Below are 118,818 nucleotides of genomic sequence, written 5' to 3'. Positions count from 1 at the left end.
TTCGTTATTTATTATTGTCATTAGAAAATTCTGATCAGATAGATACATATAGTTATATCAAGCGATTAAATATTGTTGGGATCACAAGAAAATTTAATACAAGTTAACTATTCAGCGTAATTACAATAGTTTTCAATACTTATAAATTTTCTCTTTATTGCAACATTAATAATATGTTTTTTCGGATCACTACACTTTTTCTGTTTAATAAGGATCATCCTTACAACTACATAAAATTATCGCTTTAGTTACAAGAAAAAATACACTTCGAATGACTATGATAAAAAATAATAATAACACAGGTTCATCATTTTTCTATTACAGTTACAAAATTATTTTTCCATTTCGCAGGAACAAACGCATGGCTTAAAGTGCTGTGATATCTGGAAATACCAACAAATAAAAGTTTCTCCAAGCGTTGAGAATTTTTTTTGAAGTTCTCACGGTACGGCAATTCTAGTGCGAATTTACGCCGCGGTGGGACGTTGGCGTCGCGACGCCCCTAGGCGTCCTCGATCCACCCTCAGTGCGGTGCGCACCGCGAGTGATATCGCGTCGTTCTTGAATTCCTCTGATAAGAATAAAACTGCACCAACCAGTTCGGGGTGATCCGTCGTTTGCTTATTCGCTTTTCCACAACACTCTAATAATCCTAGTTATTATTCATTAATATTAGTACAATTAATATTACTCGCATAATTACGGGTTGCACAACGACACGGTGTGTTAAATTTACTGTAAATTTATATACGTAGGTATGTACAATAGTGCCAATTTGTGCCATAGTCGACAGTCGCCTACATCGCTGAAACGTAAGTTTTTCTATCATCTTATTATTATGAAATATAATTCTCGTGCCACATCGAAGTTTCAAGTTTTTAATATTATTAAGAAGAAAATACTTTACGAAGGAACGTTCAAACCTTTGTCCTGAATTTGCAAATTTACCTCCATCTTGCCATTTTTATTTTACAAAACCACCAAATTATTCATGTCAAATTTATTTATGTGTTATTTCTTAGTGCAGTTGCAATTCCAAATATTCGCTCTTATTAACGATTTTTGTATCGATTATTGATCGATCAACTATTCGCCTAGTAATTAGTGTAAGACATACTGACATATATTCTTCAAATCTTACCACTTTGCTCTTATTTCGTCGATATGATCTTTTTCCTTGTTTTACTGGTCATTGCGAATCCATTTTTTCCAAGTTTTTCAATGATTGAAACTTTGTTTTTCAATCTACATTTGTAGAAATAAATTCCCTTTCATTGCTCCTTTCCATTCTATTCACATTTCTAATTACGTCGCAAATACTTTACGCTTGGCAAATTACGTCTACTGCGTAGATTCCAAGAACAGTAAAATTTTTTGTTATTAATAATTTCAAGTTTAATTACTCCAACTGATAATTATTCACAAGTTGTATCATATATATTCATTCCCTGGTCACTTTATTATAAAAATTATTCCGACTTCTTATTTAAATTTCATAATACTATTAACGTTATACAATATTACTTATCGATTTTTTGTTTCATTTAATTTATCATTCTTCGTGAGGGACAATTTTTTCTTATAAGTGTTAATTGATGTTTGAGTAGACTTGTTATACGTAAGTAATTAAATTGTTTAATAATTGATCGTACAAACGACTGTGTAACAGCTTGCTATGATTTACTGCGCATTTAAATACAATGACAAGTGCAGGCTAAGTAAACTCCATCATCGCCAATTTCGCTCACCATAGGATTGATTGATAATACAACATGATCTAACCATGTTCTGTATATATATCTGATATATGTATTTTTGACCGTGGGGAAAAAATGACCGTCAAAGATGAAGCGAAATATATCGAGATTAACGGATCAATATTGCCGCGTTATACGCATTATACGATTATGGTTATAGTAAATATATCGTAAAATGTAGCTCGAACATCCGATGTCTCTTATCGAATGAACCGACACTATTTTTATATGGGACACCATGCGAACGAAACATTGTCAATATCGCGTTGATGATCAGAACTCTAGTTATATTTGCCGGTTTCTCGTCTTGTTTTCTTCTTGTTTCACTGCTTGTTTACATATCCATCTTTGAATTGTTCTTTTCTTTGTTGTTCACCTCCTGCCCTCACAAATGTTGAGGAAATAAATGGAGTAAAAATTCTTATGGCTTTCCAAGTTTTCTTTTTTTCGTATGTCAGTTTTTGAATCCAGATATTCTTCAAAAAACGAGTTATAATCGGTAGTCAAATGAATTAAAAGGAATCATACTCATTAAGTAATTGACTGCAAAATCCACACTCGGCACGAAATTATATATCAACATATTTTGTAAGTTGCGAATGTGCGTAATTTTCGCTGATCTTTCTTCATACTCTCTGCTCTTTCTAAAATATTTTCCAAACTTACTTTCTTAGCGATGAGTTTGGATAACAGAGAAAAAGTTTCCGATGAACTTTCGTCAATTTTAGAAAAATCTTGTGCATTTGCGAGTCACTAAAATTCCATAGAATATCCGTGAAAATTTGAGGAAAAAGTCTATATGCTCCTTCAAAATTTGAGACACCCCGATTTATACAAAGCTGGATGTGCTTTTTCTACCTTAGTTTCCTTTCTTTTTTCTTACTCTGCAAAGACCGCGAAAACAGTTGCGCAATTTATTGAACGCACCGCCACGCGGCTGCCAAATAGTGTAAATTATATACACACATATGTGGTGTGCATCCATCGTTGGTTAAATACGGTTGCCAAATGGTTCGAGAATTTCTAAGGCTATATGTATACAATAGACACCGTTTTAAATACTTGTATTATATGTTATAAATGCCGTCCAAGAATCACCTGATTCACGGACGTGTATTTTGGTCGAAACTTCGTAGCCAATCAAGCAACTAAATTGATCAAATCGATGCTTGAACTTCATATCCTGTCTAATGTGTATATATATGTAATAATTGATAATCTGTGAAATTGTCTATTCACATTCAACGAAAATTTCCACTCTTGTTAAACTTATTGTATATTTATATTAAAAATGCGAAGCATGCAAACGAAAAATTTCAAGATTTCCAAATGAATCGAACGATATTTCGACCATCTTGTGAAAAATGAGTAAAAAATTTTTGCATCTCGATGCGGCTCAAATTGTAAATTATGGATAGGATTGCGTGCTATTCGTGATAAACTGCGCTAAAATCGACTTCGCCTTTAAATTCCTGGGTTGAGAGACTCTTGGGAGCTGTTGAGGGCATAAGAAAGTAAAAGAGAAAGGAAATGAAACAAAAGAATACATAACACTCAAGATACACTTCGGCGGTGGTTTTTAAGAATATGTAATGCTATAGTACTTGTAACAAAACCCGAATAATGGGAGTATAATGGTCGAAGTATTATCCCGAATAGGAACACAAAAAAAAAGGAATCATTTTTTTTTTTTAAGTATTGCACGAGTAGGCAGAAGAATTTTCTTTCACGTCTCGCGCAAACCTTTAATTTCACTCCGAAATAAAAATTACAGAAAGTAAATAATATAATCGGTATATTGCATGTAATGAATAATTCAAAAACTAAATTAGGAAACTCATTCTCACATTTTTTTTTCGAAAATTTCATTCTGCGTGTCATGATATTTCAAGATTAATCCACACATATAATGATTATTCAGAATAGTTCGATCGTGAAAGATTTTGTCTTCGGTTGAAGTATTTCGAAATTCGTTCATTTGTTTTCACTCAAAAACAATCGAGTATCATTAACATTTCCACACGTGATAGAGAAAAAAAAAAAAAAAATTGTCGATATCTTTTCTATTAACAGGGCTGAGAATGTAAAAAAATGTGTTTTCTTACCATTTCTTGAAGACTTACCTCAAATTGGATTACCTTAAGTGGATCGGCCCCTCATAAACCTATTATATGATACTCAATTTGAATGATCCACGCTTGCCAAAACGAATTTTGCTTGTAATGCCTGGGTAAATAGATACATAACTATGTATATTATATACACACACATATATAAATATAATGCATTCTGCGAGGTGAAGGAACTGGTAAACAAATACCTAATAACCCAGTTTCTTCGGTCAAAAGTCTCAAAGCCACAGACACATCTTACTGTATTTGTCTATAATTCAGCTTACAATCAGTCGCAACTCCGTCACCAACAGTGACGTTTTATCTAAAATCAATTCGCATCTGAAAGAACATCAGATTTCCTACTGATAATTCGAGTCTATCAAAATCGAGCTCAATGGTTTCAGCATAATATCGATAGTTTTAACTTATCAAGAGTCCTTAAGAACTGATTGTAACTAAAGTATTAAAACAACGGCTAGAATCTATAGAAATAAAAGTGTAGGAAAATTCGTAAGACATTACTGGGTTGAAGTCAACGTTTTTGTACTTCTCTATTATTTTTCATAAACTTGACGGTTTCCTCGGTGTATAATTATCCGAATATAACGGAATAAGCTGCAAACATCGGTTTTCGTTCGACGTTTGAACGAGCAAAGGTTCGTAAAACTCGGCCTCGCTGCAGAGTAGAGTATAAAAGTTTAGTTTCAACCAGTACTGTTACAACGAGCGAGTACTATACTATGAATATGATATTTGCAACAAAACAACTTTGCTACCGATGGTATGAGGGGAAACGGTGTGTCGTAGGCTTGTCTATCTCTGAGTCGATGGCTTCAAACCCATTCGAATAAAGGAAGAAAAGAGAAAAGGGAACGGAAAGACGAAAGGGAAACCGAACAGCCTTGTCAACATGTAGGAATGTAGCAGTGTGGAGTAGCAAATACATAGCAGCGAAGAAGAATACAGATATATTTCATAAGAAATCGATTGAGATTCTTGGGAATTGCGTGTCGGCGTCACCATGCCTATTCGAGACCCTGCAGTATAAATTCTATGTGTATGTGTATACATATCACGACGGGGATGTCCTTGACGGGTGCACTTGAGAACTTCCTTTAATATACATATAATGCGTAGCGTCTTTTGCTGTTTGTTCAGTCCGTCTAACGGGGGTTAAAAATTGCTTCCCCTAACCAAGTCCATGGCTAATACGCAACAGTGATGTTCGTTTTTTTAATTACAAGGCATTAAAAATTATGGTACACAGTAACGGCAAAGATTGCAATAATTGATATTATATTAGAATGTTTATTCGCACACGCAAGTATATGTGATCTGAAGGAGGGAAAAACGGGTTAAGAATAATAATACTTGGATCAAATAATTGTCTATCAAATTTGAGGTGTAACAAATACCACGAGGAAACGGTGAAAAGTTTAAATTTGCAAACTAATCGTGAGCGACCGACCACTCGTGTGCAAAATAATCGAACTTCATTGATCAGCGAGATCGTACTGTGGCGATGTTTTTGCCAGCAAAGCAGGGAAGCCAACTTACTCGAAACAAACTGTAAGATATCAAACTGATTCACGTTGTTACGATGACCTTAGTAGCCATCAGTCATAAGTCATTTGTCAACGAAACGGTACCAAGTGAGGTGGGTTTAAAACAAAAAAAAAAACCTACATTACTTCCATAAGTAGCGTTTGACAGCTGAATCTTGAGGTGGCCAGCCTGCCTGAAGATTGGACAAGGCTCGCGCATGCGCAGCTGGATGTTCGATCTACCAAGTTTCGCTGTTTCTTTTCGATGTCAGGTAATGCGAATAGCCTGAACCCTTGCAAGCTTTCGGCCTTATAGGCAACTTCAGGTCATCGCCAACTGACGAATCGATCTGCAAAACCAAGGCGGGAGGTACGGCACGTATTGTAGCGATTTTCATACAAGTTAAACGGGTGGATAGCAAGGAATGAAAGGCTGCTCGTATAATATCGATCAAGTAAACCTCTCGGCTGGCTAAAAACACCGGGAGACCTTATTAAATATGCTAACCTTTTCAGCTTCCACTAGCAGAAACTTCAGTTATATTATACATATAACGTAGCCCACCATCCATTCTTCGATAGATAATTACAAACGGCCGTAGCACCGCTTCGCTGAACTCTTTTATCTTGCAGTACCAGAAATGAAACGACCGCTAGACGTAATTAAGGTCTCGCATTAATTTATGTCGAGGATTATATATTATGACCCACAATATTATCAAGAGTTCAAGGAAATTTTTCCACGCTTGGATTTCGCGTAAAGAAATTGTAAAACTTTCTTCTCGAAATCCGAATTTTGGAAAATTTTCACAGATTGCGAAACCATTTTACGAAAAAAATAGAAACGATCGATTGCTCTGAACTTTTGCAAAAATGATAATTTTTTGCGTTTGGTTTGGTTTCTTTTATTTCATCTATTTCTTTGTCAACTTTTATCCTGTATATATAATTTCAAATCGTGCATCAGTAATCGCCTGCGCTCTGTATCTACAGGGTGAATTTTTAACGACTGCGCGTGCATTAGAATTCTAAATTTTTGAGGTTACGTTCATGACTGTTGGTCACCCTAGAAAACAACTGTTCTCGGGTTGTGGCACATGCGCATTAAATTGTGGCAGACGACGGACCTTTTAGTCTTGGCAAAATTCAGCCTGTTTAATAAATGGTTTCAGAGATATAATAACTCCAACGATTTCAACGTAGACAAACTGCTGCCAAGTTGTACGTGGGTACGTAAAAGATCGCGCAGACAGGAGCAGATAGTAGGAAGTATATAATGAATACCGTACATAGGACTTGGTGAAAAAAGAAAGTAGAAATACGTGAAAAGCAGAATAATCTCACTTGAAAAGCGTGGACTCTGAATGCGATCCTCGTTTAGCGCTATTCACCACCTGTGAGCAATACTTTCTACAAAATGTAATCTGTTCAACTACAATCACGAGATTTTCTTTAATAGCAGAAAATGGAAGTTTTTCTGTTGACAAGAACGTGAAGAAGGTTTTCAACTCTACAAATTTCGCTAAAAATTTTTAAATCAACACCAAATGTACATAAGCACCGCAGGCTAAGGTTGGAATACTTTTTCACATCTTGTGAATAGTTCAAAGAAACAGTTCCATCTGCAAGGCGCAAACTAGATTTTTCTTTACGATCAATGAAGTTAGGAAAGTTATTATAATCATCCCGAAAATGGAGTATTTAGTTTTCACTAGACTTTGACGTTGCAAGGTCTGGTTTTCTTTTCTGTGTTTTACAAACTCTATTTTAAACGTTAAACAAAGGACAAGATTTTTAGTTTTATAGCTTTAAAGAATCTCCCTCAATCAAATATACGAATTTGGCGTTAACAGAAGAGCACGTTGATGTGACTCGTCTTGAATCATTGAACTGTATCTATGAAAATTTACAGTTTTTAATTTTTTGTCCACCAACCAACGGCCATTTCTTTCCTTAAATTATCAGAATTCTTTTATAAACTTTGAACGACTTGTTTAATCCAATTCCTCTTCTATAATTTTTCGGTTTTGAGACTGATTTAATTGAACTGTCCACCCGATATATCCTTATTGATTATCAAAATCGATTCTTTGTTTTTATTATTTCCAACGGTTGAAACAACTTTGCTTATAAGACAAATTCTAATTTTTGGCTACCACGTACCTGCATATTGTAATCTTCAGTTTGGTTTCTGCCTGTAGACCAAAAATTTCCCAAACCGCGTTGTATAAAATAAGACCGCAATTCTATTCGTCTTGCAATAAAATTGATTCAACCCCACATATATAACAACGGCTTCTGCTGAATTATTCCATCGCTATTTATACATATGTACAGTATTATACTACATAGTAAAGCCTCTGTTATTTAGATCGGTCGATTCATACTCATAGATAATAAATTTGATGTATCCGGTCTAAAGACGTAGCAGCTCGCGTGCCATATAATTTCGATGCGAAAAACAATTTCTTTTAATACGCTGCGGGGTCCATACTGAAATAATTCACATTATATGATTTCGTGTTTAAATATTTCGTTGTGACATTATCACGAATTTGAAGATTATTTTGTATATCATGTAACCAGTATCCTGTTGAAAAAGTGTCGAAACAAAAATTTTAAAATGGAAGCATCAAATTCAATACCTAATTGAATTAAATCATGAATTTCGTTAGAAATCTCGATATATTACAAAAAAATTGAAAACTCTAAATTTTTACCAAAATAGTTTAGTGATTGATAATCTGAGACGTATTGAATTCAATTTCAAACTCAATTTCAATGAACACTAGCTCATTTTTTTCTTAAATAAATTCTACGTGAACCGTCTGACGTGAATTTTCAATTCAATGAATATATTTCAAAACAAAGCATTAATTCATGACATGCAATTTGTTGTAATTTAATATACGATCTACATTTTGAATTACGAAAAACGGGAGAAAAGTACGATATTAAAAGAATTGTTTACAACTGCAAGCTTTTTTCGTGTTAACGTTTCGTCCTAATAAGGTCTCTGCGGTCAATCGATCAATCGGAAAATCAGTAATTGAACAGTCTAATTGAACGATTTACCGAGAAACGATTAATTAAATGGCGCAATTAGACGATTAATGGAAAAACAATTGAAAAGCTTGATTAATTGATTGAAGTCAAGTAAAGAATTAGCTCAAGTTTCTGCCGATCAAACGATTAATCGTCCTAATTCAACTTGATTAACTTCACTACTTGTACTTGTTCAGGTATGGCCTCTAAATTCTTTCCTTTAGACAATCCTTTGACTGGATGGTACGCCTGCTAAATCCTCACAATGTGACTCTCGATATGCAACGCAATTACGTATATTTCGTAGGACCAAAAATTTTTAATTTTTACCCACCAATTACTTTCGTTTGATCGTGAGTATTGAAATTCTCTCGCCAGTTCATCAACTCGACTTCGTCTGACCTACGACTACCGCGACTACTGCGTACCGTCCGCGGACTCTTTTTGGCTGACCTGTGACGGGGAACAACCTCTTAATGTCTGACTCATACGCGGCGTCACTACTGCGTCGCAGCTGCATCTCATGCCACGTGTCTAGTTGTTTTCCACTCGGCGTTATCACTACTATTATTATTATTGTTTTTTTTTTGTTATTATTATTGCGTGTCATTCTGCGAAGAAATCCATAATTTTTACATCAGTGAAAAATACTTTGTGATTAAGGGGATATAATTAGACGCCATTATAAATTTTTATTTTTTTAACTTTCAATAATTTTGGCGTATTTTACCTTTTTTGTTGAATTATATCTTGTAGTTATATCTCAGAATGGGTGATGTAAGAATTCTGTTGTTTCTAACCCGTTGTATCGGGTGTAATTTTTCGGCATTTGGAAAAAGAAAAAATGTGACCCGGTTGTTGTTTAGTGGATAATTTGATTTCAGTAACAAAAATAGCCTTCGGCTCAATTATTGTTCCGTTCCATTGGGGTTTGTTTTATTTAAAAGTAAATATATCGAGCTTTATTTACATGTATTTTTATTGGAATGAAATAAAAAGAAGAATTGTTATTGACAGTCATGTCAACCATTTTTAAAAAACTGCTCTCATCGATTTACTTGAAACTTTTAAACAGAATTCTTGAACAGTTTATCCTCTTTGTCGTGATCTGGATTTTTGATTTTAACAAAATGGTGAATGAAGTTGAAATTGACTTCTAGTAAAAAATTTATGACTTTTTCTTCGATCGACAAAAATATGATTGTTGAATATAATTAAGTGGAACCGCGGTGAAGAGGATAAACTATCGAAAAATACTTGCTCTATACTCGAAGTAACTGAGTTGAACCCAATTTGAGAAATCGTAAGCACCGCAAAACATGCCACCGAACAAAATTGCTGACATTATTTTTGGCAAATCTGCTTCCTGTTAATTGATTTCAATGAATAAAAATATAAGAATGAGGTTTGATCTACATGTTTTCACATAAATTAAGCCAATTAACTGGTTATCGAGTTGTAAATTTAAAAAATTAAAACCTTTTTTAATCGTCTACTAGTGCATCACGCATTCAACCCGATCGATTAATCGAGTTTGACGATAACCACGAGTCTGCGGCGTTTCTTAATACATGATTCTAAAATTATTTTCCACTTTTCTGTCATCAACGAATGAATGAATGAATCAGTCATATCTTATTCCGCCGAATCACTCCATCATTCGTCACCCTGAGTTGAATGTCTGGAAATATCGCAAAGCATGGTTTCAAGCCCCTTGGGTACTCTCCGGAAGCTGGATGCACGTCGCGGACTCGTTACATATCCATGGCTGCGTCAAATTGCTCAAGTTGATCCGTCACGATGCGCGCGGAAATCCTTCAGGACGCGGACAAACCACGTACATGCAATTCGTCTGCAGATTGTAAACGCGTTTCGCGATTTTCCCCGCATTCTCTCGTTGTCTGTTTCTCTCAATTTCCCTCGAGTCAGAATTCACTCTCGATTCAACTGCGTTGCGCATTGTATGTATGTACGTGTCGTTGTGCATATTGTATATATTATGCACACTACGTACCTACTTCAACACTTGCTACAGAGTCGAAATACACGGTATATTCTTGGGATATTTGCATACGAGGATTATGCTGCTGCAAATCGAGATATCTACATTCACAACAACCTTTTGTACGAAGTCGTAAAGGATTCTTTACCGAAGCAATCTCGTCTTTCAATCTGGCTATTCTATCTCTGGTGAGGAAGTTTATCCGAGAAATGTCTCAACGAACTTACGAAATTTGAACACTTTTTCACATTCTTTGTATAGGAGATTACACGGTTTTTAAAGATGAATTATTCGCAAGAGAATGTATAGAGAAATAATCAATCTTATTATCATTGTATGGAAGAATGAATCTGGGTCAGTTCTCAAAATTAGTCCCGAAAATTCTCAAAAACCCGAAATTCTTGTGAGTTTATGTGGAAATTGGAATACTTTTTGGACAATTTTACGATAAATTGTTGTTTCACTTTGTGACAGAGTGACGATAATTGTTTGAGGTATTCTCCCTGAATCGTAAGATTGCTCTGAAATTCGGCATAAAAAATACAAGAATTATTTGACAAACAAAACAGAACAAAATTCTTCAGATAAAATATTTCTCTCAATTTTGTTACAGATATATAAGAACATATTAGGTGAGGGATAAATTACTATTTTGCAAATTTCGAATAACAATCTGAAGTATTTGAGTTAGCAAAAAGTACTCACGTTGATTCTGCCTGACGGTTTATTAAATTTCAGAAAATCTTCTAAAAAAATTGTGAACTTTAGCCCAATTACTCGTTCACGTGATATGTTATGACATATTGTCCAAGAACTTAATAAAATATTCATACCCATAGCATAATATTCTTAATTCATCTGCAGTCCAAGTACAAAGTACTTTATAATCGAGTTAATAAACAAGTACTTTTTTCGAACTGGAACTTGTGCGCCAAAAAAATTAATGAATAGTGTCCGCAGGATGTCTGCACACAAATATTTTGCCTGGGTATCGAAGCGCGGGGCTTTGAACCACTCGGTATACAGCAGGATGTGCATGGCGACCTCAGTTGACCCGATGCAGGTAGTGCGGGTGCAGAAAGAGGAAGAGGGCGAGGGGTTGTTCGCGGAATGACGTCAGAGCTTCGAGCGTCGGTGGGTCGTTGGGGGTGGGTGAAAAACGGAAAAGGAAGTAGGAGGACGGAAAACAGGAGAAGGATAGACCATTAGCGTTGATTCGGTTGCCCGTGTTCCTCGTCCAAGGAGGGGAGGAAAAAGTATAGAGAAAGAATCAGAGGGAGGGAAAAGACGGATCGGAGAGTTTTGAGTTGAGTGTTTCTCTTCTCTCCCCCCCGTTTCGAGAGGAACTGGATCTGCTTCGATTTTTCGATCGTTTCGCTCAGCGACGTTGCTTCATGGGCCAAATTTCAAACGAAATTCACCTCAAAGCGGAATAATAAGTGCAGAAAGGAAGGGAGGAAGGATGGAGGGAGAAAAGAGAACGTGAAGGGTTCTATTGTTTGTAAAGCAGACAATCTACACTGCTTATGATTAGGTTTTTTCGGTTTTAATAACTTAGAGATATTACACAGAGAGAAATATCTTTTTGCGGTTACTATACAGTTTTTTTAATATTTTTATTTAAAATAAATAATCCTGGATATGGGGTGAGAATTAGGTTTGTACCAGAAGCTGCATCGTCACGGCTTTCCACATCGCTTCGACCGGGTCCGACTTTCATATTTTTTCTGCAAATGATATGCAAATCTAATCAATGAAATCTGAAGTGATCGGTTAAATAAAAGCTACAAATGCATTTTCATACCTTTACAAAATTAAAAAATATTTGTTGGGACAAGGAATATTCAATTTGGCAATCAAATGTTGTGAAGTGAGTATACATACATTTTCCGTTTTTTTTTTGTTTAATCAAGCTTAAAGTTTATTGATATGAAAAATCGGCCTGCAGTTAAATAATTTGCCTCGTTATCGAGTCAAATTATATTCTAATGTAAAGTATACCCATTTGAATATCACGACGAAGGTGTAATTGTTTGAGAATCGTTAAGACTTATACAAATCTAACGATACCGATTTAGTTTTCGAAGTATTCTGTACCGAACGAAATTCTGCACAAAAGTGTTATTACAATTTTTGTTTTAAAGTCTGGAGTTCTTATTTGAAATGAAATTTCAAGCCGAGTTTTATAACTTTGGCAACTGTTCGAACTATGGATTTAAGTAAGCAAGGTAACACTTAAAACTATGAAGCAATAAAATTTTCAAGGAGAAATATAAAAGATGAAGTTTAAATCGAATATTTTCAGTGACCAATTAGATTTGATGGAGAGAGTAAGTTCATATTAACTAATTGTGAAGTGTTATTAATCAACCATTTCTTTAACAACGTCTTCTTAGATTTCATTTATGACGTATTCCCCCTGTTATTTAAACAGGAAGACATTGATTTCCGGAAGCGATCTTTTAAAATTGGATTCAGCAAGTATTTCGGGTGAGGTCGTATATAGAAAAACATGTTGCTTTCAAACGGAACACCCAATGCATATGTACGTACCCCCCTATGTACACCCCAATTCATTTACGGGCAGATTTTAGCAGCCGCCACTTTACTCGCGAGGCAAACAGGCCGTAATTAGCTCGAGTGCGCGTGTCGTCGGGTCTGATTAGCTGCCGCAAGCTTACGATTAGCGGTTAATCTTTCGTTGCTGATCATATATGTACACGCGTATATCTATAGCTTCCTCACGAGGCCTGTAATTTGCTTAATTTACCCATCTACTCGGTCACTTTGGCAGAAGTGAGGCTGAATACAAGAACCTCAAAAACCTGCAAAGTTCTTGTTCAAGCCTCGTTTTGCCTAGAATTTATATAAATACTAGAAATTCTGGCCACGCGTTGCTGTCGCTCAGCTCAAAATAATTATAAGCAAAAAACTAAAGGCACACGTTGTTCGTGTCGTATATATATATATATATATATATATATATATATATATATATATATATATATATATATATATATATATATATATATATATATATATATATATCTGTGGAACATGTGTGACGTGGAATAAATTGTAGCATCGTGGAAACGTTGGAAATCGAAACACGGTCCCATCTATTGAATACTTGAATACACAACCTAGATAACAAAGGATGTTTGAGTCTGGTTTTTTGACATTTTTTATCATCCAGTTTAGTATAACAGTTTTTTGAATTGTGAACGAATGAGTTTGGGCTTAATGAGGACAGATGAAATCTCTATTTTTGTAGAAAGTGGCATAATTTAACAGAATTTAGGAAAAATTTCACAATCCGTGGACTGTTTTGTGCAAATAAAATAGCGATAACTCGATGTAGAATTATTTTAGTAATTAAGAAGAAGATAAAATTTAAAGATAAATACGTATAAGATTTTTAACTATTTAGTACGGATTGAATTTTTATTCTTAAAACTGTGGACTACTCAAAATTCTGGATAAATTATTTGATTCAAAACCAAAGTGACCAAACATCAATCAGCCAACTTTGCCAATTTTGTCATTTCCATCTGGTAATTCTGATTAATATAATCAAACCGAAAGCTTAACGCATTGTTCCAGAATACGACAATCCATATATGCTCCAAATCCTCTCAGAATTATTTCCAAAATCATTCTGAATTCTCGGTATCAACGTCCGAAAGTTATGAAGTAAAATGAAAGTATAAAAGACAAAAATCTTTGAAATACCAGTTGTGTTACATTTATACCAAAAAGCCGAAAACAAAGATAAGCCGGGATGCTGCAGACGCGGATTAAGGCGATACGAATCAGAGCTTCGTGGATATTGCACTGCAGTTCCATTCCCGGAGGATTATTACCCCTGCAGAATCACTAAAGACACTTTATTTGCCGTTTCGATTGCGATACGAAAACTTGAAGATTGTTTTGAAAAATTGAACAAAATTCAACAATAACAACTTATCGTTGAAACTAGTTGAGGAGGTTTATTAACCGAATATCGATACTCGATATTTATTTTACTACGAGATAGTACATTGAGTAGAAAAATACAAAATACTGGAATTTTAAAGAAAAGTCTAAACTGTGTTGCAATTGTTAAAAACCAAGTAGATTGATTCGATTTCGTTTCACGATGCCTTGTTTTCTTCGTAAGAGCATTCTCTACAAGTAACTGAAACGATTTTTTGTTTCTTAGTAACCAATTTAGTATTGCCATCTAACGATCATAATCAATATCTGTAAACCGTCGTGAAATTGAATATTTAACGATGCTAAAATGATAAAAATAATGTATCAGTAAAGTTGCGACAAACAGTGTTGCTGTAGAATTTTGGTTGAATTGACATCGAATGCCCCATACATCTGAACACCTCCCTCGAGTGATTAGACTCATGCACACAAATACATATCGCTTTCTGAACGAGCAGATAAAGCCTCTCCTCGACTTGAGTCTGAACTTTACCTCCACACATCTAGCTATAAATTCTTGGATATACCCGCCATTGTGCTTTTATCGTCAATTCACTTTGTGCAAGGTCTTTGTGCGGTAGAACCCCTGTTGATAAACTAAACACCTCTTGAGAATGAAGCCGTTCTAGCAAACCAATCCTATCTCTCAATTGTCTCGTATACGCGGAGGGGGGCGGCTGCCAAGTGTCGAGATAGCGACTCTTGCCAAGAGAGGTGTTATCGAGAGTGAAAAGAGGTGAAGGAGGATCGTTTAGTGACGTCGATGACGTCGGCCACTCGTCGAAGCCGTTTGAGCGAATGAACTTTGGGAGGCTTCAACTTGTTGACGAAAAATTCAGCGTTTCCTTGTTTTTTTTACTCACTTGCTTAGTTTCTTTAGTTTCGTTTATCATCCGCATTAATTAATTCGAGACAATGAAAGTTGAACGTTTTGTTCTTCTTTTTTTCTACTTCTTATTTCATGTCTTTATTTTCTTGATCACCAATCATTATTTCAAATATCAAACATTTGATCGTGTCATTCGTACATATTTTTATTTAGAATTTTTTTTTTATCCTGTTATTGATAATTAAAATTCATAAATTATTTATATTGTTTAAATTTTATTCATCCGTAGACTGTTGATAAAATAATTACATCAAAATTATGATTTAACGCTCGTTACATACTGTTCATATAAATTATTATCTATGTAGATTTCTTTTATTCGCAAGACCTGAAACGAAAGTCACGAATATTAGAATACAATGAGTCTTTCTTTATTTTTCCTATGAGTTTATAATTTCTTTTAAGTCCAATTAAAAATTGTTTATTAACGGTTTCGGGCATGTCGCATTTCACGTTAATCCACATCTACTTTCTTTTGACAGAATGCTGAATATTGACAGCGAATAACTTCAACGCTTTAAAATTCGTGATTTACATTCGAAAGCCGAAAGTGCAAAAACCGGATTTCGAGAGGTGAAATTGATGGCGTACTGCAGGTAGTCGTAAGTTAAGTCAATACTCGCTCTGTATAAGATAATGCATGACTTTCTTTGACAAATCGCATTCCTTACTGCAGCTGTCGTGCAACTGTAGAGCCAGGCTAGTCACGTACCGGAATTTGCAATCAAGGAAAATTATCGGCTGATGAATATTTCGCGTCACAACTCAGGTGCAAATATTTCTGACATTATGTTTTTATATAACTTTGAAATTCATCGTCGTCAGTATTGATCCAGAAGAATTTCGCAATTTGTTTCTCTTCTGTTTCTCTGTTTTGAGAAAAGAAACGGAACTTATTGTAATCATACAGAAAATAAGAGTTGAGTTTTGAGATCTAGAGAATCACCTCCGATCATTTTCACATGTATGTATGTATGTATGATATGTATATATTTACATATGTATTATGTGATCAATTTATTCATTTTTTACCATATTTAGTTAATTGACTAATTACTTTATACGAACGTTTTATAATTTCGAGATTGCTTGATTACATGGAACTCCGGCAGTCTAATTCTGTTAATTTCGAACTGTTTTCCCTCAAGTTGTGGTGTTTTTCATTAAAAATACGTCTCACTATCGAGTTTTCATTCTTCCCTTCAAATAGTGTGTGAAAACTAATATGTACGAAAAAAAAAAGAAAACCAAAATGAAAATGTAAAGGTATTAGAGGGTTTCAGAAAAAAATAACTTTTAATTTTCCAAAGTGGTAACCCCTAAAAAGTTTGTTTAGGTTCAAAGAAATATTCTGGGAATAGATATAAGCGTTATACGTTACATGGAAGATCGTCTGCATTTAATTTTTTACCTTTTTTTTCACATGTTTTCGAATTTATATACACTGTAACGTATACAAATTACAACCGAGTAGAAATTTTGAGTCTAAAAAACCGTCTCAATACTTGACGGGTCATACTATATCGCTTTGTATAACTTTGCATATTGTTTTTTCTTATCTAATGGCTTCAGGTTATATTCCACAAAGAATTTCCCTCGCTCAAAATTTCGCTCAAAACTTGACGCTCCGTGGCTTAACCCGATGAAAGAGGGACCGGCGTGAAATTGACGTTGATAAACAACCGTTGCCAACATATTATTATACCGTATATGTTACATATTAGCTCATGTATACATCGTTTACTCGCTCCGGTTCATGCATAATACTATGGTGTTCATTATTTTTGTCATGTCGGAAATTCTTCGTGTTTACTCCCTTTTTAATCGAATTTTTTATTTGGAAAAATACATGAGTTTGAAATTTTTTTTAAAGAAAACTGTTTATTATTTTAAAATTATATGTCATAAAATATATCCTCTTGCTATTTTGTAGGAAATTTAATGCTTTAAAAAAATGTGGCGTCCAAAATTTGCGTGAATCTAATCTACTTATGACTTTATTGGAGAAAAAATGGAGACAGTTCTTCGCTGATAATATGATACATATTAGATTTATAAAAATTTTGCAAGAGATATTTCTTGTAGAGCATTAAATTTCGTAAAAAATAACGAGAGGATTTTTTTTTTATAGAATATACAATTACTATATACACTTTGTGTTATAAATTGTGTATTAAATTATATTATTATACGCAATAGGAATTTTTTGTAAAATTAAAATCGCATAGTTACTCGCCGACAAGGCGCGGGAATTCGGAAAAAGCACTTTACTCACAACACGAGGCTTGATTCAACTTTCAAAGTTGTATATTACACGTGGGTATGTATATGTATACGACGTGTGGTTTGTACATGTGAACTGAGAGTGCGGCTGACGTGCCCTCCAAGAAGTACAGCCGCAAGCACGAAACGAGCTAAGGAGTCCTTGGGTCGTGTATTGTTATGACTTATGTCAAGGGTTGAAAGGTGAAACAAGAATTTGAGAAACGCTGTTCAAGTTATTTCTTTCGTCTTTTTTAAAGAAAGAAGAATAAAAGTTCTTGCTTTCAATTTTCGGTGCACGTTAAATTTTCCTTCAAAATAGATGGGGGTAACAAAAATTTCATTATTCATCTCAGTCAATCAATTTGGTTACCGGTTAGTAATTATTCTAATCAACGAAACTTTCAAAAATCAAGATTTCGAACAATTCATCTTTCGTTATTTTATCCTCACATGTTTGTAATTTCGATATATCAGCCATTCGCAATATCGATCCTTATTCCAAGTCTTGACCCTCACCCCAAACGTACACCCCCGATCCATCGCCATAAACAGACGTTGGCTTACTTATACTTTCGGTCTTCAATGGCTGGACTTTTTAGCTTGAAGGACGAGCTTTTTGTCGCGGTGTCAGGGGTTGTTTGTCCATGTGGCCTTGTCGGTGTCCGCGACGTACGTCCGACAACCTCCTCCCCCCTCCCCCCCTCTTTCTCTCTCACTGTATTTTCCTCCACCTCTCTCTCCTGCCACCGTGCAGATAGAATGCAAGGTGTTGTGCGGGGGTTGCGCCGGTCTGCCGCAAGCAACCGATATTGATCCTTCGAGCTATTTTCGCACCCCACGCGACTAGTTTGTATACGTTTACAAGTATTGTTATAATACCTCTTCAATACGCTCGCCATTCTCCCGTTCCTCTGTCATGAGTTATTATTTTCTCCCTCTCTTCACCCTCTTTTCATCCACCTCATCTCGTAAACCTGTATTGCCACTTACAATGCCGGTTTCCGGAAGCTAACTTTCTGTCTCTTTTTCTTTGTTCTTTGCGTCACAGCTCATTTTCGCTTCATTGTATCTGTCACTCATTCTCCATCTTTTCTTCGATCATGAATTATAATCGTATATGTACATAAATATTCCTTCTTTGTAACGGAGGTGGGAAATTATTGTCACACGAAATGTATTATTCTACGCTACTGCGCGTTTTTTTAATTTTTAATGTAATCAAATGTGTTTGTATAGTAACGAGACTTTACTGCTGCATATAATTATGATAAGAACTCAAAAAGAAAAACTTTACGTACCTACAGCAGTTTCCCTATTTACAGCTACAAAACTCATTTTTATTTCGCAAAGTGGGCCCCTTAAGAAAATGATGCCTAAAGTCAGAACAAAATGTTTAGTTTTCACATGAAAAATTATGCTAAAGTATTATTTAGCTTTCTTGAAAAAAAAGTATTCATAAATTCAAGTTCAGAATATTACTTAACTTTGACGAGTTGAGAGTAAAGCACAATACAATTACTCAAGTAAATGATTTCCGAATAATTCATATTTAATAAAAAGTTTAGGTGGTTAATTTTATCCATTGTTACTCAAAAAATTTCAGGGGGCCCACGTTGCCCCCAAATTTTTTGAAGTATCAAAAATTTTAAGGCGTCCACTTCGCCCCACCCTCCCCTATATCACATTATGTATGCAAACGTGTCTTACGTACAAGCCGAACATTATGCGAAGGCTACAGAGTCAGAGGCATACACACATAAATGTATATATAACATACCTACGCATACACAGCAACAAACTATAATTAACCTGCAGCTTGATCTTGGCTCTCTGTTTGTGACCCCTTTGCGTGCGAGACGGGATCCCGACGGATGTGAAACCTCCTGGTGTTTGGACACGACATGTGTTACGTACATACGCCTGTGCGAAATACCGCATAAACGCACACATGCGCGGCTGCGGATTGCATGTCCAAGTGCAGTGTGTAGCCCAGACTTCCCTTGGCACAGTTAAATTAAACAGACGAACGATTTAGCCGCGACTGCATGGGTTGACCTGACCCTAAACTCTGAGATTTGAGCTTGACCCGGAGCCCAGAGAATGGCAGGAGGCACAGACGGGGTGTTTATTTTCCGAGACGAGGGAAAAAATTGCATCGGTACACTACGGTTATTGCAAATCAAAGAATTGCTATTTTACAGAAGAAAATATGGGCACTGATTTGATTTAGAATTCTGTGCGAAGATTGTGTTGGTCTGATTTTATTTAATGATTGTTCGATTTTTGCTGCTTTTAATGGAAACGAAGCGAGCACAAGGATAAATACAATGAATGAATAATAACGCGGAAGAACGAATGTGTAAATTCGATATCCTCCATTCGCGAAAATAAATGACACTGCATTCGATCGAATATAATACCGATTTTATTTTCTGTCAAAGAATGGCATTGTAATATATTTCTAGATAAATGCATGAATAATTAAATTTGAAATGCTATTTTAATTCGTGCGAGATTGTACTTCAATTGATTCGAATTCATGCCCAGGAATTTTATTTATAAATAAAGTCGTATTGTACTCTAGGAATAAACTGAATTAGTGACTTCAAATTACATTCAAATAATAGTAATTCAGTTCAAATTATACGAGTTATCATGGCTGAAATGTCGCGAATTTGAATATGAAATTTGGAGTGTATTTTTGTTTTTGCCGAGTTGTCTTAGCAAAACTTGAAGGTTTAGTTTTGAGATACATTTCATTTTTTGTACAATTGTACGTTTCATGTCACCGTGACTAAACTCTTTCTCTGTTCCTTACGACGATAAACTTCAGATTCATCATTGAAATTTAAGTGTAATATTCACCGTTTACATAATTTTTTCGTTTATTGATATAAAATAGTGAAAAACGATAAAACGAAGTGTACAAAATTTTTCTCATTTCATATTTCGTCAGATCAATTTTGTTTGGAAATGTATTTCAAAATCGTTTCAACGAAGAAATTTCGTTTCCAAATGAGACACCAACTGCGCGGCACCACCAAGTGTTCAATATTTTCAACAAGCATACCTACCCAAATTGAAATCATAATCACAGCTGTCAATTCAAAATGATCACGTCAATGATGCCATGCCTACAAATTTTTCGAGTATTGCCCTTAAGGCCTGAGGAATGGCCTATACAGATGAGTAAACGTGAGACCGAGGAAATGGGGTTTCTGCAGGGTTTACACTGGTTAATTACTGGGCTCCATCCCTCTGTCGGTACAAAATTAGTCAACCGCAGGCGGTTTCTCAGCAATAAGTTTACTGGGATTAGGATTAGAATCTCGAGTTAGCATCACTATCTAGCTATAGTCACGTTTGTGAAAAGTGAAACGGTGCTGCTTTGCGTGCGCTTTCCTTTCTGGAATGGCAAAACTTTACTCATTTCTCACACCCGATTCCTAAAATTGTTTCATGTGTATTTTTTTTTTGGTCTTGATTTTCATCTTTCAAGTGATGAAACTCGCAAAAAGAGTATCACACTGCCGAAACTTCTACATAGAGTCTATCTATTTGGATTTCTATCGTAAAGTCATTGATTAGAAAATAAGCGCGAAAGTGATATGGTGCAAGCAGGTGTCTAATGGCGGTCGTTGAATTCTGGAGAACCTCGTGTGCGACGGTGATCACTCGGCTAATTTAACAATTTTATTTTCTTTTTCTTCTTTAAACTTGACAGCGCGACTTCACCATATGGTTGAAGAGTAAATTTTACATGGTGTCTAATTAGGAATCGAATCTTTTTTCACTCGAGATTAAAAGGAGGTCGAAAGCTAAACTTTTACACCGTTAACGGGGAATTGGTGTTTTGCTTTGCGCCCTTTCGTCATCGCTCATTTTCTTACTATTCTTCTTCATGTCTTCAGCTTCGGTTACTTTGCCAACAACCGTGTTGATCTTGTAATTTTAAATTTACTTCCCCAATGAACTTTCCGCGCGTATATTTAAACACCTGTCGCATTACAACTTACTTGTTTTTTTTTTTTTTTTTGTCAATCTAATTCTCGAATCGCAAATGGCTGAAGAATCTCAACCATCAGGTGGAAAATTACTCTGTTAGTCATGACAAGGGTAGAATCAGGGGTAAAGATACATTCATCACAAACTTAAGTGTCGCGCCACGTACTTGCGACGTCATTAATGCAGAAATATTTCAACGCTGTAATCCGTAATGTTCTCAAGCCTTCTAATCGGAGTGTGTATTAGATGCTTGTCGTTGATTCTAGTGGAGGTATCCAAACCATGAAGGCCCAGTCACGTCATAAATTATTCATACACAACCCGTGCAGGATCGTAATGATTCAATTATGACGTAATTTATTTTAAAGTAAAAACAAAAAAGCCAGGTCACTAGAGGATTGGCAGCAGATAGATCTACATAATCACGATCATTCATTATTTGACGCTATCTCATGTCAGAGACATGTATAACCACAGTTGAAATTTCAAGGATGGATACTTTCGCCACATTCTTAAAAACAGTGACATCCTCAACGTGGGACTGTGCAGTTCAACTGTCTATAAAATTGTTTTCTCATAAAAATATTTGTTCCATAATTATATACAAATATTTTTATAAAGTGGTACGTTAGCAAAATTTTCGACGCAGCCGTAGCCATTTTCTTCCGAATTGTACGTGTGTATATAAATATACAGCGAATTCCTAACGACTGCATGGTCCGTCGTCTGCTAAAACTTAATGCGCATGTGCTCAAATCTGAGAGCAACTGTTTGCCAGGGCGACTGACCGGCTCTAAGATGAAAAATGTTGACAGTTGTTGGTAGGAGTTGTGTTAAATTCACAATTTTTAAATTGATCACCCTGGTAAACAGTTGCTCTCGGATCATAGCGCGTGGGCATTAAATTTTAGCAGACAACTGACCATGCATTCTGTATATACGTATAACGAACAAGGGTTATATATTAGTCTGGTCCTTATTTAGGATATGAACAAATTTTTTCCGAATTGTCCCCAAATCGACTCCCAAGTAATTAGAAAACGATTCTCTAATTTTTTCAGTTACTTATATCAACTCTAACCCCTTTTTCTGTGAGGGTAGATTTCCCTATTAAAAATACGCGTCAATTTTTCCGCCAAATTGTTAGTAATACACATTCCATCATAACTACTCAACTGCGATCACAGCGCCGCACGACTAGCGGTTGATCGAGGAAGCGTAACTGTACTCTGTAAGGGACGCACCGCCACCACCAGAGTTTCGCGATTTGTAAATTATACCTAACCGTCGTATTTTCTGCGCAGTTAAGAGATGTGCCAATTGCGCAGAAGGTACAAGCTGTGCCTTGCACGTAGGCAAACATGCACGCACGGTACAAACTAAGCATTAACGAAGTACGCCGACGTGAAAGGGCGGCTCATCTCATGACACGAAAGCCTATCATCGACGTGCGCAGGGCAACGGAGTATGTAGGGGGTGAATACGAAGGAGGGCAGCGGGCCAAGGTCTCGCCTGCGTCTACGCAACCCGCCGTACGCCCTCAATGCGACCTCGTCCAACCTAACCTAACTCAAGCCGACCTAACCTAGCCGAGCTTAAACCAACGCAACAAACCCAACAAACCTTAATCGGACCGAACCTAACCTTGCTTGATTCAATCCAGCGGAACCCAATCGAACCGAACCGAACCTAACCTAACCATGTGCGTGGCATAATGTCATTTTTTGAACGCACGTAGCGACCTCCCCTCCCCTTGGAGTGGGACAGAAATTATGGCGGCCGGAGATTCCGCTCCAACTCACCCTTCTGTCACCTCCCCCCCCCCCCCCCCCCTCCTTCTCACACCATGCACTGAAAACAAATTGCTCTGCGGTCGAAATCCCTTGAATCGCCTCGGCGACGCTGGAATTATTCTTCGATCAACGACGTCGTCATCGTGTTGATGCGGCTAATGGACTTATAGGATGTATAGTCGAGGCCGAATATTTGTCAAGATAAATTTAGGCCAACGGAAGCTCTTAACAAGTGTACCTAACCAAAGATAGTCGAGTTATATGTAATTCATAAATGAAAAAAAAAAAAATGTCTTGTGATTTAGAGAAAGATTTTGAAACACTTCCTTCGGTTTAAGGTAATTTTAATTACTATTAAATTAGGTGAGGTTTATTATTTGATGTAAAAATCAATATATTTCATAGAAATCGGGGTAGAATATACACTATAACTATAGTTTTATTTTCTTCACTTCCGTATTGAAGGCTCCAAAAAGATGTAAAAAATGTTCAAGCCGAATAGCCTTACAGATAAATGGTGGTTTGGTATTGGAAAATTGGAATGTAGATACAAACCTGCGTCAATTCTTCAATACATTCAATTGTATCTTTCAATCGTCTAACGATCTTTCGATATATTATCTGTTTCAGGTTAACAAGTAGTAAGATGCATATATCCTACCACAGTGAAGATCGTGAATAGTGAAATCGTGAAACGTGATTATTATAACAAGCAGATAAATTATTAATTGAGTGATCTCAGCAACAGTTTCATAATAAACTAAGTACAGCATAACAACAATAACAATAATAATAAACCAAGTTGCGTAATTAATATCAGTGGAGAGCTGCTGCTGCAAAACATCTGAGAAGTCATGATGCAGTCAAAGTACTGCTCCAGAAGTTAGAGAATTTCACAGATATTATTAGCGGCATCCTGCCTCCTACGCTGCAGCCAGTCACACCCCTAACGCTAAGGTAATCCATCCTGTGTACTACATTTATTATTATTATTATTATTATTATATCGTCATCGTGCACTTAAACGCAGCCAAGATGTCTAATTTCGGTTTGAAGTTTTATCACAGCTAAGCCTGAACAAATTGGTTATCTAATTTTCGCCGAATAAGATAATAATTTGCGAAGAGATTTTTAATTTTTAGTGAATTTTAAATGTCTTTCTCAAACGTCTGGATTTTTTAAAGTGGCGAATTCTGTCCTGAAATTGTTTAAAGAGGTAAAAATTATCTCTTTATGAAGATATCTTACAAACTTTGTAAATTTTCTAAAGGTTATGTCATTGCAATTATATCGCGAATTTCTGAATTACTTGTAATTGTAAGTTCCGTTTATTATGTGACTTTTTTGAACTCCCCAAGTTTTATGACGTAGCAGATTGTGACCCGAAATCTTACCAAAGTTTTCATTTTCCTGATACTGCCGACTAATTTTTTAATTAGCAAATACTGCTCGAAGTTTTCTAAGATATTCAAATTTTTATTCAAGAGTTGAATAAACTTGTAATTAGTTTTTTTATTTTTCACCTCTCTCTGGCCATATCCTGTCATTTCCTTCCTTTTTTGGAAAATTAACTGGGAAATATTAGCTGGTAGTGGCTTCAGGCCTATAATTGAGACTCTGTGCTCGCGTTTATAAAATATTTACAAGACCCTCGCCATTCTTCGCTCTTCACACCCCCCTACGAAATGCCGCTGGATATATATGTATATACTTTTACATACAGTATATAGTACATGCGCGCAGTGTGCATATGAACCATAATACACTGGTACGCGAGCCAGTTAGCAGTTAAATCAGGCCGAATGAACGCCTGAAACTTTAATCATAAATTTGTATTTTACCGCTCGTATTAAAAGTTGTGCCTTCATATACATATATGGGTATGTTACATGGTGGAACGTTGAATATCGCACACCGTGGAAATCTGCCCCCGTCGACTGGTAATTTTCCTCAAATTTCATTTCAGGCTGAACATATGTGAGGTTTGCATGGGTATAAAATTCGTCCTTCATTCCATTTTGGCTCAATTGCAATTTTGCACAGACATTTTGATGAAGTGAAATAAATAAATGAAACACAAGTAACGATAGGTTCAGAATAATGAGATTGCTTATTGAGATATGTAATTTATATTATACCGTCACTTGGATGATGGTTTGAACCTCTTGCGAAAACCTGTTATGTTCAACAATTGTATCGACAAGTTGTTAGGATTTTTGATAACTTTCAAAAGAGTATAACTTCGTTTTTTATTATAAAATCGAATTTGAATTAATGCATCTTAATTTTAAAGAGGAAAAAAATGAAACAAATGGAAATAAAGGCAAAACGTCTCACAGAAATCGTGATCGACTTAGATTGGCGATAATGTCATTTTCGTGACACTGACGGAAGAAGGGTTTCAAAGATATTAGTCTGGAGTTTTCGTATTTTAAAGAAAACTGAATTCGAATCTGATATCAGATTTTCAAAATCTATAATGATAGAATTAATATGACGTGGTAAGATTCGAAAAATCAAAGGATTTCAATTAAAATAATGTCTCATGGTTTTCCAGGTCACCGAAACCGAATCGGAAATCATATTAAAAGAATTTCGGATTTTGGTTCACCTTATTGGATTCAATGTTCAATTCAAGGGGTCAAAATCGTAGAATGAAATCATAGAATCGTAAAATCGGAAAATCCTTTGTTTAAACTGCGACTCAGTCATATTCGGAATTTCTGCGTTCGCTTGAATCAACGTAACGTCATAAATCTCGGTAGTAAAATTTTCAATTTTTATTCAGCTCGTCCCGAAGTATAATATAATTTATTCGGTGGATATATATCATGTACAAGAATAGATCGCTCTTTCCCTCAGCTGAATATTGAGTGGTATATGAAAATTGTTAGTTCTTGAGTTAGCCCCGAGTTTCTTACGAGTGTTTGCCTGCCCTCCGAACCTTAGCCAGAGCTTATTGTAACCTTCGTAGGAAATTTCTAATCGTGGTTGTTGTGCAGTCTTAAACTATTTTAATTTTTAATAGGTATAACCAAAAAATATAACTCTGATTACAAAATAACGACGGCCGAGTTTTTTCGATGAAACCAAAAAATCATTTTTATGCAACAATTGTGATAATTTGATATCGATGCAACAATAAATTAATCTTAAAGTCATATTTGACTAGAAAATGTAGTGAACCGAACGAATAGATTTAAGGTTGCAATACAGCCAATAAAATGCTCGATTATTCTAAGAAGAAAATTTTGTAAATGTGGTTGAAATTTGTACCGTTAAATTGAGTGGATATTTTTTTGTCATCAGAAAAACTAAATTTTCAATCCTACTCGTAATGAATAAACGATCTTAGTTGAAGCATGTTTTCGCGGTATTAGGTTGATGAAGTAATACTTCATACTTGCATGAAGTAAATTAATACTTCGGCGAACGCATCATGGGCTTCGATAATAAATGGTCTCGGACCATGATCGGCAAGGGTGTAAGCTGCAAGTTTGTGACGTTCTCAACCTTCCTCTAAGTCGTCTGTTACTGCGCATATGAGGCTGTCATACTCTGCGGCAGCATATGATTCACGGATGAATAGTCCACCAATATAGCCACAATATGTACTATGCGGTGTGCAGCAGTATCTAATCGTAAATTTTACAGTCAATTCTATATCACGAATAATATGATGTTAAATGAATAATTCATGTACCGGGAAACATAAACTTAGTAGATTCATGTAAATCTATTTTAATCTGTCATGAGTAGGATTGAGAGTTATAATTCCCGAGATGTACATATTTCTCTGGATTTTAAGTCAAAAAATGTATTATTTACAACGATAATTATGTTATTTCTGTAATTGCTGTATCACATTTTTTTGCAATTTTAAAAGCATATTTGAACCCGTTGATTACAACGATACCCATTTGAATTGGGATAGAATTTTCTAGTAACTAATACAGATCAAGTTTTTCTTATTGTTTATAGTCTACGTTCGACAAACTTGCAGACTGCCAAGTATTTTTTTTACTTGGGGAATTTTAAGCAATAATTTGAAATCGAACCAATTCGGTACATACATTTTTCAACTAGAGGGTTGAGCTTTGTTCGTATATCTGGGAATACTGAGAATTCTTTTTACTTCCTCTCTTCCCTTGAGAAGGGACTTTACTTCATCTTTCGGTTCATATCATATGGCTATGGTTCTTTGTATTCTTCATTTCTTTCTCTCCATCTCTTCATCTGGCTTTCCGTTTCACCCTCAGCCTAGTTTCTAGAACTCAAACTCGCGAGGCTCGACCGAGGATTCCTATAACCTCTGAAGAGGGCTGAGACGTGCCTTGAAAACTAATATAGGTTTACCAAGAACAGAATCGGCCCGGTAAGTCGCTGGCTGAAAGGGCGCTGGCTCGTTGTCGGTTAAACATACCCCTCAATTTCGCTTCTCGCATATCAAAAACGCGGTTTCTGCTCTCCTTTTTCCCACCTTCACTGAACAATTCCCATCCTGGAGGGTAATTGTAATCCAGGAAGTAATATTAGGGACGAGAAATATTTCCCTACTATATCGGGTGGCTAAAGTGGAACAGATTTGTGTACAAGGTTTGTAGTACCGATAGCGCCACTCGCAGCGCTAGTTTCGCTCGTTGCATCGAGAACGTGCGCGCGCATAAGTTTGATGGCTTATTAGTGTTGCCAGTGTTGCCAGCCACAAGGCGCAGTGCAACAGACGATACCAGCGCTGCGAACACTAAAATGTGGTTCACTTTTGTTACGTACAGATTGTCTCCTTCCTAATATTCATGTAGTAATAATATACTGTAATAATCGTATGGTGAAAATTGGCTTGAAACTTCGCGAAAACAAAAGTCGAGGACTACTATTGTTTTACAATCAATGTATAAGCTATTTGCGTAACGCAATTTGTACGAGGACACTTCTTGAACTGACATGAGGAAAATAACTTCTTGGAAAACAATTCGCCCTTATCCATTCATTCCCCCCTAAAACGATTCCGACGATTTGGGAATATGAACGGGCAACCTGGAGAAAACCTTTTCAGATTCTCTGTAACAAGTTTGTAACAAGATAAATCCAATTCTTCTTTCCACTCTGCTAGAAAGAGAAAAAAAGAAGGAAATCAAGAAATTCTGCCTTGCGAAAGATTCTGCAGTGACGGTATAATTGATTTTTTTCGAACATTGCAAATTGAATATTTCGTTCCAGCTTGAAGAGGAATTCCTACCATTTTAACCGGATTTTCGTCTTTGCTTATTATTCTGTAGTTTTTTGTAACTTGTAAAATAAAATGTGGATTCTTGTGAGTACGTATAATCTTTAACCGGTAATTTTAAAAGTGGTATTAATCTCAGATCTTTTAATTTACTATCTGGTTTTGACAAATTTAATTCAATGTACGAGTATGTTTCGCTATACTAATGGATTTTTAATATTTTTCACAAATCAAAACGAATTATGTACAGAGGAAATATGTTACTAGAAGTAGTAAAGGAAAAACTGATTTTCGAAATTAAAAAAAACATTCTCTTCAAAGTAATTAAATGTTGAAGTGAAATACCAATCCTTAATAATAACCCAATTCATATGTGTATAAGAAAAAAACCACCAACATTTCATAGTTTAGTTCCGGTATAATTTAAAACTTCTCGAGATCTGTCGAAGAAATGATGACAAGATATTTAAAAAAAAAAAAACCATTTACACAGATGTATTGTATATACATGTACATAATGTACGGGCAATTGGTTGAAAAGGTGATGAAAGGTGATGGTTGAAAAAATCTTTTTCCCATACACAATTACAGTGTCCTCGATCTTATTTTTGTCTCAAGGGTAAAGTTACGTGTTATTATTACCCCTGTCTGCGTTTAACAAGCAAAAAACGAGGAGAGGAAAAAAGAAATACTTATAACATACACACTGCAATGCATGTATGCATGTATTGTACATATATATTGACTTGAAAGGACGTTGATGATTCGATGACGTAAATAAAAGGAACGATCGAAGCACCTTATAGTATTAAGATTGGGTTACGAAGAAAATAGTCTACACCTTCATGTTATATATATTGTATATAACTGTACGTATATAAATAGATTTATTTACCAAGCACCGACCTGGCCCTTTGTTAGGAGGATAGAAAGTAGGCCACAACGTGACAACCTTTGACCCTCGCCACGGCGTTCGTGCCCTACATCGATATTTTAAGGGAAAATACGAGTAGCACGAGTTTGATTAGCAGAACCGTTTGCCGGTTACAGTAAATTGATTTTAAAAATTCGACAGTTCAATTTCACAATTTGTACGAATTTTAATTTTTATTAATGCCGCAAAAGAATTATAACCAAAATGTTGCATAAAATAATGAATAAAACTTGAGAAAAGGGTCTGAAATCCATACGCTGGTCATTCTCGACTCTTTCATCATGTGGAACCGGAAGACGTGGATCAAAGCGTCTGTTTTTGTCCGACAGTCTAACCTGTTTGTTAACGTGTCAGCCTGTAAATTATACTGGATAATGTTTTCATTAAATTCTATGTTAGGTCTGTAATATCGACTACGATGTGATCAAATTTTTCAGTGAATTCCAGAAATCAAGAATCATCAAAAACGCCTTATATTTTTAGTCATTCAGTTTAACTCGGGAATAATATTTTACTGAATGAAATGATTGAAAATGCAATGATTCTAACAGATTAGTCCAATTGAGGGTGAACGCCGTGAACGGTATTATATTTAAATATTGTTTAGTGAAATCTAGCTGTAAATGAAGTCACTTTTCCTTGGATATGTTTCTCTCTTTGGTGTATACAATGGAAATTAGATACTTGAAGTTTATTGCTGATTGCAAGGGTTAGAAAGGGGATGAAAGGGGCACCGAAATGCACGAGGATCGAAGAGTTTCCTCTTTAGGTGGCGTCGAGACGTCTGGCGTCTTGATTCCGGTCTTCACGTGTCTCCCTGCTGGGCGTTGTAGGCTTGGGAGTGGCGTGTGATTCATACGAAAACCTTTCTCTTTCACAAATCTTTTCCTTCTTTCAAACTGTTTTCTACTTTTTTGACGAGATACGTACATAATTATAACTCATTATGCAGGGTATATATTTTCGACAACTTTATACGCACAATTAAAGCAAGTAACCCTTACCTGGAAATCTAACAAATGGCGTGATTTAATGTGCTTCTTTTTACCCAGCTTGCAACGCGATTTGCGCTTTATTTACCTTCCTCTGCTCCGACTATTGCAAGTATTCGATCGAACGTAGGTATGTACGTGAAAGCTGATGTAACTACTTCCAACTAAAATTCACCGCGTTACTCAGTAAACCACTGGATTGGCGGTCAAACTCTATTGTCTTGGTGAGGTTAAACGCGAACTTCCACAGTAACTTTGCAGTAAGACATGTCCAACTGGATACTTTGCCTAACCGTAAATTGTATAACTTACACACATCTTTCCGCACTTCGAATGGTCAAAGTTTTTTGAATCTAAGAACATCGCATCGAAAGAAAAAGAAATGGAAGTCATAGTGTAAATTTGAATGCAGGAGGTCCAATTTTCCAACACTTTTCTCTACAGTTTGTTTGACGTCAAAATCGTATTTTTTGTGTGTTATTGATGAATTAGCACGGATTATTCCATTTCTGAATTGACATTGTACCAGTCGTTGGAAAATAACTTTCGATAGTATGAATAAATTTCTTTAGTAATATATTATTATATGCAACGTTATTGATGGTGACTGAAGTGGTAATGAAAAAAATCTTATCGCGTAGTTTGTAGATAATGACTTTATTATAATTCATAGAAAACGAGAAAATTCTAAGCTTTTTGTATTGAAAAAAATTCAACGATGATGTGATTGTTGTGTAAGAATTATTTATCATCCGGCTTTCTCTGCATTACTCAATTGATCATGAATCACGATTCACCGGAAATGAAAGTAGATGCGAGGTTCAATTTTTTTTAAACACTTATCTCAATACTCGAATTTTTATTTGAACCTATCCTTATTAGCAACGACTAAATTTTGTACAATAAAAGAAAGAAAACCAGTCCCATTCCTTAAAAAAAATCAAGCATGTCGACGCCACTTTGCGACCATTTTGGTATATGAAGTAGAAAAAAAATCGTTCGTAAAGCCACATTCATCAATGACGCTATATTGAGTACAGCATCCACGGTTTATTTTATTCATTTGATAATTTTTTCCTTCCAAAGTTAATCTTAAGTAAATTAACGCTGCGGAACACAATAATTTCAAAACCTAATTAAAGGTTTTCTACCATGAATTTATATGGGGCCGGATGGCGCTCAGTGAGCGATGGTAGTTCGAAACAATATTGTAGCCTGATCAAAATCGCAAGCATGGGATCAAAGGCCATCGTATTGAAATTGCAAGTGCGGACATTAGCTTGCAGAAAACTCTTATCCAATAACTTGACGTAATAGTGGAAAAGGTAATTCAGCATTGAAAACTGGTAATTCCGAGTTCGGTGTATCATTGCAGCTCTTCGATAATTCAGCACTTGATTATCAATCAAGGACAAAATAATGATGGGTAACTCGTTGAGTAGACTTGACGAGTCTACCGTAATGAGCCAGTGGGCAAGTGAGAATGAGCCAGCCAGCCACGTGATATTAGCGTTCCATGCCGCAACGCCTTGTATTGATCGAGCTACCATCAGCTGTAGTCGTCGCTCTGACTCTTCTCTTGGTACTTTACGTGAATCCGCGTACATATGTGCGTCATTTCGCATGTATATAGCATGCTTACATGGCTATTTTGCCGAAATATTCCATACACAATTTAATATACGCCTGCATGTATGCAATCACAGTGTAAATCTTCCAGAAATCCGCCTGCAATTATGCAAATCAGTGTACGTTTTACACAAATCCGCCTGCATATATACAATTCAGGTACGTCGTACAGAAATCCGCCTGCATGTATGCAATTCAGCGTACATTTTACTGATCGTCATTTGTCTCCGAAAGATGACAATCGGAGAGAGTGACGAGTCGACAGATGATTGGAAGAAATCGGACGAAAGCCGATCGGTGAAATTTACTCTCAGTTACCAAAACGCAGGCGGATTTCGACCTAATGTACGTAGATTTACTTTACATCGAATTGTCGGTGGAATGCATTTCCTTGAAGTGACCCGGCATATATGTACAAGAGTATAAATTATACAAGAACGTGCGAGCTTGAAACTACAGAATTTCTTGCGCAGTCGCAGTATACCTATGATTATCATTATTATTTTACACACACACACACACACACACACACATACACACACACACACACAGGTATGGTGCTTTACTTATCAACCGAAGTCGCTTTTTCCCTGGAAGCTTTTAATATTTCCGAACTAAATTGCGCAGATTGCATCTCTTGAACAACAGTTAAGATAACGATCGGCTTTATTTTCTGCGGATTTCAAAGCGGAAACGTTTCTATGGTTCACATTTTTTTTTCCATGAATCGTTCTTTAAAACAAGTTTGAATCCAATAGGTAACTAATTCACTTTTCTCTGAGATTTTTCTAACCTAATCTTACGCACTATTTTGTTTTCCATGTTTGCGATCAGATTTTTTCTTTTACCGTCTCTCCTTCAACTTTTTTATAAAGCTTCTATAAATTTCCGCAGCGTTCTTCCAGAACGTAACAGAGTCACTGTATTTTACTGTTTTATTGTGAAAATATAACAAGTAAAATATAGAATAACAGAAAATTTCAATGATCAAACAATAAGTTTACTCTCAGGTATGTGGATCTCCAGAATTTTTCTTTTAAATTCTATTCATTCAACCCTAATTATCAGAGTTGCCAGTGTTCAGAGAATTTTTACAGAAAAGTCTGGGAATGTAACGTGTTTCCACTTGACCAGTTCTTTTCTTTTACATTATTCCGATTGTCCGTTTATTCCATTGATTTTCTTACTTTTTAATTCAGGTGAGGTTTGAAAAAATTCAAAAGTTCCGGGATAATAATCAAACCTGGCTCGGATATTGGACAGAAAAAAATGAGTTCGTAACAAATTTGAACTAATTGTAAAAACGGCTCAAACTTTCAAAGAATTAATAGTTTCAGTGATTTACGACAATTTGGTCATTAAATTAGTCCTCGAGTTTTTGTGCTAAATTTGTGTCTTTTTCAGTTTTCGAGGAAGATTGAAATCGATTATTCCTGTTATCATTTGTTTTCTTTCGTTCAATTTCCTGATAAATTCCGGTTTAGTCTCTGCGCCGATTTAAGGCGATAAGCCGCGCTGCTACTTATTGCTGCATGCTGCACCTCGCGTATCGCAATCCTCTTATATATAAGTGCATCTGCACCTTTGCAAGCGCTTGAGCCTATTTAGAACCGTTTAAGGTTTCCCGGTCGGCTCAAGGAAAACGCTTGAGGATATTTTACGAGTAACGAGACACGGTGTTTGCTTCGTGTCGTATTTCCAAGTGCTGTAGAGCTTGTGGCGTGTGCCTACTTCGGATTCACCCATGTCACGTATTAAGCTGCTCACGCCTCTAGCCGAAATCCGTTTAGAACACAGGAATCATGATGTTGTTTTTTCATCTACGGGATAACTTTTTATGTCTTTTTTTGCTCTCTTTATAGAGAAGTATTTTTTCGCTGCGCAAGTTTTGTTTTCATTCCAGAGATAACATTCCAGACAATGGTTATTCACGTTAATTTTTCAAATCGAAAATCTGCTTTTATTTTTGTTTTATTAAAAAAAAAAAAAAATTCTTTATTCCTCACGTCTTACAGAATCCCATAATCGTAGTAAAATTTAACATCATCCCTAAACTTTTAACTTATTACTCCTTAACTCAACCTCTTAACTCAACCCCTTATTGAAATGATAAACATTTTCTTAAATTTCGTTATAATAACGTCATTCAACGCGTCACCGAAGTTTATTCAACCTATTTTTTAAGAACAAAATTAGAAGGGTTAACTTATGCAAACCATCCTTTAAGTTTACAGAGACCTTTTGTTTCTCTCTTGTCTTTTTTTCTGTCCATAGTATAATATTTTGCATAATTATTGTACAAACATATTTTTAAATCATCATTTTTTTCTCTTTACACTATAGACCGACTCAAAATTGAAAAAAGAAGATAACAAATTTGGTGTCAATACAGAATCTCGTACTTCAATTCTTTTTACATACGTTCCTATCGGGCAGATATATCAGGTTATATTCAGTATTTCGTCTCTGAAAAGTTCATAAAGTTTGTTTAAATATCAATAAATATAATGAGAATAGTATAATGGATTTTATTTCACTGGTTTGTCTTAAAAAAATATTTCAAGAATCTTTGAAAAAAACAGCCTTCACACTAAATGACCCTCTTGAAAAATCGAATACCACAAATATTATTCGTGTTTCAGGATTTTGAACATTTCGCTTTTCTGCGATCAAAAATAAAAAAAATATACAAGGGAAAGTTATTATAATCACCCTTAAAATAAAAGGTTAAGTTTTTGACCTTTTGACTATTTTCAGAGATGTATTGATGGATTTTAATGATTCTGATCACAATCAAAGCAGATTTTCTTAGCTTAGAAGTGACTTGTTTTTGAATTTTATTGGTCGTGCAGTTTTCGGTTATTTGAATAACAAAATGAAGATAAAAATACTCCGTAAGTCAATGTTTTATGGGCTCAAATAGCATCTCAGCGGGAAATCCTGGAAATTAACCACTTGTTTCCAGGAGCTTTGTCGCTGTTTTCCAGCATTTTATTTGCTCGCTCTTCTATCCTGTTGAACCTGTTAAATTCGACAAATTTATGCCGAGCTTATATGCTCAAAGTCCTTTGTGTCGACGACACGGGAATCCTGAGGGATCAATAGACTATAGCAGAGAAGTTGAGAGGTCGGGATACGGAGGAGCAGGATTTCGGGTGGGTACGCGAGAGACGATGGGGCTAGGAATTTCTAGATGAACACCTACGAAGTTTTATAATCGACGCTTCATACCGCGTCGACGTTATTTAGCATCGTGAACTTTAACGCTCTGAACCGACGTGTTAGGAACTGGAGCGGAAAATCTATTTGGCAGAAAATTATTTCCACAGAGTACTAAGAAGAGGAGAAAAAAAGACAGAAAACGCTGCTTCATATTTTTTAAATGATTTTTATCTACTTTGGAAACTTTTGGTCCGGATAGTCTGGCTAATATTCAATTTTTTCAAAAATTCTATAGGTGAGAAATATGTTCAAAATTCTTCAAAATCACACGGTACGATCTGTAATTTTCTTTTTTCCGCTAAAAGTATAATTCTGCGATTGCTTCTTCTTGCATTTTCCAAAGACCTGAGATTTTCAGGAATTATACGGAGATTTTTCCTCCTCGCGTTGGAAAATTTCATATGCGAGAAGCTGAGATCGATTTATGCTCTGAAGTTATTATATACAGAGGCTCTGGGTAAATACGCCGGGTTACGAGTGGAAGCTCTTTTCTATATGAAGCTTTTCCGCATCTCATATGTCAGCGAAGAAAACGATCCTTGGACAAATTCTTCTTGACGTTTTTCCCGCGGCGCTGGATTCTGACTTGCAAAATGTCGAGTAGCATAATAATATGACGAGAATCGTTGTGACAGTCTCCAGCATTAAATATTTTTGTTTCTTTTTTTTTGTTTCCCTTTGTTATATTAGGTATTCAGCTTGCCAGACTCGTACGGAAAAAAACTTAGCAACAGTTTCAACCTAAAACCCTTGAATCTATGTTTTGTATAAAAATATGATAAATAAGCGTCAGAAAACAGTAGCAAAGTTATCGCAAAAATATTTATCCGAAAATGAAACAGAGCTACTACACAGAGAAGGTAAAAAATTGGATTTCTCTTTTCTAGATTGATGTTAGTAACTTCGTCGTAACAAAACGTCGACACAAAATTATTATTTTGCAAATTCAGAATCAGTCTGAGGTGGTTGAATTTCCAGAATATCAATGTGTTTGCGCTCGATACGGTTTACTGAATTTCAAAGCTTCTCGACGTTGCAGAATTGTGATTTTTTTAAGAATGCTTTGTTATATTAACGTTATAACCTTCACCCTCATTATTATTAACCGAAGAATTGTCGCAACAGTAAAATTATACAAAATATATGTTCAAAATGCAACTGAAGTTGATCCAGTTGAAATTAACAATCGAAATAATTTTTTTTGTTTTTTAATAAAAAAGAAACTTTAAGATTGTCTAAAAATATATTTGTTTTCTATTTTTGCGAGTATTCATAGAGTCTGTTAATTTTATTTATAGGTTGTTATTATTTACGAAAATAGAAGAAGTAAGATAAATATTAATTTTTAAACTTTGCGTATCAATTATTTTACATTTGTAGTTTATTATCAATGATTATTCTCGAATGAAAGTGATTTAAATGCCAAACTGAAGTTTGTTTAATTATTATTTACAATAAAAGTTTAAGAGAATAGATAATTTTTCATAAAACCCGAAATATTATTCTGGTTTCTAAAAAAACAAACTTTATCTACTAAAACTATCATTTCACTTACGATTCAGGTGAAAGAAATCAAACCTTGACATCTAGAACCCAGGCTCGAAACTTATGCCGACTGGCGTAATTCAATCATCGAAAATCTCACAACAAATTCAAGGTGAAGTATTTATCCCCAACTTACCGCATCCTGAAACCTCCCGTGAGTCCTAAACCCCGATTTTTCTCATCTTTTCCTCTCGAATCGTCCGCAGTAGTGCGTCCAACGGTCCGCTGCGTCCAGCGAGTCGACAGTGAAAACAGCCGGCCTGAATCGGCGCTACAAGTTTGGCAAAACCGTCTGACCAACGCTGGAATTACTACTAGATTGCCAGACGCAGCGTGCCGTTCAACTACTTCGCGGCGATATTTTATAACTGGCGAAGCGCGAACCAAAAACGCGCGGCGTGTGAATTTAGTCTTAGGTGTAAAATCGATCGATCGAAGCTTGTGAATGCATAAAAAGAGGCGCATCAAGCTCCAGCTTTGAACTTAGAGCGACGCTCTCGTCAGGCCGATGCGCCTTATCGCAGTCGAGAGTATTTATGGGCCACGAACGAAATCCGGCGATGGTAGCAAAGTGTCAAAACAATTTTCGGTAACTGATACCAACTTGGTTCAGGCTTGGCTGTGGCTTGAATATAAGCGGTCTGGAGTCTGAGGAAATTATTCTAAACTTGAAACTGTGCGACCTGAGTGTGGCGGCTTGTGCTATCGATAAGTCGTGCTTTGGACGATCATATTATTATATACCGCATTCCTAGGAAATTAATTTGATTTTTTTTTTATTTTTTCGTTCCAATGATCATTTACTCGAATGGAACAACATTTTTACTGTGTTCTCTGATTGAAATAAATTGGAACAAATTCGTATAACGCAAGATACGATGTCAATAATTTACGGTAAGGTTTTATAATTAGAACGTTTAAAGCGGCTTAAATGGTTTTTTTTTGGATTTTAACGTCTTTGGGTAAAAAGTATTGTAGACTAAATTTTATTTAGTTATAACATTTGCGCGTTACGACTATACTACAATGTAAAATTTGTTGAACGTTTTTCCGACGATTTGCACGGGTCTGGTCAGCAAACAAAATAATGAACCCGAGGATATTAGAATAGGCATAAAAAGACCTGAATTAACGAATCACTTTTATCATTCTAATAATAAAACATCTTCTCAACTTGTCGATATCTTAGCTAGTATTCTTCGAAATTGTAACGTCCAAAATATTTCGTCGCTGGTAAAAAAGAGAGGAAAATTGAGATAAAATGTAACAAAATTGAGCACAAAATATTTTTTCTATAAATTATTAATACTATGTTTATCTTTTTGTTATCCCTTAAGCCTTCGGTGATTGGAATAAATGAATAATTTCGCGTGTATAATATTTTGATCTATTGACGTTAAAGTCTTTATCTCGCAGTTGATGAGATTCTCCTAAAAATTGAAAGAAGTTAAATTTTGAATAAAATACTAGAAAAAATTGAAAATACTGTGAAAAACATGAAATCGAAAAATAATACATGGTGTACTTCCTGGTTTTGTTGGATTGCAGATGACATAGGATGGGTTGGGCGGCGCTCGGGCGGCGTGCAGGTGGTGGCAGCCGCCCCCCTGTCTCCCCCCTCCTGTCGCTGTCTATCGCCTCCCTCGCTGGCTCCTTCACCCTAGCCATTCTCTGCATCCTTACCCTCACCCTCACCTTGGCGACCCTGGCGCACGCCGAGGACATGTACGTATTTTACACAATTGTTATAAGCCATACCAATACATAAAAAAATTTATGGGAGTGTTGACACCCCTATTTAAAAAATAACACCCCCGTATGAATAGATATGATGTACGTATTAATTTGTAAATATATGCAACGCGGTGGAATATTTAGTATTAAAATTTGATAGGCAAGAATTTGATGATATAATTAATTTTTTTTTTTTTATATTTCGAGACAGTTTGAAATTTTTTTTATCTTTTTTCTATGCTACGGAGTATTGAAATGTGACATGTATAGCGAAAATTGGAATTACTTCGAAAGGACTAATTATGGGAATCTAATTATGATTCAAGATTTATTTTATTTTTTGTTTTCAACGATATTTCATTCCGATGACAATCGATTGTTAATTATTATGATATTGTTCTTTGCTTTTTCCTAATGCAGCATATTTGTGACAAATAAATTGTCTATTAGGTTCGTTTTACGCAATAGAAAATGTCTGGTATTCCTTGCTTAGTCTACTGCAGAAGTTCGGCTCTCATGATCTCGGATTTAGTCCACCATCCTTTTATATCCTCGTTTCCTAATTCTGAAATTAGCTTTCAGTTTTATTTGGCTTCTCTTCAGATTTTATTTCTTGATTGTTATTTATCTTCGATTTTTTCTGTGCCTAAAGAAGACGCCAAAACTCATTATTGGAAAAAAAGAATTTTTGATAAGTCCGTTTCGAACGAATGTTGCCGACGAATCCTATTTCCGAATGCAATGTGTTAACAAGTCAATTTTATTACTGCAAAAATCAATTTTTAGAAAGATTCTATTTACTTTACTTTTCTCCTACTACAGTCTCATTTTACCGTCCTTAACAGTTTTTTACAAGATTATTATCCCTCATCAATTGTCTGAGATTCATTAGGAAAAAGTTAATTAACATACATCGAAAAAACATGAAGTGAAGGTTTTCAAAGCCTAGAAAAATTACAGACAATTTCTGACCCGAGAGAACCCGAGAATGTGATTGCTTTTTCAGGGACTTGGGACAAGGATGTAAAAAAACGCAAATTGAATTCAAAATGGTAAAATTCAGACAATAGTCGATTTGGCATGGAATACTCGACATGCGAATTACTTAAGCATTTTCCAACTTTGTTATACTTATCCGTGTAGTCAATAATCATACTAAAAGTGATGAGCTGCAGTTCTTTTAGACGTTGTAATAGTTTGTTGCAGGCAATTGCTATTGTTTTTGTGATTTTTCGACCTTTTATATTTTCTTTTTCTTCAAAATTAGACGCAGTTTAGAGAGTTAACTCGTGCATAATAGGTATAGAATCAGTTTATAATCTAGATATATCTCAATAGAGCTTGTTTGGGCTAGTAGAAAATATAATATTTTCCTTCAATAATCTAAATCGATTCTAGTTTGCAGTTTTTATTAGTGTCTTATCTAACGGCACGTGGAAGTACGAATTTTTTTTTCTCAGAAAATTTTTCTGATTTGTGGGAATCATAATTGGGCAGTTTAATCATATTAATTGAAATAAATCGTCCGTTAAAATGTATCATGACTAAAAATTATTCAAATAATTTTCTACACATCCAAATATTTGGGGTGAATCTGGGGTACAGTTAAGTTGAAAAATTGATGAAACGAAGAAAAGAAATAATTGAGAAATCGGAGTTCAAAAAGTTCAATTGAAGTCAATTGAGTTGAGACAAAATTAAAAATTATTTATCAAATAAAGAAAATTTGGTTATTCATTCCTTTTTTTTTCCAATACAGCCATAATTTTATTTCTGATCCAATTTTCAACTTGTTAGCTCTCATTTAATCTCTGGAAGGATTTTCTTCAGATTACCTAAAATAAATTTTCGATAACCGCAGAGGTTTTCATTCATAAGCATAAGAAGGTTCAACATTTCTTTGTGCTGAAAACGAATTTTTTTAATTAGATCAAACTTGATTGACTTCCTCGAGACTCTTGAACGTTTAGTTGAACATTTGATTTCTGAATTTTCAAATTGTGTTCCACCAGTTTTGTCTAGACTGTACGCTGAGTACACTCAGAGAAAAGTTATTTATTGTAACAAAATATTTTTATTAAGATAAATTAAATGTGTCTGAAATAATAAAGATTTTTATTATGTTTCACAGTAAAAAAAAAATGTTTTTTTTTCGTACAAAAAATTCTTTTCAAGGGATTTAGCTGATTTGAAGAATGAATTAAATTTGGTGTCTGAAAAAAATAATTTTCTGTAATGCATGTGAATATCAGTCAATAAGCACGTATTGCTAAAAGAAAAAAAGGAATCCTTCCAGTTGAAGAATGAAGGATAATCAAAAAATCATTTTCAGTTGAATAAGAATTTGTTCCCTTATGTAAGACAAGTAAAAATATTTGTTGGATTTGAAGAAAATTTTATTTCAATTCAAATAAACTTGGCTCTGAGTGAGTGTGTGTAGAAAAGAAAGAAAATAAAATAATTGCGAAACCGGGTAAAAAAGGGATCGGAAGTTAAGAAAATAGCAAAAAAAAGGAACAGGACCGACGATTTTTGGGGCCCCCCAAGGAGCCTGGAAAATCGTTGGATCCTCGACACGTCTATAGTTGATTGTGTTGCAGCTTCGAGGAGGGGAAATCGGACAAGGAAATCCTGGACAACCTGCTGCTGTCGACCCGATACGACAAGCGGCTTCTGCCTCCGGTTCAAGGTACTCTGCGGCCCCCGCCCCACACCCGCCAAGATGACTACACCCCCGACCTCGAACCCCATGACCCAGACCACCCCGAGCACCTCCACCACCACAGGCACAACCATCATCATCACCATCATCAAACATCACCACACAATCACAGCACACAACAAACTCCCCGACGAAAGGGTATTGATACCGTTCTCCTATCTCTTTATCGCCATTTATTCAAGCATGCCTGATCCGGGCTGATCGGCTTCGCCGCGCAATCAATCACACCTCAAATAGGTAAAGCGTAGTTCATTTCGCGTTGCAAAATTCACGTTCCCCCCCCCCCCCCCCCCCCACTTCTATTTTTCCCTCCGATCTATTATTTCCTATAATCACATCTCGTTTATACTGGTTTTCTTCATTTTACTGCCACACGTAGAAAAATTTGAATCCTAGAAACAAACAATGCTTTGGTTGTGTATGATGGTACTAAAAATCAGCTTAATTCGATTTTAAAACAATTTTTATTTCAGACAAATGGAATAACACTTTTTTTTTTTTTTTATTATAACGTAAATTTGCGGGTGTAAAAAGCTTCTGTTGTTCAACTAAACATTTATGATCAGCAGGTTAATTTTTTTTAGTAAGTTAATTATGTACAACTAGATTTAATCGCTTTATAGTTCTTCATTTTTTCAGATTTACTGCCCTTTAGATTTTCCTTTACAGGTATACACTATTATTCTATTGTGCCAAATGCTGGCCTTTTTCTCTGAGCCTGTAATTCCTCTTCCATTTATTCCAACCCGTGAACTGAAAAAATCGTTATTTGATCCGAGTAAATATCTAGCATTTCCTGAATTACTCAATGCAAGAAAAAGTTGTATGATTTTATTACTGCATTATGTATCTAAATTATTGATAGTCATTTGGTCACAGTCAATCATTTATTTCATATATTTATAATACATACAAGTAATTGCTAAGCTACTTGGATCAAATGAAGTTTTCTTTTATTTTTTAGTATCTGAGTTCAAATTCACAGCGACAGCGACGTGTCAAGCTTTCGGTTCTTTTTTTCTCTCAAGTGTTTTTAATAAACAAGTAAATTATATTATTGATTCAATGTTTCTATAAGAAACTTTCTTTATTAAAATATGTTTATTTTTTCCCAGTCGAGATGAGACAAGTTGAGGACAAAAGTTTATCGGAAGTTGGTACGCGATATTTTTTCATTATTATGAGTAGTTGATTTCTCAACGCGGATTTCAAATCCACGATACTGTGTGAAAAATAAACAAATCAAGTGTTTTCGTCGGCCGTAATACGGATCAAACCTTCGGGTTTTGAATAAAATATATTCGAGCACTTAATACGGTTTAAAATTTTTATTTATAGACCAAAAGCCATTTTCGTTCAATTGTCGTTAATATATTTTTCTTTTCTTTCTTCCGTTTCTCCTCGTTATTTCAATCGTATTTAATTTGTAAAAATTCTGTGAATAAGGACGAACAGAATAATGAAACTGACAAGACAGAATATGCTTGACACGCTCGCGTGATTCGCCGATTTTCCATTTCAACACTACATAGAATTTCATATGCTTTATATGCAGGACCGAGTATTTAGTCGGGTTGATTTACACGCTTGAAATGAACAACCGAGCTTTTTCAAAAGTTTGAAACAAAGCTAGCCCATTGCAGAGCTGCGCAGTCGGTACGTACCGGGGTGTTTGAAAAAATATGCTTTTCGAAAATTGTTGAGTTTAAAAAAAATTCGCGTTGCAGAAACTATTTGCGTAAAATTGAAAAAAAAAAAGAATAAAAATATCAAAAATTTATTTCAGTCCCGCAAGGAATATATACTTCGATAAAAGATCAGCAAAAATTTACGCGTTAAAAACAAAAACCGTAAATATTTCAGATCCCGAAAACAAGAATCTGGTTAAAAAACGCGATTTCCGCGAAGTAAAAATTACACCAAATATCTTCTTTCTTTTTTCAGCGTATTTCCGTTTCCTTTTCATTTCTACCACTGTAACAGGATCAATAAATTTTTCGAATAAAAAAAACTTCTCAGCAGTCTCGCGACGAAACCGCTTTTCCTCGATATATATTCACCCCGAGATTTTTCTCCTCTTCTACAAACTTTACACGCGCGGTGAAACGTTTGAAAATAACGTCGCGTCGGTGCAGATCGTTCAGTTTGGAAATAAACGAATCGATCGAAGCTAGAACCTGAAAAATTCTTCTCCAGATTCCTCCAGCGTTTAGGATTCTCATTTATTCCTGCCGTTTTAAACACCCTCAGGTACGTACTAAAATGTCGTACCGTTTGCGTTTGTACGACAGAAGCTTTTCAGCTGCTGAAGCATAATTATCACGTAGAAAATATATACGTATTTGTAAATATATTATATTAAATGCAAAACTATAATAATAATAATAATAATAATAGCAATAATAATGAAAATAATGTACGCAGCGTTGTTATCATTACTATTATTGTTGTCATTGTTTTATTTCCATTTTTACAGTGACCGAAATCGCCTGTTTATCGACGAAATTGGCTTATAATTATAATCTGTATGCGAATATGATCGAATATTTATTAATATATTCCTGCGTATAATACATGATAAATTAGCTTGTGAAATAGATGCAATAATAAATATTCATGGGTAATGTTCAGATTTACGTACGGAGTAACACACGGTTACTTAGTTACTCTTTTAATTTCCGGTTATTTATACTTTCATTCTATTTCTCTCTTTTTCTCATTTTCTGTTCTTTTCTGGCTGTTCGTTTTGTGTTTGATTTTAATTATTTCTCAATTTCCCAACGGTACAAGCGTAGCATAGCCGGTTGCTGTTTCTGTACACCGTGGAAAAAGGTCCGGACTAACAATATTCCCGGATGTGCTTATCGCGGTTCGCTGAACCGGGAGAACGGGCTTTTACATACATGTATACTCGTGAATGTTACAATGCAGAACTCTGCGGGATTAGCTGACGACAGTGCGGCTTCAGTTTTATTTACAGAAATTTTGAAACGTGTACAATAAGCGTTTGTAAATTGAAATAAACAGTGCGAAAAATCTAATTTGCGCGTTCACAAAAGGGACTGAAAATGGAAAACTCACTGAATTTCAGCAAAAATAATTGACATTAATTGATTATCAGTCGAGCAAGACTTACGATAATAATAAAGCATATGGACAATGAATAATAATAGTAATAATAATAATCATAATAATCTGTGTATTAGAATTGCAATATTTGCTACGATTCGAGTATGATTACAATTGTTTTGTTTCTTTTACTTTTATACTTATCTCGAGTACAAGAATTGAAAAATTTTTGCAAAAAAGGAGATTATCACGAATGAGAAAAAAATTTATCGTCAACTTTCGCGAACATTGGCATGCAAACATAATATCCTGGAAAAGGTATTCTGAACAAAATGAAACGAAAACAAACGGAGTTGAAAGGAACCGTAAAAACGGACCTGAGGGGCTAAAAATATACTTCATATCAGTGTGGAACAATCGTAGCAGGTCTCAGCAATTCTGGTCTGCAAACGCAATCTGTATCAGTGTGTGTGAATATTTTCATATATAGTTTTCATATAATCAACTAATTACAATGCGTGGAGGCGTGCGTGAGTTCCTATCTGTAGCAAATAATAATAACAATCATAATAATAATAGTAAAGTGTATGAAAATACAGCACACATATCGGGGTGTATTTTTTTATTTTTGGAAGCGGGACTTTTTTGCATTACCGCTTAAAATACTTACAATTGTTTCCATTCATCAGTAACAGTTGATGATATACGGACTTGATCCTGAAATCATTTTATAGAAGGTAAAATTTTTTACAAAAGTTTGCGGTAATTGAAATTTGTAGCTTAAACCGTTTAAAAGATAAGAATGTTTGCTGAAGAGTAAATTTTTCTGTGGACATCCGTTTTTGAAGAGGTTGAAATACTGACGTTACAGCAAAAATACACGTGACAAGTTTCAAAGCAATTCTCTACAAAATGTTTTCAGAGAAAAGTCTATCTTCTTTACAAAATTTATGTTTAAATGTTTTTATTAGCTAAACTATTGATCTTACAACAAAAGTTCGTAGAACACTTTGGCAGAAAGTTAAATTCTTCACAAAATGCTTCAAGGATCAAGTCCGTATCGTTAAATGCTGCTGAATGGTAAGAATTGAAAAAAATGAAGAACGTAACGTTTTCAACGAGTGATTTTGAGAGTAATCTTATAAAATTAAATTCAAGAAATATTCTTCTTCGAGAAACGTTGCTACTAGACTAATTGTAAAACTAAACACCCCAGATTACGTAGCCACGACAGGGAGTGTTAAATAAGCCGCGACGTTGTTATAAACAAATGCAACGTGTCGTCGCAAAGACGTCACACCTTGTACATATCCATCCATGAATTATTGAATAAGAGCGCATCGAGCGAGGAAAGTCAAAGTTATTCACGAGCATGCAATCCGCGTTGATTGCATATGAGTATAAGGTACTCGTTACGCCTATGTGGGCGTAATATTGCCGAGAGGCAACTCCACGTACCTCGTTGCTCTTATTACACGTCCTGCGGTTGGGAGAAGCCAGCATTCCGGCGGCTCATCTGCATCAAAATCCAATCAGAAACTAAAATGTGATATCCTGAAATCCCGTGGCTGATCAAAATCGCCGAAAGTGTTTGTTAAACGAGGTTCGAAATCAGAGAGATGATTTTCAGGGAATTTGCGGAATTTAATGATTATTCTAGGCACTCAGTGATCATTCTTATTTATTGTTATTCAAAAAGTTTTACACGTAAAAAAAAAAAAAAAAAAAAAAAAAAAAAAACGGTGAAGAGCGAGAGTAATTTCAAAACATTTTTTAACACCACATTTCAAGACTTTTACAACAATTTCACAGATTATTTTTTTTTTATACATTTTTGAACGATTCAAAAAGACTTTCAGAAAGTTCGCAGGCTTTTGTAAGACTTTATAGAGGACTTTGCAAGACTATATACATTATAAATATATATGTGTACGGGACGTTATCGTAAACTTCGTGGGATTATGGTGTGTATAAAGTCTTTATAAGACATCAAAATATTTCCCGATAACAACACACTATACTCAGTAAATATACTAAATGCGCGAAATTGCAAAACGTATAATTAACCCAGCGAAAAAAAAACAAAACTGTTGAGAAAAAACATGAAAAAAGAAATGAGTACGTTATTTATACTATATAATCGTATTATTATGTTATAAATAGACAGACTGTCGCGAACGAATAGAAACCGATTTTTCTAAATCATCCGTAAGTTCGAAGCTGCTTAAGAATTTCAACAAATCTCTGACATTTTTCGAGGGGAAGGTAAGAATTTTTCGCAGCACCTGCTTGGAAAGTTCGATTTTAGAAGCATGAGCATCATGCGCGAAGTGCCCCATTTCCGAACAGTGCGATAAAGATATTGGCGCATGCGCTCAACTGAAATGCTCCATTTTCCGCGCTATGGCTTTCTTTGGCGCATGCGCACTTTTAAACAACTTGATTTCACGCATTATGTCATAAAGTAATTCATTGCTTCTTGAATCAAACTTCCCTTGACAAGTGTTGGAAAAAAGTAAAAACTATCTAATAAAATTATCGTATTAAATAGATCAGAGAAAAAAGAGGTCAGACGTAGAAATTATAGGACGACGTTCTGCTGATTGCTCAATAATTTTTTCATCGAAATTGACGATCTAGTTTTTCCTCTTTTTCGAATTTGTAGCAGATTTTTCATGCGGGAAACTGAGATGGAATTCGAAGATCGCAAGCATCAATCCCCGTCGTACTTTGTGCTCGGACGTTATTAGAGGGAAAAAATCCAACTTACTTCATCCTCTTCGGCGCAATATGTCATTAATGCCTTCCAATTATTAGCAAGTAGGTACTAATTCATTCGCCTGAGGGAATCAGGAAGACTCTCTGCTCACAATTAGGTTTGAGATTATACAGCGGTATGGAAACTTGTCAGGATCTAATTCATAATTCCGTGTAACTAGACCGGATTCAATCCTCTCGTCGGGCGTTAAGACGAGCTGAGCGCCGTCAAAGATGCATTATTCAGTATTCATCAACCCTTGTATGCAAGGAAGAAGACGGCGTTTCACCCCCCGATAGCGAGGCGAAACTTTAGGGCTTAGGATTAGACATACATACATATTCATATAAATACGAGGAACGAATTCACGCGATGTGAACAGATCTGAAAACTTGAAAGGTGCAATAATGCCTAAAGTTTTTCTTCATTTTGATTTAATTTTCATTATTTTTTCCTTTGCCATTTTTGCATAAAACGAGACTTATAACGAACGTATCTCACGTTAAGGAAAAATGAAAGTCGTAATTATGCATCTTGAAATTAATTTTTTACACATAATTTCATCGTCGTATCGATATACTTGGGCTGTTTATTTTTTTATTAATATATGATTATCGTAAATTTCTCACGTCGCTATGCAAGGCAAAAATATCGCTGCAAGATTTCACTTCTTTTCAAATGTATTAATTCATATTATACGCATTATTCAGGTACAAGAAATTAAACAAAAATAGTTTTGGTGATTCTCTAGATATCGAAATCATTATTTCCACAAACATTAGAAATTTGTATGAAAATTAGTTATTTTTGTACATTTTATCGGTGATTAATGAACCTCTTTCCCCACTGAAATCAATGAATTGAAGTATTTATCGTTTTTTATGAATTCGCCTGATTCATCTAATGAAACAATTGCATTGTGTGTAAGGGGCATTCCACGCCAAATCGAACGCTTTGAAAAATTCTGATTTTTGATTTCCTCAATTATTTGATATTTTTTAGTACCCCTCAAAAAAGCCTTTCCAGTAAAGTTAGAGAATTTTTTTGATGACTCAACTTTTTATAAAGTTGATCTGTTTGTTTTTTCGTTCATAACTTTGTTAATAATGGTCCAAATTGAAATTTTTTTATTCGACGATTTTTGTTTCGAGATGGCCTTTACACAAAAAAAAATACAACAAAACTATTCACAGTGTTTTTGATAGTGATTGTATCTTTCGATTCTTTTTGAAATGTGATTATTTTCTAACAACCGATAAAAAAAATCTCTAAATTTACCAGAAAGGCTCTTTTGAGGGGTACTAAAAAATATGAAAAAAAATTGAGGAAATCAAATATCAAAATTTTTCAAACCGTCTAATTTGGCGTGCAACGCCCCATGTATAATATATCTGATCAGTAACACTGCCCCACGATCACACATTCGCAGCCATTCATTACAACCCGATTTCACAATCAGTCCGCTACCTCATTTCTATAACCCAATATTGGACGAAGGTATACGTATGCAATTACCTCTTGGAGATGTAAATCGCCGAACGCGGTAAATCAAAGACGTAAAAATAACACGCTTCATGGACATTTATTATGCAAATTGAATTTCCACTTTAAAGCCGTCACCTGCTCCTCGTGTTAGCCATAGATACGTACCTACTCTGTGAATTATGTACAAGATAATACGTGTACGATGTTTCAGACTAATCTGAAGTATAAATAATTAGCGCATGACACTCGCACGATGCTCAAATTATATCCTAAAAAGCCATTTTTATATTCACCTATTGGATTCTAGTTATACAATTTCGATAGATTATAAGCAAAAAAATAGTTACGTTTTTAAAATTGAGCAGCGAAATTTAGGCATCGATACAGTGAAATTGAATAATTTACAGTTCTTGAAAGTGTCAGTAAAGGTTTTATGATAGATCGCTGAACTTTTTTAAATACACCAGAATTCCAGTTTTCAATAACTTTTTGAATTGAAAATTTTTATTTCAATTTCCGCGGTGATGTTTATATCATACTTGTCAAAAATTGTTTGAAAATCAAAATGTTCAACGAGTTCGATTTACTCATAGTACAAATTGTGTTTTGATTTACACGTATACCTACTATTGATAAACTTTATACCAAACTGCCACTTTAAAAATCGTTTGCAATTTCACACGAAAAATTTACATGAAAATTCTAGAGTGTTTGATTGAAAGAACGGTTTTATATTTTGACTACTTTTCATAGGATAAAAAGTAGAAAGAATTTATCCTCATAATGAATATTGTTTATGCAACGTGTAGTAAGTGATGGCCTTGGTGACAAGCGGAATTAAAATGATGATGTAACAATCTCTTAAAGTTAGAGTCAAATGAATCCAGGTAAGTTTTTCCATGCTTTTTTCATTGCTCTCTTGATTGATTCTGTTTTATTATATCATTTTCAAATCGAGACGAAAATTTGATCTGTCAAAAATGTATGACGTGTCAACAACTTTTACACAGGTACACACACGCACACATATACCCATGTATCTGTTACTATAAAATCTATTAGTATAATTATTGTTGTTATTATTATTATTATTATGATTATTATTACTATTATTATTGTTATTATTATTACACTGTTATCTCTATCGCGAGAAATGCGTGAATATATATGCATAGAATAACGATAAATGACGATGATTAAATGTGTGGTATGGGATTATAATTGGAGTGCCGGAGTTTCAATCCTGGATCACCAAGAGCTGATGGTGATGATGATGATGATGATGATGATGATGATGATGATGATGATGATGATGATGATGATGATGACGATGATGATGATGATGATGATGATGATGGTGATAGTGATGATGATGATCAAATGATGAGATCAGGATCATCTCAGCGCTACGGGTCGCCCTACGGGTTCGTTGGTGTTACAGATGCGGACTTTTGCTGTGGGATGCGACAGCCAAGCGACGTGGCATCGTTGACGAATCAATCAACGCCAACACCCCGCAACCCAAACCAGAACAAGAACATCAATAACAACTTCATGCCGCACGAAAATCTCCGCACTCATCTCCGCGGTCCGTCCCACTGTTGAATATAATATAAAAATAATGATTACGACGTTATTGCATATATATATTTATATACATATATATATATATATATATATATATATATATGTAATATTTTTTAAGTAAATATATATATATATATATACGCATATATATATTTATTTGATTTGCTTTTCGAACTATATACCGTGAGATTTTCTAACAGCGGTACGATCAGTGCGCCTGCGGCAAGCAACCGGACGTACAGCTTATGGTCAGGTTGAGCACCGTATCCTGCCACGACCATCTCAAACGTCAAACATTATTTGTCAAAATAATCTGAATACTAGGCAATGTGGAAAATGATGAAAAATTGAACACAGGCAATAATCTAAGGCAATAATCAGGTGGATACGGTGTTGAACCTGAAGATGAGCTGTAACTTCGATTGCCTACCTTAGGCGCATGGATCGTTCCGCCGTTAGAAAATCCGACGGTGTATATATATATATATATATTTATTATAAAATAAACAAAAAGAACAAATCAGGCGAACAAATAAAATAATAATTATCGTCATGTAGGATATGCAGGTGTATTGTTTATGTATAGGTTTGTCTTGAAGATAATGTCAGTGATGATCGTGACGTGCAAATTCACACTTCAGTATACATGTTATATACGTATACCTGTACACATCGGAATGTGGTTTCTCTCTGTTTAGCAATTGCGTGTAGAATGTACAGACATTCGACTGCGGAGTCCATTGTGGAACAGAGCGCTGAACTGAGTTACAACATTTTCCTCGGCACTAGATAAAACGTATTCTGGCTGAATGGAAAAAAAAAACTCGTTCTTAAATTATTCTTCCATTGTAGAAGAGAAAGTAATTTTTTTAAATTTAGAAAAGTATCTTCAAAATACTCGGAAACTTGAATTTATGGTACAAGGTGTGAATTCCACACACTTGAAAAATTACCAGTGAGCATAAAAATCTCTATAATTCGTAAATCTTTCTTATTTAAGATTGGACCTCAATACTTTATAAGGAACTTTCCTTTGACGGAAAGAAGCGGTAAAAAAAATTTCATCATGATCCGAAAGAGGCATGTGAAACAAGTTGTCTTCTTGCACCATTTATTGGCATTCAAAGCATATGTTGCACGTAATCAATTCAAAATGCTAGTCATAACCATCGCATAATAGACAAGTTTATCAAATTTCTCTCGCGATTTCTGTATACAATTGATAACTAGAAAAATCAAGAGGTCGAAGGTCGAGATACGGAGTGAATGGCACTCACCACTTTATAAATCGCACACCACTACCCTGTTCAATGCCAACGGTGGCGGCAGCTGATTGTCACATCGGAAACACTCTACGAGTTCCGGTTTCCCGGATTATCTCAGCTTTCCTTGATCCGATTAGCGATAACATTGCGAAGACGAGTCGCGGGGAAAGTATAGACAAGGGCTAAATAAACCGGCTCTGATTTTCTTGTTTGAGCCAAATTTCACGCGATTAGAAGATTATTTAGATTCTACACAAAATATGGTACACTTTCAGACCGCACAAGTTCCAAATGGAATCCAGCAGTCTCGTGTTTGACATTCTTGGGGTTAAGATAAGTGTTTCCTGTTCTTATTCTAGTTTTTATTAGGAAGTTATATGAGAGCTGAAGTCAGAAGTGAAAAAAATAGAGTGACAATGATATTCAAAAAGCGTGCTATGATTAAGAAAGAACGGCATGCAAACGGTGTTATAGCTAGATCTGAAGGTAATTACAGCATGATGGATTAACTTTGAATGGTTGTAACTGTGGTGGTTTGGATCTTAGATCTGACGTCTTATCGCAGAAAAGGAGTTTGTTCGCTCCCTACCAACCTTCCGTCAATAGCGGTACGTCAATCATCATCAGCTCATGCAGAATCACTTCTGGTCCTGGATAAATAAGATACCTACGGCACTCCTTCTCTCAACTGGCTTTGGCATGTTGTATATTACGCAGCAAAATTCAATCGAAGGTTCTGTAACGTGAAACTTATATTGTCTTTAGTCATTTCCATGAAATAACTGCTGACAAGTGGTGCGGAAAAAGTACAGCTCATAACTCAGAAAGATCTACCATTTGTAAATTCCGTGTACGCACTTCGTGGAGTGTTACGTGAAGTCATTCAAATTCAGTTGAAATGAAATGTTGGAGTCGGGTGTGAATTCAGCAAGTCAATAACTGTGAATCACTGCTGAGGCTTTTCCCCTTTTCTGACATAAGACGTTCAGAGAAGCACTATCGAAACAGTGTCGCGTTTATGGTTGCGCACTTGATCTTAACCCCAGAATTTTCGTTGATCGTTTTTTGTAACATTCTATGTTGTACATACATGTACCTACATGCTCAGATCTGTTTTACATGTACATGTTTTACATACATATGCGCCGTGTGTGATGAATTGGGTGTTTTTTGTGTATGGTCACGATGTGTAAACCCATGGTCTCACTGAACCATCCGCTTACACAATTCACCCTCTAATCTTGACTGCGGATCATCCTTCGAATTATTGCGATGTGTGTTAGTGTTAGACGTTTACCCTGCAGTCGATCCTCAACTGCACCTCATCATTCTCTCGTTCTCCAGCCATACTCCCAACGATTATTGGATTTCTGCTCCTCTTGATTGTCGCTAGACTTCCTCATGCATTGAAAAAAAGTTGTTAAAGGAATGTTTTATGGTGTTTCTTATTGTTTCTCGTCCATTTTCTTTTAATATTGAACTATTTATGTGCACCAATCAATCATCTGCATTCGGCAGTTTCATCGTAGCATTCGATCATCTCTCACCGTGACTAATTCACCTCGGTGGATAACGAGGGGAAAGGCAGAGCCATTTTATGAGTCGTTAGTCATTCCATTACCGCAAACGTTTCGGTTACGCCACTTCAAACCGTTTAGTCGATAAAACTTTACTCCAATCAGCTCAGAATCCTTGCCCAAGAGCTGTGCTTTAACTTTATACTTAAATACACCTTCTTTAACTTCGCCCCTTTACTTTTGTCTCTCTCTGTACATCTCTCTTTCTCCATTTTTCTCCGAGCCTTCAAACAAATCAGTATCATTATTCAATTAAATGAACTAAAATCATTCGAGATCAAATTAAGCGTGTTGAAAAGATCTTCACTAAGCGTAGGTGCGTGCTTTTAGGAATGGTCAACCTCACGGAGAATTTAACTGAAAATTTGTTCCAAACGATTTCTGGAAAATCAATTTAGAAAAGAAATAGAAACTATGTTCTATGTTCTGGTAAAATTGAGAACGCGATACAATTTTGTGGTTTGTAAAAACGGAGAACACTCACGTGGTCCTAATTTATTTCTTTCCTTTTCCGTTCAGTAAAATTTAACTTGATCGACTTTTGGTTAGACTTTGTCAACTTGGATTTTTTTTGCATCGTTCTAGTGTTTTATACCATTTTTTACTGCGAAACACTCAGCCAGAATTTCAGCCGCGTTATCAAATTACAACACCGATGATTTTTTGGTACGCCGTTGACACTTTCGTACACATAAAATCGCGAGGCTTGCTGTCGAAATTTTTTGCACGATTCTATTTAGCAAATAGGCTCATATAATCACACATAAGCTGCACATAACTCGATTTATCACGTCAATTTTTGTAAAGCGAAATAGTTGCATTTTGACCCCTTGTTCGCTTTCTTTTTATTTCTTTCTCTCTCTTTTTGTATTCTACGCCTCACTTCTCTTTTAATCTTTTACTCGTAAATTATTGTTTACTTATAATTACTTCGCCCCCTTTTCTCTCCTCCTTTTTTCCCCACCTGACTAGGATTTTCTCTGTTCCACTTTACGTCGTATTATAATGTTATCCCGATTTCTCGCCACGCGTGACACGATTAAGAGTCGACAAAGCCGCTCAAGTGAACGGAAATACCAATATCCACTTATGTGGATATATAAGAACCGTTAGACATAGGAAAAAGTGTAATTCCATTAAAGTTACCAATAATCAACGTCGGGTCCAATTAGCCATCGGCTGTCTATGTACGATTCAAGTTCGAGAGAGACTTAACAATGATCGATTAATACAGTGAATTAATCCTTTTTTGTTTTGAGAAAAAACGAACATTATATCTAAGTCGAACATTACTTTCCTCACGTATCCATCATATTTTCGTCTCTTTTCTTCTCATCATCATCCACCAGCAAGAAAGTACATAAAAACAGAAAACTATTAGATTTCTTTGTATGAAAATTGCGGCAGAATTATGTTCCTGTCGATTTTTTATTTCTTCACTTTTCGTCCGCAGAATGATTTTATCTAACTCGCGTAAAGTATCGTCATTAAATTCGCAACTAAACGGTGTTTAATAAAAGAAGATCATCGAAATCGCAACCGAATCGAGTGTCTCTTTCCTCTCGCTCGGTAAATCAGCCACGAAAAAAATGATTTTTCAACAAAATATAGCTGAATGAAACGATGACATTTGTTATTAATGACTATATTGAAATTTCTTCGTTTCTGGCTGGTTCACATGCGCCCAACGAATACATTGTTTATACCTGTTACATCACAGGTACCTTCATAAATTTATATATATATATTGAATATTGTATGAGCAAGTATTATAGGATATTATAGTAGATTGCATTGATGTTCTGCAAACATATGGCTTGTATAATAATTTTTTTTTTTATTCAAACGTTGACGAGGGTTTGAGGGAAAGAATCATTTCAGCTGCCTAATTCGAGACATGATGTAGTGGCGAGTGAACAGTGTTTGACTTTCGTTCCAGTAATGAGTTTAGCTATTCCGAACTTCGATCCCTTGTTAACGAGCTGCGCATGCGCACTGCGGCATGGCAAAAATGGCTTTGCGTTGTTACAGCTTTCCAGCTTCAGCTATACATGCATAAATATTGTAGTTTTACCGTATTTATAAGGTGGAGGTATTTATTATACGTAATGATCTTTGGTACGTCAAAATTTAATTAGCGACGACACGTGATCAAATCGATCCATTGATCGGAATTTCGCATAACTATAAAAGTTAACAATTTTTTGGGATAAATTTCGTACCAAAACTTGGTGAAAACTTTGAGGTATTTGTCTGGTCTTCCTTAGATTGCCTAATACGTTTTCTGAACCATTAAAATAAATCTAAATTCTAATCAATTTTTACACACATATATCTATATGATAGCTATGACCACAATTATGATCAGAAAATTCTTCTAATTTGTTTTATTTACATCTTTACGGATTCTCCATAGAATTATAAAGATTCCGCGTAATATTATCTTACGTGAAGAATCGATGTGTGCTATGTATGTAATTATGCGTAATTGCTATGTACGCCATCAATGAATTGAAGTGATCTAGAGCAACTGAATTTCGATATAGTCATTTCAGCAATGATATAATTTTCTTTATCTTTTTGTCAAACTTCCGATGAAAGATCATCGCAACTTCAAGACTAGAAGTTCTTATTTCAGAAAGATCCGTAAGCACGAAACGGCGAGTAATGAAGGAGAATATGAGAGACAAAAAGACACTTAGAATTCACGTCGAGACCTGTTATAATTCATTGCTAGAGTGATCGAGAGTGTCGTTGAGATATTGTACATACCACTTGAAACAAGACACGGATCTGAAAGCTTTATTTACAGTCAAGTTGCTCGATCGCCCTTCCGCAAAAATTTTCAAAGATAAAATTCACTCCCCCATTCAATGTTTCTCCCTCTATCTCTCTGCTACTGTCTTCTATGCTTTTGTTCCACGTTGGTGCTCAAGACCTGTCGAGACGTCAGCCGAGGGGTTACCACGTGCATTGTTATCCAGTGTGGGATGGAATTCTAAAAGTGCTATAAGAATTGAAGAATCTTTCACCTAAGTCGAGAGTAAAAATGATCTTTCCCTTTTGTAGATAAAAATAATGTGGAATGAGATTGATTTTTTTATTTAATTTACGTTTATAGCTCTTCAAATTCCATGCAATACTCGGTAATGATGAGCCATTCAAAAAATTTTATTATTTCGACGTGTGCAGATTTACAGGTGCAGCAATTTATATTAAAGCATCGTGAAAAAAAATTTTATGGTCAATTTGTTGATGTGTTTCAGGCACTCTGACCGTGAACGTAAGCGTGCTGCTATTGAGTCTGGCTTCGCCGGACGAGTCAAGCTTGGTAATTTTTTAATACCGTATACATATACACGTAATGAAGTTAATGGTAAATCGGAGCAAGGTAGAATTGAGAAGGTTTATTGGCCAAAATCGATACTCTTTATTAATTTTATCAGGGGATAGTTGTACATAGAGTATTTATAAAATTATCATATTTGTAAGTTAAGACGGTTTTATTTTACACATACAATGATATAAGATATTGTAATTGCAAATCAAAAACTTAGAGATCGATGCTTTGTTTCAAATTGACTAAAAATTGTTGAGAAAGTTTTATAGATTTGTTAGATTTCCCCCTGTGATGGCTAATTTTTTTCAGGATACTATTTTCTATATATTCACCAGGATTTTCTTTTATCTGTTGGTATCAATTATTTAATTTTACAACATTGCACCGGTTTTGATTCTGGTCCACAAATCGCAATCTTGAATCTCACCTCATGGAAAGTAAATCTGTTTTGATAATTTATAGAAAATAGTCTTCTAATCAAAATCTACCATCTCAGAGTGAGATTGACGAATTTTGAACTACCTTGAAGCGGTTCGAAGCGAAACATCGATTTTGGTTGCTTCTGATGATATCGTACTTCCATTATTTTCTATTTTCGTATTACAAACTTGGAGCTATTAAAATCTTGCGAATCTATGAATTTGATGAATACTCAAAAAATCAAAATAAAAGGAGAGAACAAAGAAGAAATATAGGGATGAGAGTACCGACTCTTCGAAAGGAGTATCAAGAGGGGTCAAGATTCGAGGTTGAAATCCCACTCGCGAGTTCTTTTGAGTCGAACAAGAAGTGGGAAGGTCGGGACACCAAGTGGTAGTAGTAGAAGTAGTAGCCCAGTAGCAGCCTGCCGAAAATTCTCTTTGTCCGATGGGAATGAAGGAGCACTTAATCCCGATCAAAGTCGAAGCCAAAATGGTGTCAGAACGTGGGGTTGGCCAGGGACAAGGCTGCTCGCCGGAATTGGACGAATCGTTGTTCGGACGCTACCAAGATCCGGTTTTTACCCTGGGTTGGGGGAACAAGATTAATGTTTTTTCTTATCATCACAGTAAGAGTCTAACAGCATGGCGGCATTTAGTTTTTGCCAGTGGAACGATCGCCTCGAGGATTATTATGGGCGTTCGTTTTTTTTTTCTCAACGTTTAAGAAAGTTTTGAATTTTTTTGGGGGTTAAAATTGAACTTGTGATAATCACGTCAGCGAAGTTTCAAGATTTATCGATTCTCGTGACATTTGAACTACTACATACGAATTTTAACGAAACAAGTAATTTCACTGTCTGTTACGAGTCCTTTTACGATGTCGAAAATTGCCTACCCTTCCGTAAAATGCTTTTCATAGGAATCCGAAGAAATTCTACAGCCATCCCTGTAGTATGGAAATCAAAAGTTACTATTTAATTTGAAATCTTTTTGCAATTATTAACGATCAATTTACATCGGCCACTTGTAAAATAAACTTTACATATAAAATTTATTAAATGAATACGACAAAATTGAGTATCAAAATCAGTTTTTAATCTTCATAGATATTATTCAATTGAAATTTCATTTAAATAATGTCAATTAGTGCCGTAAGAATATTAGAAGAAATATTTATTTTTACAAGAATAGAAGAAATATTAATTTTTTACAGACAGATGTGATGATGACAAACACACCCTTATTTAAAGAAGTGATGAATTTGGTGTTCTGACGGAATAAAAAATTAATAATTGGGTTCGAAAAACTAACGAAAATCACTACTTCGTTTCTTGATTTCATCTAACGCAATGTGCGAAGAGAATTAAAAATCTAGCGTAATGGAATTTTTGCTTGTAAACGATTAGAAGTAAAGGCCGAACTAAGAACTTGCGGAACTTTCGTTTCGGGTCTTGCATTTTAAAAAAAAATGTAGACCCCAAACCCGTCACTTTTTTAATAGACAAATCAAGGGTACGTGATCGTTGTGGTCTCACCCATCTACAAAAAAACTAAAAATACAACTCAACCTGCGAGCTGGAATAATATAACTCAATCGATTTTACGTCTAATTTGACTGGACTATGATTTCTATATAAATTCATGAAAACTTCCAAGTGTATGAATTTCTAAACAGTTCCGTATTCTTGACGGTAAATTTCAGGTAACCATTTTTAGAAAAACTGTTGAAATGAAACTGGAAAAATTTTCGTGACACTTTCTAAGGACCTTGACGAACATAGCAATAAAAACATATTGTTGCAGAGACAAATGCCACGCAATTCTACAAACCCATGGTTGCAGTTTCTAAACAATAATGTAGCGCCAGTCCGTAACGTATGAGAATGGATCATTTCCGTTTTAATCTTATTTCGTCCTTGTTCCATCGGTGCAGAAATACGAGGTAGAGTTCCTCCTGCAGCAGCAGTGGTACGACCCTCGTCTGCGTTACAGCAATCGTTCGAGCTACGAGTTCTTGAATGCAATTCACCACCACAACGATATCTGGCTGCCGGATACCTACTTCATTATGCATGGAGACTTCAAGGATCCCCTAATCCCGGTGCACTTCGCCCTGAGGATATACAGGAACGGGACTGTGAACTACCTGATGAGGTGTGTAATTTTATCACTATCCCTTGTCCCACCTCAGCCGTCCAATCCTTGCTAAGCTCTGGACATTAGGAATGTGTGTGTGCGTTAAATTGGACTCAGGGGTGTGGCTTTGCTTTGGTGTTTTTTTCTACTATCACAGAAACGATTGCTTTACTTACAAAACGCATGCAAAAAGGATATGAAGGATATTTATTGACTGGTTTAATTCACTTCACGTGATTCTTTAAGAGTCTATAAAATTTCAAATATCTTTAAATGAGTTTAACAGACTTTAAAGTAGTAAAAATTACGTTCAGAAGACTTTGACGAACATCGACAGACTGTGATGAAGACAAAAAAAAAAACGTCAGCTTTCTAGATCAAGTTTTGTTTTACAACACAACTCCAAAAGACATTGGACGACTTAAGAAACAACTTTACCTCACGAAGCAGCGAATTTCGATTTGGATCATGAAAGTAAAGGAAGAAAGAACAAATATTTCAATCTGTTACAGGCGTCATCTCATACTTTCGTGTCAGGGTAGGCTCAACATATTTCCCTTCGACGATCCAATGTGTTCATTCGCCATCGAAAGCAGTGAGTATATACACGTTATAAATATACATATATATAATAAATAAGGCAAACAATGCAGGAACGAGTTTAAAAACCTTGCGGACCCGTTGGTACCTCGTGACGTTGAGGGTACCCAGCCGCATGGTGGCGCGCTGTGCGCAAACGGGGTCTAGAGGGCGCGCGCGCAGCTCCCGGCCTCACGCGCGTGCGCGATTCACTTAGAATCGAGCCCTCGAGTAGGTAGGACGTACTGCTAAATCTCCTTATTCTGCCCGCGCGTGCGATTACCGCGTTCTTCCCGCGCTCGGATGGGTGTCGAGTTCTTTCCATCTCACGTAGTTTTAAGGATCGCGTTTTTAGGGTTGGTTATGGGAACGGGGTCCACCTTTTGGTGACCTGAGGTGCCCGTTCCTAGGCGGAGTGTCGACGCGGAGGCACACTTGTCGCCTGAGCACAACAGCGTTGGATCCCCGAGAAATCAGGACCGCTGTTTGCACGGCCCTGAACCATTATGGACGCTCCCCGTTACCCCACATCCACGTGACAGTCGGAAGTGCGGCGTGTTGATGAGTTGTACATACTTGGTAGGGTAGATTAAGATTGCTGAATGATCATTCAATTTAGGTGAATTTTTTTAATAAGGAATGCGCCAGCCAATTTATTACTCTGCGCTCTGTAGCCTACCGAACTGATTTTTGTTGAATAAATACAGGACTTGCTTCGGTTTTTCCCTCTAAACCGTGAGGGTTGTTGTGCCAAAGCAAGCGCTCTCTTATCTCTCGTGAAATTGTGGACTTTATCTATTCACCCTCTCACTCATTCAACCCATCCCGATTAGCTTTGGAATCGAACTATAGACAAGTAACCAAACACGGGGCGAATGAAGGGATCGATTCGTTTTAACTAAACGTCCTCAAAACGGGGGAAACGTGGGACAAATAGGCTGACATTTTGTAACTCGATACTGAGATTAGCGCTTCAGCCAACAGACTTGGATCCTACCGGGAATATCCGAACCAATCGAAAGCCTGCGTTGGGTTTCAGAGGGATTATTTTTACTTTTTTATGAATCGTTTTTTTTTTTTCATATAGCTGCTATCGGTCACTCCTCGACTTTGAGTTCGACTAACTAACAAGCGTGAGTGATGTTTTCGACGTCATACAGACTTGATTTTTTGCCAATTAATTGGAGCATTCGTTTAGACTAATAGTATTAGTACGATACAAAATTATTGTCGTCGTGCACAGTAAGAGCAATGAAAGTTTTTCAATCAATGCGGGATGACAATTGTCTTGCATTATGACTTTTCCAAAAGGAAACGATCAAGTTGATTAAGATATTTTCGAAATAAGAGTATTTAGGCAAGAAAAAAAACTAATAACAATAGCAACAGAATGAAAAACCAACGGAACGATGGCATTTCTTTTTATCTTTGATCGACCAAAGGACTTCATATTTTTATTTCATTATTGTAAAATTCTCCAAATACTTTTCAGGAGTAGATGAATTTCTTCTTTTCAAATTCAAAAATTTCGAGATTTTTTTTAACTCATCGACGATTCTTTCGGATTTAATGCACAAACAAAAATTGATCGTAATCGCTCAAGTAAATATGAAAAGGCAAAAGTGTTATTTCGGCATTTCTTAACGAGAGGAAAACCAACGTTTCAATTCTGCACGGAACTTTTACTACTTAAAGTTGGAACAATAACTTATTGCAAAAACAAAAAAGTAAAAAAAAAAATTACGCAATCTATCATAAGTACAAATGCATCAAGTTTTTGTGCAATTTTATTATAATTATAATTATTCGTGACATTCAATTGATTCCTCGCATAAATCAATTAGGATAATAATAGTAATAATTATTTTTGTATAACTATGAAGCAGAGAAATCCGAAATAACGATGTTGATTTTGTTTACAAAAACCTGAAAGTCATAATAGTAATTACGAAAACTACAAGTAATTTTATAATATTCATGTACATCTTAACTATGTGGGTAGCATAACATATTTGTTGTAGTTTTCAATGAACTGAAGTAGGTACTTTAAATCTCTAATTATTTAGGAATTGGAAAAGAATCTAAACCAACTGATTTTAGTTTCTTTGGTTTATATCCATACCTAGATAAAATTTGACCTGTAAAGACCCGATTAACTTGACAGATTTTCGAAGTGAGCTTTTAACTTTCCAGTTTCGTACGAGCAAACGGCGATAACCTACGTTTGGAAGAACGACGAAGGGACCCTTCGCACCAGCCCAAGCCTGACCACCCTGAACGCATATCTCATTCAGAACCGAACCATACCCTGCCCCATCAAAGCCAGCTGGCGGGGTGAGTGATAAAAAGTCCTCCTTCCCCCCTCTCTCTCTCTCTCTCTTTTTGTCTGTCTTTCTTTAAATTGCCCTCCTTCTCCTCCAAACCCTCCTCCCATCTCGCTTTTCATATCTCTCTGCTTTTTATCTTTGAAATTATATGTTTTTCGGTTTTAGTTTTCATTCCAAACGTGGTTGATGGTATTTTTTCATTACTCACACTTGAAAATCCCTGACGCAAATGAAATAGACATTCTTTGGTTCTCTAATTCATTTGTGTCCTGGAGATCATAAATATCTGAAGAATTAGGAATTTTTACCCGATATAATAAAATCGGATAGTTACCGAGTCATCAACTCACAAAATTACAAAATTACAACATTGAAAAAATTAAAAAAAATGTAAAATCACAAAATTTTTGTAACGTGGAAATTTTTTTAGAAATCTTGCAGAATTTGAAACGTTGCCGACAAATTTCACAGCTTGTCTGTTGTTTGTAGATGATAAATAATTCCGCACTGAGCGGTGGCAAAGGTGGCTATTTTTACGAAAAACTGGGCTACGTTCGTACCTACGTAGCACGCGATATATATATGTATACATTTGAGTATATACATGCCGAGGGCGGATCAATAAGCTAAACTAGCCGCTCCGGAAACCAGACTTAATTCGCGTATCCAGCGTCGTTGCAAAATTTTTTTTGTTTTCGAATTATTTGCTCCTATCTTCTCTTAGCTTTTTATCTCAAACTGCATCTGTAATTAAGATTAATTAAAAGGAATGACTTTTTGTCACCTTCGAGATCAATTCTCTAAAAACGATAATTTTATTCAGGAGTGTGAAAGATTTCGTTAACTGTACTCGCGAATAAGTTAAAGAATGAATTATTTTTCTGTAATTTCTAACAATGGGAGGGTAATATGCTTGCATCACCGATTCGATCCACCTTTATTACTCGTGTAGGTCATGATCAGAAGTATAACAGGTGCAAATAGTAAAATGCGCTTCTCAGTCAGTTCCTAGAAATTAATTAAATGAATTATCAATTGATTATTAGTCAGACTTAAAAATAAAAATTGATAATCAAAATTTTAGTGCATTTTACATGAACCTCAAGTTATTAACAATAAGATCGTGGCGCAGCGGAAAAAGCCCCGTTTCGTAGGTGCGGGATCGCTCGGTCAAATCCCGCCGGTGAATTTATTTTCTCTATTTTTTTTTCCTTTACGTATCCTGTCATCAGACAAACAAATTTTGGCCGCAAACTACGCATATTTTATTATGCTACAGAAAATTGGTGCTGACAATTGATGGTGTACTAATTTTAATTTTTAATTCTGATTACTCATCAATTGATAATTAATTTAATTCATTTCTTGGAAACTGCTGAGAAGCGCATTTTACTACTTGCACCTGTTATACTTCTGGTCATGAACTACACGTGTAATAAAGATGGATCGAATCGGTGATGCAAGCATCTTACTCTCCCCTTGTGAATAAAAATTCATCCATCTATAATTCTTAGCAGTCATTTTAAAGGAAAGGGATGAAACTTTCGTTTTTCGAGTTGGTGTAAAGTTTTCATTTCCCTTTTGTCTCATTCTTCCAAATTATAGATTCATCGTAAGTTTTTAACGCTGCTTAAAGCATTTCTTCATTTCTCATTCTCCGAGACCTAAAAACTGTGACATAAATTTGCTGCACGTGGTTATCAGCGGAAGATACCGTAATTGAATCATCGATTTAAATTAAATCTTGCGATTTGAGTGACGGGCGTATATTTACCGATAGTGAAAAGCTCGTATTTCCGGGAGTTAACAGAATTTTTCGTAAATTTCACGTAACTGGGATACGTTAAGTAAAAAATGATATTAATAAAACAATCTTCCACGTAATCATTATATTGATTCAATGATACTGATTCGTTTTCTAGCATTATTTCAACGTCTTATAATCACGCACATACATTCATGACAGTACAAACATAATAGGTGCAAATTATACGATACAATTTACATAAAAATTATACTTTCATATCATATAGAGCTTTGGCTGTGCTTCTAGATTTAAAAACGTTGATTTTTTACTTGTAGATTATACGATTATTTTCTCCTTTTATCTCTCTTGTTATCACAAATTATTTTGTTTCGCCGTGGTTTGATTCGTCACTGATGTACTTTTATATGTACAACGTACTCCTATATAATTATGTACACACACACACAGCATATTCACACATATGAACATGTATAAATAAAAAATACAAACAGATAATCATTATATCCATTATGCATAGTACATTGTAATAAGTACCCAATACCGAAAGCAAATGTTTTATTTGACCGAATGAAACAGAGAAAATAATTTCTTTTCAATTTGTGAATAAATGATCAGTTATCGGAATTATTTGATCCGCCATTTTCTTGTTGTGTGGGATTCGCTATTACTCGCAAAAATCCAACCACGGTGAAGCGCTGGTATGCTTGGTCTAGATAGAAACTAGTGCGATGGTGTGGTAGAATAGTGAAAGCGAAAAAATTGATAGAAATAAAATAACAATAATAACAACAACAACAATAACAATAGTAATGGAAGAATAATTCTATTCACATTGTATATACCTATCTATAAATATATATCTTACAAACGATGGAATATATATTAAAATATTCAGCCGATTAGAACATTAGAGAAAAGAAATTTCCGGAAGTAAATTGAAAAAAAGAAACAAGAAAAACAGACAAGTAGAACAAGGAGAAAAATGGAAGCGAGTGAAGATCGTTAGGGAGTCGGAGGCACATAGGAGCTGTTATGTTGCAGCTGACGGACAGCTGATACCTGACTACGAGGATGATGATGAATTCGATGAATTTGGGGACTCAAAGTGTTCGCTGTGCCAGCGCAGGTTTGAGGAACAAGGTAAAAAGCCGCCTTATCCCCGATCCCTACGTATATACAATGTGCACATATACATACATGACGTTAAACGATGCAGTGTATGTATGTGGTACACTTTATAAATTTATCGTGCGATGAGAATTGCGTTACACAGCGCGTATATCATATGGTAGAAGCTGGAGAGAGAGAGATCGTTTTACAGTTTCGCAGGAGGAGAATTTTTTTTTTTAAACAAGAATTGAACAGAAAAAAACCGGACCAAGCTTACCAACGCCTGACCCTTATCCCTCGGCCCTTAATTTCTATCTTTGATTTGGCGTCGTTTTTTCATTCAAGTATTAATTTTTTTAGTTCATTTTTTTCTATTACTACCTGCGATAAACTTCAGCACACGTTTGTAAAGTCTTTTTAAAACAAATATATGTTATTTAACACGTAATTATATAGACATTTATTGTGTTACAATGATCAAATGATATGAGAAAAAAAATATCGAGACTGTTATGTTTTTTTTTACTGTCGCTAATATTGCTACTGTTATTATTATTGTTATTATTATTACCTTTATTTAGATTTTGGTCAAAACCTTTTTTACATGTTTAGGTTGATGCTTTGTATGCCTGCAGCCGTAGTTGTTCCATCAAATACATTAAACATATATTGTCGTGCAATATACGTTGTTGACTGTGGCCCGAAGAAATTTCCAAAAATCATAAAAATTATTAATCATGTGTTATTCTTAATCTTCACCTGTTCATATTAGCTAGAAATAACGTAAAACTGAAATTGAAACAAAAAGAGCAAAGATAGTTGTAGCAGGTTGAAGTGCAAGCATTTTACGTCACAAACTTGTTACGTAATCATCCTAAGATTGACAAGAAATATTGAGATTGATCTATTCGTAATCTAGGTAATTACAGTTGCTTGAAAGTTGATCTCATTTTCACGAGAGATCGAGCCTTCTACTTCACCACCGTCTTTATACCCGGAATCATCCTGGTCACAAGCTCTTTCATCACGTTCTGGCTGGAGTGGAACGCGGTGCCAGCGCGCGTCATGATTGGTGAGTTTTTCCGTCTCTGAGTAAAAGTAGAAACAAGAAGAAACAGATACGAGTGAAAGGCTAACTCTCGTTACTGAAAACGTACTCCGGATATACGAAACACGTGACTAATTCGGACGGTGGTCGAAAAATCAATATGGCTGCCGTTGAGCTCCACCTGTGATTTTGTTTCGGTTGTAAAATTGTTGCGAACACTCCGAGCTTATCGAGCGATGTTTTTTCGGAAAAATGACGATGGCACGAATCTTTCGGTAAAAATTTCGTCTCCGCTGAATGGCGAACAACCCGGAATTCAGCAGCTGCGATGTGCGTGGGGTCAGCAGAGCGACTTTATACCGCGGTCGATAATGTCACGCATATTGTTGATCTGACGCAAGCCTCGGGGTTCAATCATGTACCAGTAGCTGCTCCTTATCTTGATCGACCCACTCGTACCTGGAGGAATAATAATAAAAAATGCTTTCCGAGTAATCCGCGTACGGTGGGCACCAAGGGGCACGCTTTTCTCAAGGAGTCAGATTCCGCTCAACGATATAAATGGAACACGAAACGTCGTACTTGCCCACTTCGTCGCTTTGAGAACCTCGTTCGCGACGTTCTGGCATGAGCCCCTAAGTTCTCAACGATGGAACGAAACGCACGCAGGACCCTGAACCGAAGGCACATAACGCGATTACGAATCCCGTGGTTTTTACCGGGAAAGATTCATATCGTGACCTTGATTCGATATCCGAGTTCTGAGCACACTTGAGTTTTTCTTTTACATTCACCCTTTACCGCGAAAATGGAATCTCTGCATCATGAAAGAAAATTTTTCCTAAAATATGAGAAGAAACGTGAATAAAGGCTGAAGAAAAATTGTTGAAAATTCTTCAGACTGACCGTTTTTCGATTACATTAAGGCTCTGCGATTAGTCGAAAAAACAGTTTAATAGGTGGATTACACGAAACTTTGATAAATTGGTTGATTGAAAAAATAATAATCGAAATCTATGATTAATCATTTAATCCCACCCTTGTTTCTTGTTGCAATATTACAGGGGTGACTACGATGCTCAATTTTTTCACAACCTCAAATGGCTTCCGCTCGACGCTTCCGGTCGTGTCAAATTTGACTGCGATGAACGTATGGGATGGTGTCTGCATGTGCTTCATTTACGCCAGCCTCCTCGAATTCGTATGCGTGAATTACGTGGGCAGGAAACGGCCTCTTCACAATGTCGTCTACCGCCCAGGCGAGAATCCCGTCACCCAGGTACTTTTTGAATATTTTTATACATGATACATCTTTAGTTTATTTATTTATTCAGATTATTTTCCATTCCTCCCGATTCGAAAGTAGAACTTTAAATTTTAATCACTTTCAAATTCTCACGAGAATTTACTACGCGTAAAATAATTAAACAGAGAAAAAAAGCTTACTTTTTTAATTGTTATTTTTTATTTGTCAGATTGTATACTTGAATAATTGCGATCTCCTATTTACTGATGAAGAATTTTACGGGTTTACAACGAATTTTATCGTGAATTTTCAAGTTAACTGCACCATAATACACCTGCCACGTGTAAATTCTATAAGATGCGAAAATTATTTACAATATTCAAAATTTCCATCTATCCGTCTCTTACAAGTTTCAAAGAAAATTCATCCTCTAATATTAATTATCGTTGAATAATTTTCCCTTATTTTGTTATTTGTGTCGTGTAAAATCTCTGCCATCTTACGAACGTGACCTTAAAAGAATAAATTACATGTAAGCTATTGCGTTATACAGGACATTAACGATGCAATAGCGTAAAATTAGGCAAGTGTAGACCATGACTATTTACTGAAAAAAATATACCGTACTATAAACCGTTATAAAATTATTTGGGTTCCCATACACACGTAACAACATTTTCGTATATCTTGTAGTTACAGACGCAATGCAATATGTTTCACTGAAACAAAAAAACTCTGCGAGAAGTCAAAATTGCAATTGACTCTCGTATCTGTAGTCTTTCTAGTTAAATTATCGAATATATACAACTTAAAAGGGTTTCTGAGGGAAACATAATACGAACAAAAAGAAAAAAAAAATATGTTTATAAAGAATTCGCGCAGTTAAATTGAACTTCTAAAAAGAGTTTAAAAAAAAAATAATTATATATTTCTTTCACCAGTCAATATCCCATTTCGTTAATTTGTCAAAACAGATTCATCTCGTATGATCATGGCCGTTACTTGAATGCTGTGTAATATTTTTCGAAATTTATGGTTCCTTTCTTATTTTCGTCAACTTTTTTCTAAAAATTATTTACATCCATTCAAGTTTCATAAATTGTTTAATTGTTCTGTCTCGTTAATTGTTGTCAGCGCTTCTGATTATACACGATATATATTATGTATTTGTACACACCGGATCATGTACTTCTGTAACTTGAAATCAGTAGTTTTGTTTCATTACTTTTGTCGGTTTTTGATCATTATTTTTCTTACCACACATTTTCAGTTCATTAACAATTTTCTTTACTCCCTCACTTTCCTTCGGTTATGTCAAACACGTTCGTGCACCTGCAATTATATTGGTGTGATGCACAATGTACGTATTATATTATATAATTAATATACGTTATATATAGGTATATAATACAATACCTTACAATAGAGTGTTTGTAATTGAAGCTATTTGTCGCAAAGTTTCAGCATCAATTCACGTATTACATCTGTCATATTGTTTCATTTTTTTCAATCATTCTTCTCGAGTATACGAAAGCTGCGTGACACTCATACCGTAGAATTACTTGAGAAAAATCTACTTCCATTTTCTTCATAATTAATACAGAAGTTAGAAGATATATTCAAATTTCGAGTATCGAATCCTACGGTTTAAATACATCGCACAATCTCGATTGTAAAGGGCTGCATATCTCGCATGCTCTGTTATTTTTCTTTCTTCCTTTTCAATTTATTCGATTCAATTATTGAAAACTTTTTTCTGAAATCTGCGTTCATACACTATCGTATAATACCATGTATGTATATCATTTTTTTCCAACCGGTATAACGATTCCGAACCATCTTCTTCGTCATTTGTTACAATATTTTACGACACTGCTATTATGCAATCTATAACGACGTGTGTGAGCATAAATTTGAGTGCAGGTACTTAGGTTATTATACTGTTTCCTCACTGTTTTTTTTTTATGTTGCATGAATAATATTCTGTAATGCTATTTTAATCTATGACAGCTAAAACATCATCTTTTTTTTATCAGGGTGTTATTGCTGTGATGTTAGAAATTTTTCGATAATTTTTCATACACTTTTGGGGAATGAAATACTTTTACCAGTAAATTTCATTGTCACTGACAAAAAAAATGAAAGAAAAAAAAAATGGTCACACTTCACGTTTCTCAAAGTAAATTCACTGACATAATGTTTTAATTTATTTTTCGATATTCACCTCTTTTCTTGAAAAACTTTATCCCCCTGTAAAAGTTGAAACCACAATTGTGACGAAAGTAATTTTTGTGCTCATCTCAAATCTCGACTCGATCTCATCCGACGTAGAATATTGCCAGAGTTAGCCATAGTCAAATTTTCAAAATAGCTCCAAAAAGCATTGATCGCAGAAGATTAAAAAAATTTCAGAAGGGTTTTAGAATTTCATAAAATTATTCCTTATTGTAAAGAAAGTCGAATTAACCTGAAAGAAGATGAAAGAAAAAAAAAACAATCACGGGATTTTAAAAAATCGAACCAAGAAAAAAATTTGAGACGTGTCAGTTCGTGTAGAATTTAACCACGTGGTATTAGGGACTCAAATGTGATGCAAGGTGAGATTAATTTTCCCGCTTGTTAACAAAATTTGATTTCTGGAATAAATGTCTTTCGTTTTTTCTTAATTTACTTTCTCTTCCTCGGCGAGTATAAACAAGTTGAGATTTATACTCTCTTTCAATATTTTCATACATGTTTTTCACATCTGGTTTAATAATATTCGAATAAAGATAATCGTGCAAAGAAATAGTAATTTTCAAAATTCCTGTTCAAAGTGAAATCTCGAGCGTGCAAAAATAGATTACAAGTCTTACAGCACGAATGGATCATGATAAAGGATCTAAGTTTGAGGGGGTGCCCTAATCGATTTCGACGTTGACGTATATATCTCCAAACATCTAAGTCCACGCAATTCAACCGTGAAAAAGGGTTTCACAGCCCAGTTCCATACGCAATTCTGAACAAAAACACTCCAGCGAATTCTCATTTGACGCAGAAATCAGAAAATAGCATGAATTTTACGAATTTACTATTTCGATTTCATTTCATTTCTACATCCATTGAAAATTCATTGGACTGTTTTTGTTCAGAATCTCGTATACAATGGGGCTGTTAAGCTCTTTCTCGCGTTTGAGATGCGCGGACTTAGATGTTTGTAGATACATACGACAACGTCGAAATCGATCAAGGTGCCCCTTAACATTCGAATGCAATATCAGGGCTAGGATAAAAGTCTGCAGAACACAGGTTGATAGATAACTAAGTGTGATTTGGCTGATGGAAGGCTGGCGAGATGTAAGTCTCTTTGTTTGGTGTCTGTGATGTTGCAGCGGCTCCCGGCGGTGCTCAGCAGGATAGGCATAATATTGGCCAGCCCCCTGGTAAGATCCCCTTTCACCCTCGTCTCAGTCGCGACATTCCGTATTACATCCTTGACCGGGACGCCGCGACGTTAAGGAATTTTCAAAAATTGAAATAAAAAATGAGCAGTGAAAGTTGGACGAAAAAAAGAAATTTTCTCTAAGGAGAAAACATCCTGTATAGTAAAAACGTTCGAAAGTATCTGTCGAATTATTTTTCTTCTCTTTCCCTAAGTTCTTTCTTCGTTTTTTTCTCGTCAGTCTTTTCACATCACGGTGTAATACGAAATGGCGCAACCGTGCTTTATACAATACATACATACATGCAGACATACATTTTTTTGTTTTTTTTTTTGTTTTTTATGTATTGCCGTATGTGTTTCTTAATGCATAACGTATCACGAAAGCATTTGCCTGACTGCTGATCTCTAGAGTTGGGCAGTGTAACCTTTACGACGTATACATAATGATTTATCAATTATGCCTTTTGGTTCTGAACACCACGCACGACTCGCATGAAGATAATATATCATACATTATAAATAGGGCATTCGGTGCAAGATTTACTAGCCTCAAAATCTCACGATCTTCGATTTTATCTGCGACTGTTGCATTCAAATTGAATCCCTCTTATTAATTGAAAAATGGCGACAACTGGACGCAATATTATTTATATAATTTGGGAAGGAATGAGTGAAGAATATGACAAAATAGTATTCATTTGACTTTTATATCAGAATATTTTTTACACCTAGGAATACAGTTTGAAATATTTAGAATTGAATCACAGTTTGTGAGGATCTGAGACTAATTAAAGGCATTGAATTCCCCAATTTATATATATATATATACATATATAATAAATACATATTTATGTTAACGATAAATTATGAACCCAGCAGCAGTGGAATGGTGTCAAGTTATGAATTAGAGAAACAAAAAAAAACACTAATCGCATAACCAGTTGTTATTTTGATCCGCTTAGGACAGGCCACAGCGGCTCATTATTTTATTGCATGACTCGAAACGAACTGAATTTTTCATCAAGTATTATGATTTATTTTCAATTACTTATTTATTAAAAATTATAGTTGCAATAATGGGTGATATTTTTTTTATACTAATTCGAATTATAATTTCATTGCTCAGATTTTTCGTATGTATCGCATGAATTATAGAAAATTGATGAACAGGTTAAAACATTTACAAAATAATTGCATAACGCGACGACATTTTTTCTTTACAATAATGATCACGATAAATTACATTAATTGACTTTTCCATTAATTTTCGCTTCTCAAATTTTATTCTACTTAAGTTTGTGACTTTTGATTGAAAAATTAGGCCGTCAATTATTGCTTTCTCAGTTTTCTTTTACAGCAGTCTATTAACCATTATCGTTTTATTATCGCATGTTAGAATTTCATTATATGAGTACTTAGCATTCCTGCATACAATGAGCTTAGTTTGTACGTATTATTTCTGCTTTTCTTCTATCCGTTTTTCCAAAATGGTATAACAAACACGCACGTAGTTAGTTATTGCTGCACTTCTGCTTTGCCGTGTAATCTATCTATTTACTACTACTTTGACGCATCGTCTGCACTTACCGCATAAAATCTCATGAATTTTATATTCAAAATAAATCATTAAGAAAATAATTATAACATAATAATTGAATACCAAAAAGTAACAAAAAGTATCAGAAATGAATTTTTTTTTTTTTTCTCTTTTGAAAACAAAAAACAAAAGGAGGACCGTTATTATTTTTCTTTAAACTATTACATGATATGCAAATTGAGTAGTAGGTTGTTTTTATTTAGGATAAAAAAATTGATCGATACAAAGTTAATCTGCTACCCGTCAGATTGGACTGAAATATAATCGATCAAGTTGTAATTGAATGTGACGCAGCGCCTTGGCGTTCCACCACCCATAATAATTTATTTATGCACGAACCGATGTATTCAAGATTCAAATTTAAGTCAATCAGTATCTCATAATAAGAGATTACAAAATACTCGCAAGCACTTTCCAAGTAAACAGAACACTGTTTTCATAAAATTAACGGCTTAACCTTCGTCGATCGATTTTAGCTGTTTAGTTAAAAAATTAAAAAACGATGATCCAGTTTTTTATTATCAGTGCAAATTACAGATCAAAATTGTATGACATAAAATTTGTTGAAGGGACCTAGAAACAATTTACTAGCAAGAAAAAAATTGAAATATAAAACCATAGCTTATTGAATATTCTTTTTTTATTTTTGCAAATCATTCATCGCTTCCAAATGAATTAGTTATTCCAGAACGGATCGAATTTGCAACGTCTTATAAAATTACTCTTATTATCGGTCAGGTCATAAGATATCGGTAGAATAAAATGTGTTTATGTCTATATACAAATATACCTGTATTTATTATTCATGAAACAATTTGAGGATCAGACATTTTTCGGGAAATTTAGGTGACGTTATTACTGCAAATTGTGCGGAAATATTAGTTTGTTCAATTGAACATTCAAATACATTCGAAATTATTATTTTATTTTGTGCCAGTTGTTTGGATTCTTTAGTATAAGATTATCGGCAATTGTTAGGAAGAATTGACTTAAAATTTTTTACTTTTTTTAGTTTTTCTATTAGCTATGAAATATTCTTTGGTGAGAAAACAAATTTGATTACCCTTCAGCCAATCAATTTGTTGATGAGAAAATAAATACCTACAGATAGGGAGAAAGTTTTGTCGATTTATTTATTTTTATTTATTCATACGTCAATAATAATTTTGAAAATTTTCATATTAGCTTGCTATAAAAATTTCTGTATCCGTAGTTCCTCGTGAATTATGAGACCCTGAGTTGAAAAATTCAAACTATTCTTGAATTAGCAGAAAAAAGAAAAAGGAAGCTGAAATCTCCATCTGTACGATATATGAACACCAAAAAAATGTAGATACTATGCTGCGGCAGCATGTAAATTATAATTGGATCTGTACAATAAGGCATGTTGAATTTTTTCGAAAAAATCCTAATCCGGAAAAAAAAAATAAAACACCTTTACGATAAATAGTTACAAAACATCAAATGAGCGATCCGATTTTTCGAATAAAAATAACACGAAGAAAAACTCGGCCAGTGATAACATGATACTGATTATAAAAAATGGAAACCAGGCAAAAATTGAGCAAATTTTTTTTCGACTGAAAAATCACGGATCGCTCAAACTCCAGTGAAATAAAATTTTCTGCCACGGAGACCCTGTCACAGGGCGACAAGAAACGGGAGGGTGGCGGAGCAACGGTACCAGGGGGTGGAGGAGGGGCGCCGAATGAAATCGTCACCTGCACAAATTGCGGACCGAATCCATGCACGCACACAGCAACGAACGGATGTGCAGCCGAGGTATGCATCAACCCTTTCCACACATACAATTACCTTACTAACACCACTTAGCTGCAAGTCAAAGTCTTTGAATTAGGTGTGCAAATGAAAAATTCCATTAGTATCGTCGGATAAAATATCGAAATATAATTGACACGTGTTTTTTCTTTTTTTTATTCAACTTTTTCTTACAAAGATATAGCAGTTTGAAATTGACGCGTGACGTCACGATGTGCTTAGATATAGGTATATCACAGAGTGAAAAATGTTCAATATTATGACGTCATGTGGAATTCGACGTGCTATGTCTTTGTTAATGAATATTGAATTGAAAAAAGAAAAATATGTGTCAATTATTTTTCGACATTTTATCTGACGATACTAATGGAATTTTTCATTTGCACACCTTATTACACGCGTTGAAGATATCAATTTACTTGTCGTACGTATTTTAACCTCGAATTGCGAATGAAATTCTCTGCTAATTTAGCGAGGAAACTTTATTTCGTGTGAAAATTTCAGAATAAAACATGTTAGAAAAAGAGTTTAAGAGCGCCATCTAGCAGCAGAAATCACGCTAGGTTAGATTTGGTCATTTCGAATATCGTATTTATATGAAAAGAGTAGTTTCGACATATTTTTTATTCTGTATCAATTTTCCTTTCATGAAACATGGGCCTAAATAGTTACTAAAATCCTCAGCTGATCATTTTCCTTGCGCCATGTTGCTTTGCTGCGACTGTGACCTAACCTAACCTAACCCAATTGAATAAAAAAAGTTCCCAGGTACAAGAATTTTATTCTAAATTTGAACCATTTCATCTATAATCCATTCAACTGTCTCGAATCTGAACCTGGCGATTATAGAGAAATTGTAAAATCTGTTATTGAGGTTTTGTGAGAATAAAATTGTTCCGAACTAAAAAGCAGTGCTGCCAACTTAAAAATAAACGCAAAATTTCTCTATAATTTCCCCTATGACGTTCACATGTGTGTAGCTGTAGAGATGTGATTCAATGTGTAGATGTTGCGTGAAACGACACTGTAATGACCCTGAGTAGTGCTGCTTTGTGCAGGTGAGAAAAAAGGAGCCGCCGCATCCTATAAGAGTGGCAAAAACGATCGACGTCATAGCAAGGATCACGTTTCCGACAGCCTACGCCGTGTTCCTAATATTCTTCTTCATCCACTACAAGGGATTCTCCTAGAGTTTGGCAAATCTACGGATGAAAACACGACGACGAAATTTCAAACCCTCAGCGAATTATAGATGCTTTGTGAAGATTAATTATCGACAAGTCGATAAATGCTGGCAATCTCACGTTGCACCGAAGGAAAATTAAGAAGAATAAAATAAAATACCGCGAGCATTAAAACCAACTCGTTCCTGATGCGTTAATTATACATACATTCGTGACATAACTATAATAGCAATAAGAATTATACAGTACATACGCATACTTAGTATAAATTATACCTATATGTATAATATATAATAATATACATACAAAATATAATAATGATAATCAATGAACGATTCGTGTAAGATTGAAATGCGACAAAATATACCGACGTAACAAGTAGGAAGAGCCGAAATTAAATGAAAATGAATCGAAATCATTGTGCAATAAATGCTTAATTTAAAGAAAAAATACAAAAAAAAAAAAAAAAAAAAAAAAAAAAAAAAAAAAAAAAAAACAAAAGTAACATCATGCAAACTGTATTTCACGGACCATTATAATTTACTGTATCATAACAAGAGCGTCATTTTTACAATTACACTTTACGCTCACGGTATATAATGTCATGTGTATTTTATACAATTACATATGCACAGATATAACGCGTAAGTTGCGGTAGACGTACATCGATAATACACAAGTAAACTAAGGAGAGAAAAATTTGATAATTTTATCGAATTATTCAATTATTGTTGTTAAGAATTTTGGTAAAAATTTTTTTTAAATACTTTGGTCTGAATATTTTCGAAAGAATTTTCCTAAAATTATCTTTTGTCTGTAAAATAATTTTTTTCTCTAATTAATTTATATTTGAATTGAAATATTTTCCAATATTTGTGAACCATTCGGTGACAAATTCTTCTTCTCTAAAGAAGAATTTCTTTTTACATATAATCGCATGCTTTTATAGTAGCGAGCTTCGAAGAATATTATGTGACTTAAATTTCAACGGATTGTTGATAATTGCATTATGTATTAAACCCGGATCACACTCGATGATCGGTAATAAAAATTGTATTATTTAATATGATGCACGACGCAGAATCGCAATTGATATTAGATAATTGTTGTAATATTACTCACGTAAATATCGGTGAATATTAATTACATATTATAATAGCCTTAACAGTTGCGGCAAAAAGTGCTTAATCGTTTATTCGATTTTAATAATCTATAATAATTTGTCGATTGTCCGAACTACGAAAGGAAAAAAAAAAAGATTTGACGGTAGCAAAATGATGAAAACATATTAAATTCGTAAAATGTATGCATTTTTCGCAAACATCGTACCTACGTATGTAATATGAAAATATTGAAACGTAACTTAAGACTTCCTGTACGTCTTTGTACGGTTCGAATTTTCTGGTTTACAATCGCAGCGACAAAATGTCATAATAATTCGTACAATATTATGCATCTGGATACAGTTTACAACAAATGCGACTAAAATTTGAAACCTTTTACCAGATTCTAAACTTGTACATACTAATATTTATAATATTTGATCAAAAAGAAAAAAATTTGTTGCTAATTGATAATTATCGATACAATAAAGAATGAAGATTAAACTTGTAATCTGAGTCTTGTAATGTACGGGGATATTGAGGGACGAGTGATAGTCAAGCTATCGATCATTGAATCGATCAAGTAATATTGGCACGATTCGTCGCAACACGATTGATTTTGCGCACTCCTTGCAGCCTTATAAATAACGTTAATAAGAGTAAAAAAATAAAAATACATAATAGTCGACGAAAAGAACCAGAAACTGAAAGAAGAGAAATAAAAATTTAACAAAAGTTCGTCATTAAATTTGCTAAAATTAATCTTAATGATAATAATAATAACAACAATTTACTACATAAATCTCTCATTAATTAATTAATCACAACATACGTGCATATGAATAATGATACAATGAAAGTAACGAAAGAAAAACCAAAGAAACAATTATTATGTGGTGCTTTTTAAACGCTACGCTTTACATCCAAAATATATAAATAGTAAATTATTGATAAATAAGTTTGAGTATTATGTAATACGGTAAAAAATAGTTATCGAACTATTATAATATAAGAAGAAAATTATGAAATTTTATTTCTGTAGCTTGAATTATTACGGATTATCGTTATCGTCACTGTTATTATCACTATCGGACTTATCACGATCGTCATTACTGAAAGCCATACGTACTGTTTGTACCCAATATATTACAGCAATATATTATTAATACACAGACCAATCGATCCGCATATAAAGACAATGTTTGCATTGAATAGTTTAATGATATTTGATCTAGTATTAGAGATTTTAGTATATAGAAGAAGGGTAAAAAGTAAGAAAGAAAAAAGTATAAGTCTCTAATTGTAAGTTACAATTTTACATTTCAACATTATATTGTATAATATCCATAAAAACATATGAATACTTTGCACGAAATTGACTGCCAAAAACCACATTCGAAAACAATAGAAACATATTATACGACGGGAAAGGGAAACAAGAAGCAGAAGAAATTCGGTTTCACCGCAGATCCATTTTTCACGTCACCTTATTTTACTTCACGTAATTCGACGAGTGATCACTTGATTATTGTCGCGTAGAGATTGTACGTATTGTTTCTAGAAATTTTTAAATATGTACGTCTTCACCGCGTTTCAAATCTGACGTTAATGTCTAGACATAAAAAATTTCACGAAATCGAAATCGCTAGATATTTACATAGTGAACTTAGAAAATATTAATCATAAAAACGTCGAATTTAAGACATATTAAATCACAATTGCACATGTACTTATACGGGGCATAATTTTTCACGTGCTTAGATATTTTTGCAATTTTTAATGTCACGTTACTTGATAACGTTCAAATCTCGAATTTTTCAGATATTTATCACGGACGTGAATTGTAAAAATTAAAAAGTAAACGGTTAAAGCACCGTTTTTGGCCACCATTGCATGTTTCCCTTTTTTTCTTTTATTATAAATCTAACAAATTATTCGATATCAATTCACCACGAGGATATTTCCTGCATGTGATATCAAATGAAACTCTTTGATAATCAATTCTGTGAAAATGTTAATATTAACCAGTGATCAGAGCTGATTCAACGGTTTTGTAATATTTGTGACCACGTCGTGGTTTATATGCAATGGCCAAAAACTGTGCATCTTAATTTCATGTAAATTTCGGTGTCTAGAAGTTTAATGGTGAAAAAGCCTTTCGTGGAAATTGTGGCTTTAGATCAGAACTTTATCTTGGAAACACAAAATCTAATTCCGTATTTACAAAACGTGATTTTTTACCGAAAATTTTCTAAAAAATCTGTCCCGAAAAACGTCTTCTGGATTTATCTGAAATTTAATCGCGATCATTCTCTGTTAGAACGTCGTGAAACTCGAATTTTATCGAAAACTCAAATTCGTTTCAAATTTTGTAATAAAAATATGAAAGAATTGATGAGTCTCCGTTTCAGCCCAATATATTAGGAATTACAATCTGAAAATCTACATTACATACTACGTATAAATGTGTGTGTAAAATACGTTTTTCTAACGTATAATAATATAACTCCTTTGTTTCGTTATTTGATAAATTCATTACTAACGCATAATTTTTCGAAATAGATAAATGAATTCAAATTATATCATAATACCTATGCACCTAGCTTTCAATATACCGCACCTCAAATGAATGCTAAAAAATAGTAGAAACTTCTTTATATATATAGAAAATACGAATGTATATTATGCAGGTATGATTATATGCATTATAAATGTCGTCGCGATCTATACATAAATTGCGCTAATTATAGGCATAACCCTAAATACTCATCGTTTAGCAAAAAAGGTCAGTGGCTTATATGTTCAATTATATAAATTTAATACGATATATGTACAGTGCATATTAGAAAGTATCTATGATACATATATAATATGTGGAATAGGCATATACTTTTCTTACATTAATAATGCATCCATCCAGAGAAATGTCTTTGCGCTAGAATTTTAAGAAATATTCATAATTGGCATCGTTTACACGTAACGGGACATTCCACGAAGTATAGATCAAAATTGAAGATCGAGATTTTGGATTTGCTCTACAATGTTTTACGTGAATGTATTGGTCAAGAATAGAGCTCATTTGTGAGAGAAAAAAAAATTAAATATTCCCCATCTAAAATTTTATTTAATATGCTATTTCCGAAGGACCTGTTTTATAAGATTTGGAAAAATTCAGAAAAATTTATCAAAATGTAACAAAATTTTTTAGTAGGTTTCAAGAATGGTATGTTCATTATTGGAAATGATATATGATTTTGAGAAATGACGAATGAAACGACAAGCGATGCGTGGAATAAACTTTTGAAATGTGCATTTAATGTGGGCAAAAGAAAGCTTCTAGGAAATAAAAAACGAAGGTCTATGTATACTATTACATCAGATATTCGTCATTCATAAGCATATAATATTAATATTAAAAATGACGTACCTTTGCTGCAATGAAAACTCCATTTTCGACAATGGCTTGAAAGTTTTGTTATATTTTACTGTGTTTTTCAGATTGAAAATAATGGACACTTTGGAAATAGAGGATCAAATTGAGGATTAAATATTAAAAATAGAGCTGCGTTTTTCGATTGGTACTATCACGTAAAAAATTCTGCAGTAAGTCTGATAACTCAGCTTCCGATCTTGATTGATGCCTCGTCGAATACCCCATTATACCTATGTAAAGATATTCTTTTCTCATTTGATCGAAACAAAAGTTTTCTAACCGTCTATCAATTGATAACAAAAATCAAATGGCGAAATAATTTGTCCGTAATTTATATTTTTATATTTATTCGATAAACGATGGAATTTCTGAAATCGATCATGTATAAAATTTCAAAGGATTCACATTCGGTGTATCAAACTTGTCATTTTCTTTCCTTTTCTACTTAGTCACTTCAATTTTCACCCCTATTTAGATGAGGTGAAGGAATTCCGCAACCCGCATTGTTTAGACATTTTGAACAGACATTATCGTACAATACAGTAAATTTTTCCACAAAAATCTTGACTACATAGTTTAACAACATGAACTTACGCATAAAGAATTCGATTGCAAAATTATCGCGTATCCGCATCACACGTGTGTGTGCACACATTAAACATTTAAGTAAATGAAATTTCAGCCGTATACTGTCGAAATGAGCGGGCGTTTAAAATTATTAATTTTTGTTATCTTATTCGGATAAAATTTTTCTCGAGCCTATGAAAAACGTTCATATATATATATATATAAATATCGTTTCTTATTACACACATTTACACAGATCATATACACGTAGGTAATGTACGCGTGTACAGACGTAAGTTAATTCTTAATGATCAGTTAAAATATATAAACGATAACATGTGTGTCGCGATAAGAAGATTACACAACGAATATTATGTAGAAACTCGAAAGAATGTAAGGGAAGAAATCTGTCAGGAAAAATACATGACATTGTTAGCTTGAAAAATTAAAAAAAGAAAAAAAAAAAAAAACAATGATAATTACTCAATCGGTAATTACTTCGAATTTACACAAAACCAATTCGAAGTTGTAACAATGTTGGAAAAGAGGGACGAACGTTGTATAGATATTCAAACGTATATTTATAATTATAACGTAGGAAGCATGAACTTTATACATAATAGGAAAAAGAGTAATTAACAGGTAGCCAAAATTGAAGTTGAAAATCAAATAGAAGCAAACAAGCTCGAGGGATTACCGGTATGACTTTCTTAGTACAACGCTCGTCGCAAGTAGTGAAATTGTTGAAGCTACTTTCTGAAGTCGTGAATATTTGTAAAGTGGTCTTACCCAGAATGCAAATTTTTTCCTATCCTGAGTTTGACTGATTTTTTTGTTTTCTAATTGCCCTTATAACTTTTTTGTCCCTGAAAATGTTTTCTCTACAACCGAACTAGATATCATTTAAAGATTCTACAAAACCTCGACAGCTTTTCATATAGTACGAACCGTAGAAGACTTCTTCTTCTGAAATTGTTTTACTTGAAATATAAAAAACAGCGGCTGTAATTTCTCTTAATGCTTAAAAAAAGTCTTACTTTTATCTTGCCTTTGCAAAATTCACGCCTGATGTTTCATTATTGCTTCCGACGTTACCGAAAATACAAGTCGACTTATTTGCAGAGGACTTTTTTCAAAGAAACACTATATCAAAAAAAATTACCGCCTTCGGAAAATGCGTAAATTTTTTTTTTATTTTTTGGAAAATAATCGTCATATTTAGACTCGAGTGATTTTCTATCGGATAGAATACAAAAAGCAAATCTCAGTTTCAATAGTCTTTTACATTATTATCATTTCCAGAGATCTATTATATCATTCTGGGTAACTGCCGAACTGTAGTTTGACTCTGCCTGTAATCTTTAAGCCCAAATCACTCGAATCAATTTCATACACGTCACCCCCGAACGCTCTAATGTCACACGCTAAATTACGCGTTCGTTAATCGGACATCATCAATAATTAATGCTCTTCGGACCAAAATGTTATATTTAATTAACCCAATGAAATAAAAAATATTATATTGTGTTACAAGTGCGGAAAGTGAGCGATTTCCGATGAGTGTGATGTTTGAAACGTGAGTCGCAATATGCGAATGCTGCATCGACATGAGTCAGATGTTACTCACTCGCACGTGTGACACATGCGATTTTGTCCAACACCTTTGGAGGAAAGTTCAATTTTAGGAGCAATAAAGGCGCCTCAGACAATGTGTAAGATTAAAATTGGGCGATTAATTGATGACACAATGCGTAAAGTCAAATTCTTTGAAAATGCGCCTGCGCCAAAAAAAGCCGTAGTGTGTAAAACCAAGCGTTTCAGCTGTGCGCATGCGCCAACGTCCACTACCGCACTGCTTGAAAATGGGACACTTTACGCAGGCTTCATAGGCTTCAGAAATCGAACTTTCCAAGCAGGTGTGCGGAAAAATATTTTCATCCTTGCATTAGCTGCACCAATTACCTCGGCTGTGGTTCAAATCAACCAATTGTATGCTTGTATATCTCGTAAGTTAAACATAGGAACAAAAACAATACTAACATTATTATATTGCTGTTATGCCATATATTATATACATACCTATATTATATTATACGTTATGAATTATTATTATCACCATTATCATCATCAATACTGTTATTTGATTACATAATATATTGGTTTATCACATGTTGCAATTAATTATTGTGAAGAATTATATATCGTGTGAATGAATTGATTATGTTATGTCAAATTACTTTTATGTATACTTTTAATTATACCAATAATAATACGAAAGTTAAATCAAATCAGGTTTCTTTCTTTCTCTGTATTGTTTGTAAATTTTTATCATTGTTATATTCGTTGTTGGGAAGTCGATTGTTACATAATATCTTAAGTAAATTATATACATTGTCTACATTATCCTGTTTGAATCAATCATAGATTTATTTAAAGAGTGTTGTAAGGAAAATACGATAATTTTTATTCAATCAGTATGTGATTCGCTTATTTTTGTCATGATATATTTAACATAACCTAATATATATATGTATATGAATTAATATTGTGTTCCACGCAATATGCTGCCAATGATAATGGCGAGAACAATTCCGTATGTATAGTAATAATTAGCTCTGCTGGTACAGAATATGTACGTATTAAGGCAAGAATCGAGGCACTATAATTAGGGAATCAAAAAGACAAGTTAAAAGGAGTGTAAAAAAATTAACGAATGAAGAAATATGTAAGAAAAAAACAAAATGACCGAATCTTGTTCGGAATAATCATCATCTAGTCATATTGCTATGTTTAATAATTAACTTTTTTTTCTTCCATTTTTCTCTCACATCTTGCACGCATCGCACGAAAAGACAGCTCGATTATAATCGAAATTTATTAAACAATTGAGTGTGTAACTATACTATTATAAAGATGTATCGATATCGTTGAAAAAGTGAAAAATGAGAACAAAAAATATTGTAGTCTTAAAGGAAGGGGAAAACCGCGTACATAACAGTAATAATAATCAACATTTATCCAATTTTCAATACTATTCTTGTTATTTTTGTACTTTTTTCACTGCACTGGCGAATATGTGTTTACACTCTCTCTCTTACTCTATTCGCTCTGTCCGTTTTTCTCTCTTACTATTTCTTATATGTTAGCATCGAACTACATAATTTTGGTGAAACAATGTACTTGCAAACTCAGATGTGGGTGAAACACAGAGAAATTTTACGGATTTTGACAGCTTTGCAGGGAAAACAACATTAGCTTTCTTATTTTGTTGAGTCAAAATTTGAGAAGCAAGATTTGGAACGATTGACGCGAGAAGACTAGTATAAAATAGAGATTTCGGATATAATCTGAAATTATGTGGTTCTTTGCAATTGCCTACATTTATAAATATGTAAATATATATTGTATATTGTGTTACAAGTGCGGAAAGTGGGTGATTTCCGATAAGTGTGAAAAAGGCAAGCACTGTAATCACACAAATGAGATATCGCCCATCCGTACGTGTGACACACGTTATTTGTTCCAGCAATTGTGAAGGAAATTTTCATTCGTGAAGCAGCGAAAGTGTCGCTGACAGTATGTAAAATCGGGGTTAGGTAACTCAAGCCTAATGCCGCAGTGTATACAATTGAGTTATTCGAAAGTGCGCATACATTGAAGGAAGCCCTAGTGCGTAAGATATAGCCTTTCAATTGTGCGCATGCATCAACGTTGTTTTCCGATCTGTTCGGAAAGTGGGCACTTTACACACACCCGCAGGCTTTGAAAATCAAACTTTCCAAGATTGGAGCAAAAAAAAAAAAAACAGTACGAAAAAATATGGAAAGAAAATAGAAATAATTAAACGAATGCATAATTGTCAAGACAAGCCTTATAGATATAGTCAGCAAGTGGATATTATTACATAATTGATAATTACATTACATATACATAATTATTAATATTTAATAATATATATATACATAAATTATACATTGAATCAAATTTTACTATTATGATACTATATTGAATTATATTATTCTGCACTTCTAAGTACCCAATAAGTTTGGATCTAAACTAGAGTGTGGAGATATTGCAGCCTGTGATTTAAAACGAAATATAAAATACGGTGTGAACAAAAACAATATTGTTCGGAAACTTGAAACTGCAGTTGCATATAACGGTTTGTAAAAATTACAATCACCGAATATTGTATAACAACCATTAAGATCAAACTCTAAACGGTTTGTTGGATTATCCGGTGTAACCAAGAAGCGTGTGAAGCACAGGAATATAAAATGGCTTTTGCAGATAACGTAAAGATACTGAATAATCCCTTTACATTATACAGACCTATATATATATACATATGAATTACAATACGATATAAAAAATATTGCTAGTGTGAAATGCGCTGAAACGCGTGCTCTATTCATATAAATCCACGAACACTCTATGTACAGCCGATTGATCCGCACTGTACTACATACATACGTTATGATACATATTTAGTAATTTTACGGTAACACGGGATTTCTTAATTGTAAGCGCGAATTTATTGATTGTAAGTAATAATCATTATTAATTTATCGGCTGTGTTTGTATGTACATGATGAAATATTAAACTACGGAACAAAGACAAGATAATATACACCGATCGTGGTTTCCATTAAACTATCAGTCATCTTTCGACTCCTTCATCTTGTATCCTGATACGAACCTCCTCTCAGGTACCAAAATGAAATTGAAATGCAACAAGCTTACATGAATAGTGATTCTTCGAATAGTCAAAAACTTTTGCGTGTATAATGTAATACATCACAATCCTAATAAAAAATTTGTGATTGAATTTGACGGTGAAATCGATGGCCATAGGAACGCCTGGCTGCGCACAACTCATCCTACGCACCTAAGATTGTTTTAAAAAATTACACCTCTGAAAACTGAAAAGACGCAACTATGTGTATTATTGGCTGGTCGAAAAGCATTCCGTCACTAGGAATGATCTACTACCATTAGCTACATAAACTATTGAAATCAAAGTCCTTGCTCATTTAATCATGACAAAAAATGTATAATTATGGACGCAATGCAATATTCAGAGTTACTTGTACTTGGCGGGCCTTTTTGGAACAATACCTTGAGGAATAAATCAAATCCTATCATTATTATTTATGCATTTATGCACCGTGCCTGCTTAGACTGCGAATGCTATACGCATAAGAATTTAGTTTACCAAAGTAACTTTCGACGTGGTGACCAAAGCATTGACATTCAAATGTAGATCTTACAGTACGTATCTTTAGTACGTGTGTAATTGGATCAAATCATTTCCAATAAGTACTATTACTATATCCAATAAAAGATCCAAGCTAAATACTAGCGCATTTTATGAGAAAAATTAATGATCGACCAACCGGATGAAACATTATAGAAGTAGCAAAAGCCAGTTGGCAAAAAACTGACGGTTGAATAAACTCTCTCAAAGATCCGATAGCGGCGAACTTTTATGTTTGCTCGGTCCAACAGCGCAACTATGCGTTTCCGACAAACTGATCGACGTGCACGGTAGTTTATTTTTCGTTTTATAGAAAGGCCCACCACGTAGGGGAGACCGGGCTAGAAGTGACAGGGGTAGGTTGTTACAACGGTTACTATTTCTAAACTATGGAACATGGGCCCACGGGTTAAATACCCGTGGCATCATCTTCCATAGTTTAGAAAGAGAAACCGTTGTGATAACCTATCCCTCTTCTAGCCCCGGTCAGCAATATGAGTGATTCCAGATTTTTTATTTCGTAGGTAATTTTAGAATTTTTGTATTGGTTTTTAAGTTTTGCGTAGAAGTCATGGAGCTACAAAAGAGAATTTGCGATTCAATGTGTTTTTGCATATTGGTGCTAGTAGGTATTTGACGCAAATTGTAGTTTCAGTTAATTATAAAGACCTATAATAACATTTTGCTCTAGAATCAATGCGTCCATGCACTGAAATAACGAAATATTGCAACGTGATTCAGATGTATGCAGTCCGGACACGCTGCCAGCAACGGATAATGAGTTACGGAAAAGTAATCAATACAGGTGTTTTATCATTTTCCGTTGCTAATATTGACTTCGTAATTCTGAACTGTTGTTTCCTTCTTCTTTATGCTGCGTTTTCTGCTTTGCTGGGGGTTCAATTCGGCGTGCAGAAGTGAAGAGTATCAAATCCGAGTGAATAGATTTTCGACACGAGAAAAAAATTAGGTTAACTGCTATGTATTTTTGGTAACAATTTCAACGATTTGAAGAAGTACTGGAAACCATTTTTAAATGCACCATTCCGACGTAATTTTGGAATAGTAATCGATGAAACGCAATCCCAATACGCTGCGATCAACGCATCAAAAGTTACAGCAAAACAACAAGAGATCTGACTTGTCAGTTTTGCTGCTGCTGGTCATTCATTCGTCAGTTTTCTGCTGTTGCTCCTACGCTCATTTTCTTGTGTTTACTGAGTTCCTGGGGGTTCGATTAGTCAGAAAAGATTTGAAAAAATCCACTGCCTGACGAAAGATTTTTAGGCCAAAAAAAAGGTAATTCACGGTGTATTTTTGGTAAAATTTTATACGATTTGATAAAGTGCTATGAACTGTTCTTGTAGGCACGATATCGACGTAATTTTGCGGAAGGAATCGAGCGGGCACAGTCCCAATACGCTGCAAGCAACAGGACGAAAGTGACAGCCAAATAACGAAAGACGTATTTTCTCAATTTTTTTGCTGCTGGTCTTTGCGACGTAATTTCTCTGCTGTTGGTCCAACGCTCTTTTTGCTGTGTTTTCTAAGTTCCTGGGCATCCAATTATTCAAGAGAGGGTCATAAAAATCTATTCCGAGTCGGAAAATTCTCAGCTCCAAAAATGACCAAAAAAGTAAGGCTAACCTGCTTTGCTTCCTTTCTTGACACGCTCTTGCTGCCTTCGAACACAAAATTCATCAGTACCTCTTTCGGACCGAAGAGCCTCCTTTCTTTTCTTTGCTTCTTTTCTAGCTCTAATGGTCAATGCGGGCCTCTAGTTTTTTTCATTCTTTGCTATTTCGCGGTCATTTCTGTAGTTATCGCTATGGGCCAACTGTAGTCTCAGCTTAAGTTTGAGTCATAGCTTTAGTGCTGTCTGAAATAAGTCTCTAGGTCTATTGCGAGTCTTTGATATTTTATTTTTTATTTATTATTTTTTTTGTACTACATTGTACCTTTTTCGATTTTCTGTCTCAAAAGTTTCCCAACATCGCTCTGGAAATATCAATGAACACCTTCAACCTTCAACCCCTTTGGATTTCTTGCGAAAATTTCAACGAGTCTGAAAAGTGCTGCCATAAACTCTTTGAGGGACTATTCCGACGTGATTCTGCGAGAAAATATAATTAAGCGCAGTCCCAATGCGCTGCGAGCAACGGATCTAAGGTTACAGCCAAAAAACTGCAGATTTTCATCGTCATTTCTCCGCTGTTGGTCCTGAGCTTTTTTTAATGTGTTTTTTTGAGTTCCTGAGGCTCCGATTAGCCAAGAAACGGTCATACGATTCAATTCGGAGATCAGAAATTTTCGACTCCAAAAATAGCAAAAAAAGTAAGTTTAAGCCCCATGGATTTTTGGTGAAAATTTCGACGACTCTGAAAAGTGTTGCAATTAATTCTTTACGGCGGTATTTCAACGTAATTTTGCGAGGGAAATCGATTGAGCGCAGTCCCAATACGCTGCGAGCAACGTATCAAAAGTAACAGCCAAAAAACTGCAAATTTTCATCGTCATTTCTCTGGTGTTGGTCCTACGCTGTTTTGCATGTGTTTTTCGAGTTTCTGAGGTTTCAATTAGCCGAGAAAGGGTCATACAAATTAATTCGGAGATCAGGAATTTTTGACTCCAAAAATCGCAAAAACAGTAAGGTTAACCCCTTTGGATTTTTGGTGAAAATTTCGACGACCTTGAAAAGTGCTGCAATAAATTCTTTAGGGCACTATTGCGACGTAATTTTGCGAGAGAAATCGATTGAGCGCAGTCCCAATACGCTGCGAGCAACGGATCAAAAGTTACAGCCAAAAAACTGCAGATTTTCATCGTCATTTCCCTGGTGTTGGTCCTACGCTGTTTTGCATGTGTTTTTCGAGTTTCTGGGGTTCCAATTAGCCAAAAAACGGTCATACAAATTAATTCGGAGATCAGAAATTTTCGACACCAAAAATCGCAAAAAAAGTAAGGTTAACCCCTTTGGATTTTTGGTGGAAAAATCGACGACTTTGAAAAGTGCTGCAATTAATCCTTTGGGGCACTATTCCGACGTAATATTGCAAGAGAAATCGATTAAGCGCAGTCCCAATACGCTGCGAGCAACGGATCAAAAGTTACAGCCAAAAAACTGCAGATTTTCATCGTCATTTCTCTGGTGTTGGTCGTACGCTGTTTTGAATGTGTTTTCCGAGTTCCTGGGGTTCCAATTGGCCAAGAAACGGTCATACGAATTGATTCAGAGATCAAAAATTTTCGACTCCAAAGATCGCAAAAAAAGTAAGGTTAACCCCTTTGGATTTTTGGTGAAAATATCGACGACTTTGAAAAGTACTGCAATTAATTCTTTAGGTCGCTATTTTGACGTAATTTTGCGAGAGAAATCGATTGAGCGCAGTCCCAATACGCTGCGAGCAACGGATCAAAAGTTACAGCTAAAAAACTGCAGATTTCCATCGTCATTTCTCTGGTGTTGGTCCTACGCTGTTTTGCATGTGTTTTTCGAGTTTCTGGGGTTCCAATTAGCCCTGAAACGGTCATACGAATTGATTCGGAGATCAGAGATTTTTGACTACAAAAATCGCGAAAAAAGTAAGGTTAACCCCTTTGGATTTTTGGTGGAAATTTCGACGACTTTGAAAAGTGCTGCAATTATTCCTTTAGGGCACTATTCCGACGTAATTTGGCGAGAGAAATCGGTTGAGCGCAGTCCCAATACGCTGCGAGCAACGGATCAAAAGTTACAGCCAAAAGACTGGAGATTTTCATCGTCATTTCTCTGGTGTTGGTCCTACGCTGTTTTGCATGTGTTTTTCGAGTTTCTGGGGTTCCAATCAGCCAAGAAACGGTCATACAAATTAATTCGGAGATCAGAAATTTTTGACTCCAAAAATCGCAAAAAAAGTAAGGTTAACCCCTTTGGATTTTCGGTGGAAATTTCGACGACTTTGAAAAGTGCTGCAATTAATTCTCTAGGGCACTATTCCGACGTAATTTTGCGAGAGAAATCGATTAAGCGCAGTCCCAATACGCTGCGAGCAACGGATTAAAAGTTACAGCCAAAAAACTGCAGATTTTCATCGTCATTTCTCTGGTGTTGGTCCTACGCTGTTTTGCATGTGTTTTCCGAGTTCCTGGGGTTCCAATTAGCCAAGAAACGGTCATACGAATTAATTCGGAGATCAAAAATTTTCGACTCCAAAAATCGCAAGAAAAGTGAGGTTAACCCCTTTGGATTTTTTGTGAAAATTTCGACGACTTTGAAAAGTACTGCAATTAATCCTTCAGGGCACTATTCCGACGTAATATTGCGAGAGAAATCGATTGAGCGCAGTCCCAATACGCTGCGAGCAACGGATCAAAAGTTACAGCCAAAAAACTGCAGATTTTCATCGTCATTTCTCTGGTGTTGGTCCTACGCTGTTTTGAATGTGTTTTCCGAGTTCCTGGGGTTTCAATTAGCCAAGGAACGGTCATACGAATGAATTCAGAGATCCAAAATTTTCGACTCCAAAAATCGCAAAAAAAGTAAGGTTAACCCCTTTGGATTTTTGGTGAAAATATCGACGACTTTGAAAAGTACTGCAATTAATTCTTTAGGGCACTATTCCGACGTAATTTTGCGAGAGAAATCGATTAAGCGCAGTCCCAATACGCTGCGAGCAACGGATCAAAAGTTACAGCCAAAAAACTGCAGATTTCCATCGTCATTTCTCTGGTGTTGGTCCTACGCTGTTTTGCATGTGTTTTCCGAGTTCCTGGGGTTCCAATTAGCCAAGAAACGGTCATACGAATTAATTCGGAGATCAAAAATTTTCGACTCCAAAAATCGCAAGAAAAGTGAGGTTAACCCCTTTGGATTTTTTGTGAAAATTTCGACGACTTTGAAAAGTACTGCAATTAATCCTTCAGGGCACTATTCCGACGTAATATTGCGAGAGAAATCGATTGAGCGCAGTCCCAATACGCTGCGAGCAACGGATCAAAAGTTACAGCCAAAAAACTGCAGATTTTCATCGTCATTTCTCCGGTGTTGGTCCTACGCTGTTTTGCATGTGTTTTTCGAGTTTCTGGGGTTCCAATTAGCCAAGGAACGGTCATACAAATTAATTCGGAGATCGGAAATTTTTGACTTCAAAGATCGCAAAAAAAGTAAGGTTAACCCCTTTGGATTTTTGGTGAAAATATCGAAGACTTTGAAAGGTACTGCAATTGATTCTTTAGGGCACTATTCCGACGTAATTTTGCGAGAGAAATCGATTGAGCGCAGTCCCAATACGCTGCGAGCAACGGATCAAAAGTTACAGCCAAAAAACTGCAGATTTCCATCGTCATTTCTCTGGTGTTGGTCCTACGCTGTTTTGCATGTGTTTTCCGAGTTCCTGGGGTTCCAATTAGCCAAGGAACGGTCATACGAATTAATTCGGAGATCAAAAATTTTCGACTTCAAAAATCGCAAGAAAAGTGAGGTTAACCCCTTTGGATTTTTTGTGAAAATTTCGACGACTTTGAAAAGTACTGCAATTAATCCTTCAGGGCACTATTCCGACGTAATTTTGCGAGAGAAATCGATTGAGCGCAGTCCCAATACGCTGCGAGCAACGGATCAAAAGTTACAGCCAAAAAACTGCAGATTTTCATCGTCATTTCTCTGGTGTTGGTCCTACGATGTTTTGCATGTGATTTTCGAGTTTCTGGGGTTCCAATCAGCCAAGAAACGGTCATACAAATTAATTCGGAGATCAGAAATTTTTGACTCCAAAAATCGCAAAAAAAGTAAGGTTAACCCCTTTGGATTTTTGGTGGAAATTTCGACGACTTTGAAAAGTGCTGCAATTAATTCTCTGGGGCACTATTCCGACGTAATTTTGCGAGAGAAATCGATTAAGCGCAGTCCCAATACGCTGCGAGCAACGGATCGAAAGTTACAGCCAAAAAACTGCAGATTTTCATCGTCATTTCTCTGGTGTTGGTCCTACGCTGTTTTGCATGTGTTTTCCGAGTTCGTGGGGTTCCAATTAGCCAAGAAACGGTCATACGAATTAATTCGGAGATCAAAAATTTTCGACTCCAAAAATCGCAAGAAAAGTGAGGTTAACCCCTTTGGATTTTTTGTGAAAATTTCGACGACTTTGAAAAGTACTGCAATTAATTCTTCAGGGCACTATTCCGACGTAATTTTGCGAGAGAAATGGATTGAGCGCAGTCCCAATACGCTGCGAGCAACGGATCAAAAGTTACAGCCAAAAAACTGCAGATTTTCATCGTCATTTCTCTGGTGTTGGTCCTACGATGTTTTGCATGTGTTTTTCGAGTTTCTGGGGTTCCAATCAGCCAAGAAACGGTCATACAAATTAATTCGGAGATCAGAAATTTTTGACTCCAAAAATCGCAAAAAAAGTAAGGTTAACCCCTTTGGATTTTTGGTGGAAATTTCGACGACTTTGAAAAGTGCTGCAATTAATTCTCTAGGGCACTATTCCGACGTAATTTTGCGAGAGAAATCGATTAAGCGCAGTCCCAATACGCTGCGAGCAACGGATCAAAAGTTACAGCCAAAAAACTGCAGATTTTCATCGTCATTTCTCTGGTGTTGGTCCTACGCTGTTTTGAATGTGTTTTCCGAGTTCCTGGGGTTCCAATTAGCCAAGGAACGGTCATACGAATTAATTCAGAGATCCAAAATTTTCGACTCCAAAAATCGCAAAAAAAGTAAGGTTAACCCCTTTGGATTTTTGGTGAAAATATCGACGACTTTGAAAAGTACTGCAATTAATTCTTTAGAGCACTATTCCGACGTAATTTTGCGAGAGAAATCGATTGAGCGCAGTCCCAATACGCTGCGATCAACGGATCAAAAGTTACAGCCAAAAAACTGCAGATTTTCATCGTCATTTCTCTGGTGTTGGTCCTACGCTGTTTTGAATGTGTTTTCCGAGTTCCTGGGGTTCCAATTAGCCAAGGAACGGTCATACGAATTAATTCAGAGATCCAAAATTTTCGACTCCAAAAATCGCAAAAAAAGTAAGGTTAACCCCTTTGGATTTTTGGTGAAAATATCGACGACTTTGAAAAGTACTGCAATTAATTCTTTAGAGCACTATTCCGACGTAATTTTGCGAGAGAAATCGATTGAGCGCAGTCCCAATACGCTGCGATCAACGGATCAAAAGTTACAGCCAAAAAACTGCAGATTTTCATCGTCATTTCTCTGGTGTTGGTCCTACGCTGTTTTGCATGTGTTTTTCGAGTTTCTGGAGTTCCAATTAGCCAAGGAACGGTCATACAAATTAATTCGGAGATCAGAAATTTTCGACTCCAAAAATCGCAAAAAAAGTAAGGTTAACCCCTTTGGATTTTCGGTGAAAATTTCGACGACTTTGAAAAGTACTGCAATTGATCCTTTAGGGCACTATTTCGACGTAATTTTGCGAGAGAAATCGATTGAGCGCAGTCCCCATACGCTGCGAGCAACGGATCAAAAGTTACAGCCAAAAAACTGCAGATTTCCATCGTCATTTCTCTGGTGTTGGTCCTACGCTGTTTTGCATGTGTTTTCCGAGTTCCTGGGGTTCCAATTAGCCAAGGAACGGTCATACGAATTAATTCGGAGATCAAAAATTTTCGACTTCAAAAATCGCAAGAAAAGTGAGGTTAACCCCTTTGGATTTTTTGTGAAAATTTCGACGACTTTGAAAAGTACTGCAATTAATCCTTCAGGGCACTATTCCGACGTAATTTTGCGAGAGAAATCGATTGAGCGCAGTCCCAATACGCTGCGAGCAACGGATCAAAAGTTACAGCCAAAAAACTGCAGATTTTCATCGTCATTTCTCTGGTGTTGGTCCTACGCTGTTTTGCATGTGTTTTTCGAGTTTCTGGGGTTCCAATCAGCCAAGAAACGGTCATACAAATTAATTCGGAGATCAGAAATTTTTGACTCCAAAAATCGCAAAAAAAGTAAGGTTAACCCCTTTGGATTTTCGGTGGAAATTTCGACGACTTTGAAAAGTGCTGCAATTAATTCTCTAGGGCACTATTCCGACGTAATTTTGCGAGAGAAATCGATTAAGCGCAGTCCCAATACGCTGCGAGCAACGGATTAAAAGTTACAGCCAAAAAACTGCAGATTTTCATCGTCATTTCTCTGGTGTTGGTCCTACGCTGTTTTGAATGTGTTTTCCGAGTTCCTGGGGTTTCAATTAGCCAAGGAACGGTCATACGAATTAATTCAGAGATCCAAAATTTTCGACTCCAAAAATCGCAAAAAAAGTAAGGTTAACCCCTTTGGATTTTTGGTGAAAATATCGACGACTTTGAAAAGTACTGCAATTAATTCTTTAGGGCACTATTCCGACGTAATTTTGCGAGAGAAATCGATTAAGCGCAGTCCCAATACGCTGCGAGCAACGGATCAAAAGTTACAGCCAAAAAACTGCAGATTTCCATCGTCATTTCTCTGGTGTTGGTCCTACGCTGTTTTGCATGTGTTTTCCGAGTTCCTGGGGTTCCAATTAGCCAAGAAACGGTCATACGAATTAATTCGGAGATCAAAAATTTTCGACTCCAAAAATCGCAAGAAAAGTGAGGTTAACCCCTTTGGATTTTTTGTGAAAATTTCGACGACTTTGAAAAGTACTGCAATTAATCCTTCAGGGCACTATTCCGACGTAATATTGCGAGAGAAATCGATTGAGCGCAGTCCCAATACGCTGCGAGCAACGGATCAAAAGTTACAGCCAAAAAACTGCAGATTTTCATCGTCATTTCTCCGGTGTTGGTCCTACGCTGTTTTGCATGTGTTTTTCGAGTTTCTGGGGTTCCAATTAGCCAAGGAACGGTCATACAAATTAATTCGGAGATCGGAAATTTTTGACTTCAAAGATCGCAAAAAAAGTAAGGTTAACCCCTTTGGATTTTTGGTGAAAATATCGAAGACTTTGAAAGGTACTGCAATTGATTCTTTAGGGCACTATTCCGACGTAATTTTGCGAGAGAAATCGATTGAGCGCAGTCCCAATACGCTGCGAGCAACGGATCAAAAGTTACAGCCAAAAAACTGCAGATTTTCATCGTCATTTCTCTGGTGTTGGTCCTACGCTGTTTTGCATGTGTTTTCCGAGTTCCTGGGGTTCCAATTAGCCAAGAAACGGTCATACGAATTAATTCGGAGATCAAAAATTTTCGACTCCAAAAATCGCAAGAAAAGTGAGGTTAACCCCTTTGGATTTTTTGTGAAAATTTCGACGACTTTGAAAAGTACTGCAATTAATTCTTCAGGGCACTATTCCGACGTAATTTTGCGAGAGAAATCGATTGAGCGCAGTCCCAATACGCTGCGAGCAACGGATCAAAAGTTACAGCCAAAAAACTGCAGATTTTCATCGTCATTTCTCTGGTGTTGGTCCTACGATGTTTTGCATGTGTTTTTCGAGTTTCTGGGGTTCCAATCAGCCAAGAAACGGTCATACAAATTAATTCGGAGATCAGAAATTTTTGACTCCAAAAATCGCAAAAAAAGTAAGGTTAACCCCTTTGGATTTTTGGTGGAAATTTCGACGACTTTGAAAAGTGCTGCAATTAATTCTCTGGGGCACTATTCCGACGTAATTTTGCGAGAGAAATCGATTAAGCGCAGTCCCAATACGCTGCGAGCAACGGATCGAAAGTTACAGCCAAAAAACTGCAGATTTTCATTGTCATTTCTCTGGTGTTGGTCCTACGCTGTTTTGCATGTGTTTTCCGAGTTCCTGGGGTTCCAATTAGCCAAGAAACGGTCATACGAATTAATTCGGAGATCAAAAATTTTCGACTCCAAAAATCGCAAGAAAAGTGAGGTTAACCCCTTTGGATTTTTTGTGAAAATTTCGACGACTTTGAAAAGTACTGCAATTAATTCTTCAGGGCACTATTCCGACGTAATTTCGCGAGAGAAATCGATTGAGCGCAGTCCCAATACGCTGCGAGCAACGGATCAAAAGTTACAGCCAAAAAACTGCAGATTTTCATCGTCATTTCTCTGGTGTTGGTCCTACGATGTTTTGCATGTGTTTTTCGAGTTTCTGGGGTTCCAATCAGCCAAGAAACGGTCATACAAATAAATTCGGAGATCAGAAATTTTTGACTCCAAAAATCGCAAAAAAAGTAAGGTTAACCCCTTTGGATTTTTGGTGGAAATTTCGACGACTTTGAAAAGTGCTGCAATTAATTCTCTAGGGCACTATTCCGACGTAATTTTGCGAGAGAAATCGATTAAGCGCAGTCCCAATACGCTGCGAGCAACGGATCAAAAGTTACAGCCAAAAAACTGCAGATTTTCATCGTCATTTCTCTGGTGTTGGTCCTACGCTGTTTTGAATGTGTTTTCCGAGTTCCTGGGGTTCCAATTAGCCAAGGAACGGTCATACGAATTAATTCAGAGATCCAAAATTTTCGACTCCAAAAATCGCAAAAAAAGTAAGGTTAACCCCTTTGGATTTTTGGTGAAAATATCGACGACTTTGAAAAGTACTGCAATTAATTCTTTAGAGCACTATTCCGACGTAATTTTGCGAGAGAAATCGATTGAGCGCAGTCCCAATACGCTGCGATCAACGGATCAAAAGTTACAGCCAAAAAACTGCAGATTTTCATCGTCATTTCTCTGGTGTTGGTCCTACGCTGTTTTGCATGTGTTTTTCGAGTTTCTGGAGTTCCAATTAGCCAAGGAACGGTCATACAAATTAATTCGGAGATCAGAAATTTTCGACTCCAAAAATCGCAAAAAAAGTAAGGTTAACCCCTTTGGATTTTCGGTGAAAATTTCGACGACTTTGAAAAGTACTGCAATTGATCCTTTAGGGCACTATTTCGACGTAATTTTGCGAGAGAAATCGATTGAGCGCAGTCCCCATACGCTGCGAGCAACGGATCAGAAGTTACAGCCAAAAAACTGCAGATTTCCATCGTCATTTCTCTGGTGTTGGTCCTACGCTGTTTTGCATGTGTTTTCCGAGTTCCTGGGGTTCCAATTAGCCAAGGAACGGTCATACGAATTAATTCGGAGATCAAAAATTTTCGACTTCAAAAATCGCAAGAAAAGTGAGGTTAACCCCTTTGGATTTTTTGTGAAAATTTCGACGACTTCGAAAAGTACTGCAATTAATCCTTCAGGGCACTATTCCGACGTAATTTTGCGAGAGAAATCGATTGAGCGCAGTCCCAATACGCTGCGAGCAACGGATCAAAAGTTACAGCCAAAAAACTGCAGATTTTCATCGTCATTTCTCCGGTGTTGGTCCTACGCTGTTTTGCATGTGTTTTTCGAGTTTCTGGGGTTCCAATTAGCCAAGGAACGGTCATACAAATTAATTCGGAGATCGGAAATTTTTGACTTCAAAGATCGCAAAAAAAGTAAGGTTAACCCCTTTGGATTTTTGGTGAAAATATCGACGACTTTGAAAGGTACTGCAATTAATTCTTTAGGGCACTATTCCGACGTAATTTTGCGAGAGAAATCGATTGAGCGCAGTCCCAATACGCTGCGAGCAACGGATCAAAAGTTACAGCCAAAAAACTGCAGATTTTCATCGTCATTTCTCTGGTGTTGGTCCTACGCTGTTTTGCATGTGTTTTTCGAGTTTCTGGAGTTCCAATTAGCCAAGAAACGGTCATACAAATTAATTCGGAGATCAGAAATTTTCGACTCCAAAAATCGCAAAAAAGGAAGGTTAACCCCTTTGGATTTTTGGTGAAAATTTCGACGACTTTGAAAAGTACTGCAATTGATCCTTTGGGGCACTATTTCGACGTAATTTTGCGAGAGAAATCGATTGAGCGCAGTCCCCATACGCTGCGAGCAACGGATCAAAAGTTACAGCCAAAAAACTTTAGATTTCCATCGTCATTTCTCTGGTGTTGGTCCTACGCTGTTTTGCATGTGTTTTTCGAGTTTCTGGGGTTCCAATTACCCGAAATTTTTGACTCCAAAAATCGCAAAAAAAGTAAGGTTAACCCCTTTGGATTTTTGGTGGAAATTTCGACGACTTGGAAAAGTGCTGCAATTAATCCTTTAGGGCACTATTCCGACGTAATTTGGCGAGAGAAATCGATTGAGCGCAGTCCCAATACGCCGCGAGCAACGGATCAAAAGTTACAGCCAAAAGACTGGAGATTTTCATCGTCATTTCTCTGGTGTTGGTCCTACGCTGTTTTGCATGTGTTTTTCGAGTTTCTGGGGTCCCAATCAGCCAAGAAACGGTCATACAAATTAATTCGGAGATCAGAAATTTTTGACTCCAAAAATCGCAAAAAAAGTAAGGTTAACCCCTTTGAATTTTTGGTGGAAATTTCGACGACTTCGAGAAGTGCTGCAATTAATTCTCTAGGGCACTAATCCGACGTAATTTTGGGAGAGAAATCGATTAAGCGCAGTCCCAATACGCTGCGAACAACGGATCAAAAGTTACAGCCAAAAAACTGCAGATTTCCATCGTCATTTCTCTGGTGTTGGTCCTACGCTGTTTTGAATGTGTTTTTCAAGTTCCTGGGGTTCCAATTAGCCAAGGAACGGTCATACGAATTATTTCAGAGATCAAAAATTTTCGACCCTAAAAATCGCAAAAAAAGTACGGTTAACCCCTTTGGATTTTTGGTAAAAATTTCGACGACTTTAAAAAGTCTTGCAATTAATCCTTTAGGGCACTATTCCGACGTAATTTTGCGAGAGAAATCGATTGAGCGCAGTCCCCATACGCTGCGAGCAACGGATCAAAAGTTACAGCCAAAAAACTGCAGATTTTCATCGTCATTTCTCTGGTGTTGGTCCTACGCTGTTTTGCATGTGTTTTCCGAGTTTCTGGGGTTCCAATTAGCCAAGGAACGGTCATACAAATTAATTCGGAGATCAGAAATTTTCGACTCCAAAAATCGCAAAAAAAGTAAGGTTAACCCCTTTGGATTTTCGGTGAAAATTTCGACGACTTTGAAAAGTACTGCAATTAATCCTTTAGGGCACTATTTCGACGTAATTTTGCGAGCGAAATCGATTGAGCGCAGTCCCCATACGCTGCGAGCAACGAATCAAAAGTTACAGCCAAAAAACTGCAGATTTCCATCGTCATTTCTCTGGTGTTGGTCCTACGCTGTTTTGCATGTGTTTTCCGAGTTCCTGGGGTTCCAATTAGCCAAGAAACGGTCATACGAATTAATTCGGAGATCAAAAATTTTCGACTCCAAAAATCGCAAGAAAAGTGAGGTTAACCCCTTTGGATTTTTTGTGAAAATTTCGACGACTTTGAAAAGTACTGCAATTAATCCTTCAGGGCACTATTCCGACGTAATTTTGCGAGAGAAATCGATTGAGCGCAGTCCCAATATGCTGCGAGCAACGGATCAAAAGTTACAGCCAAAAAACTGCAGATTTTCATCGTCATTTCTCCGGTGTTGGTCCTACGCTGTTTTGCATGTGTTTTTCGAGTTTCTGGGGTTCCAATTAGCCAAGGAACGGTCATACAAATTAATTCGGAGATCGGAAATTTTTGACTTCAAAGATCGCAAAAAAAGTAAGGTTAACCCCTTTGGATTTTTGGTGAAAATATCGACGACTTTGAAAGGTACTGCAAATAATTCTTTAGGGCACTATTCCGACGTAATTTTGCGAGAGAAATCGATTGAGCGCAGTCCCAATACGCTGCGAGCAACGGATTAAAAGTTACAGCCAAAAAACTGCAGATTTTCATCGTCATTTCTCTGGTGTTGGTCCTACGCTGTTTTGCGTGTAAGTTTCGAGTTCCTGGGGTTTCAATTAGCCAAGAAACGGTCATACAAATTAATTCGGAGATCAGAAATTTTCGACTCCAAAAATCGCAAAAAAAGTAAGGTTAACCCCTTTAGATTTTCGGTGAAAATTTCGACGACTTCGAAAAGTACTGCAATTAATCCTTTAGGGCACTATTTCGACGTAATTTTGCGAGAGAAATCGATTGAGCGCAGTTTCAATACGCTGCGAGCAACGGATCAAAAGTTACAGCCAAAAAACTGCAGATTTTCATCGTCATTTCTCTGGTGTTGGTCCTACGCTGTTTTGCATGTGTTTTTCGAGTTTCTGGGGTTCCGATCAGCCAAGAAACGGTCATACAAATTAATTCGGGGATCAGAAATTTTCGACTCCAAAAATCGCAAAAAAAGTAAGGTTAACCCCTTTGGATTTTTGGTGAAAATATCGACGACTTTGAAAGGTACTGCAATTAATTCTTGAGGGCACTATTCCGACGTAATTTTGCGAGAGAAATCGATTGAGCGCAGTCCCAATACGCTGCGAGCAACGGATCAAAAGTTACAGCCAAAAAACTGCAGATTTTCATCGTCATTTCTCTGGTGTCGGTCCTACGTTGTTTTGAATGTGTTTATCGAGTTCCTGGGGTTCCAATTAGCCAAGGAACGGTCATACGAATTAATTCAGAGATCAAAAATTTTCGACTCCAAAAATCGCAAAAAAAGTAAGGTTAACCCCTTTGGATTTCCGGTGAAAATTTCGACGACTTTGAAAAGTACTGCAATTAATTCTTGAGGGCACTATTCCGACGTAATTTTGCGAGAGAAATCGATCGAGCGCAGACCCAATACGCTGCGAGCAACGGATCAAAAGTTACAGCCAAAAAACTGCAGATTTCCATCGTCATTTCTCTGGTGTTGGTCCTACGCTGTTTTGCATGTGTTTTTCGAGTTTCTGGGGTTCCAATTAGCCAAGAAACGGTCATACAAATTAATTCGGAGATCAGAAATTTTTGACTCTAAAAATCGCAAAAAAAGTAAGGTTAACCCCTTTGGATTTTTGGTGAAAATTTCGACGACTTTGAAAAGTACTGCAATTAATCCTTTAGGGCGCTATTTTGACGTAATTTTGCGAGAGAAATCGATTGAGCGCAGTCCCAATACGCTGCGAGCAACGGATCAAAAGTTACAGCCAAAAAACTGCAGATTTCCATCGTCATTTCTCTGGTGTTGGTCCTACGCTGTTTTGCATGTGTTTTTCGAGTTTCTGGGGTTTCAATTAGCCAAGAAACGGTCATACAAATTAATTCGGAGATCAGAAATTTTTGACTACAAAAATCGCAAAAAAAGTAAGGTTAACCCCTTTGGATTTTTGGTGGAAATTTCGACGACTTTGAAAAGTGCTGCAATTAATCCTTTAGGGCACTATTCCGACGTAATTTGGCGAGAGAAATCGATTGAGCGCAGTCCCAATACGCTGCGAGCAACGGATCAAAAGTTACAGCCAAAAGACTGGAGATTTTCATCGTCATTTCTCTGGTGTTGGTCCTACGCTGTTTTGCATGTGTTTTTCGAGTTTCTGGGGTCCCAATCAGCCAAGAAACGGTCATACAAATTAATTCGGAGATCAGAAATTTTTGACTCCAAAAATCGCAAAAAAAGTAAGGTTAACCCCTTTGGATTTTTGGTGGAAATTTCGACGACTTTGAGAAGTGCTGCAATTAATTCTCTAGGGCACTATTCCGACGTAATTTTGGGAGAGAAATCGATTAAGCGCAGTCCCAATACGCTGCGAGCAACGGATCAAAAGTTACAGCCAAAAAACTGCAGATTTTCATCGTCATTTCTCTGGTGTTGGTCCTACGCTGTTTTGAATGTGTTTTTTAAGTTCCTGGGGTTCCAATTAGCCAAGGAACGGTCATACGAATTAATTCAGAGATCAAAAATTTTCGACCCTAAAAATCGCAAAAAAAGTAAGGTTAACCCCTTTGGATTTTTTGTGAAAATTTCGACGACTTTGAAAAGTACTGCAATTAATCCTTTAGGGCACTATTCCGACGTAATTTTGCGAGAGAAATCGATTGAGCGCAGTCCCCATACGCTGCGAGCAACGGATCAAAAGTTACAGCCAAAAAACTGCAGATTTCCATCGTCATTTCTCTGGTGTTGGTCCTACGCTGTTTTGCATGTGTTTTTCGAGTTTCTGGGGTTCCAATTAGCCAAGAAACGGTCATACAAATCAATTCGGAGATCAGAAATTTTTGACTCCAAAAATCGCAAAAAAAGTAAGGTTAACCCCTTTGGATTTTTGGTGAAAATATCGATGACTTTGAAAGGTACTGCAATTAATTCTTCAGGTTACTATTCCGACGTAATTTCGCGAAAGAAATCGCTTAAGCGCAGTCCCAATACGCTGCGAGCAACGGATCAAAAGTTACAGCCAAAAAACTGCAGATTTTCATCGTCATTTCTCTGGTGTTGGTCCTACGCTGTTTTGCATGTGTTTTCCGAGTTTCTGGGGTTTCAATCAGCCAAGAAACGGTCATACAAATCAATTCGGAGATCAGAAATTTTTGACTCCAAAAATCGCAAAAAAAGTAAGGTTAACCCCTTTGGATTTTTGGTGGAAATTTCGACGACTTTGAAAAGTGCTGCAATTAATTCTCTAGGGCACTATTCCGACGTAATTTCGCGAGAGAAATCGATTAAGCGCAGTCCCAATACGCTGCGAGCAACGGATCAAAAGTTACAGCCAAAAAACTGCAGATTTTTATCGTCATTTCTCTGGTGTTGGTCCCACGCTGTTTTGAATGTGTTTTCCGAGTTCCTGGGGTTCCAATTAGCCAAGGAACGGTCATACAAATTATTTCAGAGATCAAAAATTTTCGACTCCAAAAATCGCAAAAAAAGTAAGGTTAACCCCTTTGGATTTTCGGTGAAAATTTCGACGACTTTGAAAAGTACTGCAATTAATTCTTTAGGGCACTTTTCCGACGTAATTTTGCGAGAGAAATCGATTAAGCGCAGTCCCAATACGCTGCGAGCAACGGATCAAAAGTTACAGCCAAAAAACTGCAGATTTTCATCGTCATTTCTCTGGTGTTGGTCCTACGCTGTTTTGAATGTGTTTTCCGAGTTCCTGGGGTTCCAATTAGCCAAGAAACGGTCATACGAATTAATTCGGAGATCAAAAATTTTCGACTCCAAAGATCGCAAAAAAAGTAAGGTTAACCCCTTTGGATTTTTGGTGAAAATATCGACGACTTTGAAAGGTACTGCAATTAATCCTTTAGGGCACTATTCCGACGTAATTTTGCAAGAGAAATCGATTAAGCGCAGTCCCAATACGCTGCGAGCAACGGATCAAAAGTTACAGCCAAAAAACTGCAGATTTTCATCATCATTTCTCTGGTGTTGGTCCTACGCTGTTTTGCATGTGTTTTTTGAGTTTCTGGTGTTCCAATTAGCCAAGAAACGGTCATACAAATTGATTCGGAGATCAGAAATTTTCGACTCCAAAAATCGCAAAAAAAGTAAGGTTAACCCCTTTGGATTTTTGGAGAAAATATCGACGACTTTGAAAAGTGCTGCAATTAATCCTTAAGGGCACTATTCCGACGTAATTTTGCGAGAGAAATCGATTCAGCGCAGTCCCAATACGCTGCGAGCAACGGATCAAAAGTTACAGCCAAAAAACTGCAGATTTTCATCGTCATTTCTCTGGTGTTGGTCCTACGCTGTTTTGAATGTGTTTTTTAAGTTCCCGGGGTTCCAATTAGCCAAGTAACGGTCATACAAATTGATTCGGAGATCAGAAATTTTCGACTCCAAAAATCGCAAAAAAAGTAAGGTTAACCCCTTTGGATTTTTGGTGAAAATATCGACGACTTTGAAAGGTACTGCAATTAATTCTTTAGGGCACTATTCCGACGTAATTTTGCGAGAGAAATCGATTGAGCGCAGTTCCAATACGCCGCGAGCAACGGATCAAAAGTTACAGCCAAAAAACTGCAGATTTTCAACGTCATTTTTCAGGTGTTGGTCCTACGCTGTTTTGCATGTGTTTTCCGAGTTTCTAGGGTTTCAATTAGCCAAGAAACGGTCATACAAATTAATTCGGAGATCAGAAATTTTCGACTCCAAAAATCGCAAAAAAAGTAAGGTGAACCCCTTTGGATTTTTGGTGAAAATTTCGACGACTTTGAAAAGTACTGCAATTAATCCTTCAGGGCACTATTCCGACGTAATTTTGCGAGAGAAATTGATTAAGCGCAGTCCCAATACGCTGCGAGCAACGGATCAAAAGTTACAGCCAAAAAACTGCAGATTTTCATCGTCATTTCTCTGGTGTTGGTCCTACGCTGTTTTGAATGTGTTTTCCGAGTTCCTGGGGTTTCAATCAGCCAAGGAACGGTCATACGAATTAATTCAGAGATCCAAAATTTTCGACTCCAAAAATCGCAAAAAAAGTAAGGTTAACCCCTTTGGATTTTCGGTGAAAATTTCGACGACTTTGAAAAGTACTGCAATTAATCCTTCGGGGCACTATTCCGACGTAATTTTGCGAGAGAAATCGATTGAGCGCAGTTTCAATACGCTGCGAGTGACGGATCAAAAGTTACAGCCAAAAAACTGCAGATTTTCATCGTCATTTCTCTGGTATTGGTCGTACGCTGTTTTGCATGTGTTTTTTGAGTTTCTGGGGTTCCAATTAGCCAAGAAACGGTCATACAAATTAATTCGGAGATCAGAAATTTTCGACTCCAAAAATCGCAAAAAAAGTAAGGTTAACCCCTTTGGATTCTTGGTGAAAATTTCGACGACTTTGAAAAGTACTGCAAATAATCCTTTAGCGCACTATTCCGACGTAATTTTGCGAGAGAAATCGATTGAGCGCAGTCCCAATACGCTGCGAGCAACGGATCAAAAGTTACAGCCAAAAAACTGCAGATTTCCATCGTCATTTCTCTGGTGTTGGTCCTACGCTGTTCTGCATGTGTTTTTCGAGTTTCTGGGGTTCCAATTAGCCAAGAAACGGTCATACAAATTAATTCGGAGATCAGAAATTTTTGACTCCAAAAATCGCAAAAAAAGTAAGGTTAACCTATTTGGATTTTTGGTGAAAATTTCGACGACTTTGAAAAGTACCGCAATTAATTCTTTGGGGCACTATTCCGACGTAATTTTGCGATAGAAATCGATTAAGCGCAGTCCCAATACGCTGCGAGCAACGAATCAAAAGTTACAGCCAAAAAACTGCAGATTTTCATAGTCATTTCTCTGGTGTTGGTCCTACGCTGTTTTGAATGTGTTTTCCGAGTTCCTGGGGTTTCAATTAGCCATGGAACGGTCATACGAATTAATTCAGAGATCAAAATTTTTCGACTCCAAAAATCGCAAAAAAAGTAAGGTTAACCCCTTTGGATTTTCGGTGAAAATTTCGACGACTTTGAAAAGTACTGCAATTAATCCTTCAGGGCACTATTCCGACGTAATTTTGCGAGGGAAATCGATTGAGCGCAGTTCCAATACGCTGCGAGCAACGGATCAAAAGTTACAGCCAAAAAACTGCAGATTTTCATCGTCATTTTTCTGGTGTTGGTCCTACGCTGTTTTGCATGTGTTTTTCGAGTTTCTGGGGTTCCAATTAGCCAAGAAACGGTCATACAAATTAATTCGGAGATCAGAAGTTTTTGACTCCAAAAATCGCAAAAAAAGTAAGGTTAACCCCTTTGGATTTTTGGTGAAAATTTCGGTGACTTTGAAAAGTACTGCAATTAATTCTTTAGGGCACTATTCCGACGTAATTTTGCGAGAGAAATCGATTGAGCGCAGTCCTAATACGCTGCGAGCAACGGATCAAAAGTTACAGCCAAAAAACTGCAGATTTCCATCGTCATTTCTCTGGTGTTGGTCCTACGCTGTTTTGCATGTGTTTTTCGAGTTTCTGGGGTTCCAATTAGCCAAGAAACGGTCATACAAATTAATTCGGAGATCAGAAATTTTTGACTCCAAAAATCGAAAAAAAGTAAGGTTAACCCCTTTGGATTTTTGGTGGAAATTTCGACGACTTTGAAAAGTGCTGCAATTAATCCTCTAGGGCACTATTCCGACGTAATTTTGCGAGAGAAATCGATTGAGCGCAGTCCCAATACGCTGCGAGCAACGGATCAAAAGTTACAGCCAAAAAACTGCAGATTTTCATCGTCATTTCTCTGGTGTTGGTCCTACGCTGTTTTGAATGTGTTTTCCGAGTTCCTGGGGTTCCAATTAGCCAAGAAACGGTCATACAAATTAATTCAGAGATCGAAAATTTTCGACTTCAAAAATCGCAAAAAAAAGTAAGGTTAACCCCTTTGGATTTTTGGTGAAAATTTCGACGACTTAGAAAAGTACTGAGATTAATCCTTCAGGGCACTATTCCGACGTAATTTTGCGAGGGAAATCGATTGAGCGCAGTCCCAATACGCTACGAGCAACGGATCAAAAGTTACAGCCAAAAAACTGCAGATTTTCATCATCATTTCTCTGGTGTTGGTCCTACGCTGTTTTGCATGTGTTTTTCGAGTTTCTGGGGTTCCAATTAGCCAAGAAACGGTCATACAAATTGATTCGGAGATCAGAAATTTTCGACTCCAAAAATCGCGAAAAAAGTAAGGTTAACCCCTTTGGATTTTGGGTGAAAATTTCGACGACTTTGAAAAGTACTGCAATTAATTGTTCGTAGCACTATTCCGACGTAATTTTGCGAGAGAAATCGATTAGGCGCAGTCCCAATACGCTGCGAGCAACGGATCAAAAGTTACAGCCAAAAAACTGCAGATTTCCATCGTCATTCCTCTGGTGTTGGTCCTACGCTGTTTTGCATGTGTTTTCCGAGTTTCTGGGGTTCCAATTAGCCAAGAAACGGTCATACAAATTAATTCGGAGATCAGAAATTTTCGACTCCAAAAATCGCAAAAAAAGTAAGGTTAACCCCTTTGGATTTTTGGTGAAAATATCGATGACTTTGAAAGGTACTGCAATTAATTCTTTAGGGCACTATTCCGACGTAATTTCGCGAAAGAAATCGCTTAAGCGCAGTCCCAATACGCTGCGAGCAACGGATCAAAAGTTACAGCCAAAAAACTGCAGATTTTCATCGTCATTTCTCTGGTGTTGGTCCTACGCTGTTTTGCATGTGTTTTTCGAGTTTCTGGGGTTTCAATCAGCCAAGAAACGGTCATACAAATCAATTCGGAGATCAGAAATTTTTGACTCCAAAAATCGCAAAAAAAGTAAGGTTAACCCCTTTGGATTTTTGGTGGAAATTTCGACGACTTTGAAAAGTGCTGCAATTAATTCTCTAGGGCACTATTCCGACGTAATTTCGCGAGAGAAATCGATTAAGCGCAGTCCCAATACGCTGCGAGCAACGGATCAAAAGTTACAGCCAAAAAACTGCAGATTTTCATCGTCATTTCTCTGGTGTTGGTCCCACGCTGTTTTGAATGTGTTTTCCGAGTTCCTGGGGTTCCAATTAGCCAAGGAACGGTCATACGAATTATTTCAGAGATCAAAAATTTTCGACTCCAAAAATCGCAAAAAAAGTAAGGTTAACCCCTTTGGATTTTCGGTGAAAATTTCGACGACTTTGAAAAGTACTGCAATTAATTCTTTAGGGCACTTTTCCGACGTAATTTTGCGAGAGAAATCGATTAAGCGCAGTCCCAATAAGCTGCGAGCAACGGATCAAAAGTTACAGCCAAAAAACTGCAGATTTTCATCGTCATTTCTCTGGTGTTGGTCCTACGCTGTTTTGAATGTGTTTTCCGAGTTCCTGGGGTTCCAATTAGCCAAGAAACGGTCATACGAATTAATTCGGAGATCAAAAATTTTCGACTCCAAAGATCGCAAAAAAAGTAAGGTTAACCCCTTTGGATTTTTGGTGAAAATATCGACGACTTTGAAAGGTACTGCAATTAATTCTTCAGGGCACTATTCCGACGTAATTTTGCGAGAGAAATCGATTAAGCGCAGTCCCAATACGCTGCGAGCAACGGATCAAAAGTTACAGCCAAAAAACTGCAGATTTTCATCATCATTTCTCTGGTGTTGGTCCTACGCTGTTTTGCATGTGTTTTTTGAGTTTCTGGTGTTCCAATTAGCCAAGAAACGGTCATACAAATTGATTCGGAGATCAGAAATTTTCGACTCCAAAAATCGCAAAAAAAGTAAGGTTAACCCCTTTGGATTTTTGGAGAAAATATCGACGACTTTGAAAAGTGCTGCAATTAATCCTTAAGGGCACTATTCCGACGTAATTTTGCGAGAGAAATCGATTCAGCGCAGTCCCAATACGCTGCGAGCAACGGATCAAAAGTTACAGCCAAAAAACTGCAGATTTTCATCGTCATTTCTCTGGTGTTGGTCCTACGCTGTTTTGAATGTGTTTTTTAAGTTCCCGGGGTTCCAATTAGCCAAGAAACGGTCATACAAATTGATTCGGAGATCAGAAATTTTCGACTCCAAAAATCGCAAAAAAAGTAAGGTTAACCCCTTTGGATTTTTGGTGAAAATATCGACGACTTTGAAAGGTACTGCAAATAATTCTTTAGGGCACTATTCCGACGTAATTTTGCGAGAGAAATCGATTGAGCGCAGTCCCAATACGCTGCGAGCAACGGATTAAAAGTTACAGCCAAAAAACTGCAGATTTTCATCGTCATTTCTCTGGTGTTGGTCCTACGCTGTTTTGCGTGTAAGTTTCGAGTTCCTGGGGTTTCAATTAGCCAAGAAACGGTCATACAAATTAATTCGGAGATCAGAAATTTTCGACTCCAAAAATCGCAAAAAAAGTAAGGTTAACCCCTTTGGATTTTCGGTGAAAATTTCGACGACTTCGAAAAGTACTGCAATTAATCCTTTAGGGCACTATTCCGACGTAATTTTGCGAGAGAAATCGATTGAGCGCAGTTTCAATACGCTGCGAGCAACGGATCAAAAGTTACAGCCAAAAAACTGCAGATTTTCATCGTCATTTCTCTAGTTTCGGTCCTACGCTGTTTTGCATGTGTTTTTCGAGTTTCTGGGGTTCCAATCAGCCAAGAAACGGTCATACAAATTAATTCGGGGATCGAAAATTTTCGACTCCAAAAATCGCAAAAAAAGTAAGGTTAACCCCTTTGGATTTTTGGTGAAAATATCGACGACTTTGAAAGGTACTGCAATTAATTCTTTAGGGCACTATTCCGACGTAATTTTGCGAGAGAAATCGATTGAGCGCAGTCCCAATACGCTGCGAGCAACAGATCAAAAGTTACAGCCAAAAAACTGCAGATTTTCATCGTCATTTCTCTGGTGTCGGTCCTACGTTGTTTTGAATGTGTTTTCCGAGTTCCTGGGGTTCCAGTTAGCCAAGGAACGGTCATACGAATTAATTCAGAGATCAAAAATTTTCGACTCCAAAAATCGCAAAAAAAGTAAGGTTAACCCCTTTGGATTTTCGGTGAAAATTTCGACGACTTTGAAAAGTACTGCAATTAATCCTTTAGGGCACTAGTCCGACGTAATTTTGCGAGAGAAATCGATTGAGCGCAGACCCAATACGCTGCGAGCAACGGATCAAAAGTTACAGCCAAAAAACTGCAGATTTCCATCGTCATTTCTCTGGTGTTGGTCCTACGCTGTTTTGCATGTGTTTTTCGAGTTTCTGGGGTTCCAATTAGCCAAGAAACGGTCATACAAATTAATTCGGAGATCAGAAATTTTTGACTCCAAAAATCGCAAAAAAAGTAAGGTTAACCCCTTCAGATTTTTGGTGAAAATTTCGACGACTTTGGAAAGTACTGAGATTAATCCTTCAGGGCACTATTCCGACGTAATTTTGCGAGAGAAATCGATTGAGCGCAGTCCCAATACGCTGCGAGCAACGGATCAAAAGTTACAGCCAAAAAACTGCAGATTTTCATCGTCATTTCTCTGGTGTTGGTCCTACGCTGTTTTGAATGTGTTTTCCGAGTTCCTGGGGTTCCAATTAGCCAAGAAACGGTCATACAAATTAATTCAGAGATCAAAAATTTTCGACTTCAAAAATCGCAAAAAAAAGTAAGGTTAACCCCTTTGGATTTTTGGTGAAAATTTCGACGACTTAGAAAAGTACTGAGATTAATCCTTCAGGGCACTATTCCGACGTAATTTTGCGAGGGAAATCGATTGAGCGCAGTCCCAATACGCTACGAGCAACGGATCAAAAGTTACAGCCAAAAAACTGCAGATTTTCATCATCATTTCTCTGGTGTTGGTCCTACGCTGTTTTGCATGTGTTTTTCGAGTTTCTGGGGTTCCAATTAGCCAAGAAACGGTCATACAAATTAATTCGGAGATCAGAAATTTCCGACTTCAAAAATCGCAAAAAAAGTAAGGTTAACCCCTTCGGATTTTGGGTGGAAATTTCGACGACTTTGAAAAGTGCTGCAATTAATCCTTTAGGGCACTATTTCGACGTAATTTTGCGAGAGAAATCGATTGAGCGCAGTCCCAATACGCTGCGAGCAACGGATCAAAAGTTACAGCCAAAAAACTGCAGATTTTCATCGTCATTTCTCTGGTGTTGGTCCTACGCTGTTTTGCATGTGTTTTTCGAGTTTCTGGGGTTTCAATCAGCCAAGAAACGGTCATACAAATCAATTCGGAGATCAGAAATTTTTGACTCCAAAAATCGCAAAAAAAGTAAGGTTAACCCCTTTGGATTTTTGGTGGAAATTTCGACGACTTTGAAAAGTGCTGCAATTAATTCTCTAGGGCACTATTCCAACGTAATTTCGCGAGAGAAATCGATTAAGCGCAGTCCCAATACGCTGCGAGCAACGGATCAAAAGTTACAGCCAAAAAACTGCAGATTTTCATCGTCATTTCTCTGGTGTTGGTCCCACGCTGTTTTGAATGTGTTTTCCGAGTTCCTGGGGTTCCAATTAGCCAAGGAACGGTCATACGAATTATTTCAGAGATCAAAAATTTTCGACTCCAAAAATCGCAAAGAAAGTAAGGTTAACCCCTTTGGATTTTCGGTGAAAATTTCGACGACTTTGAAAAGTACTGCAATTAATTCTTTAGGGCACTTTTCCGACGTAATTTTGCGAGAGAAATCGATTAAGCGCAGTCCCAATAAGCTGCGAGCAACGGATCAAAAGTTACAGCCAAAAAACTGCAGATTTTCATCGTCATTTCTCTGGTGTTGGTCCTACGCTGTTTTGAATGTGTTTTCCGAGTTCCTGGGGTTCCAATTAGCCAAGAAACGGTCATACGAATTAATTCGGAGATCAAAAATTTTCGACTCCAAAGATCGCAAAAAAAGTAAGGTTAACCCCTTTGGATTTTTGGTGAAAATATCGACGACTTTGAAAGGTACTGCAATTAATTCTTCAGGGCACTATTCCGACGTAATTTTGCGAGAGAAATCGATTAAGCGCAGTCCCAATACGCTGCGAGCAACGGATCAAAAGTTACAGCCAAAAAACTGCAGATTTTCATCATCATTTCTCTGGTGTTGGTCCTACGCTGTTTTGCATGTGTTTTTTGAGTTTCTGGTGTTCCAATTAGCCAAGAAACGGTCATACAAATTGATTCGGAGATCAGAAATTTTCGACTCCAAAAATCGCAAAAAAAAGAAGGTTAACCCCTTTGGATTTTTGGAGAAAATATCGACGACTTTGAAAAGTGCTGCAATTAATCCTTAAGGGCACTATTCCGACGTAATTTTGCGAGAGAAATCGATTCAGCGCAGTCCCAATACGCTGCGAGCAACGGATCAAAAGTTACAGCCAAAAAACTGCAGATTTTCATCGTCATTTCTCTGGTGTTGGTCCTACGCTGTTTTGAATGTGTTTTTTAAGTTCCCGGGGTTCCAATTAGCCAAGAAACGGTCATACAAATTGATTCGGAGATCAGAAATTTTCGACTCCAAAAATCGCAAAAAAAGTAAGGTTAACCCCTTTGGATTTTTGGTGAAAATATCGACGACTTTGAAAGGTACTGCAAATAATTCTTTAGGGCACTATTCCGACGTAATTTTGCGAGAGAAATCGATTGAGCGCAGTCCCAATACGCTGCGAGCAACGGATTAAAAGTTACAGCCAAAAAACTGCAGATTTTCATCGTCATTTCTCTGGTGTTGGTCCTACGCTGTTTTGCGTGTAAGTTTCGAGTTCCTGGGGTTTCAATTAGCCAAGAAACGGTCATACAAATTAATTCGGAGATCAGAAATTTTCGACTCCAAAAATCGCAAAAAAAGTAAGGTTAACCCCTTTGGATTTTCGGTGAAAATTTCGACGACTTCGAAAAGTACTGCAATTAATCCTTTAGGGCACTATTCCGACGTAATTTTGCGAGAGAAATCGATTGAGCGCAGTTTCAATACGCTGCGAGCAACGGATCAAAAGTTACAGCCAAAAAACTGCAGATTTTCATCGTCATTTCTCTAGTTTCGGTCCTACGCTGTTTTGCATGTGTTTTTCGAGTTTCTGGGGTTCCAATCAGCCAAGAAACGGTCATACAAATTAATTCGGGGATCGAAAATTTTCGACTCCAAAAATCGCAAAAAAAGTAAGGTTAACCCCTTTGGATTTTTGGTGAAAATATCGACGACTTTGAAAGGTACTGCAATTAATTCTTTAGGGCACTATTCCGACGTAATTTTGCGAGAGAAATCGATTGAGCGCAGTCCCAATACGCTGCGAGCAACAGATCAAAAGATACAGCCAAAAAACTGCAGATTTTCATCGTCATTTCTCTGGTGTCGGTCCTACGTTGTTTTGAATGTGTTTTCCGAGTTCCTGGGGTTCCAGTTAGCCAAGGAACGGTCATACGAATTAATTCAGAGATCAAAAATTTTCGACTCCAAAAATCGCAAAAAAAGTAAGGTTAACCCCTTTGGATTTTCGGTGAAAATTTCGACGACTTTGAAAAGTACTGCAATTAATCCTTTAGGGCACTATTCCGACGTAATTTTGCGAGGGAAATCGATTGAGCGCAGTCCCAATACGCTACGAGCAACGGATCAAAAGTTACAGCCAAAAAACTGCAGATTTTCATCATCATTTCTCTGGTGTTGGTCCTACGCTGTTTTGCATGTGTTTTTCGAGTTTCTGGGGTTCCAATTAGCCAAGAAACGGTCATACAAATTGATTCGGAGATCAGAAATTTTCGACTCCAAAAATCGCAAAAAAAGTAAGGTTAACCCCTTTGGATTTTGGGTGAAAATTTCGACGACTTTGAAAAGTACTGCAATTAATTGTTCGTAGCACTATTCCGACGTAATTTTGCGAGAGAAATCGATTAAGCGCAGTCCCAATACGCTGCGAGCAACGGATCAAAAGTTACAGCCAAAAAACTGCAGATTTCCATCGTCATTCCTCTGGTGTTGGTCCTACGCTGTTTTGCATGTGTTTTTCGAGTTTCTGGGGTTCCAATTAGCCAAGAAACGGTCATACAAATTAATTCGGAGATCAGAAATTTTTGACTCCAAAAATCGCAAAAAAAGTAAGGTTAACCCCTTTGGATTTTTGGTGAAAATATCGATGACTTCGAAAGGTACTGCAATTAATTCTTCAGGGCACTATTCCGATGTAATTTCGCGAAAGAAATCGCTTAAGCGCAGTCCCAATACGCTGCGAGCAACGGATCAAAAGTTACAGCCAAAAAACTGCAGATTTTCATCGTCATTTCTCTGGTGTTGGTCCTACGCTGTTTTGCATGTGTTTTTCGAGTTTCTGGGGTTTCAATCAGCCAAGAAACGGTCATACAAATCAATTCGGAGATCAGAAATTTTTGACTCCGAAAATCGCAAAAAAAGTAAGGTTAACCCCTTTGGATTTTTGGTGGAAATTTCGACGACTTTGAAAAGTGCTGCAATTAATTCTCTAGAGCACTATTCCGACGTAATTTCGAGAGAGAAATCGATTAAGCGCAGTCCCAATACGCTGCGAGCAACGGATCAAAAGTTACAGCCAAAAAACTGCAGATTTTCATCGTCATTTCTCTGGTGTTGATCCCACGCTGTTTTGAATGTGTTTTCCGAGTTCCTGGGGTTCCAATTAGCCAAGGAACGGTCATACAAATTATTTCAGAGATCAAAAATTTTCGACTCCAAAAATCGCAAAAAAAGTAAGGTTAACCCCTTTGGATTTTCGGTGAAAATTTCGACGACTTTGAAAAGTACTGCAATTAATTCTTTAGGGCACTTTTCCGACGTAATTTTGCGAGAGAAATCGATTAAGCGCAGTCCCAATACGCTGCGAGCAACGGATCAAAAGTTACAGCCAAAAAACTGCAGATTTTCATCGTCATTTCTCTGGTGTTGGTCCTACGCTGTTTTGAATGTGTTTTCCGAGTTCCTGGGGTTCCAATTAGCCAAGAAACGGTCATACGAATTAATTCGGAGATCAAAAATTTTCGACTCCAAAGATCGCAAAAAAAGTAAGGTTAACCCCTTTGGATTTTTGGTGAAAATATCGACGACTTTGAAAGGTACTGCAATTAATTCTTCAGGGCACTATTCCGACGTAATTTTGCAAGAGAAATCGATTAAGCGCAGTCCCAATACGCTGCGAGCAACGGATCAAAAGTTACAGCCAAAAAACTGCAGATTTTCATCATCATTTCTCTGGTGTTGGTCCTACGCTGTTTTGCATGTGTTTTTTGAGTTTCTGGTGTTCCAATTAGCCAAGAAACGGTCATACAAATTGATTCGGAGATCAGAAATTTTCGACTCCAAAAATCGCAAAAAAAGTAAGGTTAACCCCTTTGGATTTTTGGAGAAAATATCGACGACTTCGAAAAGTGCTGCAATTAATCCTTAAGGGCACTATTCCGACGTAATTTTGCGAGAGAAATCGATTCAGCGCAGTCCCAATACGCTGCGAGCAACGGATCAAAAGTTACAGCCAAAAAACTGCAGATTTTCATCGTCATTTCTCTGGTGTTGGTCCTACGCTGTTTTGAATGTGTTTTTTAAGTTCCCGGGGTTCCAATTAGCCAAGAAACGGTCATACAAATTGATTCGGAGATCAGAAATTTTCGACTCCAAAAATCGCAAAAAAAGTAAGGTTAACCCCTTTGGATTTTTGGTGAAAATATCGACGACTTTGAAAGGTACTGCAAATAATTCTTTAGGGCACTATTCCGACGTAATTTTGCGAGAGAAATCGATTGAGCGCAGTCCCAATACGCTGCGAGCAACGGATTAAAAGTTACAGCCAAAAAACTGCAGATTTTCATCGTCATTTCTCTGGTGTTGGTCCTACGCTGTTTTGCGTGTAAGTTTCGAGTTCCTGGGGTTTCAATTAGCCAAGAAACGGTCATACAAATTAATTCGGAGATCAGAAATTTTCGACTCCAAAAATCGCAAAAAAAGTAAGGTTAACCCCTTTGGATTTTCGGTGAAAATTTCGACGACTTCGAAAAGTACTGCAATTAATCCTTTAGGGCACTATTTCGACGTAATTTTGCGAGAGAAATCGATTGAGCGCAGTTTCAATACGCTGCGAGCAACGGATCAAAAGTTACAGCCAAAAAACTGCAGATTTTCATCGTCATTTCTCTGGTTTCGGTCCTACGCTGTTTTGCATGTGTTTTTCGAGTTTCTGGGGTTCCTATCAGCCAAGAAACGGTCATACAAATTAATTCGGGGATCAGAAATTTTCGACTCCAAAAATCGCAAAAAAAGTAAGGTTAACCCCTTTGGATTTTTGGTGAAAATATCGACGACTTTGAAAGGTACTGCAATTAATTCTTTAGGGCACTATTCCGACGTAATTTTGCGAGAGAAATCGATTGAGCGCAGTCCCAATACGCTGCGAGCAACGGATCAAAAGTTACAGCCAAAAAACTGCAGATTTTCATCGTCATTTCTCTGGTGTCGGTCCTACGTTGTTTTGAATGTGTTTTCCGAGTTCCTGGGGCTCCAATTAGCCAAGGAACGGTCATACGAATTAATTCAGAGATCAAAAATTTTCGACTCCAAAAATCGCAAAAAAAGTAAGGTTAACCCCTTTGGATTTTCGGTGAAAATTTCGACGACTTTGAAAAGTACTGCAATTAATCCTTTAGGGCACTATTCCGACGTAATTTTGCGAGAGAAATCGATTGAGCGCAGACCCAATACGCTGCGAGCAACGGATCAAAAGTTACAGCCAAAAAACTGCAGATTTCCATCGTCATTTCTCTGGTGTTGGTCCTACGCTGTTTTGCATGTGTTTTTCGAGTTTCTGGGGTTCCAATTAGCCAAGAAACGGTCATACAAATTAATTCGGAGATCAGAAGTTTTTGACTCCAAAAATCGCAAAAAAAGTAAGGTTAACCCCTTTGGATTTTTGGTGAAAATTTCGGTGACCTTGAAAAGTACTGCAATTAATTCTTGAGGGCACTATTCCGACGTAATTTTGCGAGAGAAATCGATTGAGCGCAGTCCTAATACGCTGCGAGCAACGGATCAAAAGTTACAGCCAAAAAACTGCAGATTTCCATCGTCATTTCTCTGGTGTTGGTCCTACGCTGTTTTGCATGTGTTTTTCGAGTTTCTGGGGTTCCAATTAGCCAAGAAACGGTCATACAAATTAATTCGGAGATCAGAAATTTTTGACTCCAAAAATCGCAAAAAAAGTAAGGTTAACCCCTTTGGATTTTTGGTGGAAATTTCGACGACTTTGAAAAGTGCTGCAATTAATCCTCTAGGGCACTATTCCGACGTAATTTTGCGAGAGAAATCGATTGAGCGCAGTCCCAATACGCTGCGAGCAACGGATCAAAAGTTACAGCCGAAAAACTGCAGATTTTCATCGTCATTTCTCTGGTGTTGGTCCTACGCTGTTTTGAATGTGTTTTCCGAGTTCCTGGGGTTCCAATTAGCCAAGAAACGGTCATACGAATTAATTCAGAGATCAAAAATTTTCGACTCCAAAAATCGCAAAACAAGTAAGGTTAACCCCTTTGGATTTTTGGTGAAAATTTCGACGACTTTGGAAAGTACTGAGATTAATCCTTCAGGGCACTATTCCGACGTAATTTTGCGAGGGAAATCGATTGAGCGCAGTCCCAATACGCTACGAGCAACGGATCAAAAGTTACAGCCAAAAAACTGCAGATTTTCATCATCATTTCTCTGGTGTTGGTCCTACGCTGTCTTGCATGTGTTTTTCGAGTTTCTGGGGTTCCAATTAGCCAAGAAACGGTCATACAAATTGATTCGGAGATCAGAAATTTTCGACTCCAAAAATTGCAAAAAAAGTAAGGTTAACCCCTTTGGATTTTGGGTGAAAATTTCGACGACTTTGAAAAGTACTGCAATTAATTCTTCGTAGCACTATTCCGACGTAATTTTGCGAGAGAAATCGATTAAGCGCAGTCCCAATACGCTGCGAGCAACGGATCAAAAGTTACAGCCAAAAAACTGCAGATTTCCATCGTCATTCCTCTGGTGTTGGTCCTACGCTGTTTTGCATGTGTTTTTCGAGTTCCTGGGGTTCCAATTAGCCAAGGAACGGTCATACAAATTATTTCAGAGATCAAAAATTTTCGACTCCAAAAATCGCAAAAAAAGTAAGGTTAACCCCTTTGGATTTTCGGTGAAAATTTCGACGACTTTGAAAAGTACTGCAATTAATTCTTTAGGGCACTTTTCCGACGTAATTTTGCGAGAGAAATCGATTAAGCGCAGTCCCAATACGCTGCGAGCAACGGATCAAAAGTTACAGCCAAAAAACTGCAGATTTTCATCGTCATTTCTCTGGTGTTGGTCCTACGCTGTTTTGAATGTGTTTTCCGAGTTCCTGGGGTTCCAATTAGCCTAGAAACGGTCATACGAATTAATTCGGAGATCAAAAATTTTCGACTCCAAAGATCGCAAAAAAAGTAAGGTTAACCCCTTTGGATTTTTGGTGAAAATATCGACGACTTTGAAAGGTACTGCAATTAATTCTTCAGGGCACTATTCCGACGTAATTTTGCGAGAGAAATCGATTAAGCGCAATCCCAATACGCTGCGAGCAACGGATCAAAAGTTACAGCCAAAAAACTGCAGATTTTCATCATCATTTCTCTGGTGTTGGTCCTACGCTGTTTTGCATGTGTTTTTTGAGTTTCTGGTGTTCCAATTAGCCAAGAAACGGTCATACAAATTGATTCGGAGATCAGAAATTTTCGACTCCAAAAATCGCAAAAAAAGTAAGGTTAACCCCTTTGGATTTTTGGAGAAAATATCGACGACTTTGAAAAGTGCTGCAATTAATCCTTAAGGGCACTATTCCGACGTAATTTTGCGAGAGAAATCGATTGAGCGCAGTCCCAATACGCTGCGAGCAACGGATCAAAAGTTACAGCCAAAAAACTGCAGATTTTCATCGTCATTTCTCTGGTGTTGGTCCTACGCTGTTTTGAATGTGTTTTTTAAGTTCCCGGGGTTCCAATTAGCCAAGAAACGGTCATACAAATTGATTCGGAGATCAGAAATTTTCGACTCCAAAAATCGCAAAAAAAGTAAGGTCAACCCCTTTGGATTTTTGGTGAAAATATCGACGACTTTGAAAGGTACTGCAATTAATTCTTTAGGGCACTATTCCGACGTAATTTTGCGAGAGAAATCGATTGAGCGCAGTTCCAATACGCCGCGAGCAACGGATCAAAAGTTACAGCCAAAAAACTGCAGATTTTCATCGTCATTTTTCAGGTGTTGGTCCTACGCTGTTTTGCATGTGTTTTCCGAGTTTCTAGGGTTTCAATTAGCCAAGAAACGGTCATACAAATTAATTCGGAGATCAGAAATTTTCGACTCCAAAAATCGCAAAAAAAGTAAGGTGAACCCCTTTGGATTTTTGGTGAAAATTTCGACGACTTTGAAAAGTACTGCAATTAATCCTTCAGGGCACTATTCCGACGTAATTTTGCGAGAGAAATCGATTAAGCGCAGTCCCAATACGCTGCGAGCAACGGATCAAAAGTTACAGCCAAAAAACTGCAGATTTTCATCGGCATTTCTCTGGTGTTGGTCCTACGCTGTTTTGAATGTGTTTTCCGAGTTCCTGGGGTTCCAATTAGCCAAGGAACGGTCATACGAATTAATTCAGAGATCCAAAATTTTCGACTCCAAAAATCGCAAAAAAAGTAAGGTTAACCCCTTTGGATTTTCGGTGAAAATTTCGACGACTTTGAAAAGTACTGCAATTAATCCTTCAGGGCACTATTCCGACGTAATTTTGCGAGAGAAATCGATTGAGCGCAGTTTCAATACGCTGCGAGCAACGGATCAAAAGTTACAGCCAAAAAACTGCAGATTTTCATCGTCATTCCTCTGGTATTGGTCCTACGCTGTTTTGCATGTGTTTTTTGAGTTTCTGGGGTTCCAATTAGCCAAGAAACGGTCATACAAATTAATACGGAAATCAGAAATTTTCGACTCCAAAAATCGCAAAAAAAGTAAGGTTAACCTATTTGGATTTTTGGTGAAAATTTCGACGACTTTGAAAAGTACCGCAAATAATTCTTTAGGGCACTATTCCGACGTAATTTTGCGAGAGAAATCGATTAAGCGCAGTCCCAATACGCTGCGAGCAACGAATCAAAAGTTACAGCCAAAAAACTGCAGATTTT

At 36.3% G+C, this 118,818-nt stretch overlaps 1 protein-coding gene across 15 annotated transcripts; it reads left to right on the top strand.

Moving 5' to 3' along the window:
* The first annotated feature begins 542 nt into the window (after positions 1–542).
* LOC124409983 (glutamate-gated chloride channel) lies at positions 543–75,548 on the top strand. Of its 15 annotated transcripts, none has more exons than XM_046888029.1 (15): positions 543–812; positions 24,020–24,346; positions 38,487–38,663; positions 41,273–41,361; positions 50,148–50,294; positions 56,402–56,466; positions 58,831–59,051; positions 59,546–59,628; positions 61,806–61,946; positions 64,749–64,847; positions 65,737–65,889; positions 66,930–67,144; positions 70,483–70,533; positions 73,780–73,914; positions 74,970–75,548. In XM_046888029.1, the coding sequence occupies exons 3-15, from the start codon at positions 38,497–38,499 to the stop codon at positions 75,099–75,101; spliced, it is 1,698 nt and encodes a 565-aa protein (XP_046743985.1). In that variant the 5' UTR covers positions 543–812; positions 24,020–24,346; positions 38,487–38,496; the 3' UTR covers positions 75,102–75,548. The 15 variants fall into 15 exon arrangements, with proteins under 15 accessions (XP_046743985.1, XP_046743973.1, XP_046743977.1 ...); XM_046888017.1 differs by having other exon boundaries at positions 74,955–75,548; XM_046888021.1 differs by lacking the exon at positions 50,148–50,294 and having other exon boundaries at positions 74,955–75,548.
* Positions 75,549–118,818: the final 43,270 nt, after the last annotated feature.

This window comes from Diprion similis, chromosome 8, assembly GCF_021155765.1.
Source record: "Diprion similis isolate iyDipSimi1 chromosome 8, iyDipSimi1.1, whole genome shotgun sequence".
Lineage (NCBI taxonomy): Eukaryota > Metazoa > Arthropoda > Insecta > Hymenoptera > Diprionidae > Diprion > Diprion similis.
Note: the sequence above shows the minus strand (reverse complement) of the source record. Positions and strands in the feature narration are given on the sequence as shown.

Excerpts from the sequence above, each read along its gene's own strand:
- LOC124409983 (XM_046888016.1), top strand. The coding sequence starts at position 38,497 with ATGGGTTGGGCGGCGCTCGGGCGGCGTGCAGGTGGTGGCAGCCGCCCC. Across the intron at positions 64,848-65,736 it reads GCGCAGGTTTGAGGAACAAG|GTAATTACAGTTGCTTGAAA; the intron begins GTAAAAAGCCGC and ends TTCGTAATCTAG. Across the intron at positions 65,890-66,929 it reads GCCAGCGCGCGTCATGATTG|GGGTGACTACGATGCTCAAT; the intron begins GTGAGTTTTTCC and ends GCAATATTACAG.